This window comes from Protomyctophum bolini, assembly GCF_963924005.1.
Source record: "Protomyctophum bolini genome assembly, chromosome: 17".
Lineage (NCBI taxonomy): Eukaryota > Metazoa > Chordata > Actinopteri > Myctophiformes > Myctophidae > Protomyctophum > Protomyctophum bolini.
In genome coordinates, this window is record NC_137878.1 from 31,894,321 (window position 1) to 32,021,385 (window position 127,065).

Consider the following 127,065-nt stretch of genomic DNA (forward strand, 5'->3'; position numbering starts at 1 on the left):
GTTTTATTTTGCATAGAGAGATGTGTGGTGGAAGTGTGGCTTGGTCGGAGATAGAGCACGAATGAACGGCCAGGTGCTCATGTACCCCTGTCTATTAGGGTAGCAGGATTGTTATTGTGATTATGACATGGATTATTGTTGTGATGTGAGCTTGTGGCTGACTCACTATCTAGAAAATAAAAACATGGCACTTCATTTAAAATAGGTTACAGACCCCTGTTATATGTGCTTATTTTGGGATTATTTTTATAGACCTATTTACTTGTTTCTATGAGACATGGCAACAGCAGCGAAAGGCATCCACGTCTTTCTCTTGTGAAATGCTGAGATTAGAAACGACCATAATTATTTCATTTCTCAACCTTAAAAAAATAATAAAGACATCTCCATAATCCTTGGGAAGTGTGTGTATCAAAAGTAGTCGGCATTGTCATGGTTGAAAGTATTCATGCAACACTGACGCTGTAAGCTGTGTGATGCTAACGCGCTAACACCGTTAGCATGTTCTGTGTTGGTCAAAGGAAAAAGGATAGATATGAAACTACTGGCCAAAATGTCATACAAAACACAACACCTAAAATCGGAATGTGATGGTGAGCTATTGAGCACAAACAGACAATCATGATTTGCTTGCTGGACCTGTAATTAATTTATGTGCATTACATTTCCACCTCGCACATATAAATGAAAAGCAAGATGGATGCTAACGCGCTAACACCGTTAGCATGTTCTGTGTTGGTGAAAGGAAAAAGGATAGATATGAAACTACTGGCCAAAATGTCATACAAAACACAGCACCTAAAATCGGAATGTGATGGTGACCTATTGAGCACAAACAGACAATCATGATTTGCTTGCTGGACCTATAATTAATGTATGTGCATTACATTTCCACCTCGCACATATAAATGAAAAGCAAGAAACCATCCCGGTCGCGTGGTTCATCTAACGCGTGTGTCACTGTGAAGGACTGGCCCGCTTATTCATTCACACACACACACACACATGCACGCACGCACACACAGGGTCGCCTGCAGACCCAGCTCCCAGCGAGTGCTGCTGCTGCAAGCAGTGAGTGTAGAGTAGGCGTGGCGCAGCATTAGAAGGGCGCAGCAAATACGACATTGAGGGGTAGAAACCATCCCGGGCGCGTGGTTGATCTAACGCGTGTGTCACTGTGAAGGACTGGCCCCATTAAGTGAACGTAGTTGGCGTAGTAGACGCCAACATGACGATTCTGACGTAGGCTGTTGAGGTTGAGCAAGAATAGCGTGTTTCAGAAAAGTAATATTTAAACAGTAAATAAGACATTTTTGGCGAATGCAATGTAGTCTATGTCTTTTGTGGGAGTGTGCAGGTTTTATTTTGCATAGAGAGATGTGTGGTGGAAGTGTGGCTTGGTCGGAGATAGAGCACGAATGAACGGCCAGGTGCTCATGCACCCCTGTCTATTAGGGTAGCAGGATAGCATATATATATATTTTTTTTTTAAAGAGTGTATCTATAGTTACTACTTGCAGAGATAAAGGTTATCTCGCGCTAGCTGCTGGCGGAACTGAAAACAACATGCGCGCTCACGTGAAGGAGGAGTTATTCTGGAATCTGGAGGGAGTGAGAAGATTACACAACACAACCATTTTTAACCCGTGTTCTACTACTTGTACTTTGGTCTAGTCGGGACTGGTCGGGTCATCTTTATACAACTGGCATGCATCGCCATGCATTCCAGAGCTCTATGGACGTTCGTCTTCGTCGTTGTTTGTCCGTCGTCATGTCAAACGGAAAACAAGGTTGGCGGTTCATCTTCGTACATTGCTGCAGTGTACGAACACCGGGTGATCTTGAACCCGGAGCCAGGCGCGCCCGCGTCCCGAGAGGCGGCGCTGGAGCACATGTGGAAGAACCTGGATATCTATGAGGAGCAGGCTGCCAGGGCAGCGCAACAAGTAGGCTGCTTGACTGGATTGCATTGTAAACAGAGGTGTATGATCATATGCCACTGTTGCCAGGATTCACCACACCACAAAATGCAATATAAAACTGTTGCATCCTTCTAGGGATGCAACAGTTAACCATCAAACTAGCTCTAAATGTATAAGTCTAAATGTAGACGTCTAAATGTATACAGACGTCTAAATGTATAAGTCTAAATGTAGACGTCTAAATGTAGACGTCTAAATGTATACAGACGTCTAAATGTAGACGTCCAAATGTGTACGTCTTCTCTTATGGGGGTCCCTGGCATATCTTTTCAAATGGGGGTCCACGGGCTAAGTAGTGTCAATTTGGGGGTCCTTGACATGAAAAGGTTTGGGAACCACTGCTTTAAACACTTTAGCACTTTATGAACATGAACAAAATAGATGGGTCCCCCCTGGAACTCCCTCAGGTACCCCTGGGGGTCCCTGGACCCCACTTTGGGAACCACTGAAATAGGGTTTCAAGTAGCTATTCAGACGAATCCGTTTACTTTTAAATCAACTCAGTCAATTATAAATTATCAGACATTTTACAACAATTTGTTGGTATAATAAAATATATATAAAAAGGTTTGTTCATTCAAATAATAGAAAAAGCATGAATAGAATAATCATTAAGGACAAAAATAAATAGTTGCAGCCCTTACCGGGTGGCTAATGGTCAGTGAGCCCGGCACCCGCCTGGGGAGCCAGATTCCCAGTGGTAGTCCCAGACTCCCAGGTACGATTCCAGGCCAGCAATGTGTTGATGTGGACCCTGTTGTAAACAAGTGTAATGCTTAATTGGGTCGTCCACTCACAGTTAACAGTCTTTGTATTGAGTTTGTGCTCGAAATGTACTGTAATTCTACAAACTGTTAATAAATATTTCAATCAATCAATCAATCAATGATGTGTGTCCCTGAGAAAGACTCTTAACCCCACCCAAATTGCTCCCCGAGTGCCAGAATGGCAGCTCACTGCTGTTATGGCAGCTCACTGCTGGTAAAATATCCTATTCCATTTTATTCTCCTCTTCTCACAGGGTGTCCAGATCTTGGTGTTTCCAGAGGATGGCATTCAGGGTTTCAACTACAGCCGTTCATCCATCTCTGGATACCTGGAGACTGTACCCAACCCTCAGCTAGAGAGCTGGAACCCCTGCACACAGCCTGACAAATACCGCAAGACTGAGGTACACGCACGCACACATGTTGTACTTGATACTTTAATAGGGCACCAATTTCAGGATTTACTTTTTTACCCTTTTTAAATACTAAAACAAAATAGCATATCTATACAAGCTCACAACCGATCACTCTCGCTGTGATGTTTTGTGAACTAGTGTACATCAGGCATAATAACACCAAACCCAGCCTGAACCTAACCTCTAAATTCTTAATTTGAAGTTTAACTCTAGAAGATTGTCGTCACAAACCTTTTTCTCAAATTCTGCCATACTTGTAGGGATATTTGGCCCTTACAAGTAGTATTAAAAGTACACACACACACACACACACACACACACACACACAGGGTCTCCCGCGTGGAAAGCCATCATCTTATCCACTATATAGCCCAAAGTGAAATATTAGGCTTTTTTAGGTCATCAGGCAGAAGTTCTGAGCCTGCACTACTGCAATGGACAGTCCACCTCAAACGCACTTGATCTCCCCTTCAGGTTCTCCAGCGGCTGAGCTGCATGGCCCGTCGTAACCGCCTCTACCTGGTGGCCAACATGGCAGGGGTGCAGCCTTGCGGTCAAAGTCCAGACCCCACGTCCTCCTCCTGTCCTTCTGACGGCCGCTTGCAGTTTAACACAGATGTGGTCTTTAGGTACACAACAACACAGACCTCAGCATGGCAGCATTTATTGGGGAACTGGGTGACCAGATCCAAACTGTTCATTTGAGGGACAGAAGTATCACTTGTGTGGGACAAGTGGGACGGGGGGGGGATTAGCACCGTATTACTTAAAATACGTTGCTATTAAATGCCTTGATGTCATATTCGACCATAGGCCGAATATTGCCTATCATTTTGTTATTAAACCCCTCTGGCATCTCACAGTTTGTTATAAAATACTAATTTTGGTCATGGGTATAGTACAGGGTGATTTGGTACTGTATAGCCTAGGGGAATATTTCTCATGTTATTTTAACAGGCTTAAAAACACATCTTGCAGGAAAAGAGACAATGTGAGAGCTTTACAACAGAAAGCCAACTATCAGGAGACTAACTATTACCGGTAGTAATTAGGGCATTTGAACACAGATGCCAGTTACAATGTGGGACAGGGACTCTGTGGGACACCTGAAAAGTTTGATATGCATTAGGCCACATTTCGATTGTATTTCTTATCTCTGGGAGCCCAATCTACACTGTAAAATCCTCAGTGTGAATTTAACTCTGAGAGTGTACAAATGGAAGGGTCCATTTGGTTCCATTTTTTTACAGACCCGTTAAGGACCCCTTTTTTCCCCCTGCTGGTCCCCGGACCTGACATTGACAAGCAGTGTTGGTTGGTGTCGCATGGTTGCGAGTTCAACTCACTGTGAACAACCACATAATGTTTTGGTTGTTTCTTCATCTGCATATTGCTATGAAAGTAATTGTCTTTATGTTCTTCATCTAATCATCTTACTCTTCATCTTCTCATAATAATTTTACTGACCCCATTCATTGCTGCTTGCATCTGTTATTTCTTATTTTATTAACTTGATTTAATTAGTCTCACAATTTCTTTTGGCTCCAGGTCTGATGGTGTGCTGGTGGCACGCTACCACAAACACAACCTTTATTTTGAGAATGCCTTCGACAAGCCCCCCAGCCTGGAGGTTGTCACCTTTAACACGCCGTTCGCTGGGAAATTTGGCGTTTTGACCTGTTTTGACCTCATGTTTCATGACCCCACCGTGACACTGCTGGAGAAGGTCAGAACACAACCACAGAACTTGTGTCCAGCGTCTATTCCATTTCATTACATGCTGCACTATACCCAGCAAGCACGGTCAGGACCTTGACTTTATTCGTGACGTCTCTATTGGGGCCAAATCAAGTCAAACAAAGACTAGTCAGATCTGGCCCAGAATATCACCTGATTTCAAGCAACATAAATTCTGCCCACTAAGACAGACGTCCCTGGATGAATCAGAGAGTCCGATAGAGGATAAATAAAGTCCGATCCAAGCCGTATACAGCAGCTATCGTGGCCTTTCTTAACAAACAAATAAGGCCACTGTTGGTCGGCGTGGTCTATTGTTGCTGTATAACTTGCGTGAGTATTTGAATCTACAAGAAGAGAGGCGCTCTTCTTGTAGATTCAAATACTCACGGAGATCGGATAAATCAGTTGCATCAAAACATTTATTTCTCCGTCACATAACTTAAACTTGTATTCAAATAAAACAAAAAGAGCCTTTATGAGCGCGGTCAACAAACTGTGACACTGTGACACCGTCTGTGTGTCACATTCTATCTCCCAGCAGGGAGTCACCTGTCTGTCGTCAGGTGCCCTACACCTACATATCCTTTCTCAAAAAGGGGAGAGGAATCCTCCATTTAGCATGTCAAATCCATAGCATAATTAGATAATTCAATAACCACAAAATCATACAGTTCAAAAAGCAGGCAATAATAATCAGAATAAATACAAATCATCATAAATAGAAAATGGCTCCAACAGCAGCTAATGTTTATGTCTAACGCTGCCCACCTGTTGCGTTCCCTCAGGGTGTGCGTCAGCTCGTCTACCCCACGGCGTGGATGAACCAGCTGCCTCTGCTGGCGGCCGTTCAGTTCCAGCGGGCCTTCAGCCTGGGTGCCGGTGTCTCCATACTGGCAGCTAACATCCGCAGCGACGCACTGGGCATGACCGGCAGCGGGATCTTCAGCCCGGTCTCGGTTCTCCACCATCACGCCCGGCACGGAGAACCGGAGGAGGGAAAGCTGCTGGTGGCCAGAGTGCCTGTCTTGGACCCACTGTGGACAGGAGACAGAGGGGCAGCAGTGCACATAGAGGAGAAAGCCGTCGATTCTGTATATTCCCTGCAGGAGGACAGTTGTCAGACCTTTGCTTCTCCTCATGCACCTCCCACTGTAACTCCATCCTTCCAGGCTACATCCTCTGACACCTTCACCTCATCCATGATGTACGACCCCTTCACATTCGCCCCTCTACGTAGCTCAGTGGGTGAACTGACGGTGTGCGATGGCCCTCTCTGTTGCCACCTGCAGTACTGGAGGTCCCCAGAGGGCGGCAGTACAGAGCTCTACGCACTGGGAGCGTTCGCTGGCACACACACTGTGAATGGCCGATATGCCCTGCAGGTACAGATGAGAAAACCCGTTTTGAATTTCTAAAAGTGGTTTTAAGTGGTTTAAACGACTAAAAGACTACTTCAGGGGCTCGATTGTGGCCCCAGAAATGCTTCGATAACAATCTATAAAATGCACTCCCTCAAATTACTCAGGACAATTTCTGGTCTAGTATGGTAGGTATAGGAAAGGTTTCAAAGTGTAAAATTCTCACAAATGTAATTTTCATTTAAATCAAAAGATTTCCCTCCTATTTGGGGTTCCTTTAGATGGAAAGGTTTGGGAACCCCTATAGGATGTAAAAGTTATAAAGGCTGTCTAATAATAATCATGTGACCCATTTCTCTCAAAAGGTGTGTGCGCTAGTCCGCTGTGCAGGGACACAGGCCAGCTCCTGTGGACAGGAAGTGGACGAAGCAGAGTCTAAAATGGACTTTGTGCTGGAGGGCGTGTTCGGTACGCGACATGTGTACCCGTCGGTGTTGGCCAGTGGTGTGGTCTTTGAGCAGCCAAAGCAGGTGGTCAAGACCAGAGGCGGCAGGGTGACCATCAAACACTCAAACATGGTAGCTGGACTGGTCACTGCGTGCCTCTATGGACGCATGTACCACCTGGACGAAGACTGATTCGGGCGCACAGCCTCTGGATGGCGCATTGCGCCAGTTTCGATGGAGACACGCTGTGTTGATCCGGAAGAGGAGGGGGGTATGGCGGGCGCACTGTGGGGGGGGGGGGGGGGGGGGGGGGGGGGGTCGGTGATTGTTAACAGTCCCCCATACTCACTTGCGTGTGGTCAGCAAAGTACAGCATACAGTCAACAATGTTGGTGGCTCAAACCTCCACATGTTATGGGAATCTGCAGGATCTGTACATGCTCAGAAAAACAATACACAACACAAATGAGGCAAGACAAGAATTCAGACTTAAAAAAACAATATATTGGTTGAGCCATTTAGGATGGGGGATTCATTAAACAAAGTGAAATATTTTGATGGGTCACTCATGAGTGTATTTGTATATGTTGAACAGTAATAAATGGGCCCTACTCATGAGTGTATTTGTTGAACAGTGAGTTATGCATGTTTGAAAAATAATATATTGGTTGAGTAATTTAAAGTACTATGCGGTTGAAGATTCATGTTCAAATACTGCTCATGAGTATATGTATTATGTTGAACAGTAATAAATGAGTGTATTTGTGTTTAACAGTAATAAATGGGCCCTGCCCTGCTCATGAGTGTATTTGTATATGTTGAACAGCAATAAATAAATGTGTATTTGTGTTGGAACAGTAATAAATGGGCCCTGCTCATGAGTGTATTTGTACATGTTGAACAGTGAGTTGTGTGTGTTTGAAAAACAATATATTGGTTGAGTCATTTAAAGTAGATTTAAGGTTATTGTAGGCAGCGGTCAATGTGTATTGGGAGTGGGGAGGGGAGCAGGCGGGGATGTTGCAAGACATTTCCGGGGGTCCCCAGCCAAAAACGATTATGCAAAAGTGTGAGAAAAAGTCGGTGGATAATAAACCTGTCATTAGATGTGGGGTCACACATTTGCATACAAGTTGACATTATCACTGACAGACATCTTGTGAGACACCATGGTTCAGAATTGCAACTTTTTAATGACCTTAAAATCAAGTCAAAGGATTTCTGTTTGCCGAAGACAAAACATTAGTGTTCCTACACCCACACCAAGCCGAACAAAGGGAAGGTCTTCCACTGTGTTGATTAGAATTTAACTGTCTTAAAATGTAGCTTTTTGTTCGGACTGCAGGCAAATACCATTTGTTTCTCAAGTCTGAACTTTACTGATGACAAGTGATGACATCCAATTTGTGTATTCAGAGATAGCTGGAAATAGCTAGTGACACGGTCATACGATTGATTATATATATCAGGCTTCAGTGACGCCAGTGTGTTCAGACTGCGAAACACGTTTAGAGATCAAATTTTAATCACATTTCAAACCACCTATAAATGTGCTTCAAATCTGACTCACAATCAGTTTCCATGTGGATATATGCTGTTCACACTTAATAAAAAATAATCTGATTCTAATTAGGATTCAGGACAAACAACAGATTTGGGTAGCCAGTGTGACCATGGCCTCAGAGACTCTTATGAACATTGGTACAGTGCGGCTCCTCCCATACAAAAAACTAAAAAGAAAGTGCACACACAAGTTAAAGCTCCACCTACAAATCCTGAGTGTTCTTTTGAAAGGTTACTTCACAACTTGGTTTTCTATAATTTTCTCACCCTGTGCCTATTATATTTGTTTCAAGGACGCCACTCTTGAGTGTTCACATGGAACCGAATGGATCAGAGTTACAGATCAATAAGTGTCAAGGGACCCTAGCTGGGGCACCCAGGACATAGACATAGAAAGGTAGACAGTAGACAGTACCTACTTTGGCTCTTGGGCGTCTGTATCTCACAGGGAGGGCGAGCCCACGTGGAAGATTGCCAAGCTTCCGTGTGCGTCACAGAAGGGAGCACCTGTTTTGGAGCTTGTAATGTACAAAGGTTTTAGCATCAAAATATACTTTGACAAATCTACCCTGTGTTTGTGTCATGTTCCTTGGCACCCCTAGACAAGAGTCATAAACGCCCTAAACACGGCTTTTTCATTGCCCCGGTTTATAACAGAAGTATTTTTAACGCTAAGATTTTCAGTGAAATCGTGGTGTTTTGCACACGATGGACAAATACGCAAAACACTTGGATTATACAGTGAGAGTTCTTTTGGAGTTTATAAACAGATCGTTGGGCAAACACCTTGTGTCTCCATATTTCAACTTATATCTTTTCGTATTGCTCTACTTCATCATACAACTACTGTAGTGTCACACAAACGTAGCATTATGTGTTAGCATTATGTTATGCTTTAGCTATTGAAAAATAGCAGATCTACAAGCTCATAGTGTGCCACCAAGTGGCGCGCTACGAGCTTGTAGGTCTGCTATTTTTGAAAAATCAAGCTTTTTCAGAAAACTGTCAGGATGTAGAAGACATTTTTAGAATCTGATCTCAGGTCAAAATGGTTTAAAGATCTTCTATTTTTGCAACCTTTGAAGTGTTTTGAAAGTTAAGTGTTTTATGAATATGGAAACAATGAAAATTAGAGCTCATGACTAAATAATAACTTCATTGGAACTATTCTTTCCTGAAAAGTAACAGTTTTGGACTTACAAGGTTTCCAGACGTTTCAGCAAGTTTCATTCGCTTCATTTATGGATTATTCATTCACTGTAAAGGAATGCACAAAAACAACAATTCTCGATGTATTTAAGGCTTTCACGAGGTGAGAGATTGATAGGAGAAAAAAATCATGGGGTGAAATAACCCTTTAACTCAGAGAGTGCAATACATGTATGTTTACCCTCCGAGTTCAATGAATACTCAGGATTTGCTGGTGATTGAGTTGCAGAGGAATGCATTTCCATTCTCCATATTGTCCTTTCTTACAAAGCATATATATATTTATGGAATACATTTGACGTTGTTAAATGGAGCGCTTCAGGCATTTTCAATCATTTCAGTCTACTCACCGTGTCATTGGTGGGCTGTGGACAGTTCAGAAACCACCTACATCATCGATGGAGATTCCAAGCAAAAATACAGCCTCTCCCTTTCTGGAAAGTTAGCGTGCTTATTTGAAATGACCAAACCTGCCCACCGACGGTCTGACTTGTAGGCAGGTCTACCGAACTGTCCAAAGCCCATCAATGAGACACAGGGCACGTTCGGATGAAAACAAATAGGCGAGTGCGCTCCGGTGCGTTATTTCCGAACGCGCCCACAGAGTGAGTAGACAAATGGTACCATTTTTTAGAAGCATTAGTGATATGAGGACCATGCAATAAGCTTTATGCACCCCATTTTGGAAAGAACATGGGCCCCTTCCCTACTTCCTTCAGGTGTTACCGATGATACGAATGAAGGCTCTGTTCCATTCTGGTTAAACAGAGTCAGGTTGCGCTTCTTGTCGGACGAAAATGGCCGAAGTGCTCCTTTAACGCCCCCTTTTTTTTTTAAAGGGAGGAAAGCCCACTATTAGTCCTCCTCTTCGTCCACCTCGTCCTCCACCTGGCTAGGCCTCTCTAGCGCCAACTGTGGCTGCACGCGCTCGATGCTCAAGATGCCCGTCAGGATGGCGTAGCCTAGCATGGCTCCCACGGCGAACAGCACCGACAGCAACTGGTTCCGTCTCTTATGAGGCTCGTTGTCAAAGTCACTGCTGCTGCTGCCGCCGCTATCCGTCTGGCCTGGAGACTTACCGGACGACGGAGGCTCTGACAGAGAGGAACACAAGGCAAGTGTTCATTTTGACCGCACATTTTGATTACGTTTTAGCTATAGTTTTTGATTTTGTTTGTCATATTTAAGTCACCTGACTAAATATCAGTGCCTTAATGCCTGATTTTACACTTGGTTGCATTCCACTAGTCCATCCCTAACATTTTAGTAATTTTTTTTTGTTGACGAAATTGTCAATATATTTAGTCTTAGTTTCAGTCATCATGGCTTAGTATTTATGTAGTTTTCGTTAGAGAAAAAAGATAGTCGACGAAGATCTTTTGTCATAGTTTTAGTAGACGAAATCAACACTGCCAAGTTGTGCGAACCAACCGACCGACCGACCATCCGACCAACCAACCAACCAACCGACGGCCCACCTTGTCCTGTGTTTGGGAAGTAGAGGACCAGGATGTTGGTGCAGAACTGTCTCAGGTTGTCCAGGGAGCCGAGGTGTTGCTGCAGCTTCCCGTTGGGCAACTTCATCTTCAACACAGGAGCCAAGTGACCAAACACGTAGGCATCCAATGACGACGGTCTGGATGAGACAGGGTTAAAGTTAACTACAACTAACATAATTAAACACGTAGGCATCCAATGGCGACGGCCTGGATGAGACAGGGTTATTAACGCCACAAACGTATAAACGAGATCGATTTGATTATGCACAGGTAGCTGTAGACGAGAAACCGAGATTTGATAAATGAGCATTAATCCAGAATTATTAACAATAAGAAGTTCAGGGATAAGGGGTTTAGCGGTGACGAAAATGGAGCCCTTAGTGTTAAGTAGGAGATATTATTCCTTCCCACATCCAAAACGGTCGAGTTATGGTGTTGCAGCTTTCCGTGCTGGGACGCGTACACATACAGTACATAGGGAGACACATAGCTCCGTAATGGAGCGGAGGCACCACTCAACAATGTGGGCAGCTTCAAGCCAAAAATAAATATTATATGGAGTAAAAGTACTCATTGCATGCATCACAAGCTTCAAAACACCACACCACTTGACACCCCCCCCCCCCCCCCCTTGACAAGTGGTGTGGTGTTTTGGAGCTTGAAATGTAAAAACAAGCTCATAACATGTTACATGTCACATTGTATAAAAGGTAGGTGGCTAGCGCACATCCAGTTCCTGTCTGGTGCTGGACTGATGAAGGCCGTTCACGGCCGAAACGTTATGTCTTATTTATGGTGTATTGAATAAACAGCAAACACCTTGGAGCAAACCTGTGTGCGGACATGTCACATTGTATCACATCGGCTTGATTGGGCTGTGGTTAAAGTTAACTAGGCTACAACTAAATTAAACACAGGCATCCAATGATGATGGCCTGGAAGAAACCATTTTATAGTTAACTACAACACAATGAGCTTGCCAGCCATCATAGGGATACGTCGTATTTCAACATTTTCAACTTTGTTGTACTTACGAATCACCAAAGAAGAACTTGTGTGATCCGAGGCGTTGCGATAGCAGGGTCATGCACTCCAGAGCATCATGGTACAACTGTAAAGAAACACATGAGACACATACATGATATAGTACATTAGCCATAGATCGGTCTTATCCACACACGGTTAGCAGACTGACCTTGTCAGCATTTAAACTTGTAGCACTGTGTGTGTGCACTCACCCAATAATTAATTGCTAAGACTTGGAATAAGATATGGAGGGTATGCGCGTGACATCATCATCATACCCGGAAGTTATGCGGGAACGCCTACTGAGTGTAAAAAAAAGAAAACTTTCTGGCCTTGACAGCCCGTACAATACATCCAAACAGAAAGGTCCTATCTGATTGAACAATGTTAAACGATGTTAAACTCACTTTGCCACTCGATTTGCCATTGGCTTTATGCATGCGCATACCCTCAGTCTATTGTCCTTCATTTCGGCACTTTTCCACAAGGAAGAGCTGGACTGAAAATATGAAAACTTCCTTTGGGAACAGTCGATGTTTGGGAAGCACAAACATACAGGGCACACAATTGACAGGTGCGTTGACGATTGGTGTGGGGTAATTGATCACACCACTTGCCAATAGAGAGTATGCACATGTGTAAAGTGAATGGCAAATCGAGTGGCAAAATTACAAATTGAGTTTAATGCCGTTTATCATCATTTAATGCAATCAATTACAACTTTTCTGTTCGGATGAATGGGCTGTCAAGGCCAGAAAGTAGGTTTTGCCATAACTTCCGGGTTTGATGATGTCACGCTCATACCCTCCATTGTGTGCCCCATACATTTGGGAACACGGGAGGTGAATTCGAAGAAAACGAGCACAGCTTTTTCAAATGTGAATCTTTTTTTCTGTAACACAATACAGAACATACACACAGACCTCTTTCTCCAGCTGTTCCCCAGGCTCCAGTGTGGGGTCTCCTCTGACCAGTCTGAGTTTGTCCAGCTGTTGGTTGTGCATGCGGTTCGGCAGGAAGAAGTTCAGCGGGAAGGAGATGTTCTCTCCATACCAGCGCCGCGTCACGTCCACATAGTTCTTACCGTCCAACCACTGGGAGTAGATCTGTACATAATAATAATAATGATAATAATATAGTAGTTATAATATCTAGAAACAAAATATCATAGACATTTTAATGTGTGCCTGCAGCTTGCCAAGTCTGTGCAACCTAGTGTTTGGGAGGTAGGGTTAAATAAATTAATATAGTGGGGGGTAATTGACCACGTTTCTTCTGCTTTTAATTCATGCATTTGCTCATTGAAGCACTTTCAGATTCTCACGAATGTTATAAAGTGTTATAAAAATCTATTATTATTATCATCATCACTCCAGGTCTTAAATGGCTGGCTCCTTGTGTCAAAGAACTGAATTGAATGTTATGAATGGTTTAGGCTTTAGGGCCTAACTAGATGTCTGATCTTGTGCGATACTGTCAAACATCCAGACCAGCTGAGATCCTTCTTACCAAGGCAGGGAGCAGCTTCTCCTCCAGCAGAGAGACAAAGGCTAGGGTGTCTGCTCCCTCCTTGGCTGACAGGTCATAGTCAGCGTTGTATTTCTGAAAGAAATCACAATAAAAAGAAATGTAAAAGGGTTTTTGTTAAAAGGTTAAAGAACTATATTCTGAGATAGTATTCATTGCTATAGTGTTCAATAACAGCCCCTTTTCACACATTTACATTCCAATTTCTTAGTGCCATCTCTTCCCACTTCACATGAACTTCCCATATCCCGTTTGAGATCAACAAGGTTATCTCAGTCTCTCCAGTTCTTCAATAATCCGAAAATAAATGTTCAGGTGGGTTGCAAATATCAGTCAATCAGGACAGAGTAGCGTTGATCATCTTAAATTGTATAGTTTTCCAGTTCAATATTTGTCTGCCCATTTCTTTGTGTCATCACTTAGAATTTCACTTAATCTGTATCATGTGTGAGTTATCTACTGATTGGTATCCCGAACTGAAACTCTTCTGCATTTTCAGTTTAATTAAGACCTGGAGAAACATGGAGACTCACGTTACAGAACAAACACTCTATAGCAATGATTGCTATCATAATATATAGTTATTTAACACGCATATTGACAAAGGAATATCACTTACCCTACCTTTAATAGAGCACCAAAGTCTGACTACATTTATTTAGGCAATTTGATTGCAGTATTTTTCCACATTCTGAATTCCCACTGTTTATATATATTGTATGAAATAAGAACTGTGTTCCAAAAATAAACAAATGATCCTGGCAGTTTAACTTTTATTTTATGCATCCATTATTAACCAGTAAAAACACAGTCTTATTTCAAGTGGGTACTGGCCAAAAGGCAGAAATAAAATTACACCCCTTTGCTACATCATACATTACATTACAAAACAGACGAGACAATAGTACAATTGTGCAAATAATACATCTCGAAGTACCTAAAATACATATAAAAATCTCCAAAGTGATACACTTTAAATAATGAAGAATGCAAAAATCCAAAGAAAGAGAGATATTTTTACTCAGAAGAAGAAGAGGGTACTACTACACACCGAAGGCAGTTATTTGATCTGAGGTTCTTGTCCAAATTGAATTCGGAGGAAATGTAGGAAGGGAGATCACCAAGCATAGCTTTGTAAATGAAAATATACCAATGACCAGTGTTGGGACGTAACGTAACGTAAATAACGCGTTACAGTAACGCCGTTACTTTCGGCAGTAACGATTGCTGTAACGCGTTATTTTTTTTAATTCAGTAACTTGTTACCGTTACTACATGGTGCGTTATTCTTCCGTTATTTTTCATGTAGTATCGGGGGAGAATGAGAAGAACTGTCAGTCTGCTTGCCTTGCGGGATAAAAGGGGGAGGAGGAGGAGTGTGTGTGTGTGTGTGTGTGTGTGTGTGTGTGTGTGTGTAGGCTACTACACGTGGTGACGCGCAAGTTTGTTTACTGTTTACTGTGCGCATGCACATCATGTGAGCGAGCGAGCGAGCAAGAGAGAGAGAGAGCGAGCGAGCGATACTGAAAGAGGCTGTGTGTGTGTGTGTGTGTGTGTGTGTGTGTGTGTGTGTGTGTGTGTGTGTGTGTGTGTGTGTGTGTGTGTGTGTGTGTGTGTGAGACAGTGTGCTTAGCCTACTTTTGCGCAAGAGAGAGAGACAGACAGATACTGAAAGAGACTTTGCGCGCACGTGTTTGTTTGATAATCAAATATTAATTCTGGTTTTGGTCTTACTTTGTTTATAAATCCAGATTCCAGAATCAAATTAGTATTGCCACCAGCCCACCACCACCAATAAGAGCAGCGAGCTATCTCAGCCTATCTGCACATACAACATTCACTGGAGCAATGGAACTGGAACCCCCAAAACAAAGCAAGAACATGATATTTACCTGTTTTCTGAGGTGAATGATAATATTAGTGGTTTTAGACACGCTGCCTTCCTCCTTGGTCTTCAGTGCAGGTAAAACACCTGGGAGAGGAAAAGCACACATCACAGGAAGAATAGCGCTGCAAAAGTTAAGTAAACTAATCCATTTAATCGATTATAAATTAATTAAGAAATTTGATTATTTAATAAATCAATACATATCAAGTCATTATGGGCAAAAAAAAAAAAAAAGAAAGTTAAGTGCAGATAATGGTGTATATAGTGCCTTTATCCGAGGCGCTTTACATAGACTATTCACCCATTCAGACGCACATTCACACACTGATGATGGCGGAAACCATGCAAGGCACCAACCAGCACATCAGGAGCATATAGGGGTTCATTGGACATTGAGCAACACTGACACTGGGGGAGCCCTGTAGACTGGGAAGCCACCCGGCCACTCTACCCCTGAGCCACTGCCACCCCTGTAGATACGGGAGTCATTTGTGTCGCGGACACATTTTTACATTTTTCTTCTACATTTAGTTTTTAATTATTACTGACCTGTAGGACTTTTCCATGGGTTGGTGATCTTGTGGATTTTGAGAGGAGCTCCAGCAAACTTGGAGTAAGCCTACAAGAGACAATACCAGGGTTAGAGGAGTAGGCCTACAACAATAAATAATAATACAACAAAATGTATATAGTGCTTTACTATATAAAGTGCTTTACATATTAAGATAATAGCAAAAAAAGGCAGTGAAACAGTGAGAACATGAACAACAACACAGAATTAGAAAATCAACTAAAAGCAAGTGTGAAGAAATATGTTTTTTTAATATGCCATTGTAGGCACTTCGAGCAGGTGAGCACTAGATTAGAAGACCTGAGTTCGGGACATATCTAGTAGGCAGGCAGTCATATGCTTAGGTAGGAAGGTGCCAGACCATTGAGAGCATTACAAACAACTAGAAGAATTTTTAAATCAATCCTAAAAACAACCAGGAGCCAATGTAGTGAGGATAAAACTGGAGTTGTTATGTTCTTATAGCTCGTTACATAGACAGCACTAGAATTGCATTTGATGTAGTCATAGCACTTTATAGTACACATGTATATTGTATAATATATCATATAGAGTATGTATAGTTGACATAGATACTCCACTGTTAACGTTATTAGCTTATACACGATTCATGATAACTACTTTTTATATGTATGACATGCCTGGTTTTTTGCTTAAATGTAAGTCGCTCTGGATCAAGAGTGTCTGCTAAATGCCTAAATTGTAAATTGTTCTCTCATCTTAGTTTTAGTTAAAAATCTGGCGGTCCCATTTTGATTGTAATCTGTCAATTGTTTTCTTGGGCAGGCCAGGAAAAAGTCCAGTAAGGGCGAAATCCATTTCACCCAACCTCAAAAAGTGCATTGCAGTAATCAGGCAGAGAGAAACCAAAGGTGTGGTCATGTGGATCAGCGATTTTGCATCGACCGACTGTAAGACTGTAATTCGCGCAATATTTCTAAGATGAAAAAAGGCAATCTTGAATGATAACATGATTAATGCGTGTATTCAAATTTATCCATTTCACCCGACCTCAAAAAGTGCATTGCAGTAATCAGGCCGAGAGAAACCAAAGGTGTGGTCATGTGGATCAGCGTTTTTGCATCGACCGACTGTAAGACTGTAATTCGCGCAATATTTCTAAGATGAAAAAAGGCAATCTTGAATGATAACATGATTAATGCGTGTATTAAAATTAAATTAAGAATGATTAACCCCCAAGTTATTTACTGTAGTGTTACTTTCTACAGTCAGGTTACCGAGTCTACTTATTGATTCTCTCTGCTCAGTAGAACCAATTATGAGAACTTCTGTCTTATCCTCATTCAGCTTGAGAAAGTTCTCACTCATCCAGCAAGAGATGAGGCAATACCAGGATTACAGGAGTAGGCCTAGAAAATACATGTACAATACCAGAATTAATGAGTACAATATTTGAGCTTGGAGATCAGCTATTTTTTTAAGTGAATCCTGCAAATTAACAGTTTTTGTACATACAGTAATGTGACTTTAGGGCAGTAAACACTGCCCTCTGGTGGCTGAAGACAAACTAATTCACAACAAGCCAGCAACATCCCACCTCTACAGATGCCTTCATAGCAACCGAACCATCTCATGTCAGAGGCCTTCAAAGCGGGAAACCATCTCAACTTTTGATAGGTCATTTATATTTTATCAAAAAATGTTATGTATTGAATTTCCATTTAATTTACTTTCATGTTTTTGAGATGACATGATTGTGTAACAGAAGTGATTGTTTCTCATCATTGTCTCTGTGAGGAACCCCTCGAAAATGAGATGATGCATTGAAATAAATAAAAATATCATATCTATCACATCATAGCAACAATCCCATGTCTACCAAAAGCATTCATAGCAACCATCCCATGTCGATAGAAGTCTTCATAAGAACATAGGGACCTCAAACCAATAAATCACCATTATTTCAAACCTTTGTTGGATTATGATTAATTAAAAATATATATAGAATATAATCAATCTACACATTCACAACACATTGCGATGTGAGCTTGTAGATCTGCTATTTTCTGTATTTTTGCACACCACTATCGTACAACAAAATAAAATATGGGGTTAAATAAGTGGTTATTCAGACTAATCAATTTAGTCAAGGAAATCCATTAGAATATGTTTGTGTTGATTCATTGATATTATAAATATACAAATACAAGCTACAAAAAGCTACTTCTAAAGATTTTTCTCAACATCTTCTGTGCTGGGGAGAACCTTCAGCAATTGTTGAAGGAGGTCTCACTTGAACTGAGTAAACTAAAACTATGGTTTGATACAAATAAACTATCACTCAACCTGAAAAGAAATTAATGATCTTTGGAAATAAATCAATACAATCAAATTCACTAGTTGAGTTAAAGATCGACAATGTAAACATAGAAAGAGTTAATGAGAACATATTTTTGGGAGTGATTATAGACGACAAATTCAGTTGGAAACCCCATATAAAATATATCTGTTCAAAATTAGCTAGAAGGGTTGGTGTACTAGGCAAAACCAGACATATACTAAATTTAAGTCACTGATTACATTATATAACACACTAATATTACCATATCTGACATTGTGTGGAGGTGTGGGGAAACACCTATAGAAGCAACCTACAGCATTTAATTATAATGCAAAAAAGAGCATTAAGAATAGTACATAAGGTAGGTTATTATAATCCTACAAATGAACTGTTCTTAAGGTCTTCCACACTGAAATTCTTAGATTTAGTTGAATTCGGCACAAATTATGTACAAAGTAAGGAATAAACTACTTCCTGTGAATATTCTAAAATTTCTCAAGGATAGGGAGGGACGCTATGAGTTAAGATGGGACCCAAACTTTCAACAACCCTGTGTTAGCACCACCCGGAAGAGCATGTGTATTTCTGTCTGTGGGGTGAAAATATGGAATGGCTTGACCGAGGATGTGAAACACAGCAGACACATCTCTCGATTCAAGATACTATTCAAGCATATCCTTTTGGCTAAATGCAGTATATCATAAGATAATTTGTATATAACATATTTAACCTATGAGGATGATGATGATTATGGATTATGGTAATTAATTTATAGGGATCCTGGTGGATCTCTATGGTGACACGGTGGTGGGTGGAGTATCGTGTTGGTTCTCGTCAATTGGTTGTGAATCTTCATGACAAACGATGGTATTAAATTGTTTGGATTGTTTATTGTAATTCCTTCAATTGCTGTAACCACGTGAGGATTTTTTATTTTGATGTTCGTAGGATAGGCATTTATAAGCTTTCAGCTTCAGCCTATTTCTTTTGATCACCTCCTTTTTGTTATGTAACCGTGTGTTAACAAATAAGTTGTTTTGCTACTGTGAAGATGATCAAATAAACTAAACTAAACTACGATTACGTTTGGTTCTGAATTTCAGTTTCCAAACTTGGGGTCCATTATATATTAACACAAATCTCATATTTTCATTATCATTTCCACATAGTCGTCCACTCTCTTTTATGTACTTTCAAAATAGCCAAAAACTTTCAAGTAAAAACAATGGCAATCTGACTAATCTATAAGCTTGCATAATACATTTTAGAGAGATACAATCTGCTGTGGTTAATGTTATTAGTATATATATATATAAATACTGTACTTAATTATATATAATGGGTATTTCAATGTTTTGACACTTCAACTCTTACTCAAGTACATATCAGAGGCAAATATTAATATTGTACTTTAATTACTAGTTACCTTGTAGATTCAGATAGCCAGGCTAAAGTACTTTAGTTAGTCCATTGGTACTGTATAGGCTAGTATATTTTGATGTCAATACTTTGACACTTTTATTCAAGCCAAATTATGAATGTAGGACACTTTTGTGTAGACATAATGCTACTTTTTACTTCAGTAAATAAATAAAGTTCAAGCATTTAATTTCTTCAGCCTCTGAACATTAATATGTTACTGATGTACAAATTTAGTGGACATGGTGACGTCACCCATCAGCAGCAGGTCACTGTAATCATAACTGTAATCATTGAAGTCCCAAATGTAATCAATCAATCGATAGATCAATGGCTTCGCACAATAGCTAAAACCATTAGAATAATAATTACAATAATAATAGTTACCAGGACAATGAGAGAGTCTACATCTATGGAGGGTAAGCCCCAGTCGCCTTTCCAGCAGTACAGCTCCATGGGGGCGGCCATCTTGGATTGAATCACATGACCTTTCACACCGGAAGATCTTTCTCTTCGACCAAAGAAACACTAGATAGAACCACAGGGGCGAACTACAGACTCGCAGCAGTATCACAGGGCGTGTGTTTTGTTTTTACTCCCGTACATTTCAGGTTTGTGTTTGTTTTCATGTATTCCTTCACGTAAAACATACATTTGTTTTCAACGACACTACCAACCAACCATGCTACTGCTACCAACGATAAGAATATGATTGACGTAATGTGATGTTTTGTTTTGATGTTTCAGTGTGTGATATACGTATAACATGATGAGGTGTGGATATGTGCTATGGCTGAGCACTGCACTGTCTGTGTTGGCCCTGGGTAAGATCTATAGGAATTTTCTCTTTGGATGTATCATGCAGAGTAATATAGTTATTATAGTAAGAGTCTAAGAGAGTGGCTACACGCTTTGATCTAGCCGTAGCCCTGAAACATGACTCTCGAGTCATGATAATCATCATGGCAGTCATGTTTCAGGGCTAATCTAGCCGCAAAGTGGGTGCTTATAGAGATAGAGATCGATATACTTTATTAGTCTCCCGAGGAAGAAATTTGTCTTAGACAAAGGGCCCGCATGCAAGCGTAGCCCTAGTCCATGTCGCCACAGTGCAGCGCCAAATACATCTTTCTTGCATCATAGAAAAAAAGAGGAAGAAGAAGGATAGGGGGCTATAGTTCTTTAGAGGAACTGTCCCATTGAGATAGAATGAGCACTTCCGCATTCCATTGTTTTAACGGGAAATGACAGTTGCAAAGTAGTTGCATTGGTGCCGGTCTGGCCTTAAACTCATAGTATAAATCATAATCTACTGATCTTGCTTTAACCTTCTAACAAAGCAAAAAAACAAAACATCACTTAGCCTACATTTTAATGTTTATTACAGGTGTGTCTTTCTGTTTGCACTGTGTATTTTAATTATAATGTTTATTACAAGAGTGTGTTTGCAGTGTGTATTTTATTAGAATTTGTATTACAGGTGTGAACTTAGTTTTATAGCAGCAGCCAGCAGCATTTTATATTAATGTATAGGTGTGTGTTTGCAGTGTGTATTTTATTACAGGTGTGTGTTTGCTGTGTGTATTGTAATGTATCATGGATGTTTGTTACAGGTGTGAGTTTGAAGTGTTACTCGTGTCCGGCTGGCTCTCAGCAGTGTGAAGCTACAGAGCAGTGTTCAGATGGACTCGACGCCTGTCTGAACCTGAAGGCCAGCACTGGTGAGACACACTTTTTAATGTTTTTAATCTGTTTATTGGACTTTTACATCCCCCCCCCCCCCCATTTGGGGTCCTTATTCATATTAATATACATTTGTGTGTAATACATAGATACCCCTCATACCCTGCAAACTAGCAGATTCACAAACTGGTATAACTTGTAGATTATTGGCTATTTTCCGGTGTGTGACATTGCCGTTCAACAAATGATTTAACAGGGAAAACGCTTAAACCCAAGTGGGGACAAAGTATAGCAATAGCGCTTGCATTACTATGCTTGTGAGGACTGAGGACCGCTATATTGTAGAATTTTATGAATGCCATTTTTATAATTCTTTGCCATTTTTAACCATAAGCCTTAGTCTAAAGGTCCCTGCAGACTGATATAGTTTCAATATTGAACTGTCATTAATATAACTTAGAGTTGTTGTGTGTAAAATAATAGAAAGTTACTGCTTTCTGTTTAGCCTACAAGCTCTACAAGCTCAGCACTATCACATCCCAGTAGTGCACTTAGTAAACTTTACCTTTAGCTCTAACATCAGACATGTTGTTTGACAGACAGACACACTGTCTCTCTCTAACACTCTCTCTCTCTCTCACACACACACACACACACACACACACACACACACACACACACAAAGATTTGACTTCAGCTACGTAGAATGTTGGAGTAATAATAATGTGTATATTATTAATATATTATATCTGTACAGGCATGGTGTTTTCCAAGTGCATCAGCAACGCAAAATGTGACTTCCAGAAGTTGGCCGCCAGCTTCCCGCAGATCAGCAGTTTCACTTTCAACTGCTGTCCGAAAGACCTCTGCAACTCCTCCCACTCTCTGAGAGCCAGCCCGCTGATTGGTCTGTTGGCGGGCGTGGCTGCACTCTGGTGGGCTATGCACTAACTAAAGCAAAGCAGGGGGTCCACAAGGCGAGGACCAGTTTAATTTGCTCAATGCTGCCTGTTAAAACGAAGTTCCTAACTCACTTATTTGAATGCATATCAACTCCTTGAGTCATTGATAATCCTGTTCAAATTGAATCCTGGTCAACAATTAATCTCCTAGCATCTGTTTAAATAACATGCATATTGAATTCTTAACATTGTGATTGTGAAGAAACAAAAACAAACGAGCTTAAGAAAAAAAAAGATGAGACCAAATTATCAAGATGATGAGTCTGCATGGACTTCTCTGATAACCTTCACTGGTAACCCCATTTTGGACTTATTTTTAAATATATTAAGGTATTGCGGGCAGGGATTTTTACAAAAAAGCCCCCCACTTTTAAAATACATACATACATACATACATTTTAGAAGTTGAAGCAGTTTTTAAGGACTCACTTTTAGGCCAGTGCACCAGAGCAATCTTTTGCCTTTTTTTTAAACCTACCCATTTTAACCAAATACATACAGTACACATTACATACACTATACGGTACATAAATACTCTTTTGTAAATGTAGTTAATGTACAACATTTTCTCTTACATTTGTCAGTATATGTCTCATTAATCTTCAGCTGGGGGTATCTGTCGTAATTGAGAAGGAATGTACTTTTCACAATGACGCTGTTGATGAAGTTTGTGTCAAACATAACGGTGGCATTCGCTATGACACCAACTGATGCAGACCTGTGGATAATGGCAATATTAGAACAAGGGCAAAGCAAACAACCTGGTACTAGTTTTCTTGATTATTCTTAGTTAAATTCTTCTTAAGTATTGATTGATTGAAATATTTATTAACAGTTTGTAGAACTGTCAACTGTGAGTGGACGACCCAATTAAGCATTACACTTGTTTACAACAGGGTCCACATTGAGACATACAAATAGACACTTCTATGTAGTCAAAGAACAGAACAGGAAAAACGGTGTTCCCATACCGGGAGTCGAACCCAGGCCGCCTGGGTGAAAACCAGGAATCCTAACCGCTGGCTAGACCATATGGGACCATATTGGTATGGTGTGTTGAAGTTGAAGAAGAACGTACAGTACCTGAAGGTCATTTATACAACTCCACCATATGACTCAGAAGTTGGGCATACCGGCATACCGTAACTCGGATTAATCGGGAAAAAAAGATGAGACCAAATTATCAAGATGATGAGTCACACAAATAAATGCAAATAAAGATTGTTTGATTAAGGATGTATAGTTTCAATCATTGATGTATATGTATGCATTTGTTGATTCATTGTCATACAAATAACTGATTAGTACATATACGGTACACACATTACCTTTTAGGCTTTGTACATACTAATTTCAGAATATAAGACAAATAACGTTCAGTAACCACCATACATTACAACTGACTGACTAGCAATAATCAAAGTAAATCATGTAGGCCTACTATGGCCCAAATATGTGCATTTAATAATCATAATCATCAAAGTCATTAAAATGTATAGTAGGATAATTGTTAGTCTGAGCAGAGCTAAGACCTGATTGTGTGCCTCCCATGTCATGATAAATCGATAGGTAGGTGGGTAGACAGACAGACAGAACAGTAAAATACACTTTTCATTTAGGATTATGATCTTCAAACAACCACTAGATGGCGTGAGTTTGTAGATTTGGCAATGAGATAACTAAAAACTGATGGTCATAGGCCTATACATATATTTTTGTATTAGATTTAACAGATATAGTTCTACAAATTGCTACGAAACTTGATGGCCAGCTATGCAGGGTGAATGTTCAAATCATGTCTAATTTACATTTCTGACCAAAGCATAAATTAATGTTGATTTTCTACATAGAGCCTACTCTGAGATGTAGCCTACTGTGGGGGCCATAGGCTACAATTAAGCTTTAAGTAGCCTAAAGTAATAGTATGCCTAGCTCAAAATAGCGAGTAAAAAAAGACTGATAATATATACGATTATTTATTCAACATTTAAGGCACGGACCACCATTTGATGAGATTTAGCCTCTCAGACACAATAATATTTTGTTTTCGTTGGATAAGATTTCGTCCACAACAAATTCCATGCTGTATTGTACAGGCAAACGTTGATCAAAATAACAATTATTCTACATGTGAAGTGTAGAGTGTAGACTTATGTAAATTAATATGTTTAACAATAGTTTAACTCTTGAGAGCATAAAACAAAACCAAATGGACCCATATGGGTCCATTAAGGTTTCATTTTACACTCACAAGAGTTAAAGATCTAATAGGGTCCATTTGGTTACCAGCCATCGTTTAGTTGGGGACCAACATGGAACCTGGCGGAGGTCACATATTTGTCTCCTGGAAAAGGAAAGCAATTATCCTTCTGATTAAGTCTGTTTTATTTTGAAAGGTATCACTATCTTAGAGAGTATATAAGATCACTATCCATGCATCTTTTCGCCATTTAACGTTGGGGTTGTAGGGTCTGTGGTTGTAGCTGTAGTTTCAGGGGTTGGGGTCGGCATGGTAATGGGAATGTAGAAAGTTGTGGGTGTGACGGTAGTTGTAGGACCTGTAGTTGTGACGGTAGTTGTAAGAGTAGTTGTGACAGTAGTTGTAGGAGTTGTGACGGTAGTTGTAGAACTATGTATACAACCTGTAGGTGTAAGACTACACGGCATGGGAATGGGAATGTAGAAAGTTGTGGGTGTGACGGTAGTTGTAGGACCTGTAGTTGTGACGGTAGTTGTAGGAGTAGTTGTAGGAGTTGTGACGGTAGTTGTAGGAGTACAACCTGTAGTCTGATGGTAATCCGTATGATGTGGTGGTGCTTTGAAAAGAAAATAAAAAAGATTATACAGAGATAATAATTATATGTACGCACTCAATATATTAAAACACACACATACATACATACATATTACGCACGCGCACACACACACACACACACACACACACACACACACACACACACACACACACACACACACACACACACACACACACACACACACACACACACAGTCACACACACACACACACACACACACACACACACACACACACATAAATACTCTTTTGTCAATGTAGTTAATGTACAACATTTTCTCTTACATTTGACAGTATACGTGTCATTAATCTTCAGCTGGGGGTATCTGTCGTAATTGAGAAGGAATATACTTTTCACAATGACGCTGTTGATGCAGTAGTTTGTGTCAAACATAACGGTGGCATTCGCTATGACACCAACTGATGCAGACCTGTGGATAATGGCAATATTTAAACAAGGGCAAAGCAAACAACCTGGTGACTGAACTGTAACATATTTTCATCATGTACTAGTTTTCTTGATTATTCTTAAAAGTATTGGTATGGTGTATTGAAGTTGAAGAAAAACAGTACCTGAAGGTCATGTATACAACTCCACCATATGACTTTGGGCATACCAGCATCTCGTCACTCGGATTAATCGCCTCACAAATATCGTACACTCTGTCGAGCTGCAAAATATAACACAATGTTTGAAAACGTATACAGTATAAGTCTTTCAATCCAATAGATGTGCGTAATATGACGTCTGCTGGTTGCTGATTTTCTGCCATGCATTTCTAAATGCATGGCAAAGTTGGGCTAGTAGTGTTCCTCCCCGCCCCTTTTCCCTATGCAGAAGCAGACTTCAACATAACTATTATTGTTAACAAAGTCTTAAACTAGCAGCTGCAGACATGAAATTAATCCAGATTGAGCAAATGTATGGCCTATTTTTCACCTAAAATGTATACAAGATTGTTCACAGTCTAGACAAGATGGGTCGAGACTCGAGAGTGTGTCTATTTCCCCTCTCCGCCTGTCAGCTCTCCGGACGGGTTATGTTAACTGCCTTTCTCGAAAATACAACTCTAGTCTACGATGAATGTAGAAAATAAGATAGCAAATAAGAATATCCACAATACACAAAATATTGAAAAACACGTTGTGGACATGATCCCTTACGGGTCTCAAGCCATTTCATTCCAAGGACCCCCAAATTCACATGCATTTAGCCACAGACCCCCATCTGAAAATGTTTTGTTCTAGGTACCCCTTTACAAGATGTGTATTTTCTAAATGCTATTTTCAAATAGCCGATGTATATAGGGTTAAAGCTGCACTATGTATAACTTTCCTATTCAAGCCGGGATTTGAACCTGGTTTCGTGCGCAAGTGCTGACATTTTTACCATTGATCTAATAGAGCCCGTCTGCTTGCTCAGGGGATAAGTTGAATATTGACCATGAGGTAAAAATTCATGTCAGATCCTGTGTCTATGTGAGACATGACCTTTGACATGATCTAAACGTCTCAATAGAAGAGCAGGGAGACAAAACCTAAACCTACCAACCTAGGACAATATTACATTTAATTCATAAAACAAAGTAGAGTAGAGTAAAGTAGTGCCGCTTTAAAGTGGTTGCTATTAACTAATTTAGCTGGGGACCCCCTGGAACCCTCTCAAGGACCCCTGGGGGTCCCCGGACCCCACTTTGAGAACCACTGCCTTACACAGTACTTAAAGGACCACTTCACCACTTTTCAACCTATCTTCATATAATAGGTCCTCACTAATAATCATGATAAAATGGCACGATTTTTTTCTACTCAGTCTGTGTCTCATAGGAGGGCTGTGGGCAGTTTAGAAACCGTCTTCCAGTGACATCATCATTAGGCAGATATCTTTTTAAACAAGATTCTTTAAAAAAAAATTGTTTAGATTCTCATTATCGTGAGAACGATGGCTTCCATTTTCGCATTGCAACTTTTCAGAACTATAAAGCCTGTAGTTTCTATTAGCTTGTATTCCCCATCGATGATGTCACTGGAAGACGGTTTCTGAACTGCCCACAGCCCTCCTATGAGACACAGAATTGTGCAATTTTTTCATTTTTATTAGTGAGTACTTATTATGAAGATAGGTTGAAAAGTGGTGAAGTGGTCCTTCAAGGTTTACAATTAAGCCCTGTTTTATATACTTATTTACGACCAATCTCACATGTCTGCCTTGATCTACTACTTTTGCTATTATGCTATTTTTATTTCATGTGTTTTTGTGGTGGAAACAGTCAGAAAATATTGTATACCTTTGACAATAAATGTCTGCACCCATATCCCTAGTTTGGTTCCCAAAGCAGGTTGTAACCGGTAACACTCAGGAGTGTATGGTATCATGGTTACTGTTAGGGACCTCACCAGGTAATTGACTTCCTATAGAGTGTATGGTATCATGGTTACTGTTAGGGACCTCACCAGTTCATTGACTTCCTATTTAAGAGTGTATGGTATCATGGTTACTTTTAGGGACCTCACCAGTTCATTGACTTCCTGGTACAGTTTCCCAAAGTCTGTTGAAGAGGAATCCAACAGGGAGCTGCTGTAGACCCTGTTTTCAATCTGCATGGGAATGTAGAAAGAAGTTGTGGGTGTGACGGTAGTTGTATAAGGACGTCTATGATAAGGACCTGTAATTGGGGCGGTAGTTGTAGGAGTAGTTGTGACGGTAGTTGTAGGATCGGTAGTTGTAGGAGTACAACCTGTAGGTGTAACACTACAACTACAACCTGTAGGCCTAGTTGTAGTCTGATGGTAATCCGTCTGTCTACAACCTGTAGGTGTAAGACTACAACTACAAACTGTAGTTGTAGGAGTAGTTGTGACGGTAGTTGTAGGACCTTTTGTAGTCTGATGGTAATCCGTATGATGTGGTGGTGCTTTGAAAAGAAAATAAGAAAAATGATACAGAGATAATAATTATATGTACGCACTCAATATATTAAAACACACACATACATACATATTACGCACACACGTACACACACACAGTCAGTCACACACACACACACACACACACACACACACACACACACACACACACACACACACACACACACACACACACACACACACACACACACACACACATAAATACTCTTTTGTCAATGTAGTTAATGTACAACATTTTCTCTTACATTTGTCAGTATATGTCTCATTAATCTTCAGCTGGGGGTATCTGTCGTAATTGAGAAGGAATATACTTTTCACAATGACGCTGTTGATGAAGTTTGTGTCAAACATAACGGTGGCATTCGCTATGACACCAACTGATGCAGACCTGTGGATAATGGCAATATTAAAACAAGGGCAAAGCAAACAACCTGGTGACTGAACTGTAACATATTTTCATCGTGTACTAGTTTTCTTGATTATTCTTTAAAGTATTGGTATGGTGTGTTGAAGTTGAAGAAGAACAGTACCTGAAGGTCATGTATGCAACTCCATCATATGACTTATGAGTTGGGCATACCAGCATACCGGAACTCGGATTAATCGCCTCACAACCGTACACTCTGTCGAGCTGCAAAATATAACACAATGTTTGAAAACGTATACAGTACAAGTCTTAATCAGATTCCAACAGATGTGCGTAATATGACGTCTGCTGGTTGCTGATTTTCTGGGCTAGTAGTGTACTCCCCGCCCCTTTTCCCTATGCAGAAGCAGACTTCAACATAACTATTATTGTTAACAAAGTCTTAAACTAGCAGCTGCAGACATGAAATTAATCCAGATTGAGCAAATGTATGGCCTATTTTTCACCTAAAATGTATACAAGATTGTTCACAGTCTAGACAAGATGGGTCGAGACTCGAGAGTGTGTCTATTTCCCCTCTCCGCCTGTCAGCTCTCCGGACGGGTTTATGTTAACTGCCTTTCTCGAAAATACAACTCCACGATGAATGTAGCAAATAAGATATCACTATATTAGATAATAATTAGATTTCTTGTTGAACTCAGTTATGTGTAGTGCATTTTTACCTCATTGACCATGAGGTAAAAATTCTTGTCAGATCCTGTGTCTATGTGAGACATGACCTTTGAAATGATCTAAACGTCTCAATAGAAGAGCAGGGAGACAAAACCTAAACCTACCAACCTAGGACAATATTACATTTAATTCAGATAAAACAGAGTAGAGTAAAGTAGTGCCGCTTTAAAGTGGTTGCTATTAACTAATTTAGCTGGGGACCCCCTGGAACCCTCTCAAGGACCCCTGGGGGTCCCCGGACCCCACTTTGAGAACCACTGCCTAACACAGTACTTAAGGGTTACAAATGGAGTTAACCAATTAAGCCCTGTTTTATATACCTATTTATTTTTCATACAACGGCCAATTTCACATGTCTGCCTTGATCTACTACTTTTGCTATTATGCTATTTTTATTTCTTGTGTTTTTGTGGTGGAAACTGTCCGAAAGTATTGTATACCTTTGACAATAAATGTTCACCCATATCCCTAGTTTGGTTCCCAAAGCAGGTTGTAACCGGTAACACTCAGGAGTGTATGGTATCACTGTTAGGGACCTCACCAGTTAATTGACTTCCTATTTAAGAGTGTATGGTATCATGGTTACTGTTAGGGACCTCACCAGTTCATTGACTTCCTATTTAAGAGTGTATGGTATCATGGTTACTGTTAGGGACCTCACCAGTTCATTGACTTCCTATTTAAGAGTGTATGGTATCATGGTTACTTTTAGGGACCTCACCAGTTCATTGACTTCCTTGTACAGTTTCCCAAAGTCTGTTGAAGAGGAATCCAACAGGGAGCTGCTGTAGACCCTGTTTTCGATCTGCATGGGGATGTAGAAATCTCTCATGTCTGCTATGTAACTCACTGGCAATTCTGGAAAACTGTTACACACCAACCCTGTGGAGGGGGGGGATATAGAGAGATTGTGTTGGTTGAGTTGATTGATTAGTGTTTGTTTGTTTGTTTGTTTGATTGATTTATTGATTGATTGATTTATTGATTGATTATTAAAATAGGTTATACAAATCAGCAATACATTGTGAGGTTGTTCCATTGTTGTATGACACCTCAAACTGAACCTATCGACCTTATGCACACGGCTGACATCTTGCCAGCAACGTGCTAACTAGGTGCAATTTCCCATAGACATATAAAGCCTCTTCCGGCTCTGGGCTGTCTGTATCTCAAACGAAGGCAACATGGAGGCAACGGTAGGCGATGGCGATGCGTGATTGCATTGGCAAGCTTTCCCGAGGGTCCTTACAAAGCATATAGCGGAAGCAAAACGGAAGAACGGTAGGCCAATCACGTTCAGGTTCAGGTTAATTTGTATAAAATACAATGAAATTATTTTTGCTCCGAGCACTCTCAGTCTTACAGACAGAAATACACCAGTGTATACAGGAGAAAAACACTATAGTGCAAAAGAGAAGAAAAAAAAGAGAACTTGGAAGCACTTGTTTTCAATAAAGCAACCTCCCGGCTGCTTCCTGCATTACCAACAATAAACCCTATATCACAAGGGGAATAAAGGACTGCATTAGGCGAAAGATAACAGCCTTTAGGACAGGGGACACAGCAGCTATGAGGCCTGCGGGAAAGGACCTCAACCAACAGCTGAGAGAATCCAGGAGGCAGCATAAAGAGCGTGCAGAACAGCAACTAGCTAACTCCAACATCAAGAGACTATGGGACTCTATTAGGAAAATGACAAACATGGAACCCACTAAGAAGCCCATGGCTGCCCAGAATGAGAGCGCAAGGGCAAATGAGCTTAATGAGTTCTTCATGCGGTTTGAGACTGATACTGTCAGAGAATGCTGGGATGTATTAAATGCTCTACCATATAATGATGTCGGGATAACAATAGACCCAGGTTCTGTAACTAAGGTGTTTAAATCTATGCAGACCAACAAGGCAACAGGCCCGGATGGAATGTGTGCTTTTTTTAAATTAAAAACATGTGCAGAGGAATTAACTCCTGCATGGCAGCGTCTATTTCAGTTATCCTTGGACACCTGTGTGGCACATACTGTGCCAGAAATCTGGAAAAAATCTATTAAAGTCCCAGTCCCAAAGAAGCCCTGTCCACAGGAGAACAATGACTATCGGCCAGTAGCATAACCTCCAATGTGGTCAAATCCCTGGAGAGAATCCTAACTGAGGAAACGGAGCGATCACTAGATCCACATCAATTTGCATATGCAAGGAATCTGGGAACTAGTGATGCGAATAAAAGAGAATGCATAACTGAGCCACTGTCTTGGTTCCTTAATAGTCGTTTGTGTGGCTGAGCATCCCCTGCTTAGGAAAGCATCCAGAAGAAGCACACACCTACTCATGTCAGATATATTTGTCAACTAATCAATATGAATATTTCTGTGTATATATATATTTTTTTAAATAATCGTCTAATTGAATTAATCGTCTGATTAACAAGTCAACCCCCCTGGCCTGGGCCGTGGCTCAGCGGTCCAGGCACCTTGGCTGGTAATCCAGTCTGGCAGTGTGCCGTGGGTTCGATTCCTGATCCCGACGGCCTTTACTGCATGTCACCCCCCCATCTCTCTCCCCATTTCCTGCCAGCCTACTCTCTATTCTTGTGAAGAAAGCCAAAAAAAAACCCAGAGTCGCCCTGAACCCTACTACCCTAGTTGGTCAGTCGGCTCCTTTATTCCCTCTACACCAAATGTCTTTGGCATCTACAAGCTCACAATGCGTCACGTTGCGACATGTTGTGACTACTATTAATCCAGAGCGAATTACGGTAAGCATTGCTTACAGAACAACACAATATATCAAAGTGTATAAATAGTCATCAAGAATCATAAGCAAGCTAAGAACCTATAGCATCTGTCAAGAATTTTACAGTAGAATATCTGTAAAGTGAAGCACAGCTAGACTTTGTTCACTGAATTTGCTGAATTCAAGTCAAATAATGGTGGAGCACACACTAATAGCAGAAATAGCTATACAAATACAATTGTGGTGGTGTCTGTTTGCTAGGATTGCGCTTACGAGCATTCCACTTAATTGCCTCCCAATTTGCCCCAGGCTATAGTACTCTGCCTTGGGTCTAGGGCGGCTTATTATCCCGCCCTGTCTTCACATATTATTGTACATGTAGGCCTACAGTAAATATTAAACAGGCACATTTTCTTTTTAATTCCTATTTTAGCTTTAGCTTATATTTTAAATATAGTTTTTTGCTTAAAAAGGTATGCTATTGACACACCGTATTTCTATTTACTATGTTCCACTGCGCTAAGTTTGACTTGAAACAGATCCTAATAAAGTCAAAGTCAAAACCGTTACAATTTATCATTGTTGCTTTGAACCTATACTAAGTATGTGCGTCTCCAACTGCTGTCTATATGTATTTATTTTCAGGAGTATTAGCTTACTTTATCTGTTCAAACAAACCATCCAATGCCAGAAACCCTGTTACAAAACAAATAAGAATTTGCACCATTGTCTTACCTGAAAGACACGAAAGCAATAAGCATGTGAGCCTGCACGTCTGTTGCAGTGACAGTGCCATGTTGATGAGAGGTGTGCCGAATCACACTGGGCTAAATACAGCTCCTTGACAGATGTAGGCCTATATATGTGATGTTATTGGACTAGTTTATCCTTGAGAAAATCGCATAGCGTTCCATCTCAAGGGTTTTATGCATGGCACCATGGGCAGGTCCTATAATAAATCACACCTCTGTTTGTGATTCACGGATTAGAAAGGCATATTTGATTAATGTGAAGCCTACTGTATTTACTTTGGTTTTAAAAGTTTGTGAGTAAATGTCAATGCATCTGTAATAAAAGTAGTACGTCCGGACAAGCCTACGCAGTCAAATCAGGAGTATTTACTCAACTCATGTGTAAACATTGACTGATAATGATAATTTATTTAATTTGTACACAAAACAAACGTTTACTTTGTAAACGATTTTCGGAGACTATCTGTGTGTCCCTTTTGTGCCCATATATGAAGGTCACTGATGTCATTAGTGTATGCCCATTTTGAAGTTTGAAGTCGGCACTACAGAGCCAGGCCCTACAGGAGCCCTCAGAAAAGGTTTCTTCGACTATGCATGCACCTCATGGTAACACATATTAAACACCTTTAACCCTGTAAAACCCGGATTAATTTATACTTGCAAAAAAGAGATTTCAACCTTACTACTACATTTTACTACTAGGACTTATCAGAGGAAATTATGTAAAAAGAAATAATTGTTTTGTTTTGGCAAATTTTATGCACATTTATAATAATTATTAATTAAATTAATAATTAATAATAATAATAAATTAATAATTTACATCTGGGGATATCTTTCACAAAAATAAATCAAACATGTTCTAGACATTCTAATGATCATAAAAAATCAGGGTTTATCAGGGTTAAAGGTCAAAGGTCATAGGTTCAAAATTGTTCAAAAAAGTCCAGAGATTTTTAATTTGTGTGAATTTCAGCCTCTGTGATTGGTATTTATATGCAAATATCATGACCAATGGCATTGCAATGAGTGATGACGTTTAGGTGAAAAAAGAACATACAAAATATAAATTAATTAATTCATTAATTAATTAAAATATGTTGTATTATTGCAACGCTGGGTGTTACAGGGTTAAAACGAATACTGGAGTTGTCTTCACTTTCTGACATGGCGGGGTGACCGATGAGTTGTCCGGACTTTCGGGGTGAGATGTTCGCACTTCTGACTCTGAGTTGGAAAAGGGGTGAGTTATCCAGTTACCGTATCAAAGTCGTGTAGCGAATCTTGAAGACCAGGCCCATTGCAAGTTGCTGTATAGTGTAGTGTCAACCCTAAACCATTCCAACCTATCAAAATGAGCGGGGGTGGGTGGGTTCTGGCCTGGGAGTTATAGGTCAAGTAGTAGTCTTGTTTTAACGTAACAAGACAACTCACCCTTTTTGCACTTCCAAGTGAGTTGTCTGGACATCTCACCCCGAAAGTCTGGACAGTTGTCTGACTGAATATGTATACCCTTTAAGCTATTTTATATACTATATATATTTTATATATTTCCCATTTATCCTTAATATAATCTAGATTAATTCAACCTTATCTTCTTGAATTACGGCATAGATCCACTGAAAATACAACATAAACATTTGATATTATAGCTGTATTGTGTGATATGTTTGATAGCCACAATAATATAGCTTCATACAAACCTAAATTAATGTTTCATTGACACATATTGTGCACATTTTAACAACTCTAAAGTATATTGTCGTATATTTGTCGAGTGCCAAATTCACAGAAGCACAACGATTTCTACTACTTATCTTTCCACTAAATAGATGTACAAAACGTGTGAGAGAAAAGTAGATTTCTTCCCATCAGCAACGATATTGTAGCCACAGTATTCCATGATCTGATCCTTACATCATGCACGCACGCGTGCTTACACACATGCAAACGCATGCATGCGCACTCATGCAGCCCAAGCATGCACACACACGCACATTCGCACAATCGCACATGCATGCCCATTGCCCACACGTGCGCACATCTTTTTTGCATTGCTGTATTAAACTTTTGACATAATAGATTTTCCAGAAATGTTCCCCAAATTATTAATAATAGCGAAAATACTGTAGCTGTGTGTAGCAGATCTACAAGCTCATAACGCATCCCATCACGACAATATGTGAGCTTGTAGATGCCTAAATGAGTACATCACCAGGCAGCCCCTAACCGTAATCCAATCCTAACCCCAACCTCAATCATTTTCAAATTCTAAGCCTGAAAATATTTTTAGACCAGGAAAATTAACCAATGTCTATTTCCGTGTGTGTACACACACACACACACACACACACACACACACACACACACACACACACACACACACACACACACACACACGGACGGACGCACGGCGCACGCACAAGATGTTTCTCCACATGAGAAAAACATTGCACAATTAAATTGAGCCTCTTCAGGTGTGTTGTGCAAGCATACCTGAAGAGTCACCTTCCAAGAAATGCGGGTGAAAACATGTTTTCTGCAGTGTGTGTGTGTGTGTGTGTGTGTGTGTGTGTGTTGGGGGGGGGGGTGTCAGTGTTTGTATTTCCATGATGGTGGAGTCATTCAAGGACATTGGAGGACTTTCTTCAAATGAAGAATTGGAGCTTGTTTTCACACAAGCAGTGTCTGATAACAGAGTGTGTGTGTGTGTGTGTGTGTGTGTGTGTGTGTGTGTGCACTGTGCACGTGATAACATCTCCTGGTGTGCATGCGTCACATGGAATGACCACTGCTGGGAAATACTAGGCCTAGATTCGCTAGTAGAGGTTCAAAATGTTACTTATAAAACTATAAAAGCATTCACATCAAAATACTTAAAATACTTCAAAAGTAAAAGCACCTTATGCATCAAACAAATCTTACAAAAACAATTGCAAGATGTACACACACATGGACCGTGCCATTTGTACTGAAATGAATTGGTTATTTGCAAGAAGTAGGCCTACGTTCACTGTAGTAATTTTAGAAATGTAAACCATACACAAATCAATGATTGATGGCATTGATAGACATATAGTCTAATATCTACGGCTCTGGACAGTACTGGCATATGTTCACGCACGCACACACGCAAGCACACACGCACACATCCATGATCCATCTCTGGTTGCTCTCACTGGAGCTGACCTGCTTGGCTTCGTTCCAGAACGTGCTGTGCTGCGCGCGCACACACACACACACACACACACACACACACACACACACACACACGCACACACACACACACACGTGCGTGCGTGCGTGCGTGTGTGTGTGTGTAAACACATTCCTAACGGGAGCCATAATTTGAACAAGAATGCAAGCAAGCTTATGGTGACACTGTCTGCTTGCACCTGTGTGTCCTGGTAGCTCATTCACAACCGATTGTTATAATGTAAAGTGGTTCCTCAGGCTGCATTGGATGCTCCAAGTCCTGGCCTGTAGGTCAGGTGTAGCTAATCAGTGCTGATTGAGTGTGAAGCTGGTACACACTGACCTCAGTAATGGCTGCACCCAGGACACCCCTCTGTGGATCCGCGCAGGGTTATGGCTTATGGGACGGAGCGACAGAAAAAGCCCAAAATCCACTTTGGTCTGGTTAGAACAAAATAAAGAAAAAAATAAACATATGAAGCCTGATGTATGTTACAATACATGTATTATTTAGGGATGTCAAACTCAAATACACGGTACGGGCCAAAATAAATAAGTTGGTAGAAGTCAAGGGCCGGACTGTGTTTCAACACACGGACACCGCGGTCAGGAGGACGTCGCAGGCAAATAGCAAAAAAGTAAATGCATTTCAAACTGAAAATGCATTATTAAGCTCAGTTTCCTGTTCTATGATCCTCACAAAGCAGGACTTGTAGTATTATGGTGGTCCGTGCAATATACCAGAGGGCCAGTTCTAATACTAATTAAATATCATCCCGCGGGCCAAAGATAATTCATTCACGGGCCTGATTTGGCCCCCGGGCCTTGAGTTTGACATAGGCCTACAGTACACGTTTTAGGCCCTATTTGAACTGCCCACACATAGGACTGTGACTTCATTTATTGATATGACAACATCATAGATGATTAACCATGGTTAAAAAGGACCAAATGCCCATCACTAATGCACTTGCCAGCATGCCATTCTGAAGCGTAGAACATGTTTTGCTCCATGCAGCCACTTACATAATAAAGTGTTATTCTATCCTATAAGTAGGCTATGAAGTGTTATTTGAGCAGTTCATTTTCAGTCCTGAAGGTGTCAGTGTACGTCTCTTTGACTGGAAGTGTGAAGGAACTCGGGAGGAAGTTGTTGATGACTTCTGATGGAAACGATGACAGGTTATACAACTTTTCCCACATGTGTGTCTGTCTGCAGACAAACATGTTGGATAACATGTCAAATAATAACATATAGGCTACTGTAGCATGTTGGGTAACAAACACCTTTGGGAATACCACTCATTTTCAACATTGAACAATATGTCATTAATATAACTTAAGAGTTTTTGTGTGGAAATAATACAAATGTCCCCCTTCTGTTTCAGCCTATAACTGGAGGTCTAGAACTTGGGGTCATGTGTGATCAGTGACATCACCTCGATGTAGGCCTACTCTTTGGCAGTGACTCTTTTGGAAGCGTACCATTGCGGAAACCGAGCCAATTCTGAGCCTGGTTGTTAGTAAACTAAACATGAGGTGACTCTGTACTTTTTTCCCTCTACACAAATTCAGTTATTTTGAATCCTGGGTCCGTGAGGCTACAGTAAGTGACGTCTGATGTAGGAATACGAGACAAGGTGAAGAATGAAGTGCCGAGTCAGCCAGCAGGTTAAGTTTCCAACTGTTCCCTGAACTGCTTGCTCATTACTAATACATATGTCCTGGTGCCGGGGAGGACAGCTCATTATTGTTTACAAGAGGGTCCACCTTGTTCAATTCATCAAAACATTTAGAGACATACGAATGCCATTAGAGGTCATGAAGGTCATCACCACCCACAAGCGTGTAGTGTGCGGCTGATATGGTCAAGAGCACGGTAAATGGATGGCAGTGTGATTAACGCCCCGAATACTAGAACCGGTTTTCTACGTGGTTCGAATCCCAACAGTCCGATGCGGGACACGTAGATCTCCGTTGTCTCATGTCTCCTTTCCTTTTGCATACTCGAACAAACAAGAAAACTATCACGGATTGTATCGTCCCTCTGCGAACTCGGCGAGGGACAGTGCACGGTTATTCTTTCATGATGATGATCAACGGTCAGATGGAACAACGCAAATATGCATTGTTGTGTTACTGGCCATTTTTTAAACTTGCGTTTAAATACCCCAGTGGTATTGGGGCATGGTAGGAGTGGTCAGTGGTTGAAGGTTGGTGAGTTGTGTTTGGTTGTCTTCTCCATTTAATTAAAATCCACGTATTAAAAAATGTTTTTGTTGACTGAGAAATTATTAGGATAGTTTGTTTGACGGTATAGTCCTTTTTTATTTCACCATTGTTTTATTTTGCTATAAATTATATCAACTGCTTTAATTTCAAAGAACAGTAACTAACTGTTGACTTTGATATGATATTCACATTCATATTGAAGTATCTCTTTTACACATTTGTATTTTTTACTTTCAAACAAACCTAATTGTTGAAATTGTTTCAAATAAACTATACATTGCATTACGTACACATGTCCGAAGGGCACGTTTTTATAGTTATATTATATTTCCTTATAGTGACATAGCAGTTCAGTTCTAGCGGTTACCCTGTCTCCTAGCTCTGGTGGTCCATAGCCAATATGCTTCTATGATTCCATATGCTTCTATGATTCTGCCCTGCATTGGCTATGGACCAGAGTGAGTGTTCTCCTAGCTACCATGTCTCTACCACCAAAACAATTGCTGCTCACGTTTCTCATGAGTTCTGTCTGTAGACCGAGGCAGCCTGACCCGTGAGACACTCTGTTAACGAGGCCTAATCCTTCTGTAAACCTCGGCGGGAGTGGGAGCTCCCTGAACGTGAGCTGTTGTAGTACCCTAGGGCAACTGAGTTCAGCTCGCTCATTCTACCGTCCGCCCATCACAGATGCATCAGACACATCACATCTGTGATCTCTGTGATCACAGATGCATTGTCTGTTGTCTGCTGTTGTCACAACGATAGGCTGCAGTTTGGGGCCTCTTGTCCAGAACAGAAGGAGGCAGGTTCCTATAAGCCTAAGATTAGGCAGCATACATCACAAAGAGGATTGGAGAGAAACGTGCAGCCAAAGCTTTGCTAATAGATTCTTAGTGGAATACTTCCTCTAGGTTTTTCAGGTTTATTTTAATAATGAAGCTGGGAACTTATCCTTTGGTCCACCCATTCCTGGAGAATGGTGCAGTGAAAAAAGAAAAAAAAGAAGCCCATTGTGGGAGTAGGGGTTTTTTCTATTACTAAACGTGGGTGAAATTCACCTGAACACCTTGTCTGTAGAAAAGAAAACAGGGAAACAAACCTACCTCCTATGATGTCACTGCACATTATGAGTGTTCTAGGGTTAATATTGCATGCACGTCTCCTAAACTCCCATGAGGCACTGGGCCGAAGCTAACAACTTCCTGTTTCATGCAGTGGGGCTTCCTGTCCAGGAAGAACTCTGACTGAGCCTGGGTTGATGGAAACATCCTGTTATTGTTCCATTCACAGCTCTCACTTCCCATGCACTCGGTGTGTGTGTGTGTGTGTGTGTGTGTGTGTGTGTGTGTGTGTGTGTGTGTGTGTGTGTGTGTGTGTGTGTGTGTGTGTGTACAATGATCTACAATGATCAATCAATCGTTATTGTCACATCAAATTTACAAGTAAAAGTGGGCAAAATTCATATTTGTGCTGGCTCATCAATGAAGTTAAAAGAAGAACTAATATGGAACAAGAACAGAAGAGGAAACACAAATAAAGTGCTACACACAGCTAATTTAAAATCACATGGATTGAGAGCCATAATAAGTCAGTTATTTTTATAGAGAGAACTCACACAGTGCATTGGCATATGTCCCATTTTACCAGTCTTCCAAAATGTATGAAAATCTTAATCAATCTCACAGCGCGTCGCAAAAAAAGCTTGTAGATCAGCTATTTTCAGAGCATGACACCCACACGCTATCTTTCGCGCAGACGAAATCAAAGCCTGGGTATCGAGGCTACCCACACGCAGCTAAACATAAAATTACTTGTTTTTAATAGTTCTAGGATCTCTTCTCCAGTAGTTCCTCCATTGTAGTCTAGTTTTCATTCGTTGACAAAATTGTAGATAATATTTAGTCTTAGTTTTAGTCATCAAATTGCTATAGGGTTTGTTTGTACAATGCAAAAAAACCAAGCTCAAGGACATTCCCCAAATGCCTGTTAAAACAGTGGTTTATAGGTGCTTCTTAAACAAATAAACTCTGCAGCTCATGTCTTCTCACTCCCCCTAGTTTTGTGCCTGTGGATGTCGCTCATTTCTTGTAGTTATTGAATTAGTCAGGTATGTGTACGGCATTGAGAGCAAAGCAGCATTTACAATTGTGCATGTCAATCCCATTTTTAATTGCTTAACTCTAATCCGTCTTCTATACCCTGAGCCAACCTAGGCTAGACAAATGGGTTTGAAAAGAGATGGGTCATGACTCATGGGCCCCAGGCCGAGAAGTAGTCAACTAGTTTGTTTTGTACGGTTGGAGGTTTGAACTTTGAAGCTTATAGTCTTAACACATTACAGTAGCCTACAGCAAGGCAGACAGAGAGTTTAAAACCCAACATTGGGTGATTTAATAGAAATCTACAGCACAAACGTCACAAACTATACCCTAAACATGATTTACCTATAGACACAAAAGTATGTGACAGTGACAGGATAGCCTACTTTATGATACGCAGCGGCCGTGCCTGTCTTCCCAGGTCTGGCAACAGCTATAGTCTTGCTAAAGGACACTTCAAAACTAACTCTGGGAGAGTTCGGGATCGAACTGGGAACTTCATAGTTCCTATCCGGCCACTCTACCAGCCCCTCAACCCCTAAGCCACAGCTGCTCCGCTAATATTATAGCATTTTGATTGATTTAGTCGGCTAAAATGTATGTTTGTCAGGCAATGGTCGTAATGCCTGATTTATATTTATCTGTGCACCTATCTTGCCGAAAATAGTCTAGTCCACTATAGTCCCTCCATTTTAGTCAAGTTTTTATTAGGCAAAATGATCAATATATATATTTAGTCACAGTTTTAGTCATCATTGCTTATGGGTTAGTTTCATTTTCGTCTGTGAAAAAGGTATAGTCGATGAACATTCTTCAACTCTCCATAATTTTGCTGGGGACCACCTGGAACCATCTCAAGGACCACTGGTGGTCTCCGGACCACTGGTTGAGAACCACTGCTCTAGGAAATTTTAATATAGGATCATTTGACTGGCCAAAAATAGGTATGTTAAGCTAAAAGTCAAAGTAAGTATAAGTTACAATTGTGTGCCACATCTTTTAGTTACAATTGTGTGCCACATCTTTTCTTTTTGCTTGCTATAAGTGCTCTCCAAATGACCGTACTCACATATATTTCTGGGCTATTTTAAAAAGGTGTCTGACGCTGCATGGATGGAGCCCTGAACCTTAAGAAAGCATGTTGAAAACAGTTAGATGGCGACATGACGTGTGAGTCACTGTAACGGCGCTGGGAACACTTTGTTCCGTATCATATCTGTGTTGATCTGGAGAGACAACAAACTTCCTCAGTCAGTCAAACAGCAGACACGCCTGTTCAACACTGGAACTGGGTCATGCGGTGGAAACAAAGCAGAGATACTGAGAACTGTCTGTGCACGCGTGTAGTAGAATTATAGGGTCCTCACGAGAAAAATGTAAAGTTTTAGGGTTGAAAATAAAGGTTTTTACTATAGGGATGCGTTTTAGTAATTAGGAAAAGATTGAGGTTGGGGTTATGATTAGAATTAGACATTTAGAAGTTGTAAACTGTAACTTGTCAGATATGTAACTTATCAGATCTACATTGTCGCACGTTGTCGTCGACTTGCAGATCTGACATTTTTCGGCTTTAGGTTCACGGTTAAGAATTGCAATTTAAAATAAAATGGCATTCACAAAATCAGTCTTAAGATGATGATGTCCTCACAAGTATAGTAGTAGTGCGTGTGTGTGTGTGTGTGTGTGTGTGTGTGTGTGTGTGTGTGTGCGCGCGTCTGTGAAGGATGGATGCTGAGCACAGCGTCCACGCATGGTCCACGCGTGAACACGCTATTCAGCCAATGAAAGAATGCATGATACCCCCGTTCAGCCAATAGGATTCCATCCTGTGTGTGTGTGTGTGCGTGTGTGTGTGTGTGTGTGTGTGTGTGTGTGTGTGTGTGTGTGCCAGGGGAGAGGCCATGTGAGTCAGACAGGAAAGTACTGTAACATTAATTGTTACACATGGAAGTCACGCTGCTTCAAAACAGTTTATTCAGTGGTGGAAAGTAACTAAATACATTTACTCAAGTAGTACCTGGTATTCTTTACTTTATACTGGAGTATATCCAATTTTCAATAATTTTACTTCTACTCCATGCTCAGAGGCAAATATTATACTTTTACTCTACTATAATTATTTGAAAACTTTAGCTACTAGTTACTTTGTAGATAATATATTACAACACCACTTTATGATATATTTGTAATTTGAAAATAGCAAAGCCCACAACGCGTTGCAAAAACACAGCTTGTGGAACTGCTATTTTCAAAGCATTGTTATACATTTTATATATTTTATATTTGAAAATGTCAAATAAGACGTTCTGCATAATGAGTACAAAATATACTTTTGGTATGTAAAGTATATTTGAATGCAACTTTTGTACATTTACTCAAGCACATTTTGAATACTGAACTTGTAAAAGTATTTCTACAAAAGGATACTTTTACCCTATAGTAAAAATACCTGACGGCTCCTGACTTTTATTTGACCTTGGATAATTTGGTTGACTAAAAACTATGGCGAAAATATGTCGACTACCATTTGTCACTGATGAAAACTAAATAAAAACTAAGCTATAGAGTAAATATATTGACAATTTCATCAACAAATGAAGTTGGCTGTGCCCCTCTTCGAAATTAACCGATCTACACAGCTAAGTATGATAAGTTGATAACATCAAGACCTGCCAAAATACATTTTAGTCGACTATAGCTGTAGATTAAACAAAATTAAACTACATAAACCCTCTGCTGTCGTGCAACTCCAAAATGTTATTATTTCGGGAAATTAAAAAATATAAAATGTACTGCCTCAACCAAGTTCGTATTGTGACTTATTATGGTCAATTACTTGCATGAGAGGGGAGAGGTGGAGTTAGCTGCTTTAGCAGACAGTTTGAGGGTCCTATGGAGTTAAAAGGTTTTGCCAGAAGCACTTTTTAATACTTTTCATTGGTTCAATATGTTTTTTCTTTTAACCAACACACAAACGTAAAGTGTGTTCAATAGCACTGATTTATGAAAAAAAAGAAAAAAAAGTATCCTCCCGACAGCAATGCTAGTTGAAAATAGCAGATTTACAAGCTTACAACGACGCGTGGTATGCAATTAAAAAAAAGAATCTACATATGTTCTTATATGGTGGAACAACGCACCTTGCGATGCGTTGTTCCACCAAAGGAACGTTGGTTCTATAGAACAGGTTCCGTTCTAGATTCTATAGGAATCAGACAGACAGAGAGAGAACAACAACAGGCATGTTTACATAAGGTGGAGGGGATTGCGCTGAGGCAGGGCATGTGGGAACACGCAATAAAGTCCTTTACAGCCTTAAACTCATGAGAGTGTGCAAATGGTCGCAAAGGGTGCATTTACAGAGTTACATGGCTGCCTGCAAGGGTCCATTATAATAACTGTAAAAGAACAATTTATTCTCATGGGGAACTTGTTCATGCTCACCTCATATAAAATATGAAGTATACTGACACGACTCTACTGTAAACATCGATCTGTACCTCTACACACAACTTAAATGGTGGTAAATAGTATTGAACCTCAGTAGGCTGCCACTACTACACATACTCATACTACACATACTCATACTACACATACTCATACTACTACACATACTCGTACTACACATACTCATACTACACATACTCATACTACACATACTCATACTCATACTACACATACTCATACTACACACGTTTTTGAGTGCGTGTAGTATGAGTATGTGTAGTACATACTCATACTACACACACTCAAAAACGTGTTTTAGCAGATGTTTGTGTTTCCTCTAGAAGGCTGCGATAGTTGTTTCAGTGTTGTGTCTGTCTGCCAGACCGCAGAGAAAAGGGACTTCCACGTGCTCGCATACCATGCATATTCTGTGTGTGTGTGTGTGTGTGTGTGTGTGTGTGTGTGTGTGTGTGTGTGTGTGTGTGTGTGTCTGAGTTGACATGCACAGGACACAACAACCACAACCAAGCTCCTTACTGCTTGAACCTTGGTTGACTTGGTTCTCATATGGTGACAGCTACACCTTGTCATTGGGTGACAGCTAGGCCTTCTCATTGGACGCAAGCACATTGCGGAGTCAAAAAAACGCCTAGTCCAGGCATCTCTTCTGGGTTTTTAAACAAAAATGACACTAGTGCGCGGCTTCAACTTATACACCGCTAAAAGTTGAAGCCGCGCACTACCATCATTTCCATCCACCAGCTGTTTAAAAACCCGGAAGAGACGCCTGGACTAGGCGTTTTCTTTCCACCTCTTGACATGACAGTGTGCCTGCACCAATTATGTGAAAGAGCCTTCTCATTGGGTGACAGGGCCTACTAATTTGCATATCCCTCTGGAACTCACTCCCAGCTCACCGACCTAATTCACATTCCCCACCTAATTCTCAAATTCTCCTTTTACCTTGAATTCTAACAATCTTGTTTTGCTAAATTGTTCACCCTTGGAGATAGATTCACAGCGCCACGCAGCCTTCAAATCCAGCCTTTGTTCATGATGCCTGATCAGAGCAATGGCAGTATGGCATGTTGTAGTCCCTTGCATACTTTGAGGCCACTGGTGGGACTATTATGGTGGCAGACCCCTGAACAGTGTTTGAGCACCGGTGGTCACCCATGCAAAGCCGGCTCTGCTCTGCGAGACTCTGGGCTGTATTTTGCGTGTCTTAAGTACCAGGTCTTATTCCCTAACTTGAGTAAACTAAAGACCTGGAGGCGTGATCAATGCCATTTGGCTATTCTGAGTGGCCAAAGAGCATTGACCACGCCTCCAGGTCTTTAGTTTACTCAAGTTAGGGAATAAGACCTGATACTTAAGACACGCAAAATACAGCCCTCTGTCTCATCAGCACAACAGATTTTTGAGTGGTGCAACCACTCCAAGGAACAGCAATGTCCGTCCGTCCTAACCTATGTGACTATGAGTACCAGCAGGGGCAAAAGTGGCGCTGTTGTGCCAGAAAGAGAGAGAGAGAGATAGTGTTGCACTGTTGCCTGCTAATTACAGAGAGAGAGAGAGAGAGAGAGAGAGAGAGAGAGAGAGAGAGAGAGAGAGAGAGAGGCAGGGGGAGAGGGGAGTTGCACCACTCAGTTCACACGAGTGTGATTTTATGTTTTGATTAGTTGTGCCATATGATGCTCGTTTGAAGCACCGGTAGATGGCTATTTCAACCAATCAGGAAACTACTGTGAATCAAAAGACATTTGTATAATCGGCTTCAGGTCTTGGGATGTTATGTGGGTTTGAGAAGCACATATGTCATGTGAAGCTATGGTACATTTCTTTCCTACCATGCTGGCATGCACAGCGCATGCCGTCTTCCTGCCTATAGTGTATTGCTCACGACTGACTCACTGAGAGCTGTCTGTTCTGCACCTCACCTACGTACGGTACGGTAAGACGATCTCCACCTCAGTGACACACAGAGAAACGCTATCAGCTCTCAGGAATGTGCAGTGAAAATGAAACAGCCACCATGCCTGTAGAAGCACACTAACACGCCATATATGTACACTGACCTACTACACTCATGTACCTCACATGACCCTGTGTCCTACCTTATAGGGCATGATGTCATGTTTTAAAGTTGTTGTCAACCCATGACACGAACTAGTGAAAAACTCTGGCAGGCCCCTTTTCCACCGGGGTTGAAAATATATATTCTGGCAGACCTTGATGGCGTTGTAATGACTAATTTCACACTTGGTTGCATGCTGAAAATAGCCGATCTACAAGCTGCGACGTGCGTTGTGAGCTTGTAGATACGGTATGCTTTTGTGCAACACCTGACATAAAATGAGTTAACGAGGAGTTGGATCTCTTCGTTAACATTTTAGTCTAATATATTTAGTCAAAGTTTTAGCTTCGCTTTTTAGTTTTCGTCGATGAAAAAAGGTAGTTGAGTCAACGACCATTTTCCGACATAGTTTCAGTCGACGAAATCAACACTGCATCAACCAAGAATGTGTTGGCGCGTGCCACTAGTTAATTTCGCCCCAGTGATGTCACCTTCCTATCTAAGAAAGCACATCATACAGCGGACGCCATGCGGTTTGTTGTCTCATTCCAGACTGAAGAATAAAAAACGAACAAAAAAAAACCCACATCAGGCCCTGAGGCCTGTTCAGACAGACACAGGAACGTCATGACACAACACAAGCGCATGGCCGCCTGCTGTTCACAGTGTGTCAGCCAATAGCGGGCTGCCTGAACAGCAGCTTTCGACCAATCAGAGGCTAGACGCAGAGCGTGCCGACTGACTGCGGTGATAACACACTGACTGACTCCCCCAGGCTCTCGTTGAGGATGTGAAACTGTTTCCAGGCCGTTCCCACTCTCATAATATGATGTGTGCAGTAACGCTGCAATCGTTAGATTGGCATGCTGGATTCAAGGTGTGGCTGAGGTATGATTTATATTTCTCACATTTCAAGGACCCCAGTTTGTTTCTACACTGTAAAATCCTCAGTGTTTAGACCTGAGGCCGATTCTAAAAACGCCTCCTAAAACCTAACCTAAGGTTTTCTGAAAACCTTCAAATTCGTATAAATAATAAAAAAATAAAAAAGGTTGCTATATGAGACACAGAGGTGTGCAGTATGTGACACAGAGGGCGCAGCCGGCATTGTCGTAGCGGGCATTTCGAGAATAGTTAAGGGTGTGTACTAGCGGCTGTAGCCTCAGTACCCAGGCTTTTATTTCTGTTTGCATCCGGTTCAAAAAGTGAAAGCCTGGGGGAATGAGACACATTTCCTGGTCTAGGAGTGGGAGTGAACTACAGTGCAGAGGTGCATCGCTCCAAATTTGGTGACGTCAGTGTTGTCCGAGGTTTTCTACCAGAGAGGGGAGGGACGGACGGCGGCGGGTGCGGGCGCTCAGATCAATGAACCAATGATCCAGCGCATTGCTCCCAACACCACCCGCCACACTATACCCGAAATCATGGTGGCTGGGCCAGGCTAAAGGGCGTGTATAGGATTGACTGGATCGCTTCATAAATCCCACATGAACCTGTAGGCTTACACTACAAAATACGACGAATTAGACAGTTCCTCACCCAGGAGTCAGTCCAGCTCTTGATCCAGATAACAGTCACTCCCTTACTACTGGCCTACCTGCATGCACACCATAGACTGTAAAAAATATGGACAAAGCGTTCCGCGGGTCTAACATGAACGTAAAATGAAGCCTGTCAGTCCTTGAATTGTACATCGCCATCTTTCTAGATCCGTTTGGGCCCAGCTGGCCATTGGCTGGCCCAGACAACGAGGCGGGACTTCCCCCCTTCTTCTCCGTTGGTTTTTATTTTGACTCGAGTGGGTGGGGAATCCCGATCATAGACTGTAACGGTAGCCACGCCCCTCAGAACATACGCGACTTTATGGTCATTTTTTAAATAAATGGGACCATAATTTTCCAAAAAGAATATTATGACATTAGAAATGAGACTTTAAACTAGTGACTGGAAGCAGAAGTTGGGCCCAAATACATGGACTTCTATGGGGCTTTGGGGTTTTTTGGGCCCAATGACAGCGCCACAACAGGCCATTATATGAACTTTCAGGAAATCCCGATTTCCTTAGTAGCTTCACAAAATATCTGTCTGACTGCCCCCCTGATGCACACTTAAGCCTCTCCAAAATACCGCAGCTCACTTGGTCTTCAACCAGCCAAAATTCTCACATGTCTCCCCCCTTCTCCGCTCCCTCCATTGGCTCCTGGTCGCTGCCCGCATCGAAACAAAACTCTGATTCTGGCATTCAAAGCAACCAAAGGTATGGCTCCCCCATATCTTGCAAGTCTGATCGAACCCTACAAACCCTCCCGCGCACTCAGATCAGCCAAAGCAGGGAAGCTGAAGTACCTTCACTAAAAACGCTGGGACAACGCTCCACACGTCCCAAATTCTTACAGCAATGTTTGGAAATATCCTGTAATGTTGGGAAGGGAACTATACAGTAATGTTTGGCGTTACGTCCAAATAGTTATTTTTCCTGTTGGTATCATTGAGGACAATGAAACAAATTCCAAATCAGATTTAAATTGAAAAATATAATTGAAAAATATAATATGTAGAAATAAGTAATTGAATATTGAATACTATACATGAATATCTTTAGCGTTAACGTCAGTTGTAAATCTCTCTCTCTCTCTCTCTGTGCCATCTCCTGGCACAAACAGTGTTTGTGCCAGGAGATGGCACTCCTCGTAGGGCGAAGGAGTTTATAATAACTTAGAGTCATCAACATGAATAGATAAATGCCCAGGGGGGCAGCATGCTGATGTCATGTCCCCATTTAAAGTTATTGTAAAGTTATTTTAGAGTAAAGGTGACTGCAGTCACCTTTACTCTGCAGTCCTTATGCAGTCCCTAGCTGTCACCTTACTGGGTCTGAAGAAATATCACCTGGCCTGAGTTTATGTCCCACAAGGCCTGTGAGGCTGTGACAAATGCAGTGGTGGTACAAAGTACTCAAACCCAGTACTCGAGTCAAGTGTAGGCCTGTAGATAGATACTACTGGTCAAATAAGCTGGTTTATACATTATATTATGATATAATGTTAAAATCGAGCCCAGGAATGAGCTTATACACTCTCGTTCACGTGGGATTTATGAAGCAATCCAGGGATAAATGAGATGGCTGAAACCGACTAATTTACAATTACAATTTAGGCATTTAACAGGTGCTCTTAATCCAGAGTGATTTACATTAAGCAAGTAATAAAAAAGTAGTTATCATGAATTATACGTAAGCTAAGAACGTAACAGTGGAATATCTATATAATGAAACTATGCATGTATACTTTATAGTGCTATGTCTACATAAACTGCTATAAGTCTACATAAAATGCTATCTAAGTTACATAAGTTGGGCCTTTGCATACGTCTGTAAGGTCGTCAGGGCTAGGGTAAGTGCTACAGGCCATGATGGAATCTGAAGAGGTGGGTTTTCAGACTACGGCGGAAGATTGGGAGTGAGGCTGCAGTTCTGATTGTAATGGGAAGTGCATTCCATAGTTTTGGAGACAGTTCTAAACCACAACTATATACTTGAGTTTCAAAAACTAGTTCCAAATAGGCTAGCTACTATTCCCGCCATGGCCTCTCATGGCCATCAGTGATACACACAGACACATGAGTGAGATATATTTAGTGTCACACACGCAAACAACAGAGTTTAAGAGAGGTGAGCGGTGCATTGTGGGGCTTGGTGCACAGCCATCTACCCATTTATAACCCTGAGAGTGTACAAACAACATGTGAGTGGAAGGATGAGTAGAATAGACATAACATTCTAACACCCTCCTGGAAAATGACATCCATCTCCCATGACTTGTGATTTATATTGTTATTGTTTTATAGCAAAGGTAGCAATACCACAATATCACGGTGTGAGCTTGTAGATCAGCTATTTCCAAATAGTATAAAAAGGGCTTATTGGATCACGTATTTTTGTAATAACTAGAATGGTGCCGGTTGGGCACTGGCCTACTTGGAACTATGCAAGATGGAAATGCATGCCTCACCCAGTTATTATGCATGTGTCCCTTTTATGGCCATATATGGAGTTCTTTGTCAGGCATGCCCAAATATGGAGTGTATGCAGATGTCAGAACCTATTTGTGATGGCAGAACAGGCCAGCTCCATATATGGAGCCTGGGCAGAGGCCTTTCGTGGCAGTTCTGGACAACCGTGGGTCCGACCGACTCGACACCAGGCACTGCACTCCCTGTGGGGGTGTGGAACGCGTGTGTCGAATTTGAAGTCGGTGGGGAGAATGGTTCTCGAGTTACGTGGATTACAGACGTACACACGTACGTACGTATACAGAGACTTGGCGCATTTATAGATAGATTTTAATTTGCAAAATAACATTCAATACATGTAGTGGAAGGAAATAGCGTGCATGTCTGTGACTGGTCGCAGCTCACATCAAGTCACCTTTCGCCCAATTCGGCGCTCGCTCCGAATTGGGCGAAAGGTGATTAGAAAGAATAGATGTGACCTAGTATAAAAGTAACACTTTAACGATTTCCACGAATATGACGTCCTCCTAGTCTCCCATGACCAGAAAGCTATTGGGTGCTACAGTGAGGGTGGGTGCAGGTGACGGACAGTAAGTACAGGGGTCACATATACTGGCATGTGATGGCCGAATGGTTTGCGGAGCGGTCTTGATATCGGAAGGTCGCCAGTTTGTATCCCCGGACCGGCACGTTAAAACTACCACAGTTGAAGTGCCCTTGAGCAAGGCATTGAACCCCTACCATGAAATGTTCTATGTGCAGGGCCTGGCTGTAAACAAGTTCTTGAGCTTAGTCCAGTTACCCTGGGTAAACATGGTAACTTTGCATGGGAGAGAATGCCCCTCTCTCCAGGGAACAGCTGCTGTGATTATGTAAACATCTGATCACTGCATGTGCTCACACTCTCACAGTGATGGAAAACGTAGGCTACTCACATGTTTTACATAAGTAAAAGTATCAATACTGCAATAGGAATACTAAGTTACTAAAAATACATATCAATCACATTCCTATTGATTCAATGTCATGTAAAGCATGAAAAAGAAAAAGTAAAAGATCTACACTGTATAGGCATACAGTATATTGTGTAAATAATAATTATCTTACATAAAGCCACCTCTCAGAAGAGCCAGACCAAACAAATGGAGATGTTCAATGCCAATGCCAAGTCTGACACAAGACTCAATGTCTCCTGGCATGTTGCTTTCACCTCGACGCACGCAGGCACGCACACGCACATGCACACATAACACTATTAGTTGCTGTACTTGAGTTACAGTTTTAAGGATCTGTACTTTACTTGAGAATGTATTTTCTTGGTGAGGAGCTGAGTCCCACACTTCGACACTAACTCAGGGGGGAGCCCAGGATCAAACTGATCCGGCTGCACTACCAAGTAAAAGTAGGCCTATACTTAGTTACTGTCTACTGTACCACTGGTTATATTTAGCCAGTCAGAGTACAGTATTTGAACACATGGTGGGATGGAACACTGTGGTTTATTATTTCCTGGTAAGACACTTCTAGGAAGAACTATTATATCACTGCTTGCTGGAAAAACAAAAGTAGAATACCAATACCAATACCACAATAATTAAATACTATACAAGGAAAAGACCTGCATTCAAAATTATAGTACAATTATTAAGGTATTGGCATAAAAATATACTTAAATACAATAAACAGACATTGACTGCCACCATTGAACTCCGGCGCTGTTGCTTCCCTGCCTGCTGTTTGCAGGGGGTCTTTTATTTTGAAAACCCCCAAATTCGGCAGAAGATAATTTGACCATGCAAATAATCGGTAATCGAACTTCGGCTAGAGGAACGTACACAAGCCCCTATGAAAAGGCTGGCCAGCATTGAAGCGCTGAGCCCTACTGGTGCAGCTAGGGGTTTAACATTGAGCACTTTTTTAAACGACACTGAGCAACTTCCATCGAAATGAATAGCAGGGGGCAGGGCAGTCCGCATATATCCTTTATAATTCTATGAGTGTACATCCGATTCCCTAGTAATAAGTAACAACTAGCAACATATTACTTCCTTGCATACAAAACTGGCTTGCAGACACACCCAAGTCTGATCATGTTTGCTGCTGTGTGACCCAACCTGTACGCTAGAAGATAGCAAGTATACTACTTGTTGTCATGGCAACAGTTGAAGAGGGTATTGCGTTGTCGGTTCTCAACATTGGGTCCGGGGACCCACCAGGGTCCCAAATGGATCTCTAGGGTCATAACTCTGAGTGTGTACAAAAGGAATCAAATGGACCCTTACAGTTCTGTAACTCTGAGAGTGTACACATGGAACCAAATGGACCCTACAAGTCTGTAACTCTGAGTGTGTACAAATGGAATCAAATGGACCCTTACAGTTCTGTAACTTTGAGAGTGTACACATGGAACCAATTATGGACCCTTACAGTTCTGTAACTCTGAGTGTACAAATGGAACCAATTATGGACCCTTAGAGGTCTGTAAGAGTGTACAAATAGAAACAAATGGACCTGTAAGAGTTAAATTAGCACTGAGGACTTTCGATGTAGATTGGGGTCCCAGAGGTATAAAACAATGTATCAAATACAGTGTGTGTGTGTGTGTGTGTGTGTGTGTGTGTGTGTGTGTGTGTGTGTGTGTGTGTGTGTGTGGTGTGGTGTGGTGTGGTGTGGTGTGGTGTGGTGTGTGTGTGTGTGTGTGTGTGTGTGTGTGTGCGCACGCAAGTTTGGTATCACACTGTTAATCCTAGGAGTCCAAGGAATGGCAGCACTAACCACTATTTAACCCCAAGTTCAATTATTTTCAAAAGAATGTGTTTTAAAAGCAGAAGTAACGTCTACAAATAGCCAGGGGCATGTCCTTTAGGCTGCTCACTGAAGATGTTTCATAACAGTGTAATGTAAGTTATGTAAGGTCTCTTCCTCTTATTTGACACACTGTCAGCACTCTGAAGTGACTTCAAGTTACCCTACTAGTAGAAACACAGGAGATTGAGTGATTGACTGTAACACTTTCCATGTTTTCCAACATAAGTGAGTGCAAGTCAAAATATCACTCAACTTACATCAACATTATGATTATGTATTGTCACTACAAACAGCAGCTATGTTGCTGGTACTCTCTCTCTCTCTCACGCGCGCACACACACGCACGCACGAACGCACGCACGCCATGTGTCCATTTGTCCAAGGCCAAATGCCAGAATTATAACAATAAATTATTTCAAGGCCATGGAAATAATTAATTAAATTAAATTGAATAGAAAGAAAATGCTTTGGATAAGAGCGCTATATAAACGCACAGTTTATTTATTTGTTGATCTACTATTTTGCTCAGGTTTAAGAATGCATTTTTTATGTGAGCCTCACACTCAAACACACGCACGACATGAACAGAAGAATCGGAGGCATATGTAGGCCTAGCCATGGCCCAGTGGGTAGCATACCAATACCACAATAATTAAATACTACACAAGGAAAAGACCTGCATTCGCTATAAGCAATGGACCTGCAGGGCTAGCCCCCCCCCCACACGACCCTATATTGCTGTATAATGAGGTGTAAAAAGCAGAAGAAAGACGTGCACGGGTGAAACCTCGGAGGACCTCGGGGGACAGTAGTGTTTAAACTAAAGGATGGAATGTTAAAGATAAACAAGCACTTATCTGTCAGCTCACAGGAGGTACCGTGACGTCACCGCTAACCTCTCGGCCGGCTGCTGTGTGTGGCGAGCACGTCAAGCTACTTGCAGAGCAGGTCTGCATGTCTACTGCAATGCAAACAGAAGATATACATTAGAAATGACTAAATTAGTCCCCTGACATTTATCCGTCCCAACTATTAGGTGCAATACGCGCTTTTGGGGAGCAGTTCTCTGTGGAGCAATTAGGGGGTTAAAGCTGTACTATGCACTTTTGTATTTCTACATATTTTATGATTATGATCAATCAAACATAATACGATTGTTTAAGGAAACAGAGGGATGCCCTATACGTCCACCTGGGCAAAACACTAGGAAAACAGAGTCAGGTGTGTGTTTGTCCCTTCCTGGCTGTGCCCTGGGTTCAGTGGGTTGTCTCCCACAGTGTCAGTTTGCTCATGGCCAGCAGGTGCCTGACGCAGTGCCCTGCCCAATCATGCTCTCTCTCTGACCTTGTCTGCAGTGATGGTAAAGGTACTCACGTTTTAATGAAGTAAAAGTATCAATACAAGTAAAAGTCCTGTATTCAAGTTTTATTTACTGTAGTACAGTACCTGTATTGGCACCAAAAGTAAGTGTGCAGAATGTCCCATTTCAAATGTATATACAGTATAAACTCTTTGAGAATAGCAGATCTACAAGCTCACCATGTGTTGAATCACAATGCAAAATGGCTTATTAACCGTGAAATTGTGGTATGTTTGGCCATTATTGACTTTTAACTTTGGGCAAAATGCAATCATACCATACTTTACATGGCCATGCTGTGAATAGATAATACCAGTTGGCCATGCCATGCCTTTATGTTCCTTTCGTGGAGAACACTAAACGACAACCACAATATAAATATCTAGCATAAAGTTACCGGTACATTTCTTGAATTTATCATACACCAAGGCAAGTATTCAGTACATTGATTACATCCACAGCAATTCTGAGATCAATGATGATTCTGATTTTCAAATAAAAGAATAGTCAATGATTTGTTCAAATCTTTATTTTATAGAAAACTCACCCATAGGGTTTCATACAAAAATATATATACAAATTTTAAAGGATGCATAGCATAATGTCTACATTCTCAACAGTGAGTCAATTTAGTGGAAGAACAAAGATGTTTGGAGTTAGTGCCGCGGCGAGCGCAGCTCCAATGAAATGCTTGTGTTGAAAGGATTGGTTTGCTGAAAAGCTTCACCTAAGGTGCCTGTCTGTCAGGTTTGGCACTTTGTAGTGTCAAAGATCTTGTGGCTTTTACACTACATTGCTTTGTAATAAACCTTTAACAGTTTGAGGTTTTAACTAGTCCCCTGGAAGAATATCCTCATCCAGCATCAGAAACATTGTTCATAACGACATCAAAAACAAAACTGAAACTTGCTCGTAGGCAGTTTTACAGCAACAAAAATGCATCCATTAGAAAGTGCAATGCCATATAGGAATCAAACACATAACTTGGACAAAAAAGAACACTGGAACTCAATAATATACGGATGCTGCATGGTGAGACCCTTAATATCTAAGGAAGACATAATTTTAACATGCAGTAATCCCTTGACAAAAATGTTCACAACATTCTGACATAATATTGCCACGTATATATCCTTTTGAAATAAACACAAAAGTAACAATTAAGGATGGGATGGCGATAATCCCTATAGGAAAAATACATGGCTCGTTTTGGAATGCCAAAAAATTGCAAAGAACAGTCAGCCCTTGGGGAAAAAGTCATGGAGTGTTTGCATTCGTTTTTTGCAATCGACAAGCACAGCCTCGCAAGTCCTCAAGTCCTTGACTTAAAAACAGTCAAGGACTCTGGAAAGTAGAATCATATTGAAACGCATACAGCGGTGCACCTGCAGAAGAGCTCAGAGCGGTCAGTGTTTCACACCGGCCAAGATGGTTTAGATTGATGAGCGATAGCTTGAAGAGCACAGGCAGAGAAGACCTTGACCTCTTGTCTTTTTGACCAGTCCATGGTGTGTGTGTGTGTGACTGAGCGTCACATCACAACATCCATTCAATGCGTCGTCTCTCATTAGTTCGCCAATCTTCTCTCGAGTCATACAAAGTGGTGAAGTGAGGAGTAGTTCCCCGACAAGCCCGTTCAGCAGACTTGGAGCATGCGTGCGTTCCCGTGGTACTCCTCGTCAACCTGTAAACATGACAAAAGACAGCAAAAATGCAAGTCAGATTTGTCTGTCGGGCCTAAATCGATAGATTGCAATTTGGTGGAAAATGGTGGAAATAGTAGATGCTATTTCCAGCATAGAGTATAAAATGATAAAATATTGCCTATATTAGCAAGTAATAGTAGCCCAAGTAAAAATCATTAAGAATGGGTTTTATGGGTAAGTCTCCCATTGGCTTATAGGCAGCCTAGAGATGAGGCAGCCAATCATGAAAAGTTGTCCACTACGGTTGCTACTAGAGGTAGTAGCAAATGTAGTCCAGGTGCTTTTCAAGCATCTTGGCAAAACACACAGTGGTCAGGACCCTTACCTCGGTGTAGGCGGGCGGGGGTGGGAACTGGAAGACAGGGGCGGTCATGAAGATGGGGCTGTCGCCATCATCGAAGTCGTCCAGCAGCGGCGTGAGGGGCTGGTCCAGGCGGCAGTCACGCGTCACGTCGCAGTAGCTGGGCGGGTTGGAGGGACAGCGCAGTGACACCCAGCTCTGCGAGGCGGTGCTGCTGACCACCGAGCCGTCCTGGCTGCTCACGCTGTTGCTGCGGCTGCCCAGGCCGGCCGTGCCGATGACCAGGGGCAGCTCCAGGATCAGCTTCTCGCTGCCCGGGATGTGGATGTAGATCTGGGGGAGGGAGGGAAGCCGATTATAAGAAAGAATTCTTCTAAACAGTTTTCTGAAATAACGTATGTTGCTATATCAAGTGGTGTTCAAACTTTTCTATGTCAAGGACCCCCAAAATGCAGATCGGCTATAATTAGCTTATTGGTCGGCCACATTTCACAAATAGGCTTTAGTTTAAGTGGTAAAACATTCATAATGTATTTCTTGTCATTTTGGGTCCCAGGGGGTTGCTTCCTAGAAATGCACTTGATTACTGTCCACCACCGGTTGTATCCAGGCTAAAACCTCTCCAGACGTATAGTGGAACTCACCATGAGGGCGTACTCCACGCGGATGATGTTGCAGCCCAGCATGGAGGGCTTGATCTTGGGCACCCGGATGGTCTTGCCCTGCCAGGCGTCGCCCATCCCCGAGATGATGTGGTTACCGCGCACCGACGACAGCTTCTGGCGGAACACCTTGGTGCGCCCGTTGGCCTGGTACATGTGCTTGGAGATGATGGCCGCCTTGGGCACCACGATGCGCGAGCAGGTGTTCTCGAACTTGGCGTTGATGCAGATATCCTCGCCCTCGCAGAAGCCCTGCCGGTCGATCTTGGCATTCAGTGACACCTGGCCGTCGGGGATGAACATGCACGTGACCTTCTTCTCCTTCATGCCGCCTGCGGGAGACTGAACCGAAAAACACAACTCTGTCAGATAGCTGGTTTAGCATGCCATGGACGTCACATGGCATTGCTAACCTCACATTCGCATGTGCTAGGTCCATTGTTTACCTGGTATCCTAAGTGTAATTTAAGGTCCATTTAAGTTCCATTTTTAGGTAAAATACATGGGGGTCCGAGGCCTAATGCCTTTCAAACCGAGGGTCCTTGAAATTCTGTAGTGCATATGTCCCTGGCCTGAACCACAATGTACAGAACGTTAGATATCATGCCATTTAGATGCTTGGTTCATTGTTTAACTTCCTTGTTTACGGAGGCACTACACTCAATGTCTATAGTGTGTGTTCTGCACCATATGCGTTTACCTTGCTTATCTCTGGATAACAGAATCTGTTAAATTGTGATTTGTTCAGTGCGACTCACCAGTAGGTCGGGCGTGTTGACGTCCAGGGGCTCCTCCACCTCAAAGTGTTTCTTGCACTCCTGGGCGGGCTGACCGGGCCGCTCCATCAGGGCCTTGACGTAGTACTGGACATAGCCGAATTTCCCCTTGTAGGAGGACACCAGCTGCCTGCACAAAACATAAACTCTGTTTACAAACGGTTGAACTAGCAGTGACTATATTAGGTGAGGGGCAGTGGTTTGGATGTCATTGCTATAATAGTGTCAGAGACTTACCCTTGCTGTGGCAGCTCGAAGCCGAACATGTATTCATACTTGTTGCCTGGCCTCAGGAGCACCGAACCATCGGAATCTGTGACAAAAAAACAATACAAATATGAGACTTAATTACAATGGTGTTACCGTGTACAAACCAATTTGGGCTGCATTTTACGAGTGAAATATTATGATCATTATTATTATCATAGATTTGCATTGCTATCATATGTAAGGGATTGCCAACTACGGTGAAATGTCAGGTTGATGCACCAACATTAGATGTTTGATCAACTTCCCAGTGAGTGACACAGTTGAACTTTGGCCAAAATATGCTTTCGATGCTAGATGTGCCCCCCTGGCACCCCCCTGGCACCAACACCATGCCAATGTTTACTTAACTTGATACTAGTGTAAACTGAAGCTGCTAAGTTATTTATATGCATAATAAAACAACCTCCTGATATATCACTTGTTAATTTATCCATTCGCAAACTCTGGCAAGGGTACACATGGAACCAAATAGGCCAGTGAGGGTCCATTTGGTTCCACTTGTTTCACTAGTTAAATTATAAACCAGATGCATTATGCATAAGTAAACAATGTTATGTAGTTGATTGGTTCTCCCAGGAGTCCCCAGCGAAATGTGTTAATATAGCATCACAATTAATCATTTAAACCATTATGTTTGGCTATTAAAAAGATATACAATTTCTTGAAGCAAACATTTTTAACTCAAACCTTTGCTTCTGGAGAACTCTAATATGATGCATAACGTATCACAAAGAAAGAGTATTTCATTTCCTAACAGTTAGATCATCTCACCTGCAGGCTGATCGTCCAGTTGGAGGGTCTCCTCGTATCTCAGGTACTGCATCTCCTCCCTGCAGCGCTGCTTGCCCTTGGCGTACTGCACCTTGGCGACCCCCAGACCCAGCACCTTCAGGGCGGACACCCTGGTCACCTCGGCCACCTCCACGCGCACCCTGCCGGCCACCTTGTCCCCGGAGCAGTAGAACGTCTTGCTGGGGTCGGAGAACACGATTTCGAACGTCTTCACCCTCTTCATCGCTACCATGATGACTGCTCAGTGTTATCCGACAAAAACGAAAAGCTTTGGAGAAGTTTCCCGGAAATAAAGAAAATATGCACTCAAAATCGTAGAGACCAAAAATATATATATTGGATGTAACAAAGCAAAGTTGGAAAAACAATAACCACTCCTATAATGAGATCAAAAGGTGATCAAGAAGAAAGGCTGGTTATTATTTATGCTAGTATGTCCAATTGTCCATGGTGCGTGCGCGCTGTGGTTGTGTGTATAAACAACAGCGGCGTTCAGGCTGGGTTTTTATACCAGGACGTGTTGTTGATCGCAGTCCGTGTGGGCACGGCCATGCTCGGCGCATGCACACGGCTCCCATTGGTCGAGGAGCGAATGTTTGGGTCGGTTGCGGCCAATCGGCGAGCAGAAGCGGCGCGTGGACACCGCGTGGCCGCGGGCTGCAAAGCTCCGCGCGCAGCTGTCTGGTGTGGGGGACGGACGGGGGCGGTGTGACTGTGTGTGGAAGATTTCTGAGTCAGACTAAATACCTCGAGTGTGAGTGGTGGCACTGGACAAAATGCTATATTATCAAGTAAATACGTATTCAAAAGAACAAATTATGAAAGGAGTTTGCACTGCTGCATAGAAATGCACAAGAAATGTGAAAATATAGGCTGATCGACAAAGTCAGTCACTGCTATTGTCACTACTTTTGAATGGGTCCCCAGAGATTGCTTTATAGAAATACACAATATTTCTGTTCTGAAATGGGTTTGCACGACACTTTCGTCACGCACATTCAGTCAGCCTATATCATACAGTGTTTATTGCATGAATTTAAAGCCAGTGAATCATCATACTGTAACCTTGAGCACAAGATGTGCTCTTGCAGAGTGTATACTGACACAGGACTACCAAGTATTTCACTTATCAGTGTCAATATAGTTTCTTAGAGGACGGTTTTTTTATAAAAACATAAACATAATAAGCACCACAAAGACAAATGACTCCTTGAAGTCAAAGCAGGGCTGAGTCAAATGTTTTTGTTTTGTTTTTCGGTTCCGAGACGTTCCTAATGATTAGAATACTACTTCATACAAACAATTTCAATAGACTGCATTAAGACTAAATATGAATATGTTTGTTTTACGTTAAACCTGCAAAACAAAATACAGATAAGTCATAATGTGTTTGCACTTCAGAGTTGTGCCCCAGACAGTGTATCATAAACTGTACTGTATGCATACACTACTTGAGTGTTGATCGAATTTGTCAAATCTTGGTGTGTTTAAGTGAAATAGCAGCATTGTTATTGTCTATGTTGCTGTGTTGTCTGAATTAAGCCAAAGTAAAAACCAAAATAAGTTTTACTCTTACCTGACTTTACACAAGATGTAACAATAAAGTACAACCTTGAACCTTATTATTGTAGACAGGGGTCAGCTGTGGGTGTGTCTCTGTAGTCTGTTGTAACTAGAGTAACTAGAAATGGAAAATAGCAGGACCAGCATTAGGCCATTTTGGGTCATGAATGTTGTGCCTACAGTACAGTAACTAAAGCCCAAACCACACCAACCCGACCCTTTGCTGTGGTTTGGGCTTTAGACATGGTGACTTAAGTACATTTCTGGAGTATTTGGGTTCTTTGCAAGCTCATGACTTTCATAATAATGAATTAATACATTATTTTCAAATAGTGAAAATAGCCAATCTACAGGCTCACAATACATTGCTACTGCCGTCTTCACTATTTTTAGACAATTTCAGATTTTTTTCCTAAATTTCATCACAGCAATGCATGATATTGAATCAATCAATCAATCAATCATGTCTACAAATAAATGATGAGGCCTTTTGCCCTCATATTTGAAGCTGATGTGCTGTAAAAATGCGTCAAAGAGACAATGTTTAGTAAACAACATGATCGTGAACAGCGAGAGAGAGAGAGGGGAGGCGTGGGTTCTTGTGTACCATCTATTGTGTACTAGAACAGGTGGGCTTGTTGGAGACACCATTACGAGCGTACATGGTTGAAATAGTAGCACACTGTGTAAACTGTGGTCCAGTGGGGTTCAGATTGCATGTAGGGGACAGTTCAGTCTATTTGAGGATGTTTTTTGGGAAGCTTTGTCCAAAACATTAACACCATGGGTCGTCTTCCTCCCCCCCATCCCCAAAAAAAAAGAAAACGTGTCCAGAAAGATAGAATAAGCGAAACAAAGAAAACTAGACGACTCACGAGTGAATGTGAAAAAGGTCTTTGGATGACATTCCTTTACAGTGTAAACAGAGTTTCCAGGAAACTCAGTCTTGAACTTTAACCTAGTGGCCTGTCAACGTCACTGTTCAGCAGGCTTTTAGCGCCATCTGGGGGGCAGAATGCCCAAATAAAAAATATCAGTTGAGTGAAACCAGACTATATCAGTTTCACTAGGTACTAGGTAGTAATGGTATGGTCCCAGTCCTTAGAGTATATACTCTAAGTCCCAGTCCCACACAAATGTATATAATAGATATAATACAGTATGTTCATTTTGACTGGGTTTGAACAGGAAAGTTGCATAGTGCAGCTTTAACACTGACAATAAGCTTTAGCCATCGTAAATGAATGTTGAAATAAGTAGAAGCCACCAGCATTCCAATCCAATACAAATTCATTTATAAAGTACATTTAAAAACAACAAACGTGTTGTTGTAAAAAAAAAAACAGCAATAAAATAATAGTTTAAAAGACAAAAAGGACGACACAATAATAAAAATATAAAAAGAAGTGGGAGAACCACTAGGACATCAGGAGTGTTCTAGTAGACCGCCTCATCTATATTGTCATCGCTGTCATTGTCAAAGTCCTCTCCGTTGTCAAAGTATGACATGATGTAGTCAGTCTCCTGCGGAAACAAAACGCCAACAACAACTAATAAAACAGTGAACGCCATCTAACAGAAGGAACCAAAATTACACACAAGTAAAAACAATGATTAATAAACTACCAACTAACTCAGAATTATTATGGTGCTACAGTTGCTGCATTGATAACTAGTTAGTTTGCCGTTAAGACATAGAAGGGGTTAATCCATTAATACCTGGAATGCACCTGTGCCACCTTAGCTTTTAACCACTTTTAACCATTATTTTAAACTGTTGGGAAACTGTTGGGAAAATAGCAGATATCCAAGATATCACAAGCTTGTAGATCTTTGAATACATATTCTTTCTCTTTGCTTCTGGGGTGTCCCTGAAACAACATTATTTCATATCGGGGGTCCGGCGGCCAAATACATGGGGGTCCTTGACATGAAAATGTTTGAGCACCACTGACATAGAAACATATTATTAACAGATTGTATTTTTTACAATCGACCTCAGATCTTAAGTTGAGACATAAAAGGGTTCAAGAATACCGTTGATGTTGGACAGAGACCTTGCATCTTCAAATTTAAACTTTTACATTTCTGGTAAATGAATGCCCTACATTGTTTTGCAAAAGTTAAAAGCTGCCTGCACGCCCACATTTGTGAGCTTGTAGATCTGCTATTTTCAGAGTGCGACACCTACACACAATCTAAGCATAAAATGACTTGTCTTCTTAGTTCTACTGATCTCTTCTCCATTACTTACTACCGGTATATCTAGTCACAGTTTTAGTCATCATTGCTTAGCGTTATTAATAGTTATTTTCGTCATAGTTTTAGTGAGAGTGTGAGAGACATGCTCCTGCTCTGCATCTACATCCCCATTCGGGACTGGTGGGTTTATTTTTGGATTGTCCGTTCTCACCCGGCAGCAAAGTTAAAACGTCCGCCCCCCCGTGGGATTTGCATTGGCATAACGCAGAAACGGGAGGTGGTCAGAGGTATGCTGGAATGTATAAGCATCAGCACCAGCTTTGTGAAAGTGTGCATAGAATGGCATTCATAACAACACCTTTATGGTTTTGTATTTTGTGTGTGTGATACTAGACTTGTAGCTAGAATATGAGAAATAGACGTTCGCCACGGCAACTCGTTTGCTTTAGCTCGCTCGGTGGTGGCTCTCGTTGCTCAGGTTCGCTTGAGACGGCGCCCCTCTGTCGCAGTCTAAAGCCCAAACCACACCAAAGTGTCACCATGCAACTCCTCGCAAACCAAACGGTTGCGAGGAGTTGCATGGCGACCCATTGGTATGGTTTGGGCCATTGAATTGAATCAGTTGAATCACTCGGGTTGACTTGGGTCGACATACAACAAGACATGTCACACCGCTGATAAAACCATCTCGTCCCGTCTCAATCCTTCGGTGTGGATTGGGCTTAAAACTATAGGGAGGTGGTGATCAAGGGGCCAGTGAGGCACTCCAACGTTGAAGCGCTGGGCCCTAGTGGTAAGAGGAAGGACTGCAGGCGGACCCGTGGCGAGGAAACCCCGTGCAACCGAGCGCTCAATGTTAAAGCCCAGCTGCACTTCCGCATTTGTGAAATGCTGAATCGGCGAAAAAACGCGGAAGTAGACGGTCCTTCCGTGTGCTTCAAAACGCCACTGAGCAACTTCCACTGACATGAGTAGCGGAGGGGGCGGAGCTTCGCACCAGATCAGTCTCTATCCTTTTAATACTCTATGGTGGTGATGCTGATGATGTCATTACCTCCTCCAGGTCCTCCTCGTCCAGCTCCTCCTCCTCGGCCTGTTCTTCTTCTTCGTTGGTTTTCTTCTTCTCCTCCTCGTCCTCGTCTCCCGAGTTGACCGCCATCTCCTCCTTCTTCTCTAGAGTCTGTGTGGAACGGGGCAGGAGGTAGAGAGGACAGACACACAACGGCGGTTTAGGGCAGTGGTTTTCAACCAGTGGTCCGGGGACCACTGTCAAATTAAATACAATGTTAATCTCAGTGCATACACACGATTAGCAATGAAACCTACCTCCAGTTTGGAAAGAACCTCCTCTTTTGCCATGATGGATTTTTTCACTGCTTTGACTTGAGGAGGTGGACATACTGGACCCGCTGAAAATAAACAGACAAGTACTAGGCTTAAATTGTAACTTTAGAAACGTGCAGACAACCACAAAACACTTATACTGTACGTTGGTTTCTGAAAAAAACTATTTTAGCATAAAACTCTTGAGGGCATGCGCATGACATCATCATCATACCCGGAAGTACCCGCCTACTAAATGGCAAAAAACTACTTTCTCGCCTTGACAGCCCATACATCCAAACAGAATGCATTGATGCATCTGATTGCATTAAACTACGTTAAACTCACTTTGCCAGACACTTTGCCACTCGATTTTCCACTCACTTTATGCATGCTCTATTGTGTGGTTTGTGACCATAGACTGTAAAAAATATGGACAAAGCGTTCCGCGGGTCTAACATGAACATAAAATGAAGCCTGTCAGTCCTTGCAATGGAAGTCGCCATCTTTCTAGATCCGTTTGGGCCCAGCTGGCCCATTGGCTGGCCCAGACAACGAGGCGGGACTTCCCCCCTTCTTCTTTGTTGGTTTTTATTTTGACTCGAGTGGGTGGGGGATCCCGTTCATAGACTATAACGGTAGCCACGCCCCTCAGAACATGTGCGACTTTATGGTAATTTCTTTTATAAATGGGACCATAATTTTCCAAAAAGAATATTATGACATTAGAAATGAGACTTTAAACTAGTGACTGGAAGCAAAAAGTATTCATGACCATGTTTATTAAGGTAATACAGTCTAGGTGAAGTTGGGCCCAAATACATGGACTTCTATGGGGCTATGGGTTTTTTTGAGCCCAATGACAGCGCCACAACAACTTTAATTAACAACTTTAATTTCCTTAGTGGCTTCACAAAATATCTGTCTGACTGCCCCCCTGTTTGTGACGATCAGGTCCAATATTGAAGTGAACATGGAGCTAAATGAGGATTCAGAAGCGGTCCTGTTCACGACCACTCTTCCAATGGAATAAATAGACTCCAACCTGCTTCCCGTCTCCTAAAAATGTGTTCACCCTCTTTACGCATATACAGGAAGTAAACCCGACCGGAGTATGGCTTCAGAGTCTTGCTATTTCCGTCTTGGGTAGAACACTGTGCAGAACACTAACGTCACCACATTTGGAGCGACACCACTCTGCACTGAAGGTTCACTCCCACTCCTATACCAAATTTCAGGCTGTTTTTTTATTTAATTTTGAAACCAAAACGGTTCGAGGTTAGAGAACCAATGGCCTAGAGGAGACAGACTGTCAAAAGACTGTCAGATGTATGATACATCTGACATTGCATCCAATTCAAGTGACTACCAACTGTACAAACGTAACGATTCTTACCTTTTCTCTGAGACTTTCTGACTTTGATACAAAGCTCTTTGGGTAACCGACTCCAGTCTGAAACGCGCGCGTACACAGAGAGAGAGAGAGAGAGAGAGAGAATCAGTGGTCATCTAGAACGCTATTATTTCAAAATAATTGAATAATAAAACAAGCATTATGTGATATGTTAAACTTGACACAGTGGCAGTCATTCCTCACCTGGGCTCCATTCGATGGTATTGTCCCTGGGCTCTCCTTTGTGGTATTTGTCAGAGTACCGAACCACATCTGAAAACATAAATATCAATGTTAAGCAAGGGATAATCAACGGGTCATTATTGAGCGATAATGATACAAAGCGTGAATAAACCCAACTCAAAGGGTGATCTAAAAATCAGCAGTTCTCAAATTTTTATGCGAGAACACCTACTGAGTGGCAAAAAAACAAGGTGTATGGCCTTGACAGCCCACACATCCAAACAGAAAGGTCCTATCTGATAGTATAATTAATATAATCTGATTGTATTAAACAATGTTAAACTCACCAACAACAACAATTTAGAAAGAGGTGGTAAACTCTAATGCTCAGTCTAGATGAGGAGGGTGTGTACATACCATAGACTGTAAAACAATATGGACAAAGCGTTCTCCGGGTCTGATATGGACGTAAGATGAAGCCTGTCAGTCCAATCGCCATCTTTCTAGATCCGTTTGGGCCCAGCTGGCAATTGGCTGGCCCAGACAACGAGGCGGGACTTCCCCCCTTCTTCTTCGTTGGTTTTTATTTTGACTAGAGCGGGGGATGGATCCCGATCATAGACTGTAACGGTAGCCACGCCCCTCAGAACATACTCGACTTTATGGTCATTTTTTAAATAAATGGGACCATAAATTTCCAAAAAGAATATTAGGACATGAGAAATGAGACTTTAAACTAGTGACTGGAAGCAGAAAGTATTCATGACCATGTTTATTAAGGTAATACAGTCTAGGTGAAGTTGGGCCCAAATACATGGACCTCTATGGGGTTTTTTGGGCCCAATGACAGTGCCATAACAGGCCATTATATGAAATTTCAGGAAGTCAGGATTTCCTAGTGGCTTCACACAAATCCAGCCTCACTGCCCCCCTGGTACATACTCTCCATTGTCGGTATCAGCAGAGAACGTGGGAGCCTCTAGGGAGGCCAAGGCCTAGGTCTTCCGGCCTAGGGCGTGGCTGTCAAGTTGCACCTATTGGCATGTGCCATGTGGCATAATTTAAAGCAAACTAAAGCATCAAAAGTAGCAGATCTACAAGCTCGAAACGCGGCACGATGCATATCAAAATGGAGATGCCAAACCTATGTTAATTAACGCTGTCGATTACTTTATAAGCTTTCTTAAGAGGTGCGAATGGTTGTTTTTAATCTGTCACACCTGGCTCTTGCCAGACAAACATTGGGATTAGTAAGTGTGTGTGTGTGTGTGTGTGTGTGTGTGTGTGTGTGTGTGTGTGTGTGTGTGTGTGTGTGTGTGTGTGTGTGATCACAAATCGATAACACGACAAGGTAGACACACTCTCACAGACACAACGCATGCAGCTCAATCAAGCAACTAGTCAAATGGCTCTGAACTGAACTAGTGGAGCAGGTAGTGCTCCACAGCGCATCCGTCCGTGTCCCACCTCTAGTATACCACTGCATGTTCAGGTCCTTTCCTGGGTGTAAAAGGAAGGGGTTGCAATACATGGTTTGGTACCTTTCCTGGATGTAAAAGGAAGAGGTTATATGGTTCGGTACCTTTCCTGGGTGCAGCTCTTCTGATGTAGAAGGGCAGGGTCTTGCAGGCAGCTCTCAGCTCCTGCTTCAATGCCAGCATGTACTCTACCTCCTCTCCCGTCTGTAAGGGGACGGTCTGGGCTGTCATGGGCTGATGGAGAGAACACACACACGCACACACACACTTAGATCCCGAGTCAGACATGTGTACACACCGCACATTCCACAACAGAATTTCGTCCAAACCACCACTTTCCAACGCCGATGTCTGTGCAGCGGAAAGCTACTTTACCTTTACAGGGAACAGGGACAGACGTTTAAGGGAACAGGGTTAATACTTACAGGGAACAGGGACAGACGTTTAAGGGAACAGGGTTAATACTTACAGGGAACAGGGACAGACGTTTAAGGGAACAGGGTTAATACTTACAGGGAACAGGGACAGACGTTTAAGGGAACAGGGTTAATACTTACAGGGAACAGGGGTGTGGGTTTGACAGCGGTAGGAGGAAGAGCTTCTCCTCTCCCGATGCCCAGATCCTCCAGGTTAAAGGTCATGTTGGTTCGACCACGCCCCCTGCCGCCGCCGCGTCCAGCCATGATGCTGCTGCTCAGCGATCATACAACACTGTCATGAAAAGCACAGCATTGAATGATTGATTGACTGTAAATTGTATTAACAGTTTGTTGTAGTAATGGGTGCAGTTCAAGGAGAGACTAAATCTAACAAACAAGGATAAAACCAGAAAAAAGACTTGTTTACATCAGGGTCCTCCATTTTCAATTAAACAGAACATTTAAAGACATACAAATATACACTTCTATGCATAAATGTTTATACAAACAGATCGGGAATTTCTATTTGGATCAATGGGCTGTCAATGGAGGGTATTGCAACTATAGATTCATCCCATTATAAAACAATCTAGTGTTACAAATTGCAGCTATGATACCGCAATGAAGGAGAAATTACACATGACAGTTACTTTCCACCACTGTTACCGACTACTACAGTTCTTAATTTCATCAAGTACATTTACTTAAGTACTGTACTTAAAGTGAAATGTTGCGGCATCTGTGCTTTACTTGAGTATTTCCAATTTCCAATACTTTTACTCCACTGCATTTCATTTAAGATCCAAATATTGTACTTTTATTCCAATACATTCATTTGAAAACTTTAGTTACTAGTTACTTTGTAGATTTAGATTATTACAAAACATACATTAACCATTTTACATTTTGATTAATACACTGCATGATGTTTTTACAAAAAAGCTAGCCTAAGATTTAGACTCTCATAGATAACTTGTGAATATTATCTAAATTGTGATATTTAAGTATGTAATACTACTGCTACAGTAGCAATGTGAGTGCTCCTTCGAACCAATGATATGTCGGACCAAAGTATGCTCCCCGAGTAATTCATCCTCCACCACGGCCACAGCATGTAAACAGATTATATTACAGTCTATTATGATGATGTCAAAACAAAACAAGGACAGAACAGCTTAAGTGTCACGTCTCCTTACCGTCTTGAGTGTTATATGAAGGATGATCAATAACCTGTAATATATAACAGATGATGCAACGTGCCGCTATCTGTGTGTGTTACTGTGTTTATTCACAGCGGATGTTTTCACTGCAGCGCTCTCCATGTTGGTTAGTCCGTCTGCATCAGACCTTCGACTAGAAACGTCATAATGCTTATGGTTCCGACTTTCCGAGTCTTCCGAACTCTGTCTCAGCCTTGCACAATTACACATTTTAATACTAGTCATTAAGCTACTAATTAATATATGAAATTAAAGTGGGTCATGTTTGCACGTTCTGCGGGCGGCAGGCCGTATTAAAGGGCCACTTCACCCCTTTTGCAACCAGATCTTATGTTAATGATGTTTGGGAGACAAGAAACACTCTACTTGGTTTTTTACGTGGGTAATATGTGTTTTTAGATATTTTACTTAGTATTTCAAAGTGTCCATGGGCTCCATGATGTCATGGACAGGACACTGGGCCCGGCTCACTCAGCTGGGCTCACTCAGCTGAGTTAGAGTGGGTGACAACATTATCACATGAAAAGATGAAATTACCTACCTAGGTTCCATCCTGGAGGCCAATCTTTTTTTTTTTGGAGGGTCCACATTGAACAATGTGGACCCTGTTGTAAACAAGTGTAACGCTTAATTGGGTCGTCCACTCACAGTTAACAGTCTTTGTATTGAGTTTGTGCTTGAAATGTACTTTAATTCTACAAACTGTTAATAAATATTTTAATCAATAAAATAGTAAAATAAATATCATACTGCACCTTCAAACCGCTCTGATAATGCAAGGGTTATACAAGTCACACTCAAGAAGTAAATTGTTTTGACCTTTATTAAACATAGCTTGCAAGAGATAAATATTACAAAGTTATTTCCTCCAAAATTAGCTTATTTTTTCAGTCAATGCATAATTGTTATCAATCAACTGGCAGTAATCAAACAGCATTAATATTTTTCTTTGACTTTTTTTTAAAGACAGTTAAATATCAAGAATGTGCAAAAGGTTAGGACTGATGGTCAGAAGGAAAAAAAATACTTCCATTTATTGTCAGATCAAAATCAATTTCATCACTTCGTCACTCATTCCTCAAATGTTTATTTGCAATATTCTGCAAAAGAATATTAAAAAAAGAACTACACTGAATTTCAAAACTTACTTTTTTGCAAATAAATGTCCCTGCATTTGAAATGATAACTAAATATGCCATCTACTAGGAGAAAATGCTAAAAATGAAATATAAGATATTGTTGCATTTGCGTTGCCAAGAACAGTGATCATTGGTCCAGATAGGTCACATGACCCTTTTAAAACTGACCCCCCCCCCCCCCCCCCCCCCAACCACTCACTTCACACGGGTAAAGGTAAATGACTTATTTTGTATCAATTAAACACCCCATGAAGCCTTGAATTCATAGACATTTCTTCGTTTGTCACATTCCTGAGCCAATTATTTGAGTAAAAGAGACTCCTAGTGAGTCTCCTATTACTGACCGATGACAACAAATCTCCATGAATTCAAGGCTTCGATTAGCCACAATTTGCAACACTACATGTTTTTATAATGGGTTGAATCTAGTTTCAGCACCAGCCATTGATAGCCATTACATCCAAACAGAAAAGTCCTATCAGATTGTATTGCACAACATTAAATTCACCAACATCGCAGCTGTATGGAAAGCTTGAATTATCCTCTTTCCATCTGCAAAGTGTTTGTTTAATAAAAATCCACCGTAGACACCGCAGAGCTACTTTCTGTCAATACATTGTTACATTCCGTGCAGGTGATAATTTGGAAGCGCTCACTGCTCGTTGGAAATCACTCAACGGCCCTGCGTACCACCTGTTTTGAAGTTACACATAATGCAGGAGGCAGTAGGACGTTGCGTTATTGAGTTATTGAGTGTGTGTGCTATAACTATATCATGTGTATGACAATGAAATGGTCAATTCAAATGTGATGAAGGTACAGCCGTGCGTAGGGTAGCAGGGTTCCAATTGGCCTCCTGCGCCGTTCTACAAAGAACCTCGTGTGAATCAATGACCACGTTCTTGCAAACGCTAACTGGTCCGACAGAAAAGAGAAAGCAAAAACGCACAGTAAAAATTATCAGTTGTTCGTTTAACTCTGAGAGTATAGGGTTGGGATACCGGAAGAACCAGATCCATCACTGATGACTGAGGAACCAGGAATCGATTCCATCACATTTGGAACCTTTCCGGAACAGGGTTTTATCACACTGTCAAAGCTGGTATGTGGACTTCACGTCTCCTATACAATTATACCAGTGGTTCTTGATCATTTCAAGAACCACTATAACTCTGAGTGTATACACATGGACCCGTAAGGGCCCGTTTGGTTCCATTTGTATACTCAGAGTTACAGACCTGTAAGGATCCATTTGGTTCCATGTGTACACTCTCAGAGTTACAGACCTGTAAGGATCCATTTGGTTCCATGTGTACACTCTCAGAGTTACAGACCTGTAAGGATCCATTTGGTTCCATGTGTACACTCTCAGAGTTACAGACTTGTAAGGGTCAATTTGGAACCCTCTAGGAATGGATAAATGGAACCGTTAAGGAATCGGACCGTCAAGGAATCGGAATTGTTACTCCAATCCAATCCTAGCACAGGGTACAATTAATTTGTTTCATTTGTGCTCAGCATTACAAACCGAATACTGAGAATTTTACTGTGCAAGGGGGGGGGAAAAATAAGTCTAGATTTATAATCCCATACATTTTGCACATTTCTTACACAATAATACACAGTGATCACAAAACGAAATGACAAGCTTCACAATATTCATGGCTTTTGTTGGCTTTTCTACACAATATACAACCATTTAAATTGGAACCTTTTTCAGTACAAGGGGAGGAGAAAAAAAAAGCTTATGTACAATAAGTCATTATTACTTCAAACCTAGCAAATATCGTGTCATTTACATTTTTCAGTTTGATTATGTTTATGATCATTTTTTTTACTTCATTAGAAACAAAACAAAACAAAAAGAACTTAACTGAGTTCAGTAAAACAATTGACATTTAAAAAAAAAAACTAAACAAAATGTAAAAATGTGACATTTCGAAAATAAACAGCATTTTAAATACAAAGGCGTCCCGGATGCTTTTTTTCTTCTTCTTTTCTGCAAAAGGAGAGCACAAGAGAGACGAGAGTGATATCCTTTTTTTTTTTTTAAATGGTCGGGTCGGTGAAAAAAGAAAAGTTGATAGGGGTGGGTGTTTGGATTAAAAATACAATAACATATGAGGTAGAGAAAACGTACCCCGACATTAAAATTCATGAAAAATAGCTCACCATCCAATTTGAACCATTCCACCAAAAGGGAAAATAATTGATTGCTGATTTTTTTTTTTTAATTATTATTTCTTTTCAATATATATAAATATAATAAACCAAACCAATATCTTCCAAATGTAAACTTCAATTTACATATTGCACCTATGAATTCAATCCTATAGGTAGTTTCGCTATTAAAGTTTTGGAGCTACAGTTACATTTGGTGATTTTCATTCTAAATGTCAGCCGGCGTGAACGACCCCAAGTCCAGAACACATTCACCCTAGTTTGGAACCCTGCACATCGCAACACACATTAAGACTCATTTATACATTAAGACTCATTTATACTCATACTACCTGTTGCTTGCCGACAAGAAGAGATTCTTAGAGACTGAGTCCTCCATTGTGTTGTAGGTGCAAACAACACAGGTATCACCATTGAGTCTGTGACATAGAAAGTGATACATTGTTTATGTGCGGTGCAAAATTATGACCTATTTGAAGCCCGCTATTCCGGCGCACTGCCATTCTGACGGGCTTAATACTACAGCCCTGTCCCTAACCGCATGCGGAAGCCATGTAGTCGGAGTGACGGTGCATCAGAATGACACTCTGTTCCCCGTATGGTAGTGTCATAGTGCCGGGATCTGCACAGTGGTTGCGCATCGTGGTCAAGCATGGACAATAGCAGGTCTACAAGGCCACAATGCGCAGCACTAGCAGGCTTGTAGACCTACCTTTTTCAGCGAGCGACATGGCAACGAATTATAAATCAAGTGTTCGTCAGAACCAAAGAAGTGCTGGTTGTTATTGTAGCAAGGCCATGGATGTTCTCACAATGCTTTGAATTTGCATCTGTGCCGTTACAACCAGTACAGGCCAAATTTAGACTGGCTTTCAACTCAGAAAATACGCTCCGACATGTTTTGTTTTTCCTTTTCTTTTCTTCGTCGTCAAGCAACATGTGGCCATGTAGTATAAATAGTGTGTCCTACAGACATGGAAAGTTTACCTGGTGTGTTGATTGAACCAAGATGGCCAACAGCTTTCATCCCAGACAACTTGGTGAACATGAATCCACTGAAATGATGGAATAGGCTCTATGTCTATGCATATGGTATACGCCATTTTGGAAATAAATCTTACATGCAGGCCTCTTCTGACTTCCTTCACAGGTGTTACCAATGATGCGAGCATGGAATCCTCTTCGCGTTTGAGTAAGGACGCACTGTGATTGGCCAGTGCACTTGTGCAAGGACACGCTGCGATTGGCCAGTAGCCACTTTGCCTGGCAGTCGGGGCAAATGCTCTCGCCAGAACATGATTTACTATTCTATCCATATCAGATCACAACTCGAACGGAGTTGGCTACGTGAACTTCGCAATGTTCGACACGGCAACTTGTGCGCTCTGTGGGGTCTCTTGTGGATCAAGTTCGCTTGAGACGACGCCCCTCTGTTGACCAGAATGGAACAGAGTCTTCATTATAATCATCGGAAACACCAGTGAAGGATGTCAGAAGAGGCCCGGAAGTAGACTATACCTGTATAGGCCACAGAACCTTGCCTTGGACCAAGAATGACAGGTAGTTCTTTTATCGATTCCGACATAAGCGTATCACTGTCAGTCTTGGATGCCAACTCCAAATATTCACTGGGCATTATTTTATAACCACTTGAACCAAGGTCACAACGCGTCGAAATTGGCACATTTTGGCGAACGATTTGGTTGCAGATGGTTGGGGTGGGGGGCGCGCAGTCCAAGTACAGTTAAGTTGCAACTCGGGCTCATTTTACTAAGTATAGAGGGTTCAAGTGGTTAATGCCCAATCTTCTCCATGCATGTACAAATTCAAAACATGAAGTGCTTACCCCCGTCATTCCGGGACGCTTGTTGTCCATAATATTCTCTATGGTTCAACAAAGAAGTACTTATAATTATTGTATTATATATGTATTCCTCAGTGAGTGCAGTGGCGCTGTTGTAACAGGTGAAAGCCGGTATGACACTCCTTGTAAACAAGGAAACACAGTATACAGTGACATTCAGCCACATACATACAGTATTAAAACATGTATTTATTGAACAACATGGAGCGTTATGGACGTCCGGATGAAAGGTAACATCCGTGGCTTCAGGGTACGCATTCTATACTTTGAAAATGTATGGAGGAATACGGGCATTAAACATGGACTTCCAGTGGATGTGTGGCCGGGCATTCAGAGATGCACAAATGTCAGAATCGATGCATATCTTTTTTATCTGTTGGTCCAAGGCTAACGCAGACTCCAGACAAACATGAGAAGGAAAAGAGTTGAACGTGGTAAATCAAAGGTCCCATGCAATATATATTTTTGAAAGTTCGTTAACCGGGTCCCGTCTCAAACCTACCATTAGGAGCTTTACAAACTCTACTGTAGCCTTGTTCTGAGAGAATCGCCGACTGAATGTCTAAATAATAATAATAATAATACTGCACGTTGACTGAACACTGACAGAAATGTCTGACATAACTGCAAACGTAGAGAGGAGAGGTAATGAGGAGTGCTTTCTGCATGGGATGGGAACCCTACCTATCAAACCTTTCCATCCGAACCTACTGCATGAGCAGACATTTCCATTAGCTCATAGCTAATGTTTTCAAAGAAAGACAAACGAATAGATACAATAACAACACCTCAGGCTGTGTCCACCAAAGAGGTTTTCTCTTCCAAATGGGAAAGATGAAAATATTTCAACCCTGGCCGACCAGATAAAATCAGCAGACGTGAAAATTGGCAAGTGCAGAATTCGGCGCTCAGCGCCTCGTTGCACCATTGTAAACAATTAAAACGTACGCTGGCTATAGGCCTGTCACAATTACTACACAATCTCAACTGATTGTAATCTTTTGAGACAATCGCAATTACTTTTGCATCATCGTTTCCATGCATCATTCTGTATGAATTCACCTATTGAAATGTTTTATATTTTCAAACATTTTCCAAAAATAGCAGAAATAGTGGATCTACTAGCTTAGGCAATTCCAATTTAAACACTTTTTTGAAAGTAAAATATTAAATATGACGTGTTTTGGCCTAATATTGGTACTGGCTTATCGGACAGGTCTGGACAGGTCAAATAAATATGTTTCGGGGCCACCATAGTGTAGCAGTTAGAGCACATGCATTTCGTGTCATGGGTTCGAATCGTGCCTGGAGTCAACGTCAGCAAGGGCATGTGGTCGCAACGGGTTCCTAACACCAAATCAAATGGGTTCAGTTCAGATCTGAGACATTAAGTCTCCTCCGGAGGTGCATCTGAAGCCTGTCCTAGACATGAGTCTACAGACGGATGATGATGATCAAATAAATATGTTCCAATGTTCAGAGCCAAAAACACAATTATTGAGTGACAATTAAAATGTCATAATGGACAACCCTAACACTGGCCTCAGGGGGAAAACAATGCCTTGGTGGACACAGTGCTTAACCACTTAAACCGAGTCCATCGGCTAGTTTCACCGAAACTTTCCCCACAATAACAGAAAAGTAGCCATACAAACACTTCTTACAATACACACATCTCTGTCCCAACTCTCTCATAGACAAACATCCAAACTTAGGGGACACTCCTTCCCTTGTCCTTTTTATTTGTTTTTTGCTTCCCAATTGGAAATATGAAAAGTGCTCCTCTTTAGTGAGGTGACTGGTGTGTGTCCGTCGCTCACACCCCAAAATGATTGACCCATGTCTCTCCTTTTTATTAAGATATCACCGACATCCATCAAGCTATGCGTTTATACATTAACCATAGAGATATTTTCATAGTTTTGTTTGTTTCTTTTTTTGCTATTTCGATTATCATTATCGTCTCCACGGTGACGGGTTACCTCTGAGGCACATCACCGCTTTTATGTAGAGACGCCGCGAAAAAAAGCAAAACAAATGAAAAAAGGATTAAAAATAAAAAAACCCTGCTAAGGAAAGAAACAAGAACAAAGTGGGTACCGGGTCTCCGTGGTTCAGGTGGCACAAATATGGACACCTGTCACTTCCAGATAAGATGAGTCTCCTCCTGGTTTTGGACAAGAAAAAGAGAAAGGTACCATAAGGTAACTGCTGGACAAAAAGGCTTCGGAAAGTCTGCCGAAGGCTTCGGTAAGCGAAGGCATTTTGAAGGGGTTTAACAGGAGACGCTGAGGGGGAGGGGAGGGGGGGATCTGTTTTAGTTTGTTTCTGTCCTGTTTACAGTAGAGCCGTAATTCTCAGATGGAAATAATGTCAAGGACCTCCATAACTCTGAGAGCGTACGAACTGGTCCAGAGTCGAGAACTGTAAGGTCTATTTGGAACCCCCCTGAGGGTCCCTGGACCGCACTTTGAGAACTACTATAGTAAATCGTCTATTAGCGAGTGGAGGCCAACTTAAAAACAAATAAAGATTGAAATAGCTAACCTTTCATGAAGTGCATATTGACCACAAAAAACAGAAAGACGAAAAAAAGGAGCATTGTAAAGCTAATCTGTAATAGTATGTTCTCCCTTCGCTCAAAAATAAATACAAGTGAAGTTAGAGGGGGAAAAAAGAAGAAAAACACTTACTTATCCTACTGCTTAACAGAAAAATGGATAATGAGTAATAATAATAATAATAATAATAATAAAGGGGGGTTTGAAATGGTTATAATAGTTTTTGCTATAGGCTAGCTCTAAAAAAATCTGGATGCGCTGACAAAGTGGGGGTGCGTCCAGGGTTTTTGCCTGCTTGCTTGATTGCATGATTCTCATGGGTTGATGTTTTTTTTTTTCCATTCACTTTCTTTTTCAGTAACTGTAGGCACACGGACAGGCACTGCATGCGAAGGGCCGGGGGGGGGGGGGTATGAGGGGGGCTGGTCGTCGCGGCTGTGTGTGTGGCGTGGCGTGGTTCCATTATTTTTGCCCGCTGATGGACTGGGATATGGAGCGTGGTGGGATCATGTCCAGAAGGTACTCCCTCTGTCTGTCCGCTAGGCTGGAGCCCTTATGACCAACCGCTGCCTGGTTCAGATAGGCTATGTTTAACCCTGAAGAGAGAGAGGCAGAGACAGAGAGACAGAGAGACAGAGAGACACACAGAGAGAGAGAGAGAGAGAGAGACATTCAAGTACAGTATATTGTCAATGTTGTCGGGTGGAAACTGCAAAGCTACAACTGTAGCTGCAATGACACAGTACGTCACTACGTGTGAGCAACAGATTCTGCAAAGCAAACAAATTATGCTGTGATCTTTGCATTTTGGACATAATGAGGTTTCTACCCGACAGAGGAAGGAAATTAGAACCATGTCATGTTTATGAATTTAATACATAGGACCCAAATGGAAACAGGACCGCAAGGACTTTTTTAGGTGCTATCCTTTTAGACCAAGTGTTTGACTGTACTCGTGCCGTTTACATTTCTGTCTAATAATGTAATCAATCAATCAATCAATCAATCAGAGCTGATTTGTAGAATGGGCCTCAGCTCAAAAAAGGTTAAAATAATGAAAATAGCTGACACGTTGTGACCTCATAGTGGTAAATCTCCATTACTTCTGTATGACACTCGTATGATGACCTAGTCCTAAGGCCTGATATGGTCACGCCTTGTGACATGACGCCTTGTGACATCACGTCTCCATATATGGTCAGTGGTTACGCCTCATGACATCACGCTTCCATATAATGGTCACGCCTTGTGAAATCACGCCCCCATATATGGTCACGCCTCATGTGACATCATGGAGATCCTTATATTTCCATATATGGTTGTCCAACCACTGTGGTGGCTGTGACGCAACTCAGACTTGTAAATGAACCAAGTTGGTACAACACATGGATCTCCATATGTGGAGCTGACTATCATCACCTGGATCTCCATATATGAAGCTCACGACACTGACCTCATCAAACCCTGGATTGCCATACATGGAGAAGACTGACTGGATCTTCACCTACATCTGCATATGGAGCCGCCCAGCAAATCTACATCTGACCTCACTGACATCAGATAAATACTTAAACTCGTGATTCTCAACTGTGCCGTAGTAAGAAGCTCAGTTGTTTCAGACCTGAAAACGTCAATTTAAAAAAATCCATATATGGGCATAACAGGGATTGTATTAGGCTGGGAATGCCCATATATGGAGATCCCTGATGTCATCAATATTAAGCCCATATATGGGAATGTCAATATATGTCCATATCGTGATAGTCTCATAACCAGTGTGGTTGCCGCGATGCAAGTTACACTTGTAAATGAACCAAGTTGGTACAACACATGGATCTCCATATGTGGAGCTGTCTATCATCACCTGGATGTCCATATATGAAGATCACGACAGTGGTTTGACATATTAAAGATCTGAATATATGGAGCCGGCCAGCAACTCTATACCACTGACCTCACTGACACCAGATTCTCAACTCCTATAAAAGATATAACGAGTAAGACGCGCAAACGCGGGAAGCGAACGCAGCTCGTACATATTTGGGTTTTGGACGTATAGCTGCTTTGGGGACTCCTTATATGGTGCCCCTTTTGTGCCCATATATGGAGCTGAGTGGACCTGGCCCCTTTTGTGCCCATATATGGAGCTGAGTGATTGCTGATGCAACACACTCCATATTTGGATAGCGGGACAGACACACGGACAGACAGACAGACAGACAGACACACACACAGACATGATCTGCTAGGTCTCATAGTAAGTGCTCACTGCGTTCGCAATAAGATTAGTGTGCGTGTATTCTAACCGGGGATATTGTAGATCTGACGTCTGCTGTCGTGCTGGATTCTGCTGTTGCTCCCGCCGGCTCCACCCACTCCTCCGCCGCTGGCGCAGCGCTGCTTGGCACTGGCGCTCATGTTCATCAGGCTGCTGGTCAACGACAGCTGCGAGGCCTGGGCGAAGGTGGACAGCACGCCCCGCGCCGAGCTGGACAGACCCCGCTGCATGGACACCTGCGGCTGGGGAGCCTAGCGGACACACACACACACACACACACACACACACACACACACACACACACACACACACACACACACACACACACAGTAGACCAATCAGAGGCAGGCGGGGCGTTACCATGTCTATGCTCGGACGTAGAATAGATATACGCATGGGGAGCACAGAGTCTGACATCAATATCAGTAGAGGGTGCTATAAGTTCATGTACTTTTTATTTGCATTGTAATCCCCATAGGGTTTTTGCAGATAGCCTAATTAAGAACCGTTTGAAAAATAAACAAATCAACCCGGCCGTTTCACTCAATATGGAAGAAACCAGTCAAAACGTTAATGTTATTGCTGCTGACAGGCCTAATGATTATTATCAATAAATCAATATAATATTATATCCATATTATCCAGCAATATGAAAACAGTGCAGTGCAGTCTGAGGGCGTGGTTACCTGTCTGAGGGCGTGGTGGCGGATCATATTGTCAGTCTTGCTGGTGTTGGGGACAGTCTGGGTGGTGCTGGGGGACAGCGCCGCCTGCTGCTGGAGACGCTGTTCAATCTCCTGTCAACACAAACACCCCGAGAAACAGTTATTATTGTTGACTAAAACATACAAAAACATCATCATTTTATTTTATAACAATAATTAAAAAAAACAAGGCTTTAGAAAGAAAAAAAACTAACTAACAAACAAATAAATTAAATTAATTAATATACAAACAAAGTTAGCAAACCCACTTTAGAAACAAATCAAAAGTAAACTGAAATTGAAAACAAAAAGTAAAAAAAATAAAAAAATGCTAAACTAGAATAACATTGCAAAGAACAACAACTGCACACCAACATTATTCTCAAAGGAATGTCTGTGTTGCAGTACATTTGAACAACCAGTACGAATATATTTTCAGTTTTTATTCTATTTATTTATTTGAAAAGCAGCAATTGCTGAAAACCCGCAATGTATAGTATATGATGTACATTATAAAATTCCCTGATCCAGTATGATGGATGGTGACGTAGTCACTACCGCCCCAGGAAGTTTGTTATAGCAACCACAGGTAGAACCTCTGTGTGAACCTACAAAGATCTGACCCTTCCTCATTAAACAATAATACAAAATTGTAAAAAGAAAACATGTTGAAGTTTGAACTGGATTTCTAGTATGTGGAAGTAGTTAGATGTCTGGCTGTCTGGCTGTAGAGAACTAGTGTGTGCTTGCTGGAGCGAGCCCACAGTTAGTCGGCCGGTTTTTAAAAACGTACTGTCAGGTTCTAGTTATGATCAGAACTTCATACTGTGTGTGTGTGTGTGTGTGTGTGTGTGTGTGTGTGTGTGTGTGTGTGTGTGTGTAACCAGACTTCAGCATCAAGAGGCGTCAAGAAAACGCCTAGCCCAGGTGGTGGATGGAAATGACGCTAGTGCACGGCTTCAACTTGTAGACAAAAAACGGAAACGATGTGTTATGATTGGCTGACCTGCTCTTGTTGGAGGGCCTTGACAAAAGCGTTCTTCAGCCTATTGGTGTGCTCGGCCTTCAGTGCTTTCTTCTGATTGGACGTCATGCACTGCTCACAGAGGATCCGCCCACTCTTCTCCTGCTTCCAGTGGGGGGTAAAGTCGGTTCTGCACTGGGCACAGTAGAACGGCTCCATGCGAGACAGCGCCCCCCGCAGTTTACCTTCAGAACACACAGCTTGAGCTTAGTCACTGAGAGAAGTCAAGTGGATTTAAGCACTTTGAAAAGACATAACATGTAGAATTTTTTTGGGGCTCATCTGCCTTCAGGCTCTTTAAAAGAATGTGGGGGATTTTTTGCCTATATTGATAGGATATAGTATAGAGAGAGACAGGAAACAACATTTGCCTCCGAGATGTAGTGGAGTACAGTAGAAGTAAAAGTACTGGAAATTGGAAATACTCAAGTAAAGAACATATACAAAAGTACAGTAGTTACCAATGCGTATTAGCTAAATCTGGGGATCCTTGACATGAGAAGGAAGTTCATAAGGGGGTCTCACCGTGGCTGTCTATAGCCCAACACACACAGTCTGTGAAGCGGGTGCGCAGCGACCTGGCACAGGCGTTGCCGCGCAGAACAGTGGCGTATCGGAGTGTCAGAACAGTGGCGTATCGGAGCCTCAGAACAGTGGCGTATCGGAGCGTCAGAACAGTGGCGTATCGGCGCGTCAGAACAGTGGCGTATCGGAGCGTCAGAACAGTGGCGTATCGGAGCCTCAGAACAGTGGCGTATCGGAGCGTCAGAACAGTGGCGTATCGGAGCGTCAGAACAGTGGCGTATCGGAGCCTCAGAACAGTGGCGTATCGGAGCCTCAGAACAGTGGCGTATCGGAGCGTCAGAACAGTGGCGTATCGGAGCCTCAGAACAGTGGCGTATCGGAGCGTCAGAACAGTGGCATATCGGAGCGTCAGAACAGTGGCGTATCGGAGCCTCAGAACAGTGGCGTATCGGAGCGTCAAAACAGTGGCGTATCGGAGCGTCAGAACAGTGGCGTATCGGAGCGTCAGGCGAGGCGTGAACGTGCGTCGGAGCGCGTCGCACGCCGCCGGTGTGGGATAGGTCCATTGAAAATAACGCAGACGGTGTGTGTTGGGCTTTAGACATGAGAATGATGACCAAGGGGGTCTCAAGTCTCAACGTGGCTGTCTATGACAGGGGTCTTCAACCTTTTTGGCTGGGGAATGCTTTGGCCATGTCTCGCGACCCCCGCCCCCCTCCCCTCCCCACCACCAATACAAACTGACTGCAAAAATAACCTTAATATTAGAGAAGATATACTGTATGATCAATGAATACTGAAACCAGATATCATTAAGGAAAGTTTATGCATGTACTATGTGTACTATGTACTCTTCATTTTCCAGCCATTCAGTTGCAAAATAATAATAATATATATTTTATATTTTTTTAATATATTTTGGGGACTCACAGGTTGAAAACCCCTGGTCTATGACATGAGAATGAAGACCAAGGGGTCTCAGTCTCACCTTGGCTGTCTATGACGCTCTGGACCACCTCCTCCAGGCCCACCATGTAGATAAACTCGCTGTTGGCGGCAGAGGGCAGGAAGTGCAGGAGCGGGGCAGGGGGCTTGGGCGGGGGGATCTCCAGCAGGGTCTTCTCCAGCTGCTTCCGCAGGGCCAGCTTGGCTGCAGCTTGGCTACTGGCCTGTTCAACCAACATGGCACTCTTTTCAGTTTTTAATATCAATACTGCAATGTAGAAACACTCTTACAAGTCCAGAATTCTAAATTTACTTGAGTAAAAGTTAAAAAACAAAAAATACAAACGTATTGGTATCAACATATACTTAAAGTACCAACAGTAGAAGTACCCATTATGAAAAATGCCCCATTTCATGTCTAATACGTATAGAAATCTTTTGAATGCATCGCGTTGTGAGCTTGTAGATCTGCTAATTGACTAGTGTCAAATAGCCAAAGGTTAAATAGGGCTGAAGTGGTTCATGTATGTTTTGTAATAATAATCTCAATCTACAAAGTAACTAGTAACTAAAGTGTATATATACCGGTATTATTACTAAAGTATTATTAAAGTACAATATTTTCCTCTGAGATGTAGTATAAGAAAAAGTATAGAAAATTGGAAATACTTCACACCACTGACCAGCAGGACATAATTTTTAGTTGACAATTAAATCATCACGCATATAATTACAATTGATCATTTCATTCCTTGTCATTGATAATTATTGGAACATAATTCGAAATGCAATTTCTGTCTGGCTTTGGGAAAAAAAAGAAATTTCCAGCAGGCTGACAGTGACCATTACCAATAAATAATCAAACAAAATAATATACGGGCTAGATGTAATCATTTGATAATTTCCGAATTCTTTAAAAATAGTGGAAATAGCTGATCTACACGGGCTAGATCTGCTATTTCCATTTTTCAACAAAGATTCATTTACACAGGTGAATGGACATTTTTATGCAAAACATATTTGTGATTATATCAAATAATAGCGATTCCAGTGTAATAACAATGATCGTGACCAGTCAACGTACCTGGTCGGCCATGGAGCCTTGCACGGAGGCCCCGCCCCCCGGCGTGCTGGACATGGTGGAGGGGCTGACGGCCCCTGGCCCCGCCCCCAGGGGCCCGCCGGGGGCCGCGGCTGCAGCCACCGCCTGCATCTGGGCCAGGTTCATGTACATGGCCGCTGTGGTGGAGCCGGAGCGTTGTGAGGCTGACACCTGCTGGCTGGAGGCCTGCCGGTACACAGACAGACAGACAGACAGACAATGATGCTGATATTGCTGTTATTGTGTCATCTGTATAAGGCATTGGTTGTCAAAGTGGGGTCTGGGGACCCCCATGGGTCCTTGAAGGGGTTCCCCAGCTAAATGTGTTAATTATATAGCGTCACAATCATCTTAAATCATTTACTGACAGAATTGGATTGGAAGTAAAAATCGGCAAGGTAAATTTTTTAGCTTCAATCTTTTTAAAAGTCACCCGAAACGTTAATATTGTAGCAATAGTTATGAGCCATGAACATCGGCGCTTTGATCAAAAACAATCAATCTGAGAAAAGAATCAGAGATAAAAAGGGTTTTACATTTTCGGTTAACATTGAAGTGGGCTTTTCACCGAAGGAGTCATATTATGTACCATTCGATGTTTAGTGTTCGCCTAGCAACGGAGCCGCTGCTAGACGGTGGTCTGGACAGCGATCTCACGGAATTAAAACTAAGAAGAACAAAAAACTAAGTGGTCCTTGACTCCTTTGTCAGTGGGGTCCAAAGTGGAGATAGCGGTCCTTGGCAGTAGATAAGAGTGGTGTAGCATTGTACCTGCTGGTAGGTGACAGCGTTGCCCATGGTACCAGAGGAGCTACGCATCATGCCAGGCTTGGACACCAGCCGCTGGCCCTGCATCTGGGCAGGGCTCTGGGCCATGATCCGCTGGGACAGCAACATGGGGGCCATCGTGGCGTTGGGAGCCGACCGGATGACCGTGTGACCCTGCAGTGGCACAAATGGTTCAATATTAATATTCACTATGCAGTTACTGTATTGTGATGATGACAGAAAACTGTGTATATAGAATCAGTCCAGAGATAGTATTACAGTTAACCCGTGTCATCTGGGATTTTATCCATCCATCTATCCATCCATCCATCAATCTGTTACAGCAAAATCGAGAAACCGGTGAAATTACCGGGGCGAAGCGCCGATCGGCGGAGGTCGGTTGGCCGTTGTTTTGTTTAGTTTTTTTGCATGCATGAAATTTCCCAATTTCATGGGTTTTGCGTTTCAATGTCAACTGTCCCAAAACGTGTGTGACATCACATTGGGAACTGCCCGCCCGTATATTGAGATCACTTGAAACCATGTCATCAATACCATTTCTGACATCTTCTTAATGTAGGTTAGTCTAATTATCTGAACATAATATTTCCAACATATATCAGCAACTCAGCATACCAGTACATAAAGCTAAAATATGGTGCAGGATTCAAAATCCCACTAGGGGGCAGTATGCACATTAACTGGCCTGGTAAAGGAAAGGAATTGACACAGATTGGATACAGTGGTCACACGCAGGCACAGAAATCTCCAATGAGACAATGAAGATCAATACAACGGGTATCGATTTTGGGGGAGGGGGATGTGCACACCACAGAACAAAGACACACACAAACACACACACACACGCACGACTATACTTATGAGGACATCAATGTTTGTTTTTTTCCTAAACCTAAAGCCGAAAATAGCATATCATACAAGCTCACAACGTGTCACGATGCAACCTTGTAGAATAGATCATAAATCAATAGATCAATAAATCACAACCTGAATATTTTACTAATTGTGAACCTAACTCCCCGTATCTCTTTTCACAATAAAAACAGCCATTTCTCTTGTGAAAATGGTCCTCACAATGTCTATTTCTCAAATACTACTACAGTATACTTGTGAGGGTCATTTGGATTTGGTCCACACAAGCTGTGCTTAATTTCTGTCAGAACCCATGAACCCGTCAGTTTTCGATTGACAAACCTAACTCAGTTTAATCCACGGTTCTTTTCCATTGCAGGAAAATGTGAATGCTGAATCAATAATAAATAGTCTAAATGAAACGGTCTTGTATTATATGTGCATTTGAGGTAATGGAACACCTTCCAGAGGTGCAGGGCAGGGGGCAGGTCCGGCCAGGAGTCGAGCTCCGGCCAGCTCTGGCATTAACGCCAGCTCATAAATCATAATTTACCACCCACTGTCAGTTTTTTTATTTTTTTCTTTCTTTAACTTTGAAGTAGTCTCAGAATATTTCTTACTATCGCACAACCGCCGATAATAACGGAGCATTTTGCCGTGCAAAAACAAAACAAAAACGTTTGTCAAACGGTCCATGGCATGCGTTCCTGTTTTTGCAATGGTGGTGGACGAGGAAGTGGAACGATACAGAATGGGAGTGGACAGGAGTTGGGTTTTTGCGACCATGTTATTTCTTGGTTCCCGGTTTCAAGTAGACTCAAACAGTGAATAAAAACGAGTAAAAACGATTAGTGCTGTCGCCTCACAGCTAGAAGGTCCCGGTTCGATTCCCGCCAGGGACGTTGGGGGCGTGTTCTCTCCTCCGTGTCATCAGTGCTCATACCCTAGGTGCCCAAACGCGGTTGGGTGAAAGGGCCTTTCTGTGTGGAGTTTGCATGTTCTCCCCGTGTCCCCTAGGGTAGGTACCCTCACAAAAGGGGGGAAAGAGGGGAAAGGATCTCTCCAGGTTGAAGAGTAGCGCCCAGGATTACAGCTTAGGTAATTGGCACCGGGTGAAAAAAATGGGTTACAAAAATCGTGGGATAAAAATTATAAAGCAGTGCTCACAAGATTAGTAATACACACACACACACACACACACAGACCTGTGCAGTGCGTAGGTTCTGGGACTCTGGGGTGTGCATTCCGGGGCGGATCGGCAGTTTGCTCAGCGCGCCGGAGTTGTGCATGGGAGGGGGTTGCGCCGAGGACTGCGTGTTCTGGACCACCGGAACCTGACGACAAACACAACAGCACCCCCTACTGTTAAAACACTGACATGCATGATTAGAACTATTGGTGGTTCCCAAACCTTTTTAACCTGACGCTGCCAGATCCAAAAAGCTTGCTACACAAATTTGTTTCACAGCTTATTTGGATCTGGGATCGCGGAAGCAAATTCGATGACGGGGCTGTTCCTTTTTTTCAAGATACATGGTAGATGATTGGATGGGAGCGTCTGTCTATCACCGTGTGGGCGTGCAAACACAACCAATCATATCGACGTGTCTATATACCGTCACATCCGCATCCCGCCTTTAGCTCACGCTGATTGGTTAGGTGCGAAGCAGATCTGTCTCAGGGCTCAACTCTGTCAGAGATCCCAGATGAGTGTTGTGTTGGGGAATATGTTTCCGCAATACCGCCCTCATCTGGCAGCGTCAGGTTAAAACCTTTTAGCCTGAGACCCAAAAGAGAAATTAGTAATTTGCCCGGGAACCCAACTAGTGAAAATAGCAGATCTACAAGTGCACAACACAGCGCGAACCAACGCGTTGTGAGCTTGTAGATTGGCAATTTTCACAGATAGATAGATAGATAGATAGATAGATAGATAGATAGATAGATAGATAGATAGATAGATAGATAGATAGATAGATAGATAGATAGATAGATAGATAGATAGATAGATAGATAGATAGATAGACAGACAGACAGATAAAAAAGACAAACATTGGCCAGATTGCCAAATATTACCTAAGAAAAGCAAAACATTTCAAATATGAGCTGCAAGCTTGTAGATCTGGTTAGAAACAAACATCCCAAGCCGTGAAGGAAGCCGTCACCTTTTGCACGACGTTCTCCTTCTGCAGCTGGCTCTGTCGCAGCTTCTTCAGCAACACCAGGCGAGCCTCTTCCAGACGCAACTCCTCTCGGAGGGCTTTGATCATATGCTGCCGCTCCTCGTCCGTCTTACCCTGGACACACACACACACACACACACACACACACACACACACACACACACACACACACACACACACACACACACACACACACACACACACACACACACACACACACAGTGTTACTGTTACTCTAACAGACCCTCAGGTGTGGTTATAATATTCAAATATGTCTTCCCTGTGTATTTTTGGTTTCTTCCTGAAAGCTGAAAGCCTTTGAGTCAAAAGGCCCAATCGAAAATACACCCCTTTAGTGACATGATAACCTTAACCCCTCCCCCGTTATCATATAACACACAGCTGTGGGCGAGGCCTAAATTCAGGTGGGTGAAAACCAGGTATACTACAAATTAACTGGTGGGTGTTGCCCCATGAAATCATAATTTTAACACGTTCTGTAGCCTACACAGGAAAAAAACCCATCTTCCTCCTTGTTGATGATTGTGTTTTAGGGGGGAAAGAAATCATGGCACTCCATCTTTAAACATGCGCTTACACCAGAGGTACCTTGAACATTCTTATTCTTACCTTATACATTTCCAGGTTGGCGTGGTGCAGGCGGTCCTCGGGCCGTGGTGAGCTCCTGGGACTGGACGCTTCGTTGTCCGACAGGATGATGACGTCCGGAGACGGGCTGCGTCGCTCTCTCTCCGCCTCGCTGGAACTCCTGGAAGAGACACCCAGACAGGTGTTCATTTTGACAGCATTTAGTCATTGTCGTTTGATTAAAGCTCCTGTTTAGTTTTAGTCATAGTCTTTTGATTAAAGTTCCCATTTAGTTTGAGTCATATTTTAGATATCTGAAATGTTTTAGTGTTAGTCGTAGTCTTTTGATTAAAGTCTTATCCCTGAACGGGTATGGACTAGTAACTACTAATTCTAGAGATTGCGTCCTCAGAATGGTCAGAATGCGTCCTCAGACTGTGATTGGCTGAGCGGGTGTGGCACATGAGCCAATATAAGTGGCAGTGAGAGAGGCGAAGGGAGAGTGGTGAGGAGAGAGCACAGCACAGCACAGCACAGCACAGCACAGCACAGCACAGCACAGCACAGCACAGCACAGCACAGCACAGCACAGCACAGCACAAACTAAAGTACCATGAAGGCATACAGCCACCTCACGTGACTGCGGGGCTGTTCTTATGCCCGCACACGGCACGGGTATGGAAACCCATTTTGACCTGAGATCAGATTCTAAAAATGTCTTCTACATCCTGACAGTTTTCTGAAAAAGCTATGTTTCCAGTCGTTCTTCGATTTTTCAAAAGTAGCAGACCTGTAGATCTGCTATTTTTCAATAGCTAAAGCATAACATAATGCTAACACCAAAAGGGGCTCCCGCCCCCAAAATGGGTTTTAACTAAATCTCAAATCTCTGGTCCACTGTCATGCGGAGGACAGGACATGTCCTGGTTGAGGAGGTGACATTGGCACTGTGTCTTTGGGGACTCCGCTATGTGGCGTCTGTCTCTATATAGCTGCGTTGGAACTAGAGCATTACGTCCAAAACGTCACGTGTGGACGATGGGGACATTTCATGCACTGTAGGGAGCTTAGCTACAGCGTGCGTGGACATTCAGAATATAAACATTCTTTGTCGACGATAAATTGTCGTACAAGTAATCGCCATTAAAGAAATATACAATAAATGTGACACCCATGACTTTTTCTGCTACTGTAATTCTGTATACCAGGGGTCTTCAACGCGGTTTTCTTTCTACGCCAATTAGTCGAGAGAGATGAAGCTGGGAGGCCCACTAGACATTGTATAACATGGTGTTTAATTGTGATTAAACTGGTTCATAGATTTCATCGATAGCTTCATAGACTTGTTTGACAGCACTTTCATCATCATCATGTCGTGGAAATGAATGTTTGTTTATTTTGTTTGTTCATCTTTTCATATTAATATGTTGGATTCATGCTAATGAATTGAGAACGAGTCATGATGCAAGTTTTAGGAAAGAAATGTGAAAGTGTGAGAACACATTGGAAAGATTATGAAACAGCAGAGTGTGGTTATTATTATTATTATTATTAGTGATGATATCAGCGCTCTCACCATCTCCTAGCAGTCATGTCCACTGGTTCATCCACCATGTTTTCTTTGCCGTTCTTGCCGGGTCCGCCGTGGCTCCCGTGGCCCCCCAGCCTCAGGCTGCCGTTCATCTTCTCCTCGTAGGCGCCCACAGCGCCCCCCATCAGGCTCTGTGGATGATGCAAGGTCATTATTGCGAACGCAGTGATTGCGAATGCAATGAGCACTTACTATGAGACCTAGCAGATCATGTCTGTCTGTCTGTGTGTCTGTCTGTCCCGCTATACGTCCAAATATGGAGTGTACGTCCAAATATGGAGTGTGTTGGATCAATCACAAACAAATCACTCAGCTCCATATATGGGCACAAAAGGGGCCAGGTCCACATAGACACACAGACAGACAGACAGACAGACAGACATGATCTGCAGGGTCTCAGCTGCGTTTGCTTCCCGCGTTTGCGCGTCTTACTGGTAGTTAACCCATTTTGACCTGAGATCAGATGTCTTCTAAAATCTTCACAGTTTTCTAAAATACTTTTCAGTGGTTCTCAAACTATTTCATGTCAAGTACCCCCAAAATTATCTGTATTTGGCCGTCGACCCCCAGAAGAAAATATTTTAGTTAAAAACGTTCACTGTGAAAGCATATATTCAAAGATTTGTGCCACATTTTCAAGATTTTCCAAATATAGCAGATCTGCTATTTTTCAACAGCTAAAGTTTACAATAATGGTTAAAGTGGTTAAACGCTAAAGCAACACAGATGCGTTGCCATCCAAAATGGGTTAATAAATTATAGTTCACCTCGAACTATACCTCGCCTCGTAGCCCCCCCCCCCCCCCCCCCCCACCGCGCCCCCATCCGACTCTGTGGATGATGGGGGCGTCATTTGTTCCCAACCAGCTGAAGAAATCACATATTTGAGGCATTAACCATTCATGTTCATGGAAGATGCTTCTAAACTTGTATCCTAGTTTGATCACTTCAAACAGTCTTTCATCTTAAAATAACGAATGACCGAAAATAGCCGATCTACAACTCACAACGTCACTCTGCGACGTGTTGCGAGCTTGAATATCGGCAATCTCCGGTGCGCAGCATGCTTTGACAGAAGACACGCTGGCTTCTGTGGAATCCACATGACTGAAATCAGTCATGGCGACTGAGAACTTTACACAGCGCCCCCATCAGGCTCTGTGGATGATGCAAGGCCCCCTAAAACATGATCATCAGGTACTATGATTATACTAGGAGAAAGATTTTTTTTCAAAAGAAGTAAAAGTGAATGTGTTAAAATGTATGTGTGTACATGTGTGTACGGTTGTAATGCACATAACTTGAGAACCGTTTGAAACACGACTTCACATTCGACACACGCGTTCCACACCCCCACAGGGAGTGCAGTGCCAGGTATCGAGTCGGACCCACGGTTCTCCAGAACCACCACAAAAGGCCTAATAAGGCCAACTCCTTTCACCTGGGCCAGGCTCTGCCAGTGGGCCTAATGAGGCCAACTCCTTTCACCTGTGCAATTTACAGCCTCTGCCTCAGCCAATTGAGGCTCTGCCAGTGGGCCGAATTGATTGCCAAGTACACTTTTCAGTCTTCACACACAGGCACATACACAGATCTCCATGTGGGACACCGGCTGACAGTTAAAACGGGCGATATGACAACGTATATCATTAGGTTCCCAAGTTGCATCGTTCCCAAGTCGGGGGGCACGTACAGGTCTAGTTACATGCAATTGACGTGTAATGGAATCGTCCATACCTGATCAAATTATTTCTTTGCGGTTTTCTGCAGGACATGTTGTCGTGTCAACAGGGCCAAAGTCATTGTCACCATTTTAAATATATACAATCCACTATATTTATAAAGCACATTTAAAACAACTGTGTTGAACCAATCAATCAGTCACTGTGTTTTGGTATGCCTTTCTTGTAGCTCCAGGCAGTTAGCTCATAACATTAGCCGCTGTTGTCAGTGGCTCACTTCGCGCTGCGGCGGTGCAGAGACTTCCGCGCAGCGTTTCAGTATGGGGTCAGAACGTTTCAGAGTATGGGGTCAGAACGTTTCAGAGTATGGGGTCAGAACGTTTCAGAGTATGGGGTCAGACACTCGGGCAGCCAATCATGACTAGGTCAACATAACGACACAATGCGGTGGAAACAACAACTCTTAATATCAGCATGTTCGAAATAAACAAACTAACTCATGGAAAAAAGGCCAAACTCTACTAACCTGCGGATGGTGGTGGTGGTGGTGGTGGTGACCGGTGCTCACCCCGGGTCCCTTCCCGCCGTCACCGGAGAGGGCGGTGGCGGCTCCCTCCAGCGCCGCAAGGTCCGCCAGGTCTTTGCGTTTGAGCAGCGCCAGCATCTTGAGGCGCTCCATGGCCTCGTGGCCCTCCATCTTGAGGCGCTTGGCCAGCGCCGCCTCCTCCCGCTCGTCCAACGCTGCTTCCTGCAGGCCTCGCTTCAGGAGGTTGAGACGCAGTGCCGCCTCCTCTGACATGCGCTCCATCCTGGGAAGAACACCAAAGCAAAGTGCACGGTAAGAGCAGTGTTAAAGTCTTGAGGCCAGGAGGGGGGGGGGGGGGGGGGGGGGATTGTCCCTGCCAGCCAGCTGCCCGGCCTGTACATCTGACCTCAAACCCTTAGATCTCCTTATATGGAGCTGCTATGTTGTGACATTCCATATGTTTATCTTTCCCCACCCGTCCTTCCTCTTGAATAAAATCTTATGATGTTTAGTCAACTAAATGGTGCTTTTATCCAAAGTGCCTAGATTGTGCATTACATTCACGTGCTGTGTGTGTGTGTTTGTGTGTGTGTGTGTGTGTGTGTGTGTGTGTACACGTGTGTGTGTGTGTGTGTGTGTGTGTGTGTGTGTGTGTGTGTGTGTGTGTGTGTGTGTGTGTGTGTGTGTTACAATTAGACAAATACGCATCTTGGGGTTAGGATTAGATATTTAGAGGGCTAGGTTTAGGGGCTGGGGTTTAGTTTAAACATGATTTCTACTTAGGTTGTGTGCCAGTGTCACTCTCCCTTAGTACCCACTTCCCCCCCTAAACGGAGCATTCTTATGAACCATTCTTAAGTCAACATTCATCACATGAATTAATTAGCAGCCCATGACGATGGTGATGATGATGATGTCCTGAGCGAGGATAAAGAAGACACGCATGAGGAAGTGGGTTAAAAAGACGCATGCACAGCTAAGAATAGCACTCAGGCCCCTTGCATGCGTGTCACCCCCCCAAAAACATTTAGGCCCCTTTTTACACGAGAACGGTTTCCATAGAAAACGGCAAAATAAAGTATCGTTTGCACGGGTCCATTTAGACGTCCGTTTGAAAACGCAACAAAGCAAAAACACCTTTCAGAGTGGACATCTTTGAAAACACTCTGCGAGAATGCAACAGACTTTTTCGTTTTCTGTAGACCGTTGTAAAAGTGGCATTCCCCCACACTGTCGTCCCATTAGGGACAACATGTAGATGTCCTGAGCATTCCCCCACACTGTCGTCCCATTAGGGACAACATGTAGATGTCCTGAGCATTCCCCCACGCTATTAGCAGGAAGACTTTTAGCTGCGGATGGCAACCAATGATGTCTTCAGTAAAGCCGTTAGCTGAGTCATATGACTGGTCGCGACGACTCGCGAGTCAAGTAGGCTGACTGTGCACTGAACCAATCAAAACTCCCTTCCGGCACAGGGGGGATGCCAGCTAAACGCTGCGAATGACAAGGCAGAAAAGAAGCCATTAAGGATACACTGATTCCTCATACGTAATATGAATACGTCATGCAATATGAATATGTCATGCAATATGAATGAAGTTCCTTTGTGTATACATGCACGTCATGTATAGTCTACAAGCCTGATTCCTACTTCGTCATGTAATGGTATTGCGTGCAGAAAATAGCAGATCTGCAAACTCACAATGTGTCGCAAAGGAACATGTTGCGAGCTTGTAGATCGGCTATTTTTAGGTTGGGTTCTATGTGGCCCCCCGAGTTACATTTTGTGGATGGAATGCATGGAAGTTGGCTCCGGTTTGAGCATCTCACATACGAATGTGTGTGTGTGTGTGTGTGTGTGCGCATGAGTATGTGCGTACTCGCACGTGTGTGTAGCTGGTTGCTTCGGGTTATGCATGCTTCGCCGCGTCCTCGCATGGCCCGAGGCGCGCGCACGCACACACACACACACACACACACACACACACACACACACACACACACACACACACACACACACACACACACACACACACACACACACACACACACACACACACACACACACACACACACACACACACACACACACACACACACACACACACACACACACACACACGTACATGGAACTACACACAATGGGAAGAGAACTGTCTTTTGTTGGCGGCTGCGTGTGCATGCACGTCTGTGTGTCTGTGTGCGTATTCCCCCTGGAGCGTGCTACATTTGTATTCCAGTCAGCTGAGATGGCGCTCTTCAGATTAAGTGCATTACTATCAAGGTGTGTCAGTGCGCTGCGGTCTGCTGGTTAGCATGGCAGGCGGAGAACTACACCTCCGTTTCAGCTGCAACACACACAGGGAGGCGTCGCCACGACCACAATGTTCTCCTGACGATTTCATTGTCGCTTAAGTGATTGTGATTAACGATTCAATTGCGTTGAACATTGGAACGTTATGAATGACATTTCTGTTTGGCTTTCATAAGATTCGTAAACAAAATGAAGTGAATAGTGGAAAAAAGCATAGGGGAGAGGAGGGGCATGGAGGAGATGTGGAGGCATTTGTGGACCGTTACCCGCTAACCAGGCAAATCAGAGCACTTATTTGAGGCTTGAGCCTAATTATTCAGAAAACCCCAGACCACAGAAAAGCCACTGAATTTTCAAAGTTCAGGTATTTTGAGTGCAATTGAGGTCAGAAAAAAAACTAACAATAACAGACACCCCAAAAGCCCACCCCCGCCCCGTAACCCTGTCCCCTACTACTCCACAAGCTGTCAGTTACCAATATAGCGCTCCACAGAACAAGATGTCAAAATGTTTGTCAGACAAGACAGACATTACAGCTTCCATCTCTCACCACCACCCCCCGTCTCCCCGTGTCCTAGCTAAAGGCAGCGCTTTGTGAGGAAATGTTCCCAATTACAGACGGAAGCATGTCCGTCCAACATTCTGGCTGGGAGGTGGGGCAGAGGGGGGGGGGGGAGGGGGCGGGGGGGTTGGTGGGGGTGCATATGTGTGAGCGCATATGTGTGAGCGCAGTGCACCAACAGGCTCAGCACCGGGCAGGATGGATGTAGTGGATGTACACCATCAGTGACGGATCAACCCCGGCTCACAGGGCCCTGGCGCTACACCAACTCAGAAGGCACAAATCACGCGAGTGTGCATGTGATTCGTACGCGCCTAACACAATCAAGAACGACACTTCGTGTTCCCAGTGAATGAACGCGCGTGCGGTCAGCGCACCGCCGCACGCGTGCAGCACGATCGCCACCCCGACTGCTACTTTCGAGTCTCCTCCCAGTCTCCCACCGAGTATAGTTACCGACTGTTGGACGACCAAAAACACTAGCGGGGCTTCCTGTGTTGCGTTACACTGAAATTGGTGACCTATGAATACGGTTTTGACAGAAGCAACCTACCTATTTGAAATAGTCTCTCGCACAGTGCAGGCTGTGGGCCATGGCCTGATCGCATCAGTGGTCCTTGACGGGGTTCCCCCCTCGTCTTCATATAATAGGTCCTCACTAATAATCATGATAAAATGGCATGATTTTTTTCTATTCAGTCTGTGTCTCATAGGAGGGCTGTGGGCAGTTCAAAAACCCGTCCACCAGTGACATCATCGTTAGGCAGATTTATTTTAAACAATTTTTTTTTACAAAAATGTTTAGATTTGTATTATCGTGAGAACGATGGCTTCCCTTTTTGCATTGCAACTTTTCAGAACTAGAAAGCCTGCAGTTTCTATTGGCTTGGATTACCCATCGATGATGTCACTGGTGGACGGGTTTCTGAACTGCCCACAGCCCTACTATGAGACACAGACCGAGTTGAAAATAAAATGTGCCATTTTATCATGATTATTAGTGAGGACCTATTATTGAAAAGTGGTGAAGTGGTCCTTTAAAGGACCTATAACATAAAATTCAACTTTTTCAATTTGTTTGTGTTTTTTGAGCTCCCCTGTGTATTTTCTATCCCCACAAATATGCAATTTTTAACAATCTGGCTTTTATGGAAATTGCTCTCAGGAACACTTGATTTGGTCGTATTTGTGATGTCATCAATGTCACCCTACTTTGTATATATTCCAAATTTGCATTTCCACTTTGTTTACAATGTCCGCCATTGTTGATTTTCCAAACTGGCATGGGATGGAAACAAGCCTGTGTTTATAGCATCAGTATAAATAATAATTACATTTTAAAGTGCAAATAACATGCATTTTAATTTATTTATTATCATATTGTTTATGTCCCTCAAAGTTATTTCTAATGGTTTGAGCCTCAATCATCTGATATAACCAGTCCTTGTCATTTCTTTCTGAACTTTCAAAGCAGTTTTAGCTGCAGTACCACAATGTCCTGACTAGGTGGTGCGGGGGTGCTGATATGCTAATTATTTAATATTTTAGTCATTATAATACTGATGCTATAAAACCAGGCTTGTTTCCATTCCATGGCAGCTTGGAAAATCAACAATGGCGGACATTGTAAACAAAGTGGAAAGGCAAATATAGAACTGAAGACTGAAGAAGAGGAGGAATTATACAAAGTAGGGTGACACTGATGACATCACAATGAGGACAACATCTCATCTGTTCCTGAGAGCAATTTCCATTAAAGCACCTATATGATATGAAAGCCTGATTGTTCAAAATTGGCTATTTGTGGAAGTAGAAAACACATATGGGAGCCCCAAAAACACATATGCATATCAGCACCCTCACCACCTCAGGACATTGTGGTACTGCAGCTAAAATAGCTTCAGAAGCAAAAAAGAAATGACATGGACTGGTTATATCAGAGTGGTGATTGAGGCTCAAATCATTAGAAATAAGTTTTAGGGACATAGACAATGTGATATTAAATGTTACACAATTAAAGAATGAAGAATAATTGTTATTTTGATCAACGTTTGCCTGTTATCTCCCCTATATGTGGACAAAATCTTATTCAACAAAATATTCTGCAATTTGGCTAAATCTCATCAAATGGTGGTCCGTGACTCAAATGCGGAATAAATAATGGACCTCGACATGAAGTGTTGAAAAGTTCAAAACCACTGAGGTGGTAGACACGTCCACTACCAGCGAGGGAAAACAAGCCCAATGAGTCCTGTTCTCTACCATTGAACATCTTTTAACATTGGAGCTGGTATTATGAATGGTGCTGCTAGCACAAACTCTATTCTCTACCATTGAACATCTTTTAACATTGGAGCTGGTATTATGAATGGTGCTGCTAGCACAAACTCTATTCTCTACCATTGAACATCTTTTAACATTGGAGCTGGTATTATGAATGGTTCTGCTAGCACAAACTCTGAAACTGCAGCTAATGGTGCCATGTGTAAAAATCCAGGGGGAGCCTATAATGTCACAGATGACATCATCCTCCTGTTCATTACATACAATTCCCATCCCCTTTCTCAAAGAGGTTTTAGACAGTGTGATTGGAGATATCCAAAAAATTGTAAACGGTTAGTAAACGCCTCCAGACATGCCAAAACAAACTGGTCAGCTACTACTTGGCCTTATACTCCCAGAACCCACCAAACTCTGGCTCATTTTGATATTTTGGAATGGCTTAGGGTTGACGAGTACAGCAACTTGCAATGGGCCTGGTTTGCAATATTCACTACACCAATAAGATACTACAGCTCGATTTAATTGACATAGTCTGTATGCAAATAAAGTGAAATGGGACAATCATTTTGGTTAACTGATTCACACATCTTTGAAGAAGTCTATTCAACTATCCTGTATGCAAATGTATCATTTGCCAGGATGCTATGGCGGGACTGCACATGGAAATGTGTTCACGTTTAGCAAGCCTAAATCCACATTCACACATGATCAATCACACACGTTTTAACAATATGAAATTCCTGGCAGGAAACACTGACTAATTAGTGAGGGGGAAAACACAATGGACACAGTACTGCACACAATACCACACAGAGATGAAAGTGGTGCTTCAAAACGGAACTTCCAGCTCCACTCATGAATAACAGATGGAGATCGAGAATCCATTCAGGGAATCATATCAGGGATTCGATTCCTAAGTGACTGAATTGGAAAACATCAGGTTTTGGCTTATCAATTCTCTTATCGATTCTAGTAGGACATAGTCTCTCGTAGCCAGACAACTCCTGAATTGGTATAGATAAAGAGTGAGAGAATACAATAAAAATCCTAATCATTCTTCCTCCACACTGGGAGAAAAACAGCATCTGAAAGTTTGATGGGGCATTTTATACACTTTTCATGAGAGGTGGTGTTCTTGTGCTGCCGGCCTGCGTGCGCATGCTGGTGCTTATCAGTGTGACGTTGTCTGATAAGGCTGATAAGGAATACTGATAAAGGAGTAAAAAGCAGGAATAAATAGCAGACATAGCCAATGGCTATTTTTGGAAAATGTTTGAAAAAGTATGAACATTTTTCAACATTGAAACGATTATGATGATGATTATGTAAAAAAAGAAAAAGAAATGCGATTAGGTGAATACGTGATAATTGAGGGAATATGTTGTTCTAATGAAGCTTTTGACTTCTGTGTGTGTGTGTGTGTGTGTGTGTGTGTGTGTGTGTACACAATCACAATGTAACGCGCATTGTAGTGCTTTGGGGAAAAAGCTAGAACAAACCATCCATCCATCCATCCATCCATCCAGCCAATAGGACCTACATCAGAATGTGCATTGATTTCTCTTCTTGTCTTTTGTTGCCGACTGAGGCATTTCCCTCAATTGGAATTTCAAGTAGAGATTTAATTGGCCTCCTTTTATCGCTTAATCACTTCCCTATTAGCGTATTATTCCTCGTGGTGCCGCTTGTATCGCCTCTCCTCATCTCTCGGTATTATCTGTGCGCTGGCTGGCTGGCTGGCACCGTCCTAATCTGTTCCACACTGTCGTTCTGCAACAAAAATAAATAAATAAAAAACGTCTCTATTAACAATCAACATCTCCACCAGACATTTCCTGATTATACATTTTTTTCTTATGAGAAGAAGACAGAAAAGAAACGTAGGACAGATATCTTAATGATGGCGAGACTGTTGCCCCCCCTTTTCTCTGAATCATGGAGATTGATGGTGCGCACACACACACACACACACACACACACACATACACAGAGTGTACGTCTGAGATTCATTTGTGATGCAGCACTGCAGAGGCAGATGCCTAATTTGTGGACCGCCATGCGACGGTGCTGCGCACACCCCCCCCCCCGCCCCCAACACCCCCCCCCCCCCAAAAAAAATAGTCAACGTACAAGCTCACAGAGTTGTGAGCTTGTACATCGGCTATTTTTTTAATTTATTTTTAGGGGGAGGGGGGTGGGTGTCACAGGCGAACAACACCTTTGCACACCGAAGCCTACATCAGCCTTAGAGGGGAGAGAGTCACATCGGCGGTCTCCATTTGCTGAGAACAAAAAAAGGAGTGTTAACACCCCAGTGCAACCTCTCCGCTCATGTCTCCACCTCCCCTTAATGAGAGACAGGAGAAGGGAGGCAGGGAGTGCGGCCACGCGCGTCGCTCAGCGGGCGTGCGGGCGGCAGCGCGCACCCCCAAAAACAGCGACACAATGGCCACGGACGGATGCCCCCCCCCCCCGCCAATCAGGGTGGGGGCTCGGTGGTTGTTGCCTCCCCCCCCAGACCATCTTTTTTACATAATATAATGACTGTTTCAGTCAGCTGCTAATGCAAAAAAGAAAAAAAACAGTGGCTCTCTTCTCCTATAGAGCCCCCTTCACCCCCCATAACCCCGCCCCCCACCCCAAACCCGATGCCCCCGCTTACACCCCCTTCCCTCCCCTCCCGCTCTGACAAAAAAAAGACCCTCCCTCCACTTCCCAAACCCCGGCCACACACACACACACACACACAAAAAGGGCTTGCACACGCGTACTCAAGGACACACAGCCTGGCGGCTTTGGGCACAGTGCCAGCCAACACATGCAGCAGCAACCAGGGGTAAAGGGGGAGAGAGACAGAGAGAAACAGAGAGAGAGAGAGAGACATAGACACACACACACGCACACAGACGGCAAGAGGAATGGAGAGGGAGAGGGGAGGGAGGAACACTTTGAGACTAGAACAACATGGCTTGGCCACCGATTCACGTTTTTGTATTCTGTAACGTTCGTATATTTGATCCTCTCGTCTCTCGTCTGTCCCAAGTTGGCCGCGGTGGCGGCAGAGAGAGAGAGAGAGACAGAGTTGAAACTCCAAAATCTGCCACCGACAGAAAAGAAAAGGAGGGGGGGAGGGAATTCCACAGCAACATGCACACAACGTGCATGCACGCGCCATACCTGTAAATCATTTTTGAGTTCGGCTATATCGTTGGAAGTGGAAACCTTGTATGGCCAAAAACAGTTACTTTTTTGCAACGATTATTACTATACAGATTTTAACATTTAAGAAATAGAAGTAGGCTAGTTAAAATGGCCTATCTACAGCACCATCACAACATGCTGCATCGTGAGGTTGTCCATCAGCTATTTTCACTCTTTTTTGAGCGACGGCCTTGTGTAGCGAAGTAGGGCGCCAACATATGAAAAAACAAAAAAATGTTTTGAAGACAATGGAGATGACGTTTTTGCACGATATTTGGCTGTAAAAGAGAGTGATGATCTGTAAGCGTGGTGGGGCCACTGGCGGGCATGGCTTAAAGGGCAAGACTACTTTGGTAGAGTTTACGTTTGTGCCGTGATGCAACTCCAAAGTTGGACAACAAATCAAAAGTAATTGCTCCACTGATTAGAATCTGACCATTTAAAACATGCTCCTCGTCGACTTATATTGTATGGTGAAAGCCTGTCTTATCCTGTTTATAGTCTCGCTTTGCCAGATTGTTGCCTCCTGCAATTTTCAAATGCTTCCGTCATACAGTCCGGAGACAGGAGCTCTGATCATGAGCAAGCCATAAAACGGAAGTGAAGCCTCCTCCCCACTTCCGTTTCGTCTTTATAGTCGCGCAAATTTATCCTAATATAAATCAACATCATATAGCATATACAGCTTGTGGCTTAGCAGAAATGGAAAAAATAAAATAAAATGTAAAAGATATTTTAAAATATATTATCGTGAACCGAAATGGCAGCTTCTGGATTTCGTTCCAGACTCTATATCATTCGGAGATTGTGGGATAGTTGTCTGGCTACGCGAGACTATCCTGTTTACAATCATAAACAAAGCTGATTCTGATTAAACATAGAACACCATGCCCAAACCCAGCACCAATTATATCCACTGATCCGGATCTCCAAATAGTGAACAACAGGAACAGGAACAACAGAACACAAACCTAAACCAAAGTGTTCTTCATGCCCTTTAAGCGAAAAGAAGATGTGACATTAGGCATTACTCCCCCCCCCTTCCAAAAAAGAGGGTAGAATGATCAATGACGAAGGGATGTACAATTGTACATGGCCTCTCTCTGCATTCTGCTACAGCGCTGTGTGTGTGTGTGTGTGTGTGTGTGTGTGTGTGTGTGTGTGTGTGTGTGTGTGTGTGTGTGTGAGAGAGACTGTGTGCGACTGTGCCACAAAAGAGAGGTGTGTGTATTATGTGCCCCTCCCCCACTCCCCCCCAAAAATATGCCTCACTTGTTGTAAAAATAAACACACGCTTGGAGTTTTCTGTTGGGCCCCTGCCCTGTTTTAAGTATCCGATTCCTGACAGAGGTGTGTAGCTTACAACTGCTGTTTTTGTGCCCTTGATGCATTTTATGTACAGTGTGTACGGTACAGCATCATCCTATCCACAAGTGTGTCAGCGTGTGTGTGTGTGCGTGCGTGTGTGCGTGCATTTCAAAGGAAGACGCCAGCTCTCTCTCCTGACATACAGTATACTAGCATGTCATAATGCCAAGCCTTAGTGCCCCCATCCAACCATCACACGCACGCACGCGTCGCAACACACACCGATCAACACAGCTCCGATCAGATCGGAGCTTAGAAAAATGTCCAGTTTCTCTGTATGCCCTCAAAGGTACAGCAATAAGGCATCCGTGGCTGGTATACGGTGGAATCTGCAGCTCATTTAACGCATCATCTGATCATGACAATTCATTTGGCTGATGGAACACATTGCGCGCGCACACACACACACACACACACACACACACACACACACACACACACACACACACACACACACACACACACACACACACACACACACACACACACACACACACACACACACACACACACACACACACACACACACACACACACACACACACACACACACACACACACACACACACACACACACACACACACACACACACAGTGAGGTGAGGCACAGAGCATCCAATCATATAATTTACATGTTTTAAGCATGGTGTGTGTGTGTGTGTGTGTGTGTGTGTGTGTGTGTGTGTGTGTGTGTGTGTGTGTGTGTGTGTTGTTGCCAGGCTTATCTCTATGCTGCAGAGGAGAGGAGTATGAGGGGTGCTGCCGTCATGCCATCCCTGGCTCTATAAGGCAGTGATTTTCAAACACTAAGATTTTAATTATATAAAGATGTTTTTTTACACATTATATATACATACATACATGTAAAAAAAATCTTTAAAACCTTGAAAAATGTATATCTTTTTTGTGATACCGATAACCAGGACTACTGTCTTTGGTCATTCTGTCAATCCAAGCCGGGGCACAATCGATTGATCATTAATCTGAAAATGCACGCGGCCCACCCATCAGAGAGGGATAGAGAGGGGAGGAAGGGGGTTCAGGCCCACCCATCAGAGAGGGATAGAGAGGGGAGGAAGGGGGTTCAGGCCCACCCATCAGAGAGGGATAGAGAGGGGAGGGAGGGTGTTCAGGCCCACCCATCAGAGAGGGATAGAGAGGGGAGGAAGGGGGTTCAGGCCCACCCATCAGAGAGGAATAGAGAAGGGAGGAAGGGGGTTCAGGCCCACCCATCAGAGAGGAATAGAGAGGAGAGGGAGGGGGTTCAGGCCCACCCATCAGAGAGGGATAGAGAGGGGAGGAAGGGGGTTCAGGCCCACCCATCAGAGAGGAATAGAGAGGGGAGGAAGGGGGTTCAGGCCCACCCATCAGAGAGGAATAGAGAGGAGAGGGAGGGGGTTCAGGCCCACCCATCAGAGAGGAATAGAGAGGAGAGGGAGGGGGTTCAGTCATCATGCAGTCCTTGGCCAAACTCCCAAAATCACAAATCTGCAGCTCCTGCCGATCCACCGCCGCTGATTTACCCACAATCCACTTCATTAATCCTTCCCCCTCTCCTCCTGCTCCTCGGTAGCACACGGAGCAGGTTGTTAGGTGACAAAATGGCAGCCATACTGCCGCCACCTCCACTCCGCAAGCCCCCTTGTCGTCACCACACAAAGAGAGCTGTGTTTGGCATCGCCGACAGGTAGAATAATAATGCCCTTCTCGTGTTAGTTAGCACCCCTGATAGAACCCAAGACAAATAGGAGAGCAAGACTCCCCATCTGTGGTTTACTTCCTTTATCTGAGGCCCCTTTAGGAGACCGGAAGTAGGTTGGAGTCTATTAGTTAAGTGACATTTTTGAGTTTGTTGCGTTTGTTCAGTAACAAGGTGGGTTGCACGATGTCAGCCAAATCAGGATACCCATTTATCCAGTTCCAATTTAATTTATTTTTATTTCTTTGTGTCATCACATCCAATTTCACTTGTTTAATCTGTATCCTGTCTCTATTCGGAGTCCTCTATCCTGATTGGATAAAATTGGTACCCCAACCTGAAAATGCATTTTGCTGTTTCAAGAGCTGGGAGAGACAAGGAGACTCCTGTTACAATTTAGACATTTGGCAGATGCAGATACTGAACAAACACTAAGTACTACTATAATAACTACTACTACTATTACCACTACTACTACTAGCTTGAATTTATATAGCACCTTTCATGAACCCAAGGACACTTTACAAGGTAACAAACAACCAAACAAACAAAAAACAACAACTTATGCCATAAGATTGAAAGAATAGCTGTCTTTTCAAGGCAGCCTTAAAAGAGTCCAGTGTTGGAGCATGGCAAATCTCTATTGGGAGAGAGTCCCACAGGGTGGGGGCTGCCACACTGAACGCGTTCTGTCCCCCAAGGTTTGCTCGTCTGCCTTGGGGACAGAGAGGAGGTCCAAGTTTGTAGAGCGCAGGTTCCGTGTCACAGGAGGTTTATGGAAGAGGCCAGAGAGGTAGTGTGGAGCCAGGGCGTTTTGACATATAGGTGAGAATGAGGAGTTTGAAATTGATGCAGAACTTGTCAGGAAGCCAGTGTAGTTGTACTATCATCATATAGAGCTATTTAACAATTCATTTAACCAAATAAAACCACTTACCCTACCTTGCTACCTTTAGCATTGACATTCCAACACAAAATGGCTTTTTTCAGAGAGACAAGAGAGAAAATCTACCTTGTTAAAGACCTTTTGTCTGTTCCAGCGACACCCTCTCATGAGATCTACAGTAGCAGCACCAATGAAGATCTTGTGTACCATTCTGGCTGTACTACAATAGCTAAGCTGAAGGCGTTCTGACAGGATGCGGCCTGGTATGGGAACTGTACTGCCCGAGAAAAGATCAGCCTACACAGAGTAGTGGGATCGGCAGAGCGCATCATGGGAGACGAGCTCCCCGCACTACAGGAACTGTACATAAAGCAGTGTGTAGTCAAAGCCCAGCTTTGACTACTTCGACACAAACTCTGGGGGAACCTCTTATAGTTTTCCCATCCAGCTATTATAATAATAATAATAATAATAACAATAACAATAATAAGTAAATTATAAGGGATTGCATTTTTATAGCGCTTTTCTACGCACTACATGCTTACTCAAAGCGCTTTACAATGGTCCATTCATTCATACATCGGGAGGTAAAGCGGCAAACAGTCAACACCAACGTCCGCACTTCCCACATTCACACACCAATGGAGGCAAGGTGGGGTTCAGTGTCTTGGCCAAGGACACGTCGACATGTGGACAGGAGGAGCCGGGATTCGAACCGCCGACACACGGATCATTGGACGACCTGCTTTACCTCCTGAGCCAGTGCTGCCCCAATACCGAGTATGAGTCATACACGTATGGATCAACAGTGTCATGTGTGGTGTGGCATTACGGAGCTTTAGGCGGTGACACTTGACACACTATGAGGGTTTGTGACAGCCGGGTCACACAGGGTCAGTATAGACTATAGAGCCATGTCTACTGATGGTTAGGGCAGTCCACTGCCACATGTGTACACTCCGAGTTAAATTAACTTTGATTTTACAATATAAATTGGGGTCCCAGAGATATAAATGCAATTAATGACCATAGCCTAATTCAGATCAAACTGGGGCCTTTGAAATTAATTGAAAATCACTGCTGGAGCCGTAAAAACCTTCTCTTATGGGGGTCCCTGGCATGTATTTTGAAATGGGGGTCCGTGGGCTAATAATGAGTGTCAATTTGGGGTCCTTGACGTGAAAAGGTTTGGGAACCACTGGGCTAGGGCTGTCACCATCATGATGTATTACTTGACGATTAGGGCAAGTGAGGACAAGTGATATTTTCTTGCTCAAATAGAAACGCTGTGTTAATAGATTCACATTCTTCTGACACTTTACACACTTACAACAGTTATAGGCCTGTTCCAAATTGTAACAGGCCTAGAACTGTTGTAAGTGTAATTTGTAATTGCGGAAAAATTATTATGCGCAATTATTTGTGTTCCAATAAATCGTGACAGCCCTAACAACGTTGGTTCTCAAAAGTGAGGTCCTTGAGGGGGTTCTCCATTCAAATTAGTTAAAGGAGTAGTTCACCCAAAAACTGACTTATTTTCTATCAATTACACACCTCATGAAGCCTTGAATGGTTTCTTTTCTCACCTGCACACACTTCTCTTTTATTGAGGTTACCTTTTTTGTACTGTTTTTATTGTGCGAATAAACTAAACTAAACTAAACTAAAAATTCATGGAGATTTTTCATTTGTCGTCGCATTCCTGAGCCAATGATCTGTTGACTGGGTCAGAGGTCAGTAGTCTCCTACCGGAGAATACGCTGGTAGGGGTCAAATTATATCTCCATGAATTCAAGGCTTCATGGGTGTTTAGTTAATAGAAATTAAGTCAGTTTTTAGATTAACTACTTTTTTAAGTTGTTTAAGTGAAATACATTCTAGTAATATGTTCATTTTAATATTAAAGGGTATAGTTCACCCGTGGCTTCCGCAGTTTTTCATGTTAGCGATGATGTTCTGCAGCCTCGCCGTTGTTAGAGTCCTGAAACAGCTCATTCCATGGAGATGGAAAACAGCATGAAGAGGAGAGCATTCATTACCATCTGTGTGTGATCATGGTGTAATTTGTGGGAACTGTCATTATTTGGTGCTTTATGAAAATATTAGTTGATCAAGGCCTGTTATTAGATGAAATGGATTTAGTTGGAGCCATCATTAAAAGTTAAAGGTTTAAGCCGGTTAAAAGTTGTGAATGAACATTTTGTGCGCAGTTCAGTTCAGCAAGTCTTAGACCGTGGCACATGACGAGCATGCGGAAGCACGTGCTCCGCAGCCGCGGACACGTCACTGACCCTAAACGTGCGTTTTCAACCCAGCTCTGTGGTTTCTCTTTCTGTGATGCGATGGCCCGAGAAAATACACGGACATTGGACACACGACATTCACGGAGAAATACGGAGCAGCGGACACATGACATTCACAGAGAAACGGACAGACGTGGGTCTCCCCTAGCGTCAGGTCAAGAAAGATTATGCTAGGATGCTAGGAGACGGATACAGGCAGACTTTTTTTATAAATAAAAACTACTCTGGTGTGCCTCTATGTTATCAGATTTACAAAAATACACTTATCTCAGATTCTGGTCAAAACAAGCTATATTCAACGGCCCATAACTAAAGAACCGATGATCGCGTTTACAAAATGTATTTTCCGGGTGAAAATAAAGACGATCGTTCACCCCTCCAGAGTAGACAGCCTTTGCGAGTCGACTATATATGGTACAGTAAAAACATTGAAAACACTGGGGGTGGCGGAATAATTAATTAATACTGTAACCTGCCAATCAATGTGTTAATACAATATAACACATACAGTTGGTCAGAGGTGTCAATTCAGACAAAAATAGAGATGGTAAAAACATAAACATTTTGAAAATGTTCCTATAATGAACACCAGGTAGGAAGTTAGGAACGCCAGGTTGAAAGTAGTTAAGAAAACACATCTATTGCTAGTAGGGATGTACCGATCATTTCAGATATTTATATCTGTGATATCACACTTATGCCATATCACAATACAATATCCAAAATCACAGCGGAAGTTACGGAATCTCCGTGAATGAAACGAGTGTACGGCACTTCCGCCGATAGCGTCTCTGCCTGGTTGTGACCAGGCTTTTCTCTTCCCAGAGGAGATAGTCTGGGACCGAGGCTAGTCTAATATCATGATATCAATATAATATTGATACCAGGGATGTCGCCATCACATTTTTTTGCTCCTGATCCGATTCTGATCATTTGAAAATGATGTGATTGGCCCCAATTTCTGATCACATGATTGCATCGGGACAATATATATATACTTACATTTTATGTGACAGCATATGTGCTATATATTATATAGCACATATGCTGTCACATACAATGTAAATGGAGGGGTATGGATTCACTTACACGCCTATACGGTTGATGGGAGTGCCTCAGGGCTTCATACTAGTGGCCTTTGTTATTGTGGGGAAAGCATTTTCGGAAAATATCCGGTTCCATTAGCTCAATGGTAGAGAATATATGAACACTATCCAACGTGGAAACGATTATGATAATTATGTGAAACAATCGCGATTATCTTAAATAATTGTAATTAGACTATTATGGAATAATTGTGACAGGCCCAGAGACGATCTCAGATTATAACAGGCCCCTGCAATTTGGGGGTGTGGCCACGGCAGAGGCAGCTAAGCTCATTGGTTGATTCACTAATTGGAGGTAGGGTTTGTTCTGCCCGCGCAGCGCATCAGGCAGGCAGGCGGGCTTCTGGGAATAGGACCACTCATTTGCATACAGCCAGTTTCTGACACTAATGAGACCAATTAGGAGGATGGCGCCCATGGCAACAGACTTGTAATTGGTTGGCTGTGAGCAACAGAATGCAGGTTGTGTGTGTGGTGAGATGGTATCTGTGTGTGTGTGTGTGTGTGTGTGTGTTGTGAGAGAGAAATGGATGAGCACTGCTGTTCTGCTATTCTGGAAGCTGGAAGTGAAAGTGATATTTTTTTGTTCAAGCTTTTTAGTTTTTAGTTTTTTACGACTGGGAGGTCGGGGTACAATTCCCAGGTTGGGTCAAACCAAAGACTAGGCCTATAGACATTGGCCTCAATGCCTCCCTGCTTGGCACTCAGGGGTTGGCCTCAATGCCTCCCTGCTTGGCACTCAGGGGTTGGCCTCAATGCCTCCCTGCTTGGCACTCAGGGGTTGGATTGGACTCAATGCCCCCCTGCTTGGCACTCAGGGGTTGGACTCAATGCCTCCCTGCTTGGCACTCAGGGGTTGGCCTCAATGCCTCCCTGCTTGGCACTCAGGGGTTGGATTGGACTCAATGCCCCCCTGCTTGGCACTCAGGGGTTGGACTCAATGCCTCCCTGCTTGGCACTCAGGGGTTGGACTCAATGCCTCCCTGCTTGGCACTCAGGGGTTGGACTCAATGCCTCCCTGCTTGGCACTCAGGGGTTGGACTCAATGCCTCCCTGCTTGGCACTCAGGGGTTGGACTCAATGCCTCCCTGCTTGGCACTCAGGGGTTGGACTCAATGCCCCCCTGCTTGGCACTCAGGGGTTGGACTCAATGCCTCCCTGCTTGGCACTCAGGGGTTGGACTCAATGCCTCCCTGCTTGGCACTCAGGGGTTGGATTGGACTCAATGCCCCACTGCTTGGCACTCAGGGGTTGGACTCAATGCCTCCCTGCTTGGCACTCAGGGGTTGGATTGGACTCAATGCCTCCCTGCTTGGCACTGAGGGGTAGGATTGGACTCAATGCCTCCCTGCTTGGCACTCAGGGGTTGGATTGGACTCAATGCCCCCCTGCTTGGCACTGAGGGGTAGGATTGGGGTTAAGTATGAAATATACTAGCGTCATGTCCAAGAGTGTAGTTGTACATACATGTGACATACTAATGTCATGTCCAGGGGGTGTACTTATACATCACACTATAGAGTTATTTATTTAACATTTGCACTGAATGAACACAGACAGACAGACAGACAGACAGACAGACATCTCTGGTGTTCATTAAACAAGACAACAGCTCATTGTGGCCGTTGCCATGACAACTGGCCTGTCTATTTTTAAGTCGTGCCACTAATCAATTCCCGTTCTGCTGTCGCCCCGGGGCTGTGTGTGTGTGTGTGTGTGTTAGGGATGAGGGCATAAGGAATATGGGGGTGGGGCAGCGAGAGCAGGAAAAAAGAAAGGGTGAGGGTGTGTGTGTGTGTGTGTGTGTGTGTGTGTGTGTGTGTGTGTGTGTGTGTGTGTGTGTGTGTGTGTGTGTTAAAAGCCCAGAGTGAGACAGACAGACAGACAGACAGACAGACAGACAGACAGACAGACAGACAGACAGACAGACAGACAGACAGACAGACAGACAGACAGAATGGTGTAATCTCAATTAGCATGAAGAAATGCATAATTGTCATAATCATTGATGATGTAATTTGTCCATGCCCAATGGAATATTTGCACATGCTAATAAAAAGTATTTAAAATATGGCTTTGATGCTCATATTACCTTATAGGTAGTATTAAGTAGTTGTTTTCTTAGCACATGCATATCAAGCCCCATCTCAAATGCACATGCATTTCCCAGCCCTCAGAGCGGCTGGGAAATGTTGAAGCTACCCCAACTGGCCAAAGCTGGAACTGCATGATTCATGGATTGAAAAACAAAAACAAAATCACAGTATGTAGTATGGGTATATTGGGTACATTAACATTTTAACGAAGTACAGGTCAATACAAAAACTAAAGACTAGTTTACATCAGGGTCCTCCATTTTCAATTCATCAGGCGGGTGAAGTACATGCACATTCTATTGGCACTTTGGAAAATCCTATAGGATTGTCCAAAGTTCCAATAGAATTCTATACATTTATATTGGAATCATATAGGACTTTTTTTTGACTATAAGGAATGGTCAATGCCTGTGTGCAAATTCGGATCAATTTCTCCAGCCAGTGAGGAGCAGAAGGGTAGGACAGACAGACATATCTTAGTCGAGACACAGTGTCGCGGTGTCTCTCTCCTCATTGTTGGTTTCACAGATGAAAACACAGACCAACCAACTGTTTGTCAGCGCAGGATTAAACACAGCAGTAAATCAATGTGCCGGAGTCTATTCCAGACAGTACATGCAGTACAATGCTGGAGTCTACTGTACAGTCCGGTACAATGCAGCCAACACTCTCTCTACCTCTTCCACACACTGTATACCAGTTACTTGAGTACCATACGTAAAGGACAACCTTTTTTCATCAGCTTGCAGAGCTGATCAATGGTCAGACTTTCTAGTCTAGTCACGTGGTCTAGTAGCGATGTAGTGGCGAGATTTTCATGATTTGTTGGCACCTAAGCCAATGGGAGACTAGCCCTATACAGCCAATGGGACACTAAGCCCCACGGCCAATGGGACACTAAGTCCACTCTCCTCCCCCCCACCGCACCATGACTAGAGACTGCAAACGATGTCTACTACAGACGTCAGCAAGCCACACTAAACACTAAACGATGTCTACTACAGACGTCAGGAAGCCACACTAAACACTAAACGATGTCTACTACAGACGTCAGGAAGCCACACTAAACACTAAACGATGTCTACTACAGACGTCAGGAAGCCACACTAAACACTAAACGATGTCTACTACAGACGTCAGGAAGCCACACTAAACACTAAACACTAAACGATGTCTACTACAGACGTCAGGAAGCCACACTAAACACTAAACGATGTCTACTACAGACGTCAGGAAGCCACACTAAACACTAAACACTAAACGATGTCTACTACAGACGTCAGGAAGCCACACTAAACACTAAACACTAAACGATGTCTACTACAGACGTCAGGAAGCCACACTAAACACTAAACACTAAACACTAAACGATGTCTACTACAGACGTCAGGAAGCCACACTAAACACTAAACGATGTCTACTACAGACGTCAGGAAGACACACCAAAGGTACAATATGCAAGAGAATGACTCAAGTAATTTCTTGTTTTTCCTGCTAAAATAGCCTAGCCAGTTTCAGGGGTCATGATTTTTGTCTCCTTCAAAATATCAGCACTGGGTGCTATTGGGTTAAATATTCTTGGTTAAATATTCTTGGCATAAAGTGAGTTAAGGGGCCACTTCACCCCTTTTTCAACCATATCTTATTTTAGTGATGTTTGGGAGACAAGAAACACTTTCCTGGGGTTTTTATGTGGGTAATTTGAGTTTTTATATATTTTAGTATTTCATTCATTCAAACCTTTATTTATTCTCGAGAGACATTGAGGTTTCCCTCATTTGCAGTGTCATCGAGATACAGTACAACATAATACAACATTTTCAAAGCAATAAACAAAAACAACAAAACAGCAACATTTCCCCATTTTGATCTAATACATTTGCAGACATTTGGGGGTAAGTCTGCAATCAAATATTTAAATTGACTGTATGTAACTAGAATTTCATGCCCGCTTCGCGAGCATTCATTCCAGATTACGTTGCCGCGCACTATGGGAAGAAGGAAATTGCCTGCAGGCTATTCCTATTCCTATAAGGTTCACCAGATATAAATCGCAGAGCTGAGTGATAAACTGCATGCATAGTTGGGTCTCAATGCTGGATTACTACAATGACCATAATGCTTTGCTGCACTCAACCCACCTTGTGGAGAGGGATAGAGCTGTCTTACTGAGAGAACATGTAGTCCAGGAAGGAAGTGAGAGTCTGTGAGACCAGTGTCCATGACATCACTGGCACTTTGAAATAGGCTACTAAAATATCTAAAAACACGTATTACACACATACAAACCCCAGGAAAGCGTTTCTTGTCTCCCAAACAAAGTACGACAAAGTAGGGCATTAACATTAAGACTTGAGGCTGATTCTACAAATGCCTTCTATAAATCAGTAGTTCTGAAACTGTTTTGTGCCAGAGACCTCAGCCTAATCTTAGATGTATTGTTCAGTGTTGTTAATAATACATTTCTCTCTCAAGAACAGATTCTGATCTGCTCTACTGAATGTGTCAGCTCACCCATGTATCTGTTTTTACACCGTTTCAGTGGTTACCTACCTTATCACCTAACACTGGAGTATGAATATAGGCTCAAAAGGGGAGAAGTCAAACCAACTTCCTATTTTTACACAAAAAGGAGGGCACTGGTGCCCCCATATTTGTAACCAAATGGGTTCCCAGATTGAAGACCCACAGACGAGAAGATTTGTGTTAAATCAAATCCAAAATTTCAACATGTGAGCTGTGTTCTTGAAATATGGACATACAAAGGTTTCACAACAACGTACTGGCTGACAATGGCATTAAAGTGTAATTTCAGTGGTCTATTAAACAGGCAGAAATGTGACGGTATGTTTGTGCCTTTGTGTCGCTCAGACGCCACAGCCACACACCATGTCACTCCTATAAATTAGCCTCATGTTCCTTTAAAAAAAAAAAAAAAAAAAAGACAGAGCCACAATTTGCTTTTTTTTTACCCAGGGTACAGAGCAGTCAAAACGTACGCAGCAAAGAGAGCCAGTCTAAGCCGGTTTGTAACCTCAGGGTATGGAATTATCTCTTAATATGTAGCCGTTAGTGGTAAGAAAAAAAAAGAAGAAAAAAACGTCACACCATAGACAGAGAGAGAGAGGGGGGGGGTGGGGGAGGGGCGATTGAGGAGCCCCTGTGCTTTTCAGGCGCAGAAAAGAGGGAAAATATACGACTTGTGAGGCGCTGTTTTTTTTTAAACCTGGCACCTTGACAAAAAAAAGGGCTCAGTGCGGAACTTCAGACCACAGGGTGGGGCGTAGTGCACGTTGTTTAAACATTGAAAAGGAAAAAGAAGAAAGAAAGAAAGAAAGAAAGAAGAAAAGAATGAAAGAAGGAAAAGAAGTAAAGAAGGAAAGAAAGAAGGGAGGGGGTGTTGGAACTTGAGACATGAATTAAAAGACTATAAGAGAGAGGAGATGTGAAAACAGGGCTTGAATGTTGGCACAACAAGGTAAAGGAAAGGTACTCCATGGCTGACTTTAACCACGCTGCATGCACCGTTTTATATACACGACGATCTACAGGCAGCTTGTAGATCTTCACCACGTTGCAAATTGTATTATACCTCTCAGCGTGTATACCACATAAGGCGGCGAGTCCCGGGTTCGATGCCCGAGCCTACTGGACCTTTGTTGGACACAGCAGAACTCATCTCACTCATACCCATAATTCAGATTGATCGCAATATGATCTCCTGTAAATTACTTTCTGCATCAGGTACTCCTGTGTGTCTGTCGGTCAAATCAAGATGACACGCACGCACGCACACACGCGCACACACACACACGCACACACACACACACACACACACACACACACACACACACACACACACACACACACTGTGTGTGTGTGTCAATTTCCACTATAGGTTGTTGAATAGAACAGGGCGCCACTTTTTTTCTGTCGCCCTATTACGGTACTTTGAATGGTGTCCTCAAGCTACAAAGTTATAAAATATGTCGGTCATTTGGTGCGCTCTTATTTCACTCTACACAAATTGATTCTGCAAAAATAGCAGATCTACATCTCACAATGTGCTGCAACGCAACACATCGTGAGCTTGTAGATCGACTGTTTTCGGCGAACGTTCCACCCAGAACAGGGACAAAAGTGGCATTTTAGGGTTTATTTGATTATCGCGATGATATCGTTAATCCAAAAAGAAATTGCCACAGTAATCGTGACATGTAATTTTCATAACACACACACACACACACACACACACACACACAAATAATTGACTAATTGGATTGTGCACGCGCGCGTGGGAACGACTGCACTAATTGACTAATCAAAGTCAAATGCACATGTGTGATTCTATTAGCTAGAATTAGCTGGGTTATCCCTGAACAATGTCTCAAGGAGAGGTTTGTCTGTTAGCCTGAGGTTAGCCCAGTCTACACACTCCCTGACCACTGTGGGAGTCAACACAATTCAAGATGGACGACGCCTGTGGTCAAACTACAAGCGTACTACAAAATAAAAGCACTTACTGCACCTTAACCACATCAAGGACCCCAAATTGTATTTGACTGCAGACCCCCTTGAAGGGCTTTGAGCAACTAGTTGACTATTCAAATTCAAATATTACACTTACACCACCTTTAAAGATTCGGCAACTCGCAACACACTAAAATCAGTAAGACATGCAGCACAGACACAGACAGACTTGGGAACTCCTTCATCCCAAGTGCCATCAGACTATACAATGATGTTGGCTCCGGGTAGAAGACAGAGTTAAACAGTTGAAAGTGGGATTGACATTCAAAATTGTAAATGGGCTTCTCAATGTCCTCATTACCACTAATTACCTACAAAGAAGTGACACCAACAGCCACAATACTAGAGACGGAACAACGAGCAGGTACTGCACGTATAAAAAAAACATGGGTAGATTCTCCTTCTACACTAGTCTACAGCTCTGCCACCCTAGCGTGAAATGCCCGCCCCTGACCCCTTCCCTCAAAATTTGCAGATCACTGTCATCTTATTTTTTTCTTTTTTCCTTAAAAAAATGTATCCCACAATTTTGCAACCCATTTTGCAACCCAGTGTCAATGATCTAATGTACACTTCCTCTGCCAACCTGGGCGGGCAGCGGACTGACCTCATGCTCCCTTCTATGCATGAGGAGTCCAAGCTGCTTCTTTTCACCTGACAGGGGGGAGTTTCCCCAGGCGGACGTAGCGCATGGAAGGAACACGTTATTCCGACCAGTTCCTTTCCCCTCCATCAGGCGCCCCGGCTGGCCAGGGGGAGGTAGTTTAGAGACCAGGATTACTGCATGTTTTTTGTGAGGTTACCTACCCTAGGGTACATGGGGAGAACAAACTCCACACAGAAAGGCCCTTTCACCAACCCCCGCCTCGGGTATGGGCACTGGTGATGCGGAGATCACTGTCGTCCTTTAAAACAGGCCTAAAAATCCACCTTTCAGCAAGCCTAAGGGAGTTATGTATTTATTTATTTTGTGTTTATGAATTGATTGCATAGGGGCTAAATGGAAACAAGACCGCAAGTGTATTGACTGTTTTCCATTTCTGTCTAACCAGTAAGATGCCTGAGGGCGAGAAGCGACGGAGGACGCGTTCACGCATCCGCCTGGGTAACAGCAGACTGCTGGGCGAGTGCTGGCGCTTTGGAATGGGGGGTCAGATCAACATATCCGCCTGGGTGACAGCAGACTGCTGGGCGAGCGCTGGCGCTTTGGAATGGGGGGTCAGATCAACATATCTGTCTGGGTGACAGCAGACTGCTGGGTGAGCGCTGGTGCTTTGGAATGGGGGTTCAGATCAACATATCCGCCTGGGTGACAGCAGACTGCTGGGCGAGCGCTGGTGCTTTGGAATGGGGGGTCAGATCAACATATCTGTCTGGGTGACAGCAGACTGCTGGGTGAGCGCTGGTGCATTGGCATGGGGGGTCAGATCAACATATGGAATTAATACTGCACTGGCCATTGTTCATGAGTTGATGTATGATGATGTATAATGATAAGAGCGCCCCTCACTTCACATGAGGCACAATTTGAGGCACAATTGGCTTAGCATGTAGGCGCATGCCTGACAGCGTGTCACAGGTTCGAGTCCCGATGACCTTTGCTGCGTGTCATTCCCAGTCTATCTTTCCATGTTTCCTGTCTCTCTCCACTACATCCTATCAATAAAGGCAGAAAAGCCCCAAAAATATCTTTCAAAAAAAGTATTGCACTGGAGGTGAACAAAACAAATTTCCTTCGGGATTAATAAAGTATCCATCCATCCAGATGGATCACTGTACCGGGCAGCCAACCAATCAGATTTCAAGGCTGATTGTCATGTGATGTCACCCTGCCAATCACGTTGCGCTCACATGCGTTCCTGCTACATGCTTCCTCCTCTGATGTCTGTGAAATGTTTGAGGGGGGAGGGTGTCTGTAATTAAACTTCACAGGGAGCCATTCATGCAGTCTGACACACACACACACACACACACACACACACACACGGTAAATGGTGCATTTATATAGAGCTTTTATCCAAAACGCTTTGCATATATTGTGCATTACATTCACCTATTCACACACACACACATACATTCATACACCAATGGCGGAGGAAACCATGTAAGCCACCGACCTGCACATTGGGTGCATTAGGGGTTCAGAGTCTTGCTCAAGGACACTTCAACACTAACTCTGGGGAGCCCAGGATCGAACTGGGAACCTTACGGTTCCCATATCCGGCCACTCTACCCCTGAGCCACTGCCGCCCTCAAGCCAGATTCCATAATCTCTGAATGCTACATACTGTTGCGTCTAGAAGTGAACGCTGATGGCAGAAGCTGTGTGTGTGTGTGTGTGTGTGTGTGTGTGTGTGTGTGTGTGTGTGTGTGTGTGTGTGTGTGTGTGTGTGTGTGTGTGTGTGTGTGTGTGTGTGTGTGAATTGTGGGTGGCAGTAAATTAGTTAAGTCGGTCAGAGGTTTGAAATTCCGGTTTCGATATATTTTCAGGTAATTGTCAAGCAACCAGTGCTGTAGAATGGTGCTAATAGAACTTGATTGTCACGTAACCAGAAAACTATTCCACAATCTCAGAATGCAACATATAGTTTGGAACTACAACTCCGAAAAGCCAAGAAAGGAAGCCGTTTTCCGTTACGAAAATACATTTTAAAATATCTTTACATTTTATTTTAGAATTTCCATTCCTGATATTCCAGCGATATTTAGGCTTTGATTATTTTTATTAGGACACATTTGTGCCACTGCAAAAAGACGAAAAGGAAGCAGGGTGGAGGCGTCACATCCGATTTATCCCCAGATCATTGTCAAAGCTCCCGTTGCCCCAGACTGTATGACGGAAGCTTTTGAACAATGTGGGAGGAGCACGAGACTACTAAAACTGTGAATATGTTTCCTCGTTGCATCTTTGATTTGAGTCCCATTATGAGAGCTCAACCAATTGTTTATTTCTGAATTCTACACAAATTAATGAATGTCAATTAAATTAATGTCATGTAAATCAATTAGCAGCGTGCGTTCAGGTACACACCCACCACCCCCACTACTTGGGTGGACTCTCAAATTAATCTTTCTAATTGAGAGCTAATTACACATTAACATAGGCCTACTTCTCCATTTCCTATCAAACACAAACACAAACAAATACCAAATAGCACTTCTCTCTTCATTTCAAATGACACACAGCCATTTATGTGATTATGCAACAGTTTTCCACTGACTACACTTTGAAAATGATAACCATAACAGTGAAATACACACATCTACTCTACTCGCACTTTAATATGACACCTATAACTACGGTGACTTAAATGTATTTCAGGCCAAGGACACACACACACACACACACACACACACACACACACACACACACACCACTACATATTGTATATAAATTAATTTCTTTCATAGCTTCATAGACATTTTTGGCAGCACTGTCATCAGTGTTGTGTAAGTTGATGTTTTGTATGTTTCGTTATCTTTTGTATTCAAGTGTTGGATTCATGTTTAACCACTTCAACGCTCAATATTTAACCCATTCTGGGCAGGAACCCCTTTTGGTGTTTTAAGCATGTTATACTTTAGCTATTTTAGAAAAATCGTGAAAATGTGGCGCAAATCTTTGAATGTATTCACAGTGAACGTTTTAACTCAAGTCTTTGCTTCTGGGGAGGTCCCTGGAACTACATATTTTCAGATGGGGGTCGGTGGCCAATTACATATATTTTTGGGAGTGAAATAGTTTGAGAAAGACTGACATGGGTTTTTCAGAAAACTATCTAAATGGGTTAATACATTTGTCCATTGGCTCTGTATATACGCCTCCACCTTTACGCAAGCTCAACTCCTTTAGAGTGAGCAAGCATATCATGGAAACAGTCTATAAGAAACTGAGGAAATCTTGACTTTTAACGTGGCAAATTTGGCAATGTGGTATATGGCAATCTTAATGTAAAAGAAAGAAGCAAACTGCAGCAAATAGTGAACCTAGCCTCTAAAATCATTGGGAAGAGACAGAAACAATTAAGTTGTATCTACAAGGAAGTTCTTAGAAAAAAAGCTGTCAAGATAGCAAATGACCCCTCTCATCCACTCTGCAGGGAGTTCGAACTACTTCCCTCTGGTAGACGGTACAAAGTATCAAAAGTTAACATCTTTAAAAAAATCCTTCATTCCTAATGCCATTAAGGCACTAAACTATGCCATGTCTAGATTTGTTTTCAATGTATTTGACACTGTTGTCCTGCATTTTTGCCATGAAGATAATTGTGTAAGTGTTGTTGCTGTTGCCGGGTACAGTCAGATGTTAAGGCTAAAAGGATAACATAAAAAAGAGCTGCACTTTGCAGCTATTTTTGTGGTCCTACAGCCAAAGGTTATGCTAAAAGGATAATACAAAAAGCCCCTGCAATAGCATGTGGGATTTAAACGCTAGCACAACACTGCTGTGCTGTCAATCATGCTAGGACTTCTTTAACCCATTCTGACCGGGCACCCATTTTGGTGTTAGCATCATGTTATGCTTTACCTATTGAAAAATAGCAGATCTACAAGCTCATATCGCGCCACCGAGTGGCGCGATACGAGCTTGTAGGTCTGCTATTTTTGAAAAATTCGAAGAACGACTGACATTTTTAGAATCTGATCTCAGGTCAGAATGGGTTCATCAGACCAGTGTGTGTCCAGTGGAAACCTTGTATGAATCTGATCTCAGGTCAGAATGGGTTAAAAAAAAGCACTTAACCCATTTTCAACCTTATCTTCGTATAATTGGTCCTCACGAATGCTCATTATAATATGGCGGAACCATATGCGGTCTACTCACTCTGTGTCTCGCAGGAGTTCAGAACCAATGACATCATTTGGTAGGCACGTTTAGTCATTTCAAACAAGATTTCAAATTACAAATCCAGAACACTTCAGCATGCTTGCTTTCCAGGAACAGAAAGGCTGTAGTTTAAATTGGCTTGGAATCCCCATCGATGATGTGATGGTAGGCACTATAGGCAAGTTTCTGAACAACACACAGATAGAAATGGTGCAATTTTATTAATGAGCATTAGTGAGGACCAATTCTATGAAGATAAGGTTGAAAATGTGTGAAGTGCTCCTTCAATATTATATAGTGGTTCTTCATTAAAGTGCAGAAATTCTGTGTGTTTCTAGATCCAATTCTGTTCGAACTGTTACTATGCCTATACAAAGTCATTCATGAAACCAGATAGAAACACTTGAATGTGAATATTCAGAACTACTATACTACCACTACTAGTACTACTATGAATAATAACAACAACTCAAGTAAGTATTTGGTTTTGGTCTGGCTGGGTCTATGAAGTGATAGTAATGCATGCTAAATGCATGATAAATGATCTATGCATGTCTGTCTGTTTGCAGCAGGCAACCAGCAATAATGAGGCAGTAAAAAAAAAATCAACGCAGACATCCACAAATCCATTATCAGCAAATCTACTCCCCGCTAGAAAGCTTGTGTGTGTGTGTGTGTGTGTGTGTGTGTGTGTGTGTGTGTGTGTGTGTGTGTGTGTGTGTGTGTGTGTGTGTGTGGGCAGCCATTTACAGTACAAGTTGAGAGAGAGAGAGTCAGTCCTGTCTTACGTAAATGGCTGATGCATTTTCACATTTTTTCCTCTTTTTTTCTAATTGCTCTGCGAGCACACACACACACACACACACACACACACACACACACACAACTATAGTTGACAAGGAATCCCCCAGGGCTATGCACTAGTATAACCCCAAATTATTTCCCTCAATCCCTTACATCCAGAGAAACAAAAGCAAAATAAATAAATATAGGTAATCTACATTAAAGCTCAGCAAATATGTTCACACCAGAATATCTTATAAAAATGATAAAACATAATAATAAACGATCTGCCAAACGTTTGCAATATACTGGCAAAGTCTGGCATTATGTATTGCGCGCGCACGCACGCAGTGAGTGTGCGTGTGCGTGTGTGCGATGTCTGGGTCTCGGCAGAGCCTCTCTAGAGACAACCGGATGAAACAATGAAAACGCGGATTTTTTAGGCACATACATCGCTACAATGTTTCCACACACACACACGCCGTTAACCAAAAACATCCACGCCGACAATAAGCACAAGACGCGCCGGCGGCGCCGCTATACACACCCGCAATAAAAAGCAACAACAACTCCCGCACCGTTCACTTCCAATCATCACACTCGAGACCTTTTTATGATTATGATAAATGGAGAGTGAAGCTTGGGTTCATGCACGGACGGATGGAATGGAACGGGAAGGCAGCTATCTACCGATGGCTGCTTTTCTTTACCAAATCACTTGTGACCAGAGAGGGTCTATTCTATTGTTTGGCAATAACCACTTGAACCCCAGCATTCTTATTTCGGGGGTGGGGGGGGTCATAATAGCCCAAAAATAAGCCGATACAAGCTGTATATCGGTTATATTTTGGGGGCGAAGACATTTGGTGTAGAGGGAAAAGAGCGGTTCAAACACAGCGCCAACTCGGTTCCGGACGGGTTGACTGACTGACTAAAGTCTGGAGTGTTCATCAGCGGGTGGATCAGCAAACTAAAAGCCGACAAACGTCTCCCCCAGTCAGCCCACACTCCCACACAGAGCAGCCCCTGAACTGAAGGCTACGGTACGCCGCTCAGATCAGCTCACCCACTCCGCTATAAAAGGCCTCGCCGGTCGCTGTCTGATCCCCGGGACTCACCTGTCTCGCCTTTCCCCCGCGGTGCGCTCCGCTCCGGGCTCCGGCTTCACCGTGCGTCCGCTGTGCTGTGCACGCAGTGTAGTGCTGCTTATACTGGGGGTTCGGTCCGCTGTGCTGCTCTGTCCCCGCACGGCACCGTGCAGCGGGCAACACAAAGGCGCTGATTGGTGGAGTGGGGCCACGGCGCCCGCCCGCGCGTGCGTGCGTTCATCGGATCGGACCCCCCCCCCTCCCCCGGTGTGTGTGTGTGTGTGGGGGGGGGGGCGCAGACAGTACGGGTTATTAGACACTCGGCGTGTGTGCGTGCGCGCGCGTGTGTCGGGGACGCGCCCCTATGAAGGTGTACTGTAGATAGACTACTAGTACTACACACTACAGTCTGTGTCTGGAGGAGCGGGTTGGTGGGTGGGGGCCGGCACAAAATGACGGGACATCATTTTGGAGCTAAACGGCAGCAGTGTAAACTGTAACCAACATACATTTAGGCCTACTCGAGTGTAACTTGTAGCCTACATTTTGGAGTAAGAACTATATATATATATATTATATATATATATATATATATATATATATATATATATATATATATATATATATATATATATAAAATTGAGAGACCAGTCAAATCTAGAAAAATGGGGCAAGGAACGTCCGGTTTCGGGCCACAGGCGGGGGGGGGGGGGGGTAGGGGGGTTCCAAACGGTAAGGGACGAGGCCGGGTAAAGCGGGCGGGCGGCCCCGGTTGAAAAAAAAAAAATACACTTGTGTGAACTGAGCAGCGCAGTGTGTGTATGTGTGATCCCAATGTGACCCCAATTAGCTGTCTGCTCAGTGTGAATGACCCCAATGATCTGCAGGGGTCAATAGGTCATGCTACAAACCATTCCGTGCTAAAAAAAAACCTAGACAGACCGGGGTGCATACATTTGTTAGACATAGTCTACTAATTAACAGTCCGACAGGTACAACACCGTCGCTCCCGACATGCGCTGCTGGTGACAACTAACCCGTGCTGCGGGTTAAAACTCACCTGTGGCTCCCGATATACGCAGCAGATTAAAACTAACCTGTGGCAACCCATGGCTCCCGATATGCGTGGCAGGTTACAACTAACCCGTGGCAGGTTAAAAATAACCTGTGGCTTCCTGTGATGTTAGGTTTAGGGTTGGGTTTTGGGTAGTGTATTATAGACTCAATGCCTATAGGAGTACTTCGTCGGACCAAACGCATGCACACAGACAGACCCACACACAAAGCCCTTTATTGTGAGTGCTTAGCACCGCTCAAAAACAAACAAACAAGAATGACTATAATTGCCAGGTGCAAGTGCAACAAGCTCTTGTAGTGCCCGTTTTCATTTGTTTCCTGGAACGCTATACCAACAGAACAGCCGTTAAGAAATGCAAAGCCCTAGACTCCTTCAAAACCGCTCTCAAAGAGCACTTAAAGGCGGCTGCAATTCGAAGTGCCCCCCCCCCCCCCCCCCCCTATATTTCTTTACTGTACACATTTTATTTTTATTGTGGATATGATGATTTCTTTTTTTGCATAGTGTATATTTGTACTTATTTCTTGAAATGTTCTGATGGATTGAAAATGGAGGACCCTTATGTAAACAAGTCTTAGTAATTTTCTGGTTTTTATCTCTTAGCAGATTTTGTATTGACCTGTAGGCTACTATCCTTGAACTAGAATTCTGCAAACTGTTCAATCAACAATCAATCAATCCATAATTTATAAATTATGGATAAAGGGTCAGGACAGATGAGACTTGGGGAGGGGTCAGGATAAATTGTCAGTATGGACATGGTTCTTGTCTCAACTCTCTTCAGGATACATAAGTGGTAGATCCATGTCATTTATGGTTTGACAATACATTTTTATGAAAATCATACTTTGACATAGGCCATTACTATATCTCTGCTGTCTGGAGGAAACCTCATAAATCCAAAATGTTCATTTTTCAGGAAATGAAAAATATAAATTTTTCAGTGTTAAAATGGTTCCGTTATCTCCATTGTATAGCTCAGATGTAAGAAAGGTTCAAATATATATCCGGCACTTTACCCAGACTCACTCCCACATTTCCCATGATCCCACCCCAATCTCTAATTGATCACATTCTCAAAGTAATTAACACTCCAAACGGCCACATCTCACCTGAGACTGACCCTGAACTGCACAAAATAAATAGAAAATATATATCCCATGGGACATTAGTTGACTCGGGCAACAAGAACAAGTAATTACAAGACACCATAAGGGTCTAAAAAAAAAAAGCAGGCTACAAAATCATGTCACTCTGGTACTGGACTGCTGGTGAAGCCTCTGGCCTCTCCTACTATAAAGCTTGTAGGGGGTTGATGGTACAAAATAATTTCAGATGGGGTCTGCAGTCAAATACATTCTTTTAGAGTCCTAGACATGAAACGTTTGAGAATCCATTGAGCTATGTACTCCATGCTGGTGTGAATGTAAAAAGTAAAATAAAATCTATTAAGTCTACAAAGTGACTAGTTTACAAATAGTAAAAAGTAGCCTACAATATTTGCCTCCGAGATGTAATGGAGTAGAAGTAATAAAGTAGCCCATTGATGAGTACATTTTTACTTGAGTACTTACAGTAGGCCCATTTGTTTACTGCTGTAACCAAACTGAATTTACAAGTGACACTGGCCTCTAGTGGCCAAAAGGATAACATGTCATGTGGTCTTCTTGACTTCATTGTATGTGGAGTGCATGATGAGCATCTGCAGTAATTTATAGTTGAAACACTGAATTATGAAGCTTATCCACGTTTTATGAAACTACAGCATGCCGTTGTGTGTGAAGTTCCAGTCTACATTTTATGGGAAGATATTGGCATTGGTCACATGTTGTACCTCCAATCTCCATATTTCAACTTTTCATAAATGCACTTACCGGTAGTCATAATGCAGAGACCAGTCTACAAATGCATTCTAAATCCTTACAAGTTTCTGAAAAAAAATACTAAAAAGGAGAAATACTGTTACAAGTAAGGCTTTTTTTAATGTATTTTTATTAAGATAAAGTACCAAAGTATTGGCATCAAATTATACATAAATACAAAATCAATGTGTTGCTTCTCACATTTGTGAAAATGGTGTTGACATGCATACAACTACAGTATAAATGTCATAAAATCCTCCATTAAACACTCTCAAGGTCAAAGGTCGAACTGGAGTCAATCTTCATCCTCCTCCAATGGTGCTTCATTACAGGAGCTGTTGGAAGTAAAAAGTTTAGTTTAAAGGGAGTGTGAGATTCTTGATAAGAGGTCTTCCCCACCTCTTTAGCAAACAGAAAATACATTTTTTAACAAAGTTAAATTGGAAGCGATGCAACAAGAAAATGGACCAAAGTGGAACTGGTGCAACATGAAATTGGATGATAAATGTGTTCTCGTGTTCGGATGAAATTGGCAACACAACTGAATACATATTGTCCGTTTATTAATGAGGTGGAGAAACAGGCTTCACAATACAAGCAATCATTACCATAACACAAAGCTTAAACTAAAATAAGTTTTAAACAATATTTAGTGTTGCCTCAATAGATATCGACTGCCATTAGGACATGCCTGTAGATGTTCTACAGAGGCTGCTGTTGTAGGACCACTGCGTAAAGAATCAGCCCACAAAATGACTGACTCCCTTTGAAAGTGATCCACAAAGGTGACCAAGGACCATATATATATAAAGACCTACGAGCTTGTAGATCAGCCATTTTTAAATAGTTGATTATAGGCTAAACTAGTTTTGCTGGGATCACCTGGAATCCCCTCAAGGACCACTGCAATATACATTACTGCTTACCTTTAACTCTTGTCTTGTCATGATACTCATGTCCCTGGCAGGCAATCAGCTCACACCTGATACACTCCTTAAGAAAAGAAAAAATACATTAAGCACAAGTCAGATACACTCATACACATTTTATCTCCACAATCAATCATAAATCAGTGCCTTATTTTTTTTCATGACTGCCACCACACAGCAAAAACAAAAGCGGACATAGAAGCTCACTTCATGTTGGACATGTCTGAACTAGTGAGGCCAGGTTCAAAGTGGGGAGTGTGTGGATTTTATAAATATTGAATATTTAAGGGCACCATTCAACCTTCTTGATCCTCACTAATGTTAAATCCTGCCAATGACATCATTCTAATCTAAACCAATTGAAACTACAGCCTCAGCTCCGGGAGTTAGCATGTTGAAATGGAAACGATTGTTTGAAATGTATAAATGATCAAACCTGCCTACCGATATCACTGGTAGGCACTAGGCTGGTTTCTGAACTGGTCATTCTAAGATTGCACCCTTTCTGTACTCAACTGTATGAAGATACAGTAGGTTGAAAATAGGCGAGCTGGTCCTTCCTAAATTAATCTTCATATGACATGGTAGACTGAAAATGTTCCCAACAGGTCAGCCCAGCATCAGCTGGGGTGACCCCACTGGGGTTACTCTATGGTCAATTCCACAGCTAGTCAAGAAGCAAGACTCTTGAAAGCCTTGGTATATTTGACCAAAACACTCAACTGAACTTTTACAGGCACCAAACTCTGGACAGATGCTATGGCACATTACTTACATTCAATGGCTGTGGAGAGCCCGTCTTTGGCTGTGAAGTGTCTGAAACAGGAAAATAAAATGTTTTAAGTATGAATGTTAAAGAAAAGTCTACTGGTAATTCCAATGGGCTGTTAACCCTGTTTCCACAGATATACCAGGACTCCAGACACTGCAGAGGTAAGGAGACCAACGATGCGATGTGGAGTTTATCTAGCACCGACTTATGAACATACCAGATGATGAAGCAACTGGATGCAGATACGGGGTGCATACTTAGTTTAGACTAGTAATTGGTTAAGGTTAGGTTTAGGTGTGCTGCCCTGTGGGAGGTGAGGGTATGAGATATGTTGTAGCTGTAGGACTAATGACTGGTCTAAACCAAGTACTGTCTAAACATTGTGAATTGGCAAAATCCTAATAAAGTGTAAGGTAGATCCTCTAAATAAAAGCATATAAGCGTTAACTGCAACTGCATTCTTCTATAGACATAGATTGTCAAAGGTCATGAACTGCCCGACAGAATCTGACCTGAAGATTCAATTTAGGATTCTCCAAGCAAGGCTCCATGGTAAGGAAAGGCTGAGATTGGCTCATCTCAGGTACTACTAAAATACAGTTTTGACCATTTACAAATTTTACATGAAGCAACACGTTGAAGAAGAAAATGTATCATTTGTCATCTAAAAGCTTACATTTACTTGCACCAGCATTGCTACAAATGGAACATGACTCACCAGTAGTTACTCTCAGCACCATGATCTTGTGGTTGTAAGCAGGACCTAAAACTACAACATTTGACCCAGCAGGATGAGAATGAGTGTTCTGCACACTTAGTTACATTAAGATAAGACCATTACTTTACAGTCAAAGATTTGTTCTGTAGTGATATCCCACAAGGACAATGGCAGTGACCATGAGGGTAAAGCAATACCACAGGTTCTCTCTTTGAGGCATTTCCAACGCCGAGACCCCACAATGAAAGAGGCTGACGGGATAGACCTCAACAGCAACAACTGTACATACAGAGTATGTAGAATTTAAGAAATTACTATACTCTCAATGCTTAGAAAAAAGGACAGATAGTACAGCACATTACTTACATTCAGTGACTCTGGAGAGAGCCCATCAAAACAATCTCAGGCTGGGCAGTGTGTCTGAAACAAGAACATTTAACATCGTTTATTTGCGTGAATATTTCATTGGAAAAGTATCATTCCAATGTGCTCTTTCTTAAGCTCACGTCATGTTGGACATGTCTGAACTAGTGAGGCCAGGTTCAAAGTGGGGAGTGTGTGGATTTTATAAATATGAAATACTTAAGGGCACCATTCAACCTTCTTGATCCTCATTAATGTTAAATCCTGCCAATGACATGATTCTAATCTAAACCAATAGAAACTACAGCCTCAGCTCCTGGAGTTAGAATGTTGAAATGGAAGCCGTTGTTGTTTTAAACAATATTTAGTGTTGCCTCAATAGATATCGACTGCCATTAGGACATGCCTGTAGATGTTCTACAGAGGCTGCTGTTGTAGGACCACTGCGTAAAGAATCAGCCCACAAAATGACTGACTCCCTTTGAAAGTGATCCACAAAGGTGACCAAGGACCATATATATATATAAAGACCTACGAGCTTGTAGATCAGGCATTTTTAAATAGTTGATAGGCTAAACTAGTTTTGCTGGGATCACCTGGAATCCCCTCAAGGACCACTGCAATATACATTACTGCTTACCTTTAACTGTCTTGTCATGATACTCATGTCCCTGGCAGGCAATCAGCTCACACCTGATACACTCCTTAAGAAAAGAAAAAAAAACATTAAGCACAAGTCAGATACACATTTTATCTCCACAATCAATCATAAATCAGTGCCTTATTTTATTTCATGACTGCCACCACACAGCAAAAACAAAAGCGGATTTAGAAGATCACTTCATGTTGGACATGTCTGAACTAGTGAGGCCAGGTTCAAAGTGGGGAGTGTGTGTGTGGATTTTATAAATATAATATAAATATTTGTTCTGCAGTGATATCCCACAAGGACAATGGCAGTGACCATGAGGGTAAAGCAATACCACAGGTTCTCTCTTTGAGGCATTTCCAACGCCGAGACCCCACAATGAAAGAGGCTGACGGGATAGACCTCAACAGCAACAACTGTACATACAGAGTATGTAGAATTTAAGAAATTTCTATACTCTCAATGCTTAGAAAAAAGGACCGATAGTACAGCACATTACTTACATTCAGTGACTCTGGAGAGAGCCCATCAAAACAATCTCAGGCTGGGCAGTGAGTCTGAAACAAGAACATTTAACATAGTTTATTTGCCTGAATATTTAATTGGAAAAGTATCATTCCAATGTGCTCTTTCTTAAGCTCACGTCATGTTGGACATGTCTGAACTAGTGAGGCCAGGTTCAAAGTGGGGAGTGTGTGGATTTTATAAATATGAAATACTTAAGGGCACCATTCAACCTTCTTGATCCTCATTAATGTTAAATCCTGCCAATGACATCATTCTAATCTAAACCAATAGAAACTACAGCCTCAGCTCCTGGAGTTAGCATGTTGAAATGGAAGCCATTGTTCTTGTATTCGTTTGAAATGTATAAATGATCAAACCTGCCTACCGATATCACCGGTAGG

The 127,065-nt window shown here is 42.5% G+C and overlaps 7 protein-coding genes across 10 annotated transcripts; 2 read left to right on the forward strand and 5 right to left on the reverse strand.

Moving 5' to 3' along the window:
- Positions 1-1,650: 1,650 nt before the first annotated feature.
- Positions 1,651-6,970, forward strand: btd (biotinidase). Its single transcript, XM_080787352.1, has 6 exons — positions 1,651-1,946; positions 3,004-3,153; positions 3,640-3,794; positions 4,714-4,891; positions 5,691-6,287; positions 6,629-6,970. The coding sequence occupies exons 1-6, from the start codon at positions 1,719-1,721 to the stop codon at positions 6,899-6,901; spliced, it is 1,581 nt and encodes a 526-aa protein (XP_080643478.1). The 5' UTR covers positions 1,651-1,718; the 3' UTR covers positions 6,902-6,970.
- Positions 6,971-7,016: 46 nt separating this feature from the next.
- On the reverse strand, positions 7,017-20,191 carry LOC308331429 (metaxin-1-like). The gene is made up of 8 exons (XM_080786863.1): positions 20,101-20,191; positions 15,971-16,040; positions 15,426-15,505; positions 13,516-13,608; positions 12,930-13,112; positions 12,015-12,091; positions 10,960-11,117; positions 7,017-10,575 (listed from the first exon to the last, which is right to left on the reverse strand). Exons 1-8 carry the CDS (start codon positions 20,179-20,181, stop codon positions 10,337-10,339), a joined length of 981 nt encoding a protein of 326 aa, XP_080642989.1. The 5' UTR covers positions 20,182-20,191; the 3' UTR covers positions 7,017-10,336.
- A 53-nt stretch (positions 20,192-20,244) lies between these two features.
- LOC308331364 (CD59 glycoprotein-like) lies at positions 20,245-23,591 on the forward strand. Its single transcript, XM_080786780.1, has 4 exons — positions 20,245-20,324; positions 20,461-20,537; positions 21,327-21,434; positions 22,154-23,591. Exons 2-4 carry the CDS (start codon positions 20,480-20,482, stop codon positions 22,345-22,347), a joined length of 360 nt encoding a protein of 119 aa, XP_080642906.1. The 5' UTR covers positions 20,245-20,324; positions 20,461-20,479; the 3' UTR covers positions 22,348-23,591.
- Positions 22,875-36,348, reverse strand: LOC308331363 (uncharacterized protein; the record flags this gene model as incomplete). 2 transcript variants are annotated; one of them, XM_080786778.1, is made up of 9 exons in its annotated part: positions 36,224-36,348; positions 29,925-30,085; positions 28,632-28,732; positions 28,347-28,489; positions 27,688-28,088; positions 25,747-25,844; positions 25,459-25,604; positions 25,073-25,174; positions 22,953-23,076 (listed from the first exon to the last, which is right to left on the reverse strand). In XM_080786778.1, the coding sequence occupies exons 2-9, from the start codon at positions 30,033-30,035 to the stop codon at positions 23,054-23,056; spliced, it is 1,125 nt and encodes a 374-aa protein (XP_080642904.1). In that variant the 5' UTR covers positions 30,036-30,085; positions 36,224-36,348. The 2 variants fall into 2 exon arrangements, with proteins under 2 accessions (XP_080642905.1, XP_080642904.1); XM_080786779.1 differs by lacking the exons at positions 25,073-25,174; positions 25,459-25,604 and having other exon boundaries at positions 22,875-23,076.
- Positions 36,349-54,428: 18,080 nt separating this feature from the next.
- On the reverse strand, positions 54,429-58,910 carry txnipa (thioredoxin interacting protein a). Its single transcript, XM_080788135.1, has 6 exons — positions 58,401-58,910; positions 57,597-57,672; positions 57,342-57,489; positions 56,566-56,925; positions 55,946-56,254; positions 54,429-55,598 (listed from the first exon to the last, which is right to left on the reverse strand). The coding sequence occupies exons 1-6, from the start codon at positions 58,651-58,653 to the stop codon at positions 55,551-55,553; spliced, it is 1,194 nt and encodes a 397-aa protein (XP_080644261.1). The 5' UTR covers positions 58,654-58,910; the 3' UTR covers positions 54,429-55,550.
- Positions 58,911-61,262: 2,352 nt separating this feature from the next.
- On the reverse strand, positions 61,263-68,313 carry LOC308331533 (DNA-directed RNA polymerase III subunit RPC7-like). Of its 2 annotated transcripts, none has more exons than XM_080786999.1 (8): positions 68,179-68,313; positions 67,121-67,274; positions 66,668-66,797; positions 65,107-65,175; positions 64,906-64,962; positions 63,513-63,595; positions 63,241-63,366; positions 61,263-61,508 (listed from the first exon to the last, which is right to left on the reverse strand). In XM_080786999.1, the coding sequence occupies exons 2-8, from the start codon at positions 67,244-67,246 to the stop codon at positions 61,422-61,424; spliced, it is 678 nt and encodes a 225-aa protein (XP_080643125.1). In that variant the 5' UTR covers positions 67,247-67,274; positions 68,179-68,313; the 3' UTR covers positions 61,263-61,421. The 2 variants fall into 2 exon arrangements, with proteins under 2 accessions (XP_080643125.1, XP_080643126.1); XM_080787000.1 differs by having other exon boundaries at positions 63,513-63,590; positions 64,904-64,962.
- Positions 68,314-69,007: 694 nt separating this feature from the next.
- gatad2b (GATA zinc finger domain containing 2B) lies at positions 69,008-120,037 on the reverse strand. Of its 2 annotated transcripts, XM_080787919.1 has the most exons (14): positions 119,817-120,037; positions 97,439-97,668; positions 90,737-91,019; positions 88,514-88,659; positions 86,980-87,118; positions 86,332-86,463; positions 85,372-85,500; positions 83,297-83,467; positions 82,508-82,711; positions 81,467-81,647; positions 79,936-80,138; positions 78,912-79,022; positions 78,254-78,476; positions 69,008-76,543 (listed from the first exon to the last, which is right to left on the reverse strand). In XM_080787919.1, exons 2-14 carry the CDS (start codon positions 97,450-97,452, stop codon positions 76,410-76,412), a joined length of 2,070 nt encoding a protein of 689 aa, XP_080644045.1. In that variant the 5' UTR covers positions 97,453-97,668; positions 119,817-120,037; the 3' UTR covers positions 69,008-76,409. The 2 variants fall into 2 exon arrangements, with proteins under 2 accessions (XP_080644045.1, XP_080644046.1); XM_080787920.1 differs by lacking the exon at positions 97,439-97,668 and having other exon boundaries at positions 119,817-120,036.
- Positions 120,038-127,065: the final 7,028 nt, after the last annotated feature.

Coding starts and splice junctions, on each gene's coding strand:
- txnipa (XM_080788135.1), bottom strand. CDS start 58,653: ATGGTAGCGATGAAGAGGGTGAAGACGTTCGAAATCGTGTTCTCCGAC. Junction 57,673..58,400: donor ACTGGACGATCAGCCTGCAG/GTGAGATGATCT, acceptor TTTTTGTCACAG/ATTCCGATGGTTCGGTGCTC. Junction 57,490..57,596: donor TTCGAGCTGCCACAGCAAGG/GTAAGTCTCTGA, acceptor TGTTTTGTGCAG/GCAGCTGGTGTCCTCCTACA.
- LOC308331364 (XM_080786780.1), top strand. CDS start 20,480: ATGATGAGGTGTGGATATGTGCTATGGCTGAGCACTGCACTGTCTGTG. Junction 20,538..21,326: donor ACTGTCTGTGTTGGCCCTGG/GTAAGATCTATA, acceptor TGTTTGTTACAG/GTGTGAGTTTGAAGTGTTAC. Junction 21,435..22,153: donor GAACCTGAAGGCCAGCACTG/GTGAGACACACT, acceptor ATATCTGTACAG/GCATGGTGTTTTCCAAGTGC.
- LOC308331429 (XM_080786863.1), bottom strand. CDS start 20,181: ATGGCCGCCCCCATGGAGCTGTACTGCTGGAAAGGCGACTGGGGCTTA. Junction 12,092..12,929: donor GGGAACAGCTGGAGAAAGAG/GTCTGTGTGTAT, acceptor GTTTCTTTACAG/TTGTACCATGATGCTCTGGA. Junction 11,118..12,014: donor AAGTTCTTCTTTGGTGATTC/GTAAGTACAACA, acceptor TGTCTCATCCAG/ACCGTCGTCATTGGATGCCT.
- gatad2b (XM_080787919.1), bottom strand. Junction 80,139..81,466: donor GAGCGTCATAGACAGCCAAG/GTGAGACTGAGA, acceptor TGTGTTCTGAAG/GTAAACTGCGGGGGGCGCTG. Junction 76,544..78,253: donor TCAGATCTACAATATCCCCG/GTTAGAATACAC, acceptor CTCTCTCTTCAG/GGTTAAACATAGCCTATCTG.
- LOC308331533 (XM_080786999.1), bottom strand. CDS start 67,246: ATGGCTGGACGCGGCGGCGGCAGGGGGCGTGGTCGAACCAACATGACC. Junction 63,596..64,905: donor CAGAAAGTCTCAGAGAAAAG/GTAAGAATCGTT, acceptor GTTTATTTTCAG/CGGGTCCAGTATGTCCACCT. Junction 61,509..63,240: donor ACGAGGAGGACCTGGAGGAG/GTAATGACATCA, acceptor TTGTTTCCGCAG/GAGACTGACTACATCATGTC.
- btd (XM_080787352.1), top strand. CDS start 1,719: ATGCATTCCAGAGCTCTATGGACGTTCGTCTTCGTCGTTGTTTGTCCG. Junction 1,947..3,003: donor CTGCCAGGGCAGCGCAACAA/GTAGGCTGCTTG, acceptor CTCTTCTCACAG/GGTGTCCAGATCTTGGTGTT. Junction 6,288..6,628: donor ATGGCCGATATGCCCTGCAG/GTACAGATGAGA, acceptor TTCTCTCAAAAG/GTGTGTGCGCTAGTCCGCTG.